The 144179-nt window shown below is 42.2% G+C and overlaps 4 protein-coding genes, 1 long non-coding RNA gene and 5 gene segments (V, D, J or C); 7 read left to right on the top strand and 3 right to left on the bottom strand.

The window, feature by feature from the left end:
- The window catches only part of LOC125687910 (uncharacterized), a 12144-nt gene extending 9573 nt beyond the window's left edge, over positions 1-2571 (bottom strand). For both annotated transcript variants that reach the window (XR_007374510.1, XR_007374511.1), the window contains exon 1: positions 2366-2571. This is a non-coding gene — a long non-coding RNA (uncharacterized LOC125687910). The remainder of the gene's footprint in view (positions 1-2365) is intronic.
- Positions 2572-47826: 45255 nt separating this feature from the next.
- On the bottom strand, positions 47827-50902 carry LOC125690531 (trypsin I-P1-like). Its single transcript, XM_048938941.1, has 4 exons — positions 50665-50902; positions 49866-50119; positions 49098-49234; positions 47827-48065 (listed from the first exon to the last, which is right to left on the bottom strand). Exons 1-4 carry the CDS (start codon positions 50859-50861, stop codon positions 47916-47918), a joined length of 738 nt encoding a protein of 245 aa, XP_048794898.1. The 5' UTR covers positions 50862-50902; the 3' UTR covers positions 47827-47915.
- A 3756-nt stretch (positions 50903-54658) lies between these two features.
- On the top strand, positions 54659-55210 carry LOC125690560 (T cell receptor beta variable 19-like). The segment is given in 2 exon segments: positions 54659-54716; positions 54807-55210. Coding segments are annotated over 2 exon segments (387 nt in total).
- A 6221-nt stretch (positions 55211-61431) lies between these two features.
- On the bottom strand, positions 61432-92084 carry LOC125690512 (trypsin I-P1). 5 transcript variants are annotated; one of them, XM_048938925.1, is made up of 5 exons: positions 91470-92084; positions 64267-64432; positions 63468-63721; positions 62700-62836; positions 61432-61667 (listed from the first exon to the last, which is right to left on the bottom strand). In XM_048938925.1, exons 1-5 carry the CDS (start codon positions 91507-91509, stop codon positions 61518-61520), a joined length of 747 nt encoding a protein of 248 aa, XP_048794882.1. In that variant the 5' UTR covers positions 91510-92084; the 3' UTR covers positions 61432-61517. The 5 variants fall into 5 exon arrangements, with proteins under 5 accessions (XP_048794882.1, XP_048794872.1, XP_048794852.1 ...); XM_048938915.1 differs by lacking the exon at positions 91470-92084 and adding an exon at positions 78279-78658; XM_048938895.1 differs by lacking the exon at positions 91470-92084 and adding an exon at positions 65149-67021.
- On the top strand, positions 81046-94791 carry LOC125690543 (T cell receptor beta variable 19-like). The segment is given in 2 exon segments: positions 81046-81103; positions 94380-94791. Coding segments are annotated over 2 exon segments (429 nt in total).
- On the top strand, positions 83590-85660 carry LOC125690563 (T cell receptor alpha variable 20-like). The segment is given in 2 exon segments: positions 83590-83720; positions 84138-85660. Coding segments are annotated over 2 exon segments (345 nt in total).
- Positions 94792-96506: 1715 nt separating the features above from the next.
- On the top strand, positions 96507-97286 carry LOC125695845 (T cell receptor beta variable 20-1-like). The segment is given in 2 exon segments: positions 96507-96839; positions 96967-97286. Coding segments are annotated over 2 exon segments (351 nt in total).
- Positions 97287-99235: 1949 nt separating this feature from the next.
- Positions 99236-102898, top strand: LOC125690537 (trypsin II-P29). The gene is made up of 5 exons (XM_048938946.1): positions 99236-99278; positions 100588-100750; positions 101437-101690; positions 102001-102137; positions 102749-102898. Exons 1-5 carry the CDS (start codon positions 99236-99238, stop codon positions 102896-102898), a joined length of 747 nt encoding a protein of 248 aa, XP_048794903.1.
- A 3386-nt stretch (positions 102899-106284) lies between these two features.
- On the top strand, positions 106285-124080 carry LOC125690572 (M1-specific T cell receptor beta chain-like). The gene is made up of 8 exons (XM_048939046.1): positions 106285-106350; positions 106441-106716; positions 107897-107912; positions 117025-117077; positions 119686-120018; positions 120751-120768; positions 122630-122736; positions 123800-124080. Exons 1-8 carry the CDS (start codon positions 106302-106304, stop codon positions 123824-123826), a joined length of 879 nt encoding a protein of 292 aa, XP_048795003.1. The 5' UTR covers positions 106285-106301; the 3' UTR covers positions 123827-124080.
- Positions 124081-139671: 15591 nt separating this feature from the next.
- LOC125695788 (T cell receptor beta constant 2-like) overlaps positions 139672-144179 on the top strand; it is a 7440-nt gene continuing 2932 nt past the window's right edge. Inside the window, 2 exon segments of the C gene segment in view lie at positions 139672-139766; positions 141169-141224. Coding sequence covers positions 139672-139766; positions 141169-141224 — 151 coding nt within the window.

Here is a 144179-nt window from a genome sequence, read left to right as displayed (position 1 = left end):
AAAACGAAAAAAATGAAAATTTAAACAGCTGAAAGTGGAGACTAATAGCTCTCGCCATAAGATGCAGAACTTCAAGAACTTCTTCAGTGCTGCTGAGGGTAAAGGCAGAGGAGAAGCAGGGTACAATGGCCACAGGGCAGTAGGCCAGACCTAGAGTTCAGTAGTAAGGTAAGACAGCTCAGCGGTATCCTTCAGTATGAAATCCCTTTTCTTTGTCATTCTAAGTTATTATTCTTGTCTCGTGGGGAGCATTTTTATTCTTTCTTCAGGTCATATCAATGATCTAAAGTAAAACGTGTGGAGTTAAGATGGCAGCTGCTGCTTCCTTTGCACATTGTCAGGCAAGCTTCTGACCTCACTGTAGCTTGGCAAATACTAAGCTTTTGACTAAAGAAAAACAACATCTTCAGAGTGCTAGAGCTCCTGAGGTCTGTGTTAGGCTTATGAAAATATGTGAATCTAAACCATATTAATACTAAGCAATATTAAATCTTGTCACATTGAATGCAACATCTTTCTCACACAGAAGGTGGGGAGTGACAAGAGTTCACAGCACCTAGCACAAGATGAGGGCCACAGTTTCCTGTACTGTGCTGTTCTAACCATTGAAAGCCACTGAGCACATCTATGAATCGAAGATGGAGCCCATAAAAATACATAATGGGTATGTATGCACACGAGAACATGAAAGAAAAATATTAGTTAAATAGATCAGGTGTTTTTTTTTCACTATGTCTCAGTAGAATGCACTAACAATAGGTGGTAAATTTGAGATTGATTTAAAGCATTTCTTTATGCAACGTTAATCAGCCTGTGTGAGTCATTGTTTTAGGATTTTATAAAAGTAAAGAACTGCTTAGACAACTAAGGGAGCAACAAGAATATAAGTGTTACAATGGAAAAGGTTTTTTTTTTTAAAAAAGGAAAGGCTAAAATCTGCACTATTTTCTAAAATGCAAGAAAAACTTATTACCTGAAATTTAGTTTTTTAGTTGGCCACATAATTTGACATCCAGTTTTATTTATTTTTTAATTTATTTAGGTACACCCAGTCCAAGAAACGAATATTGGCAGCTTTCAGCAATACGTTATTGAGTTAGAAGGCTCTCAAGATAACCTACAATTGCAGTTTTTAAGAATATTTTACCAAGGTATATTAAAACCTAGAGAAAACAGCTAGGATTACGATAATAATGAAAGCATTAAAATATAGCTGGGATTTCAAATGTCAGATGGTGAAACATAATTTAAATGTAACAGGCTTCTATACTCCTGAATTTTGAAACATTTCATAGAGATGACTGTATTGGATGTGTGTGCATGTCCAGTACTTATGGAGTAATTCTACACTGGGAGATATCCTGACAGTTTGGCTCTTCTGCAGCAAACTGGTTGTGATCGTGCAGTCTAATGGACAAACTGACTTAACATATGAAAGCTGAAGGTAGACCACTAATACAGGTATTTTTAGTTCTATGTACCAAAAAGAAAATCAGCAGAATTTATTTTTATAGAATAAAAGCTGCTTTCATTCTGGAAGCCTTTGACTTTCATGCTGTCACCTCTGAATATAATTTCAAATAGTTTTTCCATGTTTAATTGTCTCACTGCTAACAAAGACCTATTCTTTTGATTGGAAAAAGAAAAAAAAAAGGTAAGTAGATACATTGGTTTTAAAGCTTTAATGAAATCCATGAGCGAATATCTCTGGCACGTTATTGAAAATACATTTTTAAAGTAATGTAGTTTTATGGTAGAAGGCATCAATAGGTCATACACATATGACAATACAACAGAAATATCTACTGATTCTTGATTGTGTTTTTCTTAACATACGACTTGCAGAAGAGGAGAAGAGAATGACACACAGACAGAGAAAAAGAGAGAAAGAATGAAAGAAAAGAATGGAAGGCGTTTTACAATTAAAAAATATTTCTGGTCTTTAAGAAAAGTAATCAAAGTAAAATTTAAAATATAGTTATGCTGCAGGAGGGAGAAATATACTCAATGTCCTCAGAGCACTGTAACTGCACACTTTAATGCACATTTTAATAATTTGTATTGATATCTTGCGTTTCTACATATTTCACAAGTAGCACTTTACAGCCATTCTGCCGTAATTCAGAATGGGATTTTAGAGGTAAATCTTTACTTTTCATAAAATTCAATATTCATTCTACTAATAAACATAAATTTTCCAAGTAGATTAATATATAATAGACAAATATTAATATTTCTAAAAATGCTTTGAACAAGATTTCAGCATGTTATGGATGTTTCAATTAAAAAAGAAAAAAGGAAAGTTCTAAGAACGTATTGCTGAAGAAAAAAACACGTAAGTAATACCAAGATGGCCATTTGTTACCTGCATTTGCAGTCTGTGAAGTACAATGTACACTCTCCTTAGGTTGTAACTCTGCATAAATCACCTTACTAGCCATTTTGAAGAAACGTCTTCAGATCTGTAATTAAAATGGACTCACTGAAGTAGTACCCCACATGACATCCTTTCTGGCCTCCTCCCACCTATAACACCACAACAGGTCAAAATAAAGGTTTAGCTGTCTGTAAAATGGAAGGAAACTAGATGCTTCGTTTTTTTCTTACATAAATTCTCACTGTGTATCATTATTTTTAGCTCCTCCTGTTGATGTATCTTCGACAAAAACACTATAGTTATGATTTTTATCAACTTGCTCATAATTTGTGACCTCCAACCCACTCGTAATTTTAATCTGGAACATGACCTGTCAACACGCAGAGTACGCTCATGTCCTGTTCAAATCAACTGGACACTTAAACCTTTTTAAACAGAAAAATCAGTTTGTGATTTCAGTTTGTGATTGTGTTTGTCAAGTCACTTCCTCCTAAACTTTGCTAGTTTAAAATTGAAACCAGAAAGTAATGATGAAGGGAGAAAGACATTGCTGAAACATCTCATATATTGGTATTTTTTTTTTTTTGCTTCATTATTCTAAAATGAATAAAATTAATTTTTAAATTTGGATTTGAAACCAATACTATTATATCAACTTTTTTTTTCTTTGAGATACTCCTCCACACACAAATTTCAATTTTTTTGGTTTTATGGTAATTTAATATGCTGCCTACCAAACCAACGTAAAGAAAAAGAAGAGACATCAAGTGTCTTGATTTTTTTTATTTTACTTCAGTGACTTGGAGTGGATGTAAACACATCAGCCATACTCAAAGGCTTGCTGAACTGCCCTGTACATTCTAGAAAAACAACGACTATTTCCATTTCAGAGACAAGAAGGAAGAAACTGAATATCCCTAGATGAGATACTCCTTCACTAAAAGGCCACAATAGCACTGTGAAACAATACAACTACTTTTTGTTTGAAGAATTTTTAGGAAACTGTTTAATATATGCACACGTATCTTCCTACTTTATGCCATGGTAACACAGAGTTAAATTTACAATGTCTTTATCAGCTGTGCAAGAGAAAGATTTGTCACCTCTGGACCAAGCCTCCATCTGCCTCACGATGTTGCAGGCAAGTCTACACTGTTCAAGGATAACTGCTGTGGAGGGATCTGAATGTATTCACCCTGCCTGTTAGTTGGTATAACTGTTTACACTCTGCTTCTTGTATCCCACAGGCTTCTCCAGTGTGTACCACTCTAACAGTTTAGCTGTACCATGCACTAAGATTTTGTTCATTCAGTAGGATGTTTGCAGGTGAGCTTACATTTGATATTTTGTCATCTTTGAGCAGCCTGTAGGGGAAGGGAAACTCACTTGCAAAGGACATTTTTAGTAGCTTGGCTTGCCACAATAGTCTAATTCATGTGTGATTTAGGACAGTCATCCTTGTCAGAATGGAGGTTTCTGACAAGAGAAATGAGCACCGTTAGATGGGCCTGCTTTGTTTTATGTACCTGGGATGATAAGCAGTGCATGTACTTTGAAGCCAACTCACCTCTTTCTCCTGTTGGGGACATTCAGGGATCATTCATCTGGTTTGTAAGATAGATGATAGGCCCCTGGAGGCACTTTCTCTCTACTGATTGGAAAGTAAGTACAAGTAAACAGCTTAGATGTCAACACCCTTAGGCACCTAAATGAGGAAGCAGACAATCTCAAGATTACAGCATTTTTGTTGAAAGGAGCCATCTCCTCCTTCCCTGATCAGGCAAGTGATGGTTCAGTTGAAGATAATTTGTGTTGCCTGACATTGCAGTTAAGATATTTCAGGGCAGATTCTTTATTTCAATAAAGTAGCATGAGGAAGATATTTGTATTGGCAATTAGGCATTAAAGGGCATCCTTGCTGCCAGTGATGTAAACCTAGACTGACTTTACTAGCATTCTTCTGGATTTATTTGTTGCAGAGTCCAAGGCCTGTAAGATACCTGGGAAAAGGAGAAAATAGGCTCTGGGAACTCAGAAGCCAGTGATGTTTGGTCACTGTTTTCCCGTGCACAGAACTGGCAAAATTACTTTGTCAATGGATTTGGGGAAAATATGTTAAGATGCACATACAATTAAAAGGCCAATTCAAGGATTTGGAGGAGGTTTTTGCTCCCTTATTCTTTTTATTTAAATAATACAAAATGGTCACTAGATGTCTCCACTTCACTGCAAAATATATTAGAATATATTCCGTTTAAGCCAAGGAAATGCTTGTATGCTTATAAAGCCTTTTTAAAAATCATTATTTCTACTAAATAACTTAATGGAGATAACTAGAGTGTGAAAGACAAAAACTTGTAAAATAAAAAGGCAAATAAGATGGATATTGGCTACAAATTGATGAAGCACAGAAGACTTAGAGGCAGGCATTTTCTAACTGATAAAAACAGAATAAAGAATTGTAGAGATACTGAGATACAAGTGCACACCTGTAACTGGCATGTCACCTTAATTAAACCACCTAAAATTTAAACCAATACCAAGAAAAGGTCAGGAGTATGGAGGAAATGGGGGCCAGTATTGCAGACAAATGAGGAATAGCCATCTTCTGTGATTAGTTACGATAGTGCTAGAGGTGGTGGAAGGAGTCAAAGATCACAGTACACATCTCAAGACATTTTTCTTAGCAGACCATGAAAATGATGGCAGGTCTTCAGCTTCAACAAACGAGTGTGATACAGCAGGCAGCATGCTGGCAAAGATCAGAGAAAAGCAAGCCAGTGATACCTTTCCCCATGGTACTTTCTGCCAAAGGCAGCAACAACCTTTCATCCTAAAACTGACTCATTTGATTTCTTGCATATAATTTTGCTCTGTCCTGGGACCTAAAACTCCAATATAACATCTTGTTAATGAAAATCCCTTGTTTTAGTGTTTTTTTTTTTCTTTTCTGTTTGTTTGTTTGTTTCTTTTTTTTTTTTTTCCTGAAATAGACAACATTAAGTTATCATTGTTGCACTAGGACTGAGCAGGAGCATGACAGCTTACAGTAGCCCTTTCACAGCCTTCTTTTTTCAGCATTTTTTTAAATGATTTTTCTTTGATTTTGAACTCTACACCAGAGAGAATTCATTCATACACATTCGTATATATTATAGACAAAACAAGGGTAAAACTTAAAACTGTAAATCTCTATGGACCAGCTGCTGCATCACTTTAAGTCTTCTACTTCTGAGCACAAGTTGATGAACTAACTAGAGCTAAACAGGTGTGTATGGCAAAAGAAGGCAATAACAGTGCCTTCTAATGGAATGCAGGCAGTACAGAGCAAAAGCAGGTAACAAAGGAAAATGGGCTAATTCCTTCCAACAATCAGTGACAGCTCAAGAGGAGTGCAACCTATAAAAAAAATGCTACTCCCTTGGCTGGTAACATTTAAATGAGAGTGAGAAGGAATTGATTCAGGCTTCTCCCAGTCACTCAGGTGTATTGCTTTACCTGTGTTCTCTGGGTTAGCAGTGCTTTCTCACCTGGTGTTCAACTGTTGGTTCAGGCCATGACCTGGCTTCTTCTGCAAGGTGAAACAACAGGATGATTAAAACATACTTGATCTTTTCTTTCTTTCTTCAATCCTTTTTTTTTTTTTTTTTTTTTTTCCTCTTAAGCAATTTATTAGGTGATGGACATTTCTTATGTTTGGCAAATAAACCCTACATCTTTAGGAGGGTGAAGGCTCTGCCATCTCATAGCTAGCTATCATTTTTCTTTAAGAATTGTGTGTATTGCTAGAAGGAGGATATGGAAGTATTTTTATTGTTACTTCTGAATAATATCTCTTTTGTTGTGTAGTAGATTTCATAAGTACTGACGCATTTTTGTGTGTACATTTAATATCACTGAAACATACAGACTAATAAATAATATGAAGGATATCTAGCCCTTATCTCCTCATTTGACACAGCTCAGCCATGGAAGAACATGTGGCTGGAAAATCAGGCATAGTGAGCTGTCTGCAACTTGACTGTTGTCTCACACTTACTGAAAAGACTAAATATGATGCTGGACTGTGGCACATACAGGTAAAATGAATTCTTAAAGAAGTCAGAGGCAAGGGAAGTATTGACACATGGACCTTTCTGTGCTTATAGCCTTACTGACTGCAGTTGATTTTTAGTAAAGAACAACAGCATGCCTGGTGTGAGAAGTCTATTTTGAGTGTGTCCCCAGTTTTCTTGAGAAACTAGAAACACAATACTGCAGTTATCAGGAGGAAGCTTCAGGTGAGTCTACCTGGGATTATTTTACATGTTTGAAGACCTTTGTAAGCCTCCGCAGAGCAGAATGCATTTATTACACAGTGTATGTCATAAATAGGACTAATGTGAGACTGGTTTGTAATTAAGAATTAGTTGTTTTATGCCAAAAAGTAATACAGTACTTAATGCATAATGTTTAAAAAAACTGTTGAGAAACACCACTAGAAGCTATGATACTTCAGGCAAAATCCCTAACCATATTAATAAAATTTTGAATTGATAAACAGAAAGCTTTAATACTGCTGTGTTATTCTTATAGAAAGCATTATAGAAATTTATTGCTGATACTATTAGTATTGGCAGTAATATTGGTGAATGCTCTCTTAATTTGGATATGAGTTCAAAAGAGCCTGAGTGTTGAATACAGAACGGTTCCGTGGTCAACTCATCTAAATTATCATTTGCAAGCTTGGATTTCTGATTGTAAAATCTGGAAGAAGTATTATATACAAATTGAGGTATTATAGAAGATATAAACAATGAGTTTATATCCCCAATTGTTTCAGAGGGTGCTGCCATTTTGTTTCAATTAGCTGTGTTCTGTGCTGTGTCAGGGACCTAAAGGCACCTGACTGAAGAACAATCTTGGGATGGAGCAAAGCATTCTGACAGTTTTAAGAGAACTGATATTTGTGGCTATAGCTGCAAATATTTTGTTTTGTAGATAGAGCTGACCTTGGTAGTTTATCTTGTTTTTGCAAAGACTTGTTTTGCAAGCAGGTGTTCCACTTGGACTCTGTATCACACATTGGCCATGTAGGTACAGCATGCAAGTGGAAAAAACCTTGCAGACCCTGGGGAGAATAAAAGCAGGAGAGAGGCTGAGGTGATGGAGAAAGGAAAAGTGCACTATGAAGCAGGGAATGCCCTGCTGGCAGCACCTATCACATCTACTGCCATGTTCCCTCTGTCCTTGGTGGTTCGCCATATCTAAAGAGTAGGTAAGTGCACTTGCTTAGGGAGTTACTGCTTGCCATTTACTGAGATTATCTAAAATGAACGTCCGTGCATGTGTGAGTTTGTGTATGTTAAATAAAACTCGTAACTCTCTGTGCTGCCCGGAGTGTGTAGTTTGCTTGCCTGTGCTCCTGAGACACTCTATCTCTCAGATCCAAACGTACCTCGAAACTTGTGCCCATGCACCAAAAGCAACTGAACAAGCATAAACAATAAGGTATCATAAACTAGACAAAAGAGACTTGGAATACCACAATCCTAAGAGAGGGGCAGGTTCAGCTGAAAGCAAACACCTGAAACATGGCAGGGAGAAATTACTGGAAGCATTTATTTACCTCATACAATACAGTTTATTGGGACAGGCAAAAGGGATTTCTCACCATCTGGTACTTCATATTGACTGTTGTTTTTCACAGCCTGCAGGTCTTCAGGGTGACCAGACAAGAAACAGTAACCACAGAACAGAGAGGCCGACCAACCAGAGATCTTCCAAGTGAGCTCCTACTGGATTCACTGCCCATTTTCAAACTGGGCTCCATCACACCGTGAATTTAAGTATACTACATGATTTAGTTGGAGTGCATCTAAGTACAGGCACCATTATGCTACCTTTGCCCACACAAATCTCTCAATAAAAGAGCTACAATCACAGAATCACAGAATGACAATGTAGTAGCCTGAGAAGAAATTACTATATGGTGACCAATATATATGTGGTGCTAGAGATGACAGACTGTCACTGAATTATGTCCTGAGATGCTGTTCTTGGAGACACTAGTCCTGAATCAACTCCCACTGATACCAGATTCACACTCAAATTGCTTCCACAGCTAACTGCATTAAGGTTGTTCTTCTTTATTTTGGTTTAAATGAACTCAGAAGTCTGCATTTCATGGTCTGTACAGGTCCTTATAACCTATGTGAATAAGTAATAAGAACAAAATGCAATGGAGAGTAATGAGTCTTGATAACTTGCAACAAGAAAGGCTTCTCTATTGAGTTCCTGGGAAATGGCTGTTTTAGAAAAGAAGGTGAGAAAGGAGGATGTGTGAGACAGTTTAGGGCTCTTAGCTGCTATAATTTGATTGCTCTCTCTGGGATTTTGGGAGAAAAAAAGTAACCTTATATGTTGAATGAATTGTACTTTAATAGAACTATATATTTTGTTATGCATCTGTCCAAATAGAACTAAACTACCTTCTTTTACTGGGGGCATTCCCCATGTTGGCAGTTTTCAGGGATCATTTATTAATGGTGGAAGAGAGGCTTGAATTGAGATCAGCAGCCTTCATGCAAAAAAAGTAACTGGCATGCTAATGAATAGTATTTGGACACAGGCACCTCTTCCTCAGCTTGTCTTCTGAAACTGGGGCTTGGGATGGTGTCCTGAGGATATGTAATGCATGAATACAGAAAGCTGGAAAGTGAAGTGATTATACAAGTGTTACTGCATATAGTTAAACTGACAGGCAGATTGAATGAGGCCATTTTCACCATGTGAATTAGAAGGTCTCAATATCAAAAAAAAGGTATGTCACTTCCATAAAGGATCAACACTTGGACTGTGGAAGAGAATACAGACAGATGTCTACTTTAGCACCCAAGGTTCTGAAACTCTACTTTATTCCTGTGTTCTACCCTACAATCTGCATCCTATCTATATGATAAAATTCAATTCCTGAGCTTTCTGCCTTATCACAACCTCCGGAGCATCAAGTATTAAGCTAGCAATTTGAATGGTCGTAAGAGGGAAGGAAAAGCACTGTTTTGCTTCCATATAGACCTATCAGCGGGTCAGAAGTAGCCTGCAGAACCAGCTACTTTCTCCTTCAAGAAGACAAGGAGCAGCTGTTAAGATATTCTCTGTCCACGTAAATGAACAGAGATGGTACGAGATACACAGTCCATAAAGGAGCTGGCTTCTCCCTGCTGCTTTAAAAAAAAAAAGTCAAAAGCAACAAAATTAGCCTACATGCCTTTTGTTATTCTTTTTTCTTTCTTTTTTTTTTTTTTTTGCACAGCTTGTGTTGGGTGAGAAATATATCTCTATCATCTGATGAACTTCCACATATTGAAAAACTGTACCTATGCTTTTTATAACATTATCTGAAAGCCTTCTGAAAAGAATGATTATAGGTATCCACTAGATGTAGAGGTGTTAGAGTTCAGACACTGTAGCAACTCTAAATGTTCAGCTGTGCTGCACCCAAATTTGATGTTCTCGAACCTTGATAGCATGAACATTGCAGTCCTCCCAGGACAGGTCTCCAGCACTATCTTTCAGGGGCAGTAAGTGGTGAAGTAGAACCTGCCTTATTTACAGTTTCTTCCCTTATGTCAAGGGTAAGAGCTATTCACACCCACAGCTTCTCTTCCTTCCCCTGTTGACTCATTGCATCTTTTATTGATTTCCTGTGGAGAAATAAAAATTAGTGCAGGAAAAGTCAAACATGGTAGTTAGAACTATGCTTGGGATCTGACTCTCCAAGTTCCCTTTAAGGATTCCTGCTCCAACTGGAAATAAATTGCAAGTGAGATGAAAGAATAAAGGATAAGATGTCCTTGCAAAACAAGATCTGAGAAGAATTGGTTAAACAAACATGTCTTGAAGGTATATGGCAGGAAATGCTAGCTTAGCACCTGCACGTGAGTGTTGTTTGCTGGACAGAACAAAGAGTGATAGACTTTACAGGACACAAAGATAGCTCTAGATGAGCAAAACAACAAACTCTGAAACCAGATTACAAAGTGTGTGTAAACAAAGAAAGAAAGAGGGTACCTAATGGAGAGGGATGAGTGTGTGATAGGCAAACCAAGAAGAAAGTGAACCCTGAGTTCTCTATTTGTACACTAGTTACAGTCTTCTGCTTTGTTCTAGTATTTGTACTTGGCTTAATAACCCATGACATACGCTTTCATATTCTTTCCAGTTTTTCCACTTCAGGATGCGTTAAGACAGCTCTAGCTCTAGACAGCTAGAATTAGGTGTAATTCCTGGCAGTCTTGCTCATGGCTGTGCTCCAGGAAAAGTTAGCATGCATGTGCACAGTGCAGCATACAGTTTCTGATTCACTAATACTGTTACTGCTTATAGACATATTTTTTTCTTGGGATGTCTGGAAGTATTGGGACATTAATTTGAATGTAGCTCAGTGGCAAATCTAAAATATTTGTAAAGTTGCACAGTGGATATTAAGTCTAATATTTTCTGGAAGAAATGCGGTTTGTGTGATCTAGCCATTTCAATCTGCACAACTCATAGATTACTGCCAAAAAGCACTGTGGGAGTAAATGAATACTTTAACTTGCCAAGGTATTTCTGACTGTATGTGTGAGGGCATTTACAGGAAGAGCTCTGGAATACATGGGAAGAGGGAATCTGATGTATTAAGGTTTTAAAAATTGTGGAGTAACAACATGCAAATGCAAACCGTATTCAAAATCAGCCTGGCCTACTGAATCGGGTGCTGTGCTGTGGGCAAGGGTGCTGAGAAATCTTCCAGCCTCTGCCAGCAGCCTGCTAGGTGAGCTTAGGTAAGTCCTATGATTTTTGCTCCTCCGTCTGCATCCTGAGAATAGTGAGACACTCCTGAAAAGTGCATTTGGAAACACATCTTAAAATGTTGCTCCAAAAGTAGTACTTGGTGATACACAAGAGTAAGACACGGGATCTCTGGGAGACACAAAGAAAGGCAGGCTATGTCTGCACGGCAGAATAGAGACCACCGCAGAAGGCAATACATACAAAGACTTCACTGATAAGTCCAAATGTTACAGTGCTGCACTGTTCTGTAAGGATGGACCAAGCACACCGCTTCATGGGTATCTGTGTGGAGCAAAGACGTGGGCTTGCAGCCTGGAAGACCAACTGTGTTTTGGGCCGCATTAAAAAAGGGGTGGCCAGCAGGTAGAGGGAGGTGATTGTCCCCCTCTATTCGGCTCTTGTAAGGCAACATCTGCAGTACTGCGACCAGGCCTGGAGCTCCCAGCACAAGAAAAACGTGGCGTTCTTGTAATGGGTCCAGAGGAGGGCCATGAAGATGATGAGAGGGCTGGAGCACCTCTCCTATGAGGAAAGGTTGAGGGAACTGGGCTTGTTTAGCTTGGAAAAGAGAAGGCTTCAGGGAGACCTCACTGTGACCTTCCAGTACTTGAAGCATATAAACAGGAGGGGGTACAACTGTTTATGAGGGTGGATAGTGATAGGACAAGGAGGAATGGTTTTCAGCTGAGGGAGGGGAGGTTTAGGTTAGATATTAAGAGGAAGTTTTTCACACAGAATCTGGTGACACACTGGAACAGGTTGCCCAGGGAGGCTGTGGAAGCCCCATCCCTGGAGGCATTCAAGGCCAGGCTGGATGTGGCTCTGGGCAGCCTGGTCTGGTGGTTGTCAGCACTGAACACAGCAGGAGGGTTAAAACTAGATGATGACTGTAATCCTTTTCAAACCAGGCCTCTCTATGATTCTATGATTCTACGTTGACTTAGCCACAGGACTGTAGTCAAACGAGCAATCTTCATGTTTATACTAGAATATCTGACCTTCTAGAGACATCCTCTGTTGTATACATTATTGGTTGCTGTTTTGTAAGATGCATAGTCCGCAAAAAGATACATCCATTTTTTTTCCACCAGCTGTTCCCCAGGTCACAGATAAGGGCATTCCACAAGACCAGAACATGACTTTAAGCATTGCTAAGTATGTGGACCCCTATGGAAGGGGTCCTGGCAGGCTCACTGCTTCAGTGCTCTGCAGAATAAAGGAAGGAGAGAAGGCAATATGGCAGTATGCTGGAAGAGGTTTTCACTAGGTCCTTCCTGGCATGTCATCACCAAACAAAAGAAAAGTGTCTTTAGTTTTAGTAATCACATTGAGTTTATATTCTGCTCTTGCACTACATGTACATACAGGCTTTGTTGTTACACGGGGTTTAGAATCAAGGAATTACTGGATGAGGTGTTCTGGGATACTGTTCTTAGGGACATAGGAATGGAGAAGAGATGGCAACTATTTAAGGACATTTTTCTGAGAGGACAAGAGTTCTCCATCCCCCAGCATGGGAAATCAAGCAGAGGAGGCAAAAAAACAGCAAGGTTGAACAAGGACTTGATGGTCAGGCTAAAGAAAAAAAAATGTACAGGCAGTGAAAGCAGGGATAGGTGTCCTGTGAAAAATAAAGGAATGCTGCCTGGATATGCACAGATGGGGTCAGAAAAGCCAAAATACAGACATAACTGAATTTGGCAAGGGATGTGAAAAATATCAAGAAGAGTTTCTTTAGATACAGTGTTCACCAAAAACAGGGAAAGGAGCGTGTACCCCCCTCTGATAAATGAGAAGGTAGATCTTCAAAAGACATGGAAAAGACTGAGGTACTCAACAATTTATTTGCCTCAGTCTTCACTGGCAATTAGGCTTCTTATGTCTCTCATGTTCCTGAAGCTCTAGGTAGCATCTGGAGGAGCAAAACCCTTCCCACTCTAAGAGCAGAGCAAGTCCAAGACCTCATGAGGCCGACTGTGTACATGGCTATGTAGTCCTGAAGGAAGTGTCTGATGTGTTTGCCAAATAACTCTCCGTTGTATCTGTAAAGTTGTGGCTGTCAGACAAAGTCAATGGAGACTGGAATAAAGGTAACATCACTTTCATTTTTAAAGAAGGGGAGAAAGGAAGACCTTAGGAACTAAAGACCTGTGAGCCTCACATCTGTGCTTATGACACCAAGCTAAGTAGTACATGTGACACCATAGAAGAAGAGATGCCAACCAAAGGGACCTGGACAGGCTTCAAGAATAAGCCCATGTGCACCTAATTACGTTCCACAAGGCCAAGGCAAGGGGTTGCACTTGGGTCAAGGCAATCCCAGATGTGTACATAAAGGGAGAAGAACTCATTGAGAGTAGCCCTGTGCAGAAGGACTTGGGGGTCTAGGTGAAAAGCAGGGTATGAGCCAGCATTGTGCCTTGAGAGGTGCTCAGGGAGGTGGCCAACAGAGCAAGTGAGGTGATGAGGTACCTGGCTGGAGTGCTGTGTCCAGGCTTGGAATTTCAGCACAAGCAGGGTGAGGAGCTATTGGAATGGGTTCAGAGGGTGGTCATGAAGATGATTAAAGAACTGCATTACCTTTCTATGAAGAAAGGCTGAGAGAGTTGGGCTTGTTTAGCTTTGAAAAGAAGCAACTGAAAGTTCCTTTCCAGTACTTGAAGGAAACTTACAACCAGGAAGGGGATTGGCTTTCTACATGGTCTAAAAGTGATAAGACAATGCAGGATGTCTCTAAACTAAAAGAGGAGAAAATTAGGTTTCTTGTTAGGAAGAAATTTTTTACTCAGATGGTGGTGAGGTACTGGAACAGGATGCCCAGAGAAGTTGTGGATGCCACATCCCTGGAAGCATTCAAGTCCAGGTTGACTGGGGCCTTTAGCAGTCTAATCTGAGGGTGACAACTAGTCCATAGCAGTGGGTTGGAACTGGATGATATTTGAGGTCCCTTCCTTTATAATTCAGCCTTAGGGAAACAGGGAGGTCCACTCTAAAATCACAACAGTAGTTCAAGTCACATAGGAAAATTTGCACCACAAATCAGTTGAATACCTGGGTTGAATTGCACATCCTGTCGCACAAAGTATTTATTCATGTTGCTATTTTGTCTACTTATGCCTTTGCATGCAGTGGAAGACGTACTGTCACTGTCACACTCACAGATAGGGTGTCATCTGCAGTTGTTAGCAGACCTACTCTGTGCGTGACTTGAACTGATAGCTGTGCTACACCTATAACATCACTAACCAAAATTACTCAGCCATGACCATTAACAGCAGAGAATGTGTCTATATGCCTTTGAGAGTGCATAGTGAAGAACCTGAGCACATTGATTTGGCTATCTCAGCAGTGCCACTTAAGTTCCAGATAGTCAAACTCCAATTACTGGGCAGAGCAATTCCAGAAAAAAAACACCCTTTTCTGAGACAGCGGATGCTAAAAGGAGGTCTGAACTGGCACATGTATTCATGCTTTGCCAAAGAGTCTTACAACTCAAGGCTAAAAAATCATTTCTCCTTGGAACCTCTGATATGTGGCTGACAAGCACACAGTGAGTCCCACTGTTTCATGGGCCTCAGCAGAGTTTGTATATGGTTAGTTAAGTATATTAGTCAAGTGGCTAGAAGGAAAGAAGAGAGTGATAAAAGACTCCATTTGGAAAAGTCGTAAGACTAAAGTGACTGAATAAGTGACTGAATCCTTAAACAAGCTTGGTCAAATGGACACACAGATTCAGAATGCAGCTGTGATCCAAGTGTGTGAAGCATGGAGATATTTGGGCTACATTTTCTCCCAGCAGCAAGAAACTAAAAATACTATGACTGCTGAATTATTAGATGTGAAAAGATGACAAGGTCATAAGTAGACTGAACAAGGCTCAGCTTCTGGAGCATTTATAACTGCAAAGCTGATCAGTAGACAATAGTGTGTAGTCACAAGCAAAAGTTGTGTTTGGATTATGGTGATATTAATATTATAAAGCTGCAGTTGTGTCTCTATCTAAGCAAATCAGGATAATTCTGTGTAGCTGAGTTTACAAAAAATATCAGTAATTTATTTTAAGACACATGGCATACAGTGAAAGAAGTTTACTTTTTAAAACATAACTTTAGTCTGCTAGCTCCTCTGCACTATGTTGTTATGTAATATACTAGCAAGGGATCAAAAGGAAATCGCAGACAAACACTTCTCAAAGGGGCACAGCAAAAGGACAAGAAGCAGTGGCACAAACAGCAGCCTGAGAGATTGTGACTGGATAGAAGGGAAAAAATCTTCCTCATAAGAGCAGTGCAGTGCTGGGAAATTTGCCCAGACAGGCCATGGGAGAAGAGAGGAGAGGACAGATAACATTACCTTAAAATGGAAACACTGTTTTTTTTCCACTAGCTCAATAAAACTCACACTTTCTTGGAGTATAGGTGATTGGATCTGGATGTTTTGGAATCATTTAGAAGAGAGTCATAAGATAAAAGTCCCCTTAGGTATGTATGAAACAATGGAAAAGGGAGTCTGAGAGCTCAAGAAACCTCTCTGAAGTTTTAGTTCTACATTACTGACCAAATAAACAAAAAAAGGAAAAATGCATTTTATATATGGTCCATTTCAGAGCGCATGTATCGTGCTGTAAATGATGCTAAGAACTTTAGGGACAGGCAAAGGAAACTGATCGCATTTAGACCGGTCATGCTTTTGGTATGCAGGTTGCTACGTAGGTTGCTATGAAACAAACCTTATCAGTATCCACTTAACACTATCCTTATCTACATACTGATCAACAACAATTTAGTTATGTTGTATATAAACTTTACCTGAACAGTACTTCTGAGTAATTTGTTCCATGACTATTAAAGGTTCATTTTTCTTTCCTAAATACTTTTATTTCTGCACTTAACATAGTTACTTAACACAGCACTGTCAAGAGTAGGAAGGGGAAAGGTCAGTAATATAAGATCAGAAAAACTAAACTTTTTGTTAATTTTAATTTATTGGGTTATAATGATCCCATTGAATATATCAGGAAACAGGAATATGCTATTTAACAGAATAGAAACATCATTTTCCATCAACACATTTAGGTTTGTAGAGCCTATCTGTGTAGAATTCTAAAGGAATTTTCTACGTGGCAATAAAGCACAAAACCAATAGCGTAGCTCTTAAAAGGAAATTTCAGATCTTTGTATGCACAGGCTTTGTGTCTTTATGTTATGAAAAGTATCTTTAGATTTTAGAAGGGCCTTAAATTCCAAATCAAGTCTGTACTTTTTCTTTTCAAATTAGAAGACAGAAACACTCATTGCATTCTGCAGCAAACGTGGGACTCATGAACAAGAAGTTACAAGCAACTCAAATTTTCTGTCTGTGAAGTTACTGGGTGAAGCAGGGAACAACTCAAATCACTTATGAGCTGACACCATTAATATCACTTAAATTGAGTTACTAGACAATTGTAGTATTTAGTGGATGGAGAAGGGTTTAGAAATTGAGTTGCCTTTCAAAAGCTCTAACTGTTGTTGTGATTGCATTAGCCCCAAAACATCTGTGTATCTTGTTTATATTTCTTTTTATGTGAATAAATCATGTAGGATCATTAAATGAAGTAACCCCCTTCCTTATATCTATTTCTCAGCCTTCCTCAGAGCATGACACAGCGTATGTAAACTTTTGAAGGCAGGTAAAGCAACTGTCTGTATTAAAACAACAGTTTCCATAATTCACAGGAATTTACTCATCAGTGGCAAGCAATCATTTATGCAGATGTAGCTATGGTACCCAGAGAAAGACCTCATGTACCTTCTCAGACATCAGCCCAGGTAAAAAGCACAATCAGCTCTTGGATGCATACTGTTTTCTCTGTCTCTCTTTCACTCTCGCCCTCTCCCTTCTTTTTTTGAATTGTCACTTGATACTAAAAGAATGCTATAAAACACTGCATGCAAAAACTATGGAAAGGATCAGAAGTTGGAAACAGTGGAAGAGTGCCTCGTGAGATTCAAATCAGCAAAGTTGCTTTTAGTTCAGTATTGCTATAGAACTATGTCTTGATTCTGGCCCATTCTGTAAGTAACAGAATGAGAAACAGAAAGTGCTCATTTTTAAAGGATGAGGTTTTTTTCTTTTTGAATACATATAAAGATGCACACTGTGTCTGAAACTGCTAGGATCTGCTCCATCAAATCAACCTAGTCCAAAAATTAGATGCATTTTATGATATCTTCATGGAAAAAAAGCAGTAGACTAACTTAATAAGAAAACTAGTGGCATTGAAATTACAGTCACTGTCTCTGAAGGAGACTGAATTACTCCTAAAACCTTACTGCTCTTCCTCTTTGATTTTCCAGTAATGATTTTCCCATATTATCAATTCATGATCATTTCCTACATTTGTAACAAAAGACCATTGGATTAAGTCAATATTCAGGTAAATAAAATTACTTAAACCATAAAGAGAAATACATTTTCCACTACTTGGAAAAAATGAAATTCCTTCAGTACAGCATTTTGTCAAAATTCTGTATGACTGCAAATATTACAGTGTCCCAGTAAAGGCAAATTGAAAATGCATAGCAGTCAGAATAAGATGATATTTTCATGCTTCCAGTATTCATCGGTAATTAGTTTATTTAACATCATATAACGAACAACTGTAGAACACATTCAGCTTACACTGATGGTTAATAATGCTGATGATGCTCTGAATGCATGCAAACAAATGGTAACTATTTTTATATTTTTGCAAAAGTGTTATGTCAGGAATATATATGAGTTTACTTGAATTAGATATCCAAAGGAAAAATCTACCTTACACTGTCTATTCCTGCATTCACAGAGGTTGTTTGTGCTAGTGTAACCTAGTCACACAAAGCACAGAGCATTCTCTCAGGATTTTACTCAGTTTCTAGGATGGTATCATTTATTTGCAAGGGGAGCCTGACAGCAAATCTTGATTTGAAGGCATCCAGAATCATCCCTTGATCATGCTCTCTGAAGGAAACCTTACATTCGAATTTGCCAGTTTTAATTTCCAATGAATATTCTCAATAATGAACTCAATTATTTGGCAACTGCATCTGTTAAGAGTCAGGTTACGAAAAGTCATTTCATTATAACCTTCTGGACTAATGGTTTCTCCAAAACCTTCTTCAGGATTCAAAACTTCTGATGTTTGGGCTCTACCGGTAGATGGCACTGGTGGAAAAAGAAACCACATTATTATTCTGTAGTTAAAAAGAATGTTCAGGAAAATCAGACCATTAAGAAAAGCCATGATAAAACACAGCACATACTCCTTATCCCTCTAAAATTCTACCGAATTTGTAAAACATACTACGTCCATAATGCAAATGCTCTGTAAACCCTGCAGGAGCGAAATGCAGAAAACTTTGTTTCCCTCCAAAGTTACTACATGGTTTCTGTTTCACTGTCCTTATTTAAGCATTTCCATAAAAGTGCTTGAGCATTATAGTTAAATACTTTTAAGTTTGACATTTTTGAAAGGTTAAAAAGGCTTAAAAGTGTCAGAAAATGAAATGTTTTGAGGGCATGGATGTCAAATGTTTTTTTTTTTTTTTTTCATGTAAATACTAACATTATGTTTAAAGATTTTTTATATTTAAAGCATGAAAATTCTGTTTTGCTTCAGTCTGGTAACTTTCTGTTACTTCTCAGAGATGTCAGAGGCCTTCAGAGTCTCTACTACATTGGTTTTTAGCCCAGGGTGATGGACGAATGCCTTTCAGAATTTCAAAGACTATCAGAGTGCTCCATTCTTTTCCTGGTGGCTCTGGAACCCTGTGAGTACTTCTTACAATGGTGAAAGTACAACAGGGTTGAATTCTGTGCTATCAGTGGTCTTTTGAGTATGCTACTGATTGATGCAGGTCCTCACAGTGCCTTCAAGGGACATTTAAGGTAATGAATGACCAAGCTCTCCTCACGGGTGTCAAAATGCACCTGAGTGCATCTCTGTGCTCTGTGCTGTTATATGCAAACCACTAACATAATAGTGTGTAAGTGACTCACTATGAGGCTCAGGGGTCTGATGAATGCTTCTCTGGAGGTTTCAAAACACAGAGTAGTACCAAGACTTTCTCCACTATTATTCTGGAATTTTAAGTCAGTGAGTGCTGACAAGGTGAATCTGAACATTTTTCTGATGGTGAAAGCACCAGTAACTCTGTGTTCTCCTGCTGAATGTGATCCTGTGTGGTGTGGATCCTCACAGTAACTTTAAGTAGTGTACATGGGAATTAACAAACGTTCCTCAGAAGTGTTAAAGGGTTTCTGAGAGCATTTCTGAGTTTCTGTGGCCTGTTTTTAAACTTAATGGGAGATCTCATGAAGGTGAACTGACTCTAGTGGGAAAACTGCTGACAGAAAATATTGCTAAAATGTCTACTAAAACACTGACAAATGAAAATGCTTCAAATCTAAGAAGTGCTAGCCTGGAAACCAGGAGCATCCTTCAGAAACACAGCTGGACTCTTGAGTTGCAGGAAAGTACTTAGTAACTGATGACATCCTGAAGATATCAACGATATAACTATACAGAACTATAACAGAAACTCATCACCTGAAGAGAAAATTGTCTAGGAATACTGAAGTTTTGCCTAAGAGATTAAGGAAGCATATAAGCTTTATTTTCATCTGCCTGACTGCAAATTCCGTGGCACATTGTGAACTTGTTCATTATTAATTTGGCTCCACACCTGGGCTCTCTTTTTGGATTCTGTCTCTTCTGAGATTGTTTTTTCTTAATTAGGCTCTCTGAGGTCTTTTTGACTGTATTACACACCTGTTAGAGACAATTGGTAGTGGTAATTTTATTAAATAAATATGTATATGTATGTGCATGTGTGTGTGTGCATAATCAGTCATAATTAGTCTTTATATGTACAAATTATCAACGTTCTGTGCTGTCTGTGCTCCATCCATAACGCCATCATTAATCTATGAGGCTACTTGTGTGCACTGCTTCAGGTTGGGGATAGAGTAAGTTCACAATAGCAATCACTGTTGATAACATAGCAGTGTTTTAGTTGCTGCTAAATAGCATTTATACAGAATTGAGATATTTTCTGTTTCTCATACTGGCTATGAGAAGGCTGGCTATGTGCAAGAAGATGGGAGATGACACTGCTAGGACATCTTGCCCAAAATGACCAAAGGGATGTTTCAAAGTGTATGGCATTATTTCTTGCAATGAAACTGTTGGGAAGAAGGAGTGGGATGTTTGGATTTAACAAGTGTTTAAGAGAAGTGTTTAACTTCTCAAGTGACTGTTATGCATAATGAAGCCCTGCTTTCCTGGAAATGGCTAAACATCTGCCTGCCAGTGTCAACTAGTGAATTAATTCCTCATTTTGCTTTGCTTACATGGATAGCTTTTAGTTTCTGTATAGATCTATCTTTTTTTCATATGTGTTATAACTTTTGCCCTTCCAGTACTTTCTTCCATCCTTGTGGGAGGGGAATGAGCTGGTGACTGTGGAGGTGAGCTGCCTACAAGGGTTAAACCACAGCAATCCTTTTGGCATGAAGTATGGATCTTGAAATGTTTGAGGTAGTGACAGATTTGATTGGAACATGCTAAACCAAGTGTACAACTTACAACTCTCTAGTTTCTAATTGACAGGCTCATGAGCATGACATAAAGCTCGTTTGTTGTATGGTATATTACAGCCTATTGCTTATTAGTGAATATTTTTTGTTTTTATTGTTTGCTATACACCTTATTATCTTAATTTTCTGTGCCTGGGAACATTCTAATTAAAGCAATGGCCATGCATCCTGACTAGGAGATGGCTATGGCATTGCTACTCTTCCTTGCTGCTATACTGGATGGGCTGGAACTCCAGTGTGAACTTGAGACAAAGGGATTGTGGCTGAGCCCATATGGGAGCACGTACATCCCAAAGTGTCTGTAGCAGGTACAGTTTGCATTATCTACAGCCACAGATAAGGCTGTGCTGGAACAATATGAAATGTCTAGGACCGTGAGTAAGTCCACATATTAGGAGATATATCTCTGAAAGGACTGAGACTCAAGGAAAATGCCAAGACAGATCATGTACACCTTGAAACAACTGTGGCTAAATCCATGCTACATGTGGATACCCCTGAAGAAACTGTAGCTCATGAAGAAGTCCATGCCAAAGCAAGTATACTTCATGGATAAGTCCATTACAGAGTAAGTAGACCTTTGAAAGGACTGTGGCTCATGGATAAGCCTATGTCAAAACAGGTGCAGATCTACGGGGTTATGGCTTGTGGACAAACCCACAAAGAGCAGGAGAATGGGAAGAATTTCATCACAGTGTTAAATGCTATGGCCTGTTCCAAAGGGATAATGTGTGGAGGTTGCAGTAGGTATACATTTAAACTGTTGTAACTCATTATTTGAGTTGCGTGTTATATGAACTACTAGTGCAGGAACCACTCAAACCAACGGAGGAGAAACCATGCAAGTGCAACATTGGCCTAACCTGAACCAGCTTTGCAGTTGAGTAACTCCAGGCAATACTCTCTTGTCCTGAATGATCAGGAAGAAACAGAACACAAGTTATGGAATAAATGAACTTAGTAGACACTTTACGGACATTTTACAAATGTAGCCCATTACCTAAAAGAATGACATCTGCATTTATATCAAAAGATAGGGAGTGCGTGGAGTGTGGTTAATGAGGATATGTTGAATAGCGTGGAACCTGAGCATGGTTTAAATATTATTGAATACTGTACTGGTTTGTATTGGTATATTGTACTGGTTTTGTCTGGGATAGAGTTAATTTTCTTCTTTAGTGGCTAGTATGGATTTAGGATTAGATTTATGTTGATAACACACCGATGCTTTTGTTGTTGATGATCAGTGCTCCTACTAAGTCAAGGACTTTTCAGCTTCTCAGGTTGCCCTGCCAGCAAAGAACCTGGGGTGGGGCAGGGGAGTTGATGGGAAGGGAGAGGGCGCAATGAGAAGTGGCAGGGGGAGAACCAAGACAGCTAGCCTGTCTAGCCAAAGGGATATTCCGTATCATATGATGTGCTGCTGAACAATAAAAATGGAGGGAGTCAGCTGGGGAGGGTCTGCAGTCTGCTTTTGCTGAGGGGCTGACTGGTCATTTGTTGGTGAACAGTGAGCAAATTACTTGTTTTATATGATAAGAGTTTTTTTATGTCTTATTATATTGTCCTTATCTCAGTCCACGAGTTTTACTTATTTTTCCTGATACCCTCTCCCATTCAGCTCCTAAGAAGAATGATCAAAAGGCTGTGTGGTGTTTAGCTTCCTGCTAGGTTAAACCTAGACTGTAAACCTGTAGACTAGAGAAAATAGCAGTGAGACCTTATGTTCATAAATGTAGCAGAGTAGTGTCCTTTCATAGTATGCTGGGATGAAGAGCTTTTATCAGTCAGATTGCACAGGGCCAGGAGATTAAGGGGCCACACAGAGCTACATTCAGTGCAGTAGAATAGGCATCAAAGGAGTGTGTATAATAAGAAAATTTTACTGTGATGCTGTGTACTGATATGAGCAATGACTCGATGTTATTGTGGAGTATGAAGTACATGAAGTGTAGTTTACTGAGTAGCCTGCTGAATGAGACTTTTCCTCTGGTAGCCTAGTGAAGTGAGGTATTGAGCTGCATTTTGCATGGGAGAAGAAAATGTATATGGGAATACTGTAATAATGGATAGTGTCATGGTTCCGGCCCAGTTCAGCCTGATTCCATGACTAATGCTGAAGGCGAGACCTCTAGGGAGCACACACTGCAGAAATGAGCAGAAAAACGGGGAGCAGTCTCATGGTTTTTGTCTTTCCCCCTCAACTGAAAATGGAAGTGGAATAATGAAGTCTTCTGAAAGATGTAGTTCATTCTTTCTCTTCTGAGAGCAGCTACTGGGAACTATCAACAAGCCATAGAACTGTGGCATTACCTCTTTAACTCCCAGTGTGCTACATGATGTTACAATGTGGAATATCAATAATAAAAAATCATAAAACCGTGACAGATAGGCAGCAGAACCTGCTGAAGAGAAAATGGCAAGGTCCTTTACTGTTACAGTTTCATACTCAGAGAAATGAGGGTAAGGATTCAGAAAGAATTCCACTGTCAGGAAATAAATCAGTCTTTTGTATAACTGGAACCAGCTGTACAGGGAGCAGCTTTTCAGAGAAACACTTAAGTGCCAAGGGGGTTGGAGCTGGAATAGGCTGCAGTGCCTGAGTCAGGACTACGTCTTGGCCTGAATTACTTACAATGGGACTACTAGGACCAAATGAGGGCTTATTCTCATTCATTCACCACTGAGAAAGCTGCTTCAGACTGAATACACTGTAAGCATTCTGCGGAAGGGAGATATCAACAAAGTGGAGTGACAGAAGCAAGTGTAAGCTAATACCTTTTCCTCACTAGCCTTGAAGCTGGGAGTACACTCCAAGCCAGGAAAGGAAAATCAATGATACTCCTGCTGAGCTGGAGATCACTAGAGCTCATCCCTATTGCATTGAGTCTTTTATTGGTGTGACAGTCAACTGTCACAAGACAACAAAAACAAGTCTGTGCTCAGCATAAGGCTGTTACAAGCCTAAGGCTAAAGTGAGGTGGACAAGTGTCTGGCTATACCCTCTGATGGCATTTCTAGTTGAAAACACCAAAGCAGAGTAAAGCATGGCAGAATGAAAGATCCCCTCATCCCTGTCTATTAACTGAGGTGAAGAGTGTGGCTTATTTCTCCAGCTACTTTGTTCCTGGACCACATCTGCCTGGCCTCTGGGACCAAACCCGGTGTCCAGGGATCCAGGGTCTCTGCCTAGGCTAGGGGATGCGGCTGCTGCTTTCTCATTTGCAGGTTCAACTGGTAGCAAAGCTGAGCACATATCCCAGGGAAACACAGACACGCGCAGGGACAAGACAGTGATGCAACAGGTCACAAAGCCTGCAGCAGTCAAGGACTGCCTTCAGCAGAATTCACATAAAACTTAGACAGATAGCCAAGACCCCTTCTTCTTCTCTGGCTTGTAAATACAGATGTTCACCAGTGAGGGCACATATACAAACTGAAAAATGGTAGAAGTGATTAAAAAAAAAATTACAGAACCTTCAGGCACATCTGCCTGGGTCAGCCCCTTTGTCTGTCCAGTACTGGCACCAATTTTCAATCACACACACAGTTCTCACCAGCAGCCAACGTGTAGTCTTTGCAGCATGTGCACACACATGCACACACATGAGAGAGAGACAGAGTGTTCATACTACAGAAGGAGTTAGAAAAGATTACATTATAAAAATAAAATAGGACAGACTATGATGATAATTGCAGGGCTTGGCCAAACAAGCATACTGGTTGGCTGCATTTCACATGCAACACTGCTTTTCTACACTCTTCCAGTCTGAGAGCACTGTGTTTCACAGTCTTATCATTTAGGATGTTTACCCTTCCTAGAAATGGCGCCTGTACCTTGTTAGCTCATCAGTTAGTGTGACTGGGAGGTTTGTTTTTTGTGATTGCCTTTCACTTTAGAAGTTCTCCATCAGGTGAAAGTATTCCTACATTTACATCTGCTCAGAAATTAGGGTGAATGACCAGACTTGGTTTCCATAACATCCTCCCTTTATTATCTCTTATGTCTCAGAAAAAGACCTGTGTCCAGATACACTTAAAAGAACATTCTTCTACATACCCTTACGCTGTCCACCCCTCTGGCACGCATGAAATGCATAGATTAGAACAGGGGGAATCATAGAATGTATCATAGAATCATAGAGTGGCCTGGGTTGAAAAGGACCACAATGATCATCTAAACTTGCTGAGGGTGCACTTGATGCCATCATCTATGTCATTGATGAAGATGTTGAAGAGCACAAGTCCCAAGACCAACCTCTGAGGGACACCACTTGTGACTGGCCTCCAACCAGACATAGAACTGTTGATCACAAGCCTTTGGCTGCATCCAGCCAACCAATTCTTAATCTATTGAAGAGTCTATGCTTCAAATGCATACCTCTCCAATTTAGAGAGAAGGATGTGGCAAGGGACCATGTCAAAGGCTTAGGAGAAGTCCAGGAAGAGACTGCTAGTACTTTAGGAACTGCTCTGATCCAGATATCTGAGCAACCTGCAGCAGTTCGGGACAAGCCTGACTGTAAGAAGAGAAGATATTGGTGACTCTGGAGATTGATGGATGTCTGAAAAAGTCTCACACGCAAGAAAAAAAGTCCAAGACACAGTGATGTAAGATTCAGGTTTATTTGCATTGCACCAGGAAAAGGACATAGGATCTTTGCATTTCTAAGCGAAATTCTTCATCATCAGGGTAGATTTAGGATTATAGATTGAAATCAGATGGAAAATATTCAGGAGTCCTATAATTCAAGGAAGAGGATTAAAAAAATTAGTGATGTTCAAAGATTTTCTTTCTCCCTAACCCTCTCTTGTCTTAGGCTGCAGAGACAGTCAAGGCCAAGGGCTGTTTCCCCGGGCTGGAAGGAATTCTGTTTTTCTACACTCCTCCAAAGCCTGGAAAATTTCCTTCCAGCTCCCTTTGTGATAAAGTTCAATTTAATTTAATTTTTTATTTTTTTACTTACGTGGATGACTGGTGTCTCAAAGCTGTTCTGTAAGGGAAAAAGAGTTGTGTCAGTGCTGAAAATACTGTGTGCAGCTAGGACTTTTGTTTTAATTGAGTAGTCCAGCTGCAGCATGATGGCTCCTTCATTCCACAAAATCATGAATGAGCTCAGGAAGATGATCCCCTTTACAAAGCCTTGGAGTACCTTGCAGTCATGATGCATTACAGTGTAATGTGGATGTATAAAGGCAAGCTTATGAGGCCAACCAATAGATTTTTACTTTCTTTTCTGCACTGAGGAGTGCAGACAACTGATTCTGGGAAAGTCTGAGACTAAATGGTAGAGAAGAACTCATCAAAATAAAAAATCTAGCAGAAACCATGGAAATAATGGACATATTATACTAGTTCAGTTGATACTGTTCCCTGCTTCAAACTCCATTTTTTTTCCTTCAAAGACACACCATCTTGTTTAACAATGATAGCAGTTTCCTGCAATCTTAAATGAAAGAGATTAGACACACTCACCCTATTGTGATTGAAATTCTGGCCAACCGGCTTGATTCCCTTCAAATCCAATACCGTTCTGCAAGAAAAACACAGCTTTAGTGGGGCTGCCCAGGAGCTCCTGGTGCTCTTTATCCCATGTAGTGCAAAGCAGAGACAACCCAGGAGCTGTTTGTGTGGGGTGGTAAGGAGAGAAGGGCTGCTTGAGTGTGGAAATACTCACCCCTAGGGTACCCTGGGGATTCTGAAAGTTGAGAGAACAGAGTATTATGAGAATCCTACTTTGCTACCACCATGTCTACCCCCTTCCCACATTGTCCAAAACCCTTAGACTGGGGCAGAGAAAGGAGTTCAGGCTATGACCAGAGTTACATCTGTGTGGAGGCACTTAGGGGAAGAAGGATTGTAGACCCTGCGGACAAGAGTTGGACCAACGCAGAAGATGTTCCCAAAGTCCACTCAGTGCTTTCCCAAACCTAGTCCAGTCTGAGGCAGCAGACAGACCTTAGGCCAGGACTGACTGCTCAGGGTTGGGATGTTCATGGTTTTCTTCCCCCATACCCGACCTTAAGAGCACAGGGAAAGGGCAACTGTCTGTTAGTTCCTTTTGCAATGGAAGTTGTGATCTGTTGCAATACTCACATAGGCGACAGGGGGTACGAAGCCAACCTACAGTAGAGAAGGTGAAGAGAGAAAAAGAAAGAGGTATTTGTGAGTGCTAGAGATTTTGTGAGGGCAGATGAGGTGGGAAAGGCTCAATTGAAAGTACAGGCTAGTTCTAAAGTGAGCAACTAGTCAGGCCCAAGTCCTGGTGGTCATGGCCCTCTCCAGATATAGAGTATCTACCCTGAGATTTGAACTGGGCTTTATGCAGCAACTCTCCACTGTGCACATCCCACATGTGGGATGCAGTAGCAAGAGTAGAGCTGTTTTCCTTTCTTATTTATACTGAGATGGACAAAAAAGAGCACAGAACAAGTGTGGGTTCCAAGGATAAGGAGATGACACCATAAAATTCTGATACCTTCAAAACTACATTCCCATCCTCACGTGTCAGTGCTACGTAATATTCCCCATCTTCCAATACACAAACCGTGCACCTGAGACATAATAATTTGTGTTCCTCTTTCACCGCAATTCTTCCCATCTCTTCATTCTCCTTTTTCAGTGATCTCAAAGTGCTCTGCTTTGGGCAGTTGTATAGTTGTGTCCTTATCTTCATGTATTTCTGAGTTTGCAGTATCTCACAATACTCTTCCTTCCTCTTTCCTCATGTCCCATTGTTTTGGAGTTTGTCCCAGATCTCACAACCTCACAATTCCTACTATGCTTTCAGTGTTCCAGGCTTTGTCTCAGACAATTGCCTCCTCCATTCTACACTAAGACCAACTTCCAAGGATCTTCCAGAACCTCCAGGATAAGACATATTTTACTGAAGTCTGAAACACCCACTGCATGAATTTTGTACAAAATAGTGCACTTCAGTTCTCCCAGCTCCTATCACCTCCCAGTTCCCTGTATTTTCAGAACAAGCAAAGTGAAGGGGCAGAAGTCAATGCTCCTCTCCCACACTAAAAGCAGACCGCAGATAGCACTGAGGAAAACTTCCTGGAAGGATTCTGTAAAGGGCATTATGGCAACTAGAACAAGTTGGAATGGCTTGGAAATCCCACTGTGCAGAAAAAACTACTCTTTTCTTGAGAAGTAGCATAGTACTGGTGGCACCGAAGCAAGAGGAAAGAATGAATCCACATTTAGTGAGGCTTTTGACAATGACAAATGTCCAAGAAGGTAAGGGCCAATCTTTACTCCGAACAGAGAAGAGAATGGATATTCTGTGGGCTTCTTTCCCCAGACTCATCCTCAGTTACCCCAGAGAGTGCCTCAGTTCTTACCCCATTATCATTGAAGGCCTGACCACCAATCCCGCCAAGGCCGCCACCGTTCTGCAAGAAAAACACAGCTTTAGTGATGCCTTACCAGGATCTCCTGATGCTCTTTATCCCATACAGGGCAAAGCAGAGACAATCCAGGAGATGTTTGTGTGGGGCGGGTAAGGAGAGAAGGGCTGCTTGAGTGTGGGAGTACTCACCCCTAGGGTACCTTGAGGTTCCTGAGAAGTTGAGAGAACAGGGTGTTATGAGAATCCTACTTTGCTACCACCTTTGTTCATTTTCTACCCCTCCCAGCTTGTCCAGAACCCTAGGACTAGGGCAAAGGAAGGATCTCGGCCATGTGGGGAGTTATGTCTGGATGAAGACACTTAGGGGAAGAAGGTGTGTAGATCCTTCCTCCATATCCAAACTTGGGGGCACAGGGAAAGTTCAACTGCCTGTTAGTTCCAGTTGCAATGGAAGTTGTGGTCTGTTGCAATACTCACATAGGCGACAGGGGGGATGAAGCCATTCTAGAAGCAGAGAAAATGGAGAGAGAGAAAGAGAGAGAGAGGAGAGAGATTTGTGAATGCTTACGCATTTTTCTGAGCATCACCTAGGACTATGATATTGTGTACTTCTGGAATCCATCTTCTTCCCAAGTTTGTCTGGCTTTATCAGCCTGGCTTTCAGAGAAAGGTTCTGCCCCCCTCCTCTGTGGTTTGACTCATATCCCCGCACACTCACCCCATTGTTGAAGCCGCCTTCTCCAACTTGGTTCCAGTCCTGAAAGGAATACACACAGTCTATAGCTGTAGTCTTGTCATGACTAGAGCCAGGAACAATCAGGACCAGATGGACAGCATGAGGAATAAGGTCCCTGGAGTGCTCCAAGTTCTAAGACCTACTACAGTTGTAGAACAGCTGGATGTTCTTAGTCCCTTGACCACCTCCTCCCCATCACGGTCCTTTTACAATCCTACTAACAGTTTCCATATACCTTGAATTACCCAGCCCCTCCCATTTTTCCTACCAGGGGAAGTGCGTTTGTGCCTCCGAGCACTAGGAGACAAACAGCCAGGACCGCAACACAGATCTGTCCCTTCATGGCTTCTTTCTTCCAACAGAGTACTCAGTACTTCAGGCTGGAGCAATGCACAATGCTGAGCCTGGGGCTAGATTTATAGGGCACAGCCAGATTTTGCCACATCAGCCTTGACTGAGCCAGCCCTGATATCCTGACCAAGCCCATGTTTTTCCTGCTATCATGTGCCCCTACCTTGGCTTATCACTACCTCCTAATCTCCCTCCACCACTCCTTTTTTGGGCAATACCTTTGTTTTGATCTTTCAAGGGGGATGTCAACTGTTTCACACCCAAACTCCATCTTAGATCTACCTTTGATATTAGATCAGTATGTTTGAGCTCTGGGACAGAGAAGTTCGGAATTTTTCCACAGATGAGGAAACATTCCAATTCCTGGCCCCAGCTCCTATCCCACAACTGCCTGATTCCAGTGACAAATGATTTGTTCCTCTGGGTGGTGATATCTTGTCACTCCATGGGATATCCACAGCCCTCCTGTAATGCTGTGTTCTGACTGTTTGGTTTTAGTAAGTCTCCCAAACTCAAGATGAACCTACATATTCAGATTTAGCTCTGTCCTTCTCCATGTCTGGGAGATGTCTCCTTTGTGCCACGTTTCCCTAGGTGCTTTGCTTTAGGAGGAGGCCAGAGAATGACTTTCCAACAACCTTGGTTGTTTTGGCAAAGGTCGTTACCAGCTCTGACTTTCATCAATTTTCAGACATAATGAACCTGACAGTGGTTTTGGCAATGACTTTGAGCATGGCCTCCTCCTGGCCAGTACTGGCAAATAGGACAAAAGTATCTCCAATAAATATTTGCCAGTGTTATCAAACAAGGTGCCTATTCAGAGAGAAAGCTGCACCCAGAATGGCCCAGGGGCCTCATGGTAATTTCACAGTAATAGGAGTGTTTCTGCAGTGGGCACCCTGGAGTTGAAACTTTCCATCCCCTCATCACATCAGACTGGGCAAAGCTGAGACCGGTGTTCCAGTAGGCAGCTCAGGAGAGGACTGAGGCTTTTTGGGACAACACACTACTACCTTCAGTCAGAATGGTGCCTTTTGTCAATAAACTACCATCCCTGGGGCTCTGATAGTCAGAACAGAGCTGTCACAGCCAAGAAGGGAATAATCTTCCACGCTGCTTCACACTAGGAGCTTCAGAGATCATGGAGATGGTGTGAGCTGGAACACAAGGCAGGTGCAGAGAGGTTGAGGGTTCTGGGTTTGTGCAGCCAGGAAGCAAGCATCAGCTGCAGTCTCTCTTTCCTCAGACAGAGCTGAGAAGGGGTTAGACACAGACTTGGAGGTATGCAACAAAGGACTGAAAGTTGATAGGCATAAGCTGGGTTGGGAGTTATCCTACTAGGGCAGAGAGACAACTCATTTGCCAGAGATGTGAGGCAGCCCTGGGCAGAGTAAGTGAGAGATTGGTTTGTAACTGGGAACATTTTCCAAACTGCCCTCACCCTGTCTGTGTGAGATCTGTCCTGATGCTGCTTGAACTCCAGCAAGTTCAGTTCCAAGGCAACTTCTCTGGGGAGCCTGTTCCAGGGCCTGACTACCCTTTGGTGAAGAATGTCTTCTTAACAGCCAACTTGACCCTCCTCTAACACAGCTCCATGCTGTTCCCTCAAGTGTTTTCACTGCAACCAGAGAGAGGAGATCACATTGCCGTTGTGAAAAAGCCATTCGCCACAATGAGGTCTCCCCTCTGTGTTTAGCCTCTGGGCTAAACAAACCAAAGGGACTTCAGCCACTCCCAATACATCTTCCCTTCTAGACCTTTCATCATTTGGACCTCCTTTGGACACTGTTTAATAATTCAATGTCCTTTTTGTACTGTGGCACCCAATCTGCACCAGTGTGGAGTGTACAGCAGGACAATTACTTCCCTTGATGAGTTAGCAATGCCATACTCGATGCACTCTGGGATGTGGTTGGATTGGGAGCCAGTATAGCTGTATTCTCACCTCAGCTTGGAGAAGAAAATAGGAAGCCAGACGTTCATGGAAGTATGAGTTTATCTGCTGACCAAAACCTACAAGCCCATACAGATGGAACTCAAATTTGGCCATATCCATACCCACTCTGTCATTCACAAGGGTTCCCATGTTCTTTTACCACTCTGAGAGATGTATTCTTGGATGACTGTAGGAGGAGGATGAAAAAGAGGAAGAACAAACACAGGGCCCAGAGTTTCGCCTCCATGGTTAATGCAGTGCAGGGCTGATGGGAACCAGAACTTTGGACAGATGGTCAAACTGAATCCCTGCTCTACACCAACAGGGAACAGTTTGACCCTTGTCTAATGTGTTGGGCACTTGACATAGGCTCAGAGTGCATCATAGATGCGAGCAGAGAGGTTTGTGCCTGGAGAGGGAGAAGGGATAGAGGTTGTGTTATTATGTGTGTAAGAAATTATGTGCTTGTTTATATGTAGGCAGTGTAGTATGCACAACAGGTGGGTAGGTGTGCAATCATTTGTGTTACCTCAAAAGAATGTGCATGCACAGAAGTATGTTTAATGTTTACTGTGTGTATACATGAGATGAGTGTATATGCAGTTGAGAAAATATGCATGAGTATGTGTCTATTCACCACGATGAGTAAGCAATGGTGTGTATGTGATATGATGTATGTGCATACATACACTACATATATGCATGCATGTGTGTGCATACTCGTGTGTGCATTTGACCAAACATCAGAGAGTAATTACAGCACTGCTTACTGAGAGCAGCTCCCAGAAGCAGCCAGTAGGTACAGAAGTTTGGGCAACAGTCTTCGTCTCTCCTTTTTGATATTTGAGAACATTCTGGATTGAGGTAAAAGAGCCCCAGAGAACACCAGGCAGTCCTCTGATAAACTCGATGATGCTTGCTCTTGTTAGGCAGAAACAAAAGTAATGGAAGCAAGTAGTGTTTGGGCCCAAGGAAGTTGTGGATGCCTCTAGCAAGATCAATGATCTTCTAATGAATGTGCTTGACCTCGGGTGCTGAGAGCATGATATTCTATGGTATGGAATATATCTTTGATCAGTTTGGGTAAAACATACTGTTTGTGTTCCTTCCCAGCTTCTTTTGCTCCCCAGCCTCCTCAGTAGTAGAGCAGTGGGAGAAGCTGAGAAGTCTTTAGCTTAGTATAAGCTTAGTATAAGCACTGCTCTGAAACAACTAAAATGTTGATGCATTATAAATATTATTTTTCTACTAAATCCAAAAGAAGGCACCATACCAGCCACTATGGAGAAAATGAATTCTATTTCAGCTGAACCAAGGACCATATTCACCTCTTATTCTGTATTTTCCATCATACTGGAAAATACGTGCACTTTCCAGTCTGTACACATTAAACATCATCATTCTTCTTATCCTTTGGAAAACAGGCATGATTCCCCTACTCTGTGAGCCTTCCCTTTAAATTGTCTCTTTAAAACATCTGTTGAGCTCATTTTAGTACATGACTTTGGGTTCCATCTGTCGTAACAGTCCTTCAGGGCTGGAGAGTTTGTGTGCGGTGTTAGATTGTTGTATGCTGAAACCGGTTCTGGCTCTCTCACACCTGCAGTCATCAAGTTATATCACCACTGTCCATTTCTTGGTTCCATCAAAATTCATTCTTCATCAGTCTTGGTGACTCTTAATGGTACTACTGGTGATATGACATATATCAATCATAGTATCAATGACATACAGTATTATATAGCAATTAACATGATACAAGTCAAATTATTGGCAATTCTCACCCAATATTGAATTCCCTTCAGATACATACTGGACTTCCTCATTCCAAATGCACACAGGCTCCTGATCACAACCAGTCTCACAAATGGCTTTGTTTTTACTCAAGGCAGGAATAATTCTGACTGTCTTGCCCAGAATAATTTTTAGGTGCACTACAGAGACTTTATTCCCTTCTACAGTATGTAATAATTTTGACTGAGCAGAGCCAGCTCGACTGACAGATCTGCTAGTATCGAGTAACCACCTGTCTTTTGGTAGACATGTATATCCGAATGTCCCAGCACCCAGTGCTCTCAGTGAGAGAGAGAGGCTTTACCCACTTGGCTTGCTTGATTGCTTTGCATGTTTCACATTCATAGATTATCTGTGCAATAGTGCCCATTATCAAGTCCACCCCTTGGTCATGAGCCCATTTATATATTGCACCTCTTTCTTGGTGGCCTGAGATATCATAAACCCACCAAGCTATAAATAATTCAGTTTTACATTGCCAGTCCAAATCCAATTAAGGCCACTCAATCCTCATATACTGATCCACTTGCTTTTTAAAAAATATTTCCTTTCCTTTCCTTTCCTTTCCTTTCCTTTCCTTTCCTTTCCTTTCCTTTCCTTTCCTTTCCTTTCCTTTCCTTTCCTTTCCTTTCCTTTCCTTTCCTTTCCTTTCCTTTCCTTTCCTTTCCTTTCCTTTCCTTTCCTTTCCTTTCCTTTCCTTTCCTTTCCTTTCCTTTCCTTTCCTTTCCTTTCCTTTCCTTTCCTTTCCTTTCCTTTCCTTTCCTTTCCTTTCCTTTCCTTTCCTTTCCTTTCCTTTCCTTTCCTTTCCTTTCCTTTCCTTTCCTTTCCTTTTCTTATTTTTTCCAGTGGCCCAGCTCTATGGTATGTGCACATCTGTGTGACGTATTCTACAAACAAGTTTTCTACTTAGGCAGCAACATCCTTCCACAGTGGCAACCCAGGTAAATTTTCCTCTGTGTTGCCAGCTGCTCCAATTCCATTGCTGCAAAACCTCCACAGGGCATTTTTCACCATTCATAACTAGAAAGAACACTGGCCACTTTCCTTGCTCAGCAATATCTAAAGCCAGCTGGATGGCCATAATTTCTGCATATTGGCTTGATTCACCTCCTTTAGCAGTTTCTGAGAGTTGTCTTGTAGGGTTCCATACAGCAGCTTTTGATTTCTGATGCTTTCCCACAATATGACATGACCATCAGTGAACAGGACATATTGCTCCTCATTTTCTGGTAGCTTTTTTTTTACAATGGAGCCTCTTCAGCATTCTCTACATCCTACTCTGGCGATATTCCTGGCCAGTCCATGATAAATTCCAAAATTCCTGAGCAACTGAGTTTCTTATTTGAGCCCTTTCTGTTATCACTGAGACCCTCTTAGAATCATAGAATCATAGAATCACAAGGTTGGAAGTGACCTACAAGATCATCTAGTCCAACTGTCTCCTCATCACCATTGCCATCATTAGCACTAACCCATATCATGCAGCACGTCATCCAGACGCCTCTTGAACACTGCCAGGGACGGCGACTCCACCACCTCCCTGGGCAGCCATTCCAGTGCCTGTCCACTCTCTGAGAGAAAAAGTTCTTCCTTATGTCTTATTCCCCATAGCATCAGTTGCATGATGTGTAGAGAATGCATAGGCCAGCCTGGTAGTTGGAAGCTGTGCTTCAGTGACAACTACTTAAAAAACAGCTCAAATCCTGTAATCTGTTGCCACTGTTTCTGTATTTGTTTGGAGTATTGAGATCCTCAGATCCTCTATATCCTTGGGGTTAGGAGAGTCAAAGATAGTCTTGTCTGCAATAACCATGAAATTACTAGTAGAATTCAAAATCCTGAGTGCACAGAGGAGAGTCCATGACAAGCTCATAACCCTGCATTTCAGGAGAGCAGACTTTATTCTCTTCAAGGATCTACTTGGTGGAGTAAAGTGGGATAAGATCCTGGAGAGAAGAGGGACCCAAGAAAGCTGGTTAATATTTGAGGATCTCATTCTCCAGGCTTCAGAAGCAGTGCATCCCAACAAAGAGGAACGCAGTCAAAAATGCCAGGAGACTTGCATGGATGAACTAGAAGTTCAAAACACAAACACAAACACAAAAAGATAGCCAGCAGAGGGTGAAAGCAAGGACAGGCAAATTGGGATGAATACAGAAACAGTGTCTGAGCAGCCAGGAATCAGATTAGGAAAGCTAAAACTCCAGTGGTTTCAAGCCTAAAGAGGGTAGATTTAGGTTAGATATAAGCAAAAAGTCTTTTGCAGTGAGGGTGGTGAGGCACTGGAACAGGTTACCCAAAGATGTGGTGGATGCACTGTCCCTGGAGACTTTCAAGGTGAGACTATCAGGCCCTGGGCAACATAATCAAGCTGTGCATGTCCCTGTTCATTGCAAGGGAGTTGGACTAGATGACCTTTAAAGGTCCCTTCCTTTAGAATCTCTAAGGATTCTATGATTCTATAATTCTATTATTCTAATGGAATTGCGTCTGGTAACAAGAAGGTCTTCTACAAGCACATCAGTGACAAAAGGAAGAATGAGGAAAATGTGGGTTGGGAGACCTAGTTATGTAGGACATGCGGAAGGCTGAGACACTGAATGTCTTATTTTCTTCAGCCTTTACCAATAAGACTAACCTTCATTCAGGAATCCCATAAAGTGCTGGGACAATGGGATTATATATAGAAATTGAATGAACAAATCAAGGAGAGAAAGAGACCCCAGGCTCAGAAAATTAGATCGATTTAGAAAATTTAGGGTGGAATTATAGCAATTCATAAAAACTGCAGTATCAAATTGTAATGGGGTCCATCCCAGAAAGCACTCATCTCAAGCAATAAATCACATGAATTATTAATAAATAAGGATGAAGAAGAGACAAACATACATACCTAAAGCAAAATCCTAGGATTGAAACAAATTATGTTGGAGCGGCATAATTCCTTCTACACTAGGTGGTAGTAGTGTAATTCCACCAGCACTTGGAAAGGTGATGGAACAGCTGTTCTGTAAACCACTTGCAGGCATATGAAGGAGAAGAAAATCATCTGGAGTATCCAGTGAGTATTCACCACTGAGAAGTCATGTTTGATCAATCTGATAAGCTTCTATAAGTTAAACAGTAGCCTGATTGCTGAGTGTGGATCAGTGACCATTATCTTCCTAACCTTCAGCTAGGTTTTTGACACTGTCCCTCACAAGATCCTCTTGAAGAAGCTGTTGAAGTATGGGCTGGCTGAGCAGAGTGAGGTAGATCAAAAACTGACTTCAGTCAGTTCAGATTAGAGAGTAGAGGTGATATAGGTTGATTTGTTTAGCAGCAGGAATTAGTACATTAGTATATAAGTTTAGCAAAAGGAATCCATGCATGATAGTTCTAAAACTTTCCATTTCAACTCCAGTGGGTGAATAGTCTTGTTTTCCTGAATGATTTTCCACTGGGTACATAATATAATACTTTTATCTTTTGTCTCAACGATTTTGCCTCACAAGAAGTGCAGGAGGCATAATACAATACTTTCTTTTGCACCCAGTAGGTGCAAGGAATCTTCCTTGGATTCCACATACATTATTTTAAAAGTTGTTCTGGCCCAATAAGCAATGGAAAGTAACAAGTGGAATATCCCAGGGGTCGGTGCTGGGCACAGTGTTTATCATCTTCATTAACAATTTGGATGACGGTGTAACATTTACCCTCAGTAAATTTAGAGATGACACAAAATTGAGGGGAATGGCTGATTCACCACTAGGCCATGCAGCCATCCATAGGGATCTCAACACACAGCAGAGGTGGGCTGACAAGAGCCTCAAGAAGTTCAACAAGGAGAAGAGCAGCGTCCTGCATCTGGGGAGGAACATGCCCAGACATCTTCTGAGTGAATCTCAGGAGGATCTTATCAACATCTAAAAATACCTGAAGCAAGGGTACAAAGAAGGCAAGGCTAGGCTCTTTTGAGTGGTATTCAATGACAGTACAAGAGGCAATGGGCACAAACTGGAACACAAGAGGTTCTCAGAATAGAATCACAGAATCACAGGCTGAGTTGGAAGGGACCTTACAGGTCATCTAGTTCCAACACTGTTGCCCTGGGCAAGGATGACACCCACAGACTAGTCTTCCCAGGGCCCCATCCGACATGGTCGTGAATAGCTTTTGGCATGAATGTCATGGTAATAGTTTAATTTTCACTTTGCCCACCAGAGGGCACAAGGGCTTTCATTGAGGAGATTCACAAACGCCTGTCAGCCAGAGTCCCCTGGGACTTTCACTGGACAGATTCACAAACATTTTTAAAAAAACATGAAGTGACAGACATAACCAGTTCAGTATTGCCATTGATAAGTGTACTAGTTGCTATAGCACTAATGTATGATATCAGTGCTAGCCAAAGTGACTTGAAGAAGTAATTGCACAACATTTTCTCTTAATATATCCCTATAAGCATAGCTGCTATATTGTTATATGAGTAATGCTTGCTTGCAACATCATAGTAGCCTCTAGATGTTATGGATGGTATTTGTGAGGTAGCATGGTAAATGGGAGGCACGTCATAAGACTGTTCTTCAACGTGGTACATGTTATCACAGTATAGTTAAGCTTGCTAATGTTTGTTGATGGATACCCCTGTCCTGCCATTTGTTTAGATAACAGAAAGAGCTGTGCCTCTGAATCAAGGAGATAAGGAAGTCCTGCTGAGTTTTTGTATCAAGGTAATAAGATGTCCTGCTTGGAATTGTTCACTGAATATGTAACATTCTTCTGGGAAAATTTGTATTTGTAACAAGACTCTGAGAAACTTCTGCATATGTAGCACACCTCTTGGAAAACTTCTGCATATGTAACACCAGTAATATATATAAAGATCTTTTGTGTAATCTATACATGATAGGAGGATTACCTCCAAGCATCCAGTGTTACTAGTAAGAATATTTGCTTAACACTAATAAAATTGTTGCTGTTAAGTCTCTTCATATTGATTTCTTTATTACAAAATACATGCTATCTCAGGTGTTCTTCACTAAGAGGTGAGACACAATGCTTACCAAAGTTTCTTTATCATTTAGCATGTTCTTAGAGCAACAGTTCCCATCGTCAAGTATTGCCAGGGATTTTATGATTTCCTCTTGATCCATTCCCATAAAATGAGTGAAGAAGGTTGTTTTGTCCAGAAGGAACAAGTACTAAGCAGTCCCATGTGTGTTGGTAACACTAGCCCTTCACAGATAAGTCCATAGTCCATGCTCCACTACTACTAACCCACACAGTGTGTTCCATAGAGAGTATCCTGAAGAAATTATATCACAGTAATTATATAGCCAAATGAGACCAAGTGTCATTCATTAAGATGGCAAAGTTAAAACAAATACAGCGAAAATGAAGGGCTTGAGCTATTGGGCTCAATCTCTGAATTTCACCAGTTCATCTGCTACCATGACAAATGTTATTACAGTTTCAATTAGAGTGGTTTAGGCTATCTGAATTGGAAATATTGAAGTTTGCATATTGGATATCAAGTTGTATGGAGTTGTCTGGTAATCTAATGATACCTTCACAATCAGTACACCAGTCGGTGATTTGCCTGTGATGCCAGTCACCATGTTGTAATGATTGCCATGTTAAAATTTTGGTTTCCAAATTGTTATCAACAGTAATAATACAGTAACTCCAAACAGAAGTATTAATCCTAAAGGACCCTACAGATCACTGTAGGATAACCCATCATCCCAGGTAGAGATCCTTGGCACTGTAAAGAATACAAAGTGAAGATATCAGTAAGAGGCTGGGAACTCAAGTCCAGCAGCCTTTTGATTCCTCCTGATCTCTTTGCCAGATAATGCAATGGGAGCTGTGTTTATCAAATCCCCACTCTGCATAGATAAGGTTGGACAGATGTACTGGGTCTAGATGTTGGAATAGCCTCAGTTCTCTTATTAACAATCCTAACATGTTCCCATGTTGTTCAGTCTTTTCCCAAGGTTTTCTGTTTTTAAGCTAATCATATAAGATATGAGCAACAATAATAATAAAAAAAAACAAAACAGAAATAGTCTAGAACTCCCAGCAATTGCTGTAATTCTTTTTTCTTTTTCTTTTTCTTTTTCTTTTTCTTTTTCTTTTTCTTTTTCTTTTTCTTTTTCTTTTTCTTTTTCTTTTTCTTTTTCTTTTTCTTTTTCTTTTTCTTTTTCTTTTTCTTTTTCTTTTTCTTTTTCTTTTTCTTTTCCCACTAGATCCCCAAAAACTCAACCTTTTGCCCAGGTCCCTAGTAGTTGGGTGGAGGAATGTCTAATCTTAAAGCAATTAATTTTGCTCTCACACCTCACATCTAGTATCACTGAGGACATTACTACATTCCCACTTACTTTTCCTTCCATGTTATCAGGCAGAGCTCCGAGGCATATATCCTGGCAACTTAAATGAGGAGGGAAAGGTGTAGGATTATTTGAAATTTTTCCTCATTTGGAAGGCATGTGGATGTTCTTCTGAACAGAAACACCTGAAGGTGCTGTGGACAGTATGTTTGTGTCCTGAATCTCCTGAGTATGTGAGCAGAGCAGTGGAGAGGTATTGCTGGTAAAGCACTATCCAACTACTTTCAAGATCCTCGTGGTGTTACCAAATGCATCCTAGCTGTGTCCTCCGTGCCCCTATTGGCCAAGCTTGGTCCTGCCAGAAAAGTAAATCACCTTGTCTGGGGTGATTCACAGGGCAGAAGGGGCAAAGGCACAGATGGTCTCAGTCCTCATGCGCTTCTTGAATTTGTCAAAGTGTGCTTATGAAACAGGACTGCCAAATCCCTTGCCCGAAGGCAACAACAGACCAAGACACTCGAGGCTCCACAGCTTAGCCACAGGTCTCAGGGGAGAATCCACCTCTGGAGGAATTTGGGCTGCTGCCTATCATCAAGGAAGTTTGAGGGAGCCATCCAGCTCCCTATCCCAAGCACATCCCTTCTCTCACACCTTTTGCTTTAGTCCATGCTCTTCATTCTTTCTTCCTCCTCATGACAGGGCACTGAGTATCCCTGAAATCTGCACAGGCATTTAACTCCTTTCTCATCCCTCTCATCAGTTCTGTTGGACCAGGCCTTGGGGAGCACTGATCTGTCATATACCTCTCATTACCATCACAGTGATCACTGCAGCAGCTTGGAGCACTTCCATCACACAAAGGTGGCCGAAGCAGGCAAAGGCTAAGGTCTCTGAGTATCTCCTACACCTGCAATTTTTTTTGTGGAGGAAACAGAGCTGGAGACAACATCCAGGAAAGGGGATCCCAGCCTGCTTTATTTCTTATCCCTTCAGATCCTAGGTTGAAAGATACAGTGCGAAGAAGCTGGGACCCAATCTCACTCATTCTTCCTTGTAGTGAGCAGGAACATGCCCAACTCTGCCACAGAGAGAAATATAAACTAGATGCAATGAGATTCACTGTTCCAGGCAGGAGAGCAGATAGAAGCTCTGAGCACTGTTTTGCTTTTCAGAAAAAAAGATGGAGGAGGGGCTGTTTTGGGTTACTTCTTGATCCTGCTTCTCATTGACATTAATTACTGCACTCACAGTACTCCATAGGAAAAAGGAGACCTCATACTGTTGCAGAAAACAAGAAAACAAAGAAAATTCTGCAAAACAAATGATAGTTTAGAAAGCCAATGCCAGTTTATTACAGCGTTTAGTGCATGGTGATCTTTCCACATAGTGTGCACAATCCAGAGCTGAATCACCCTCATTATATACATTTAACATACAAATTTTCCATGAAGTTCCCACCTATTCTGAGAACTGTCATGCATACTAAATCTAACATTGCACCTGTATCTGTCAATCAAGGAATTTTTGCAAGGGGTCTTTCAGTTTGCTCATGATATTGATGTTGAGCTAGATAGCTACATAGATTACTCTTCTGCACTTCCTTGTTTTGTAGATTGCTCCTTCGTACTGGGAGCTAGGGAGCCACATTGTTCTTAAAAATAAATATCTCCTTGAAAGCATCTCCTTAGAACTTCTTTCTTCCAACTTTCTTCTGAAGGGGAGCTCTCAGCGTTCTATTGCTTAGCACATAATCAGACTCTTCGTGAACCTCGACATATACATATTCCTGTATGTTCATTGTGTACCTCCCACTATTTCCCCTTCCATCTTAGCAATGCCTATATTTTCCTGTGACTGTACACATCATCTCCTAGGGTCACCAGCCAGACAATACTTTCTTACATTTCATGCTTCCCATTGCTTTGTCTAGCCCTAGTGTGTCTCATCCTCCTTTAGTTCTTTCTTTTCACGTACTCTGGGCAGCTACGAAAGGCAGGACCTTGACAGGACAAGAATTTTTCACATGATTCTGTGCTGGTTCCTTGTGGCCATGGTGACCCCTATGATTAAGGGAATTCAACACATTCCTGAGCATCTGCATAGATTCCATCACTGTTTGTCTGATCTGCATGCCCATTTTTCAAAGCTTCCTGTGTTAAGAGTAGATTTTGAAAGAGTTAAGTAGGAAGAACTGGATCTCTGCAATGCCTGCTTTTTTTTGTTTGTTTGTTTGTTTTTTCCCTATGTGCATGTCTTCCAGATGTTTAGTTTAAGGACATAAACGGCCCAGGAATATTTCTTGCCTATCACAGGGATACTGAGAACTCAGCCAGTGTTCTGAAGATCTGTTCTGTCCTTTCCGTATTCCTTCTCACCTCCTCTCTAACAACCTACCATGCCTATATTGGGACAATATCTGCTCCAATAGATTTGCACAATTATCTTTATCCCAACATAAAGAGACAGAGGAGAGACTTAGCTTTCTTTATTTGAATAAAGAGAGAATACACTAGGGGCATACCCCTGTAGGATCTCTCAAATCATGAGGGACACAACTGTTCTTTTATCCCTGTAACTTGATGCTAGTGAGTCCTTTTCCCTTTCCCCATTGTTTCAGGTACTCAGAGTTCTTGGTTCACCTGTCACACATTCATACCCCATACCTGTCACACACACCTACCCCAGTAGGTATCCCCCTTCGTTTCCTTTGTTTATACTGGTTTGTTTAGCAATAAAGATCAATATATTAGTTTAAGGACCAGTATATTAGTTTAGCAAAATAAATCAGTGAGTGCTAATTCTAAAACTTTCCATTTCAGCTCTGCTTAGTGTGTGAACGGCCTTGTTTTCTGTTAATTCTGCTTCACAAGAAGCACTGGAGTCGTAATGGACTACTTATCTTTGCATTTCACCAGGTGCAAGTACATTTTCCTTGGATTTCATGTACATTGTTTCAGAAGTTGCTCATTATGGCCTAACAAGCAATGGAAGTTTGCCAAACTGGGGAAAAAAGCTAAAGGTCAGCCAAAAGTCTCAGTGATTATGCTGATGGTGGAAAAGTGAGGATAAAGTGGATGTAAGACCACCCTAAATCCAAACGTGCCCAGAGAGATATTAATGAGTTCTTGGAAAAGAATGAATATATATGCCAATGTACTGCATATATATGCCTTAACTGTTTATATGTAGAACCTGAACAAACATGCATGCACTTGTTTGTCGTGTCACTTGGTACATATCATGACGAATATAGGAATACTGCTTTCTAACACTGCACTGCAGTTAGAGAGATTTCTTCCTGGATTGCAAATGACAATACATACTTTGTATTGAACTCTGGGTTCAGTGTTTGTTGTTTTGCCCAGCTAAAACTATCTTCATATCCCGTAAAGTCTACCACTCTTTGTTCTATCAAGCAAACAAGATTTACATGCAGGTGCTGAGCTAGCGTCTCCTGCCATGTACCTGCAAGATAAGTTTGTTTAACCAGTCCTTCTTAGCAGATATTATTTTGAAAGGATATCTTATCCTTTTTTCTTTCATCTCACCTAGTTCATGTTTTTCCATTTTGTCTGAATTCACATCCTGCCCTGCCCTCATTTCCATATCAACCTAATTTCTGTACCAACTCATTTCTTTCCCTTGTCTCGACACTTGTCCTTTTCCCTTCTAGCTTTGGCTCTGAGCAGTCCTCAGACACAGTCAAATGGCTGAGATTCACAGTCTGTGAATCTCAGCAGCCTCAAGATGAAATCTCCCAGAACAACTGTGTAGTAATACAAGCTGCCTTAGGGGAATGACTCCAGGCTGATCTTAGTGGCTATTACAATAGAAAGTGGTAAAACAAATGTTGAGGAATTTCAATGCCACTTCAAGAGCAGAGAGATTCAGGGAGGTAGAAGACCTTGATGGAGCATGCTTTCCTCAGTGATTCTGGCACATACTGCTGTGTCAAGAATCAAGAAGAGTAGCTAGATCTGGAACAAAATGGTCCTACTATCCTCCTCATCTGCACTGCACAAAGTTGCAGGACAATACCATTTTACATATCACTGTCTCTACTCCTTAGCCTTCCCTTCTTTCTCAGACTCTTTCCTGCTTTCATTTCTTGCTTCCTTCTTTGTTTACTCTCATTTACATTATATTCACTTATGTCAATCCATACAATATACTTTGCTTTCCCTCTTCTTTCTCCCTCCCTTCAATCCTCACTTAAATCTACTCCCTCTTTGTTTTCCGGCCTCTTTTGACCTCTGTCAAGGTTCTGGCCCAGTTCATCTTAGTTCTGTGACTGATGGGACAAAGGGACCCACAGATGCATGCTCTGAGAAAAGGGGGACGGGGGTAGAGAAAGGGTAGGGAGACGGGCCAAAAAAAAAGAGAGAAGTCTCATGACTCCCAGTCAGCTTTATATTTCCCTCTGAATGGAAAACAGAAACAGAACAGAGAAGTCTTCTAGGAGCTGTAGTTTGTTCTTCTCTTCTGAGACAGGTACTCAGAACTACTGACAATCCATGGAACTCCATGGAAGAGCATTAACTCTTCAACTCCCAGTGCACTATATGATGTTATGATGTAGAATATCAATAACAAAAATCATAAAACCATAACAACTTCTCACCACACCTCTTTACTTTCCCTATCCATCTATTTTTTTCTTCTGGACTATCTAATTCACTCCATACTCTCCTAAAGAAAATGGGCAGGGCTAGTAGTTTAGACACATAGACTTCCATTTTATGCCCATGCTTTGCCCAGCCTGCTCCTTCCTGGAAACAGAGGAAGCCTGTTCTTCACAAAGGAAGCCTCCTGCACAGCCACACCTTTGTGGGTCCATGCTGTGCTGACTTTGAAAAATTACATGATGGGAAATCTTGATCACTACCTTTGAATGAGTGACAATATTTAACCTGCTTAAATCATCATGGAGAAAGTTCAGAGTGCTCATGACCAAAACAGCCAGAGATTGATACCAACTCTCTGGGTAAGATATTGTCTGATTCACACACACCACCGGGAGGAAGCTGAACTGCAGCAGTAGAACTTCATAGTCACACAGGTATTGGAGAGGGAAGTCCACAAAACATGTTCCTGTGCATTAGCTGAGATGGTGCTTTGCATGCAGAAGTGTCATGAAGATGTTTCTGTGTAAACAAGAATGTCTATCACAGTATGTACCCACTCTCTTTTCTACACGAATCCTATCCTGGAATTAAACATCTCTCTCTCATCAGCTCTACTGGGTGAAGACTGGGCAGATTTCTGCACACATACCCTGTCCTGTATTTCTTACCCTACAGCAGCAACATTCCCTAGCCTTGGCAGATAGTCTGGATCCCAGACATAGTGCTCAGTCCCAGCAGATGGGCAGGTGTGGTCCTTGGGCTGGTGTGGCTGGAGGATGTCACCATGCTCACGTCACTCTTTGTTTTTGCTTAGAAAGTACATTGGTCAGAATTGTCCTAAATCAACGTATGCTGATCATATTACCACATTCTTTGCCTGGACTGGGAGCTCTGTTGGCCTCAATGTTTATGTATATCTAATCTCCTCTCTTTCAAAAATATGTATCCTACAGATTAAAAGAAAGAGATCAGGATGTTGGCCTCATGTAGACAGGAAGGATACTCAGTGCCAATGCCCCATTATTACCAGAGTTTTATGAGGAAAGCATTAAGGATGAAGGTAATGTACATTATGTCAATGAGTCCCAGCATATCTCTTGCTTTTTTCATAGAATCATAGAATGGTTTGGGTTGAAAGGAACCTTTAAGATAATCTAGTGCCAACCACCCTGGTATAGGCAGGTATACCTCTCCCTAGACCAGGTTGCTCAAAGCAGACATTTCCTACTCTAGCATGGAGGTGAGGTAATCTCCACTTTCATGTGGTCTTACATTCAGGGTTTGTGTTTTTCCTCTAGTTCAACTGCCCTTCCCTGGAATTAAGTCCCAGGCTCAGGAGGACTTGAATACTTCTAGGGAGGGGACATTCACAACTGGCCAACCTGTTCCAGTGTCTCACCACCCTCACAGTAAAGAATTTCTTCCTAATATCTAGTCTAAATCTACCCTCTTCCAGTTTAAAACCATTTCCCCTTGTCCTGTAGCTACCTTCCCTTATAAAAAGTTCCTTCCCAAGTTTCCTATAGGCTCCCTTCAGGTACTTGAAAGCCACTATTATGTTTCTTTGGAGCCTTCTCATCTCCAGGCAGAAGAACCACAGCTCTCTCAAAGCTGTCCTCAGAGTGCAGGTGCTCCAACTCTCTGATCATCTTTGAGGTCCTCCTCTGGATCTGCTCCAACATCTCCATGTTCTTCTTCTGCTGGGGGCTCCAGAACTGGACACAGTACTCCAGATGGGGTCTCATGAGAGCAGAATTAAGAGGTAGATTCACCTCCATCGACCTGTTGATCACATTTATTTTGATGCAACTCAGGATACAGTTGGCCTTCTTTACTGCAAGTGCATATTGCCAGCTCATGTTGAATCTCTCATCAATCAGCACTCCCAAATCCTTCTCCTCAGGACTTCTCTCAAGCCATTCTCCACCCAACCTGTCTCTGTGCTTGGACTGCCCCAACCCAGATGCAGGACCTTGAACTTGGCCTTGTTGAACTTCATGAGATTAGCATGGGCTCACCTCGCAAGCCTGTCCAGGTCCCTCTAGATGGCATCCCTTCCCTCTAGCATGTCAACTGCACCAGTCAGTTTGACATCATTTTTGAGGAAGAAAGAGACAGAGTCAGGGTTTTGGCTGGAGAAACAAGTACTTACCCTGGAGGACTGAGTCTAAAATGTTCTGAGGTGAACCCAAAAAAACAGCTGAGGCATTTGTAATTCCCTAAGGAATAACTGCTGCTACTGAAGGAGTTAGTTTTCCCTTCTAGGCTTCCTCCTGAGACTGGGACATAACTCCAGTGAAAGGCAGTTGAACTAGAGGGAAAACACGAACCCTGAACATAAGACCACATGAAAGTGGAGATTGCTCCACTTCCATACTAGGGTGGGAAATGTCTGACCAAATGGGTTACTGAAGAAGAAGCGAAGATGCTGAACCTAAGGGAAAGAACATTCCACCATGATATTCGTTGATTTGTTCAGCAATAGGAATTAGTACACTGGTTTAAGAATCAATATATTAGTTTAGCAAAAGAAATCAACAAGAGATAGTTGTAAAACCCAAAATCCAACCCCCAAAAGGGGGATAGATTATTGTGACTGTTTAACGTTATTAATGTGTAGGTGTTCCTTCTGCATTAGGTAGATTCAATATATGGGAATTAAATGTACAAATTCAGTGAGGAAATTTTTGCTATTGTCTTTGATTTCTTAAAACGTTCAACTTTCCAGCACCTGGGCCCAAATTAAAAGAAATATCTCTCTTACGTGTGTGGGAATTGGCTCATTGCACATCAGGTAACAAATTTGCTTTTTGGCTGATAATACCAGGCAAGGCTATGTAAGTCTCCACTCACACTGGCCATGGAGGGAAAACCTGCGACTGCCAGCAGCTCCATGGTAGGAACTCTGCCTCCTGGTACAAACAGACTGAAGGCAAGCATGATTTTTCCGGAAAGAAAGCAAGCCATGAAGGAAGATGCTGAGAAGGAATTCAACATGGACTTTCACAGCAGTGGGATACCATGCTATGATCCTGTTTGTATGTTGTACATTTTCCTGGCTCAGGCACCTATTGCTTATCTAAGAGCAATAAATCCTCAATAAATCATCTGAAAGAGCTAAGCAAAAACCTCTCCATTTGAAAACGGCTTTTGTTCCTTTGTGCCCCACTTTTCTCCTCGCCTTTTCTTCATCTGATTTTTCTCTCATTTTTTCCTTTTCTCCATTTCCTTTTCCCCCGAGGAGACAGCTGCACAGCTCACGGGCAACTTTGGCACTTTATTCATGGACTCTCTTGGGGCTGCTTGGGGCAGCAGGAATTTAAAACCAAAGCTCAGGAGCATCTCTGTTCTTTTGACTGTTCCAGGAAAACTCAGAAAACCCAGCATGTCCAACGAGCAAAATGCTATGGAGAGAAGTCCCAGCAATTTGGTAAAATAGCCTTGGTAGGTCACAGTACTGGTACAATAAGAGAACAAGCCCTAGTAAGGGCTTGCCTTCATTCCTCAGGTAGAGCTTCCAGTGATTTTGCAGTAGGAAATGTTCAGTGCTATGACTGTGGGTTGGGGGTAATTGGGAGTGTTTGTTTTGCTGCCAGCTGTTTTCTGTAATACAAGTATGTTGCCTCTGTAGTTCACCACACTCCTTCAGCTGTTCTACATGGATGCGTAGCATTGACTTTATGATTATAAAGGGAAAATATCTTCTACTCCAAAATGCTTGTGCATAACTGACTGAAGGACTCCTGAAGTTGAAGCTAAAAATTGTCCCAAGCTTCTTCTAGTTGAGATACACTACAAACATTAGGTAGGTTGATAGATAGTGATATTGGTTGTCTGTGTTCCCCGTGTGATAACCCATGGAAGTAATGTGAGGAACTCTGCACAAAGATGGGCTGCCTGAAAATGTTTATTTTTTGTGAAGGTTTGTACATCCAGTTGCAAGGCAGAAGGAAATGAGGGGGAGGAAAAGCAGGTCACGTAAAATGAGCGTCTCAATAGGAAGACATAGTTGATTGAATCCAGGAAACGTAATTGCAAACCTTAGTGTAAACGCCGGGATAACCTCTTTGTGCACATCCATAACCCCAGGAAACAATACCCTGCAGCTGACCATTGCAGACTACTGGGCCACCGGAATCCCCCTGTGCAGATAAAGATACAGATGCTCAGCAAATGCTATCGGCATCAGCAATAAGCCATATTTCCCAGAAATGACTGAGATTCGAGAGAGAGACTTTTTCTCACAAAGACAATTTCTGCTTACAATTCTACACCTGATGCTAACATGCCGTACTTTTAAAGCATCACAGACAGCAGTAAGTTACTTAGTTTCCATGGCTGCCGTTCTTGGCAGATGCTCACAAAACTCTTCTTGCTCATGATTCTGCAAAACTTTTCCACAGAATCAGGCAAATGCAGCAAGCAGAGCAATTGCCAGGTGTGTTCATTTTCCAAATTTCCTGGATATTGGTACAGTGATGTTTTATTCTCATCAAATCCGATCCTAACATGTGCATCCTAGGCTACAGCCTCTGTGATTATTGCTTATTCTCCGGTGCAGCACTTCTCCATTTTCAGTAGCCCAAAGTGCAAGAGCTAGCACCCTCTGCACGTGGAGAATTGGGGCAGAGGCATTCCACATCTTAAATAAATAAGGATAAATAGAGATGAACTGAGTGGAAAAATTGCCACCTGTATGGAAATTGTTGAGTCATGGCCCGAATCACTGACTGAGCACCTGGGGAAAGGACGCGGTCAGCCCTGGAAGCACAGGTGAAGGCAATTCAGCTGTGCAACTGGAAGGGATGGAGCCTGGCTGCACCTCTCTTAGACCTCATTTAAGGGCTGACTGCCACTGGGAAGGGTCTCTTCCTGGAGATCCCTCCTTGGTGGAGCTTTCCCCTGCCAACGTAGACTCTTCTGACGTGGGTGAGCACTCTTTTTCCCTTGCTTCATAGCAGTTCTCAATTGTGCCTATTCTTTCGTCATCACATCTGTCCCTTTGTATTGAGCTGTCCAAGTGCCATAGCAATTCAATAAGCGACCTCTACACTAAGCCTTCATCGCTAGTTAAAAAAATGATTTCAAACATGCCATTGAGTATTTCTCACATGATACCATCCTCTCTTAGGAGAGGACAGGAAAGGTGCAGATTGGAGAGGCAGCTGTTTTACCTGGCAGGAGTCTTTCCCTCCATTCAGGTATCCAACACACATCATGTTACTAGTAATTTCACCAGGGTAAGCACTGCTGCACTGGCTTGAGGAGAGTATAGGGGCTTCCAGACACTGCAAGACATCTGGATACAGAGCTACAAGAAAACAGAGAGAAATTATTGATGGCGTATCTGATTTAATTTCAGAGCCTGGGAAAAACTCCTTTCTTAACAGAAAAGTCATTGCCGGACACCCTGTTTTAGCAGTCCTCGTTTTTCTTCTGTGCTGAAATTCCATTTGTTTAGATGAAACAGATCCTACTTGCGGGCCCTCTGTTCTACCCTGCATCGAAAAGTCCTCAGCTGGCAGATTTAGAACTAAGAACTGCTCTGACAGTACACACGGTGAAGAAATCTTGGGTCTCAGGCAAAGTACCTTCTGCTCTGGTGCAGGTTTGTTTTGGTCAGAGAATTAGGGACTGGTCTCCACCTGCGCTTCTGACCACTGGTGGAAAAGAGTGGACATCTTAGTGAAGGGCACTTGAATGACTTCAATGATTCCATCTTCACAAAACAGAACAAGATTAAAAATCTTGAAGTCTTGCCATCAGAGCAGCTAACTGATTGCTGTCCTACATGGACTGATCATTCAAAATCGTTCTCCAAAAAGGCTGCTTGCTGTGCAGCACTTCTCTGATCTTTACCCTGTACTGTTTGGACTTAACTGTGAGATCTTAGACCATCTCCAGGGTGCTCAGGACGCTGTACATTCCCACCCAACACTTACTGCCACTGCTGAGTGTGTTGCCCCATCCAGAGATCAGGCATGTTGTTCCAGCAGACGGACAGCTGGTAGGCAGAGCAACTGTGCTGACATAGGAGTTGAGTGTGGCTGCTTTGGACAGTTTGATGAGCATGATATCGTTGTTCAGTGTGTTGGAATTGTAGCCAGAGTGGCGGATGATTTTAGATGCACTGATGGTCTGCTCGCTGCCGTCTGTGCTTGCCAGGTTGTATTCCCCAAGCTTCACTTGAATGGAACTGGAAAAAGGAAGGAATGTCACTTACTTTACTGCCACTGACATTGCGGTTGTGAGAAAGCTGCCTATCGCTGTGGGTCTTAACAGTATTTTCATGCTGGGTTCTTTTCTTGTCCTGCAACAAATTCTCGGGATCTACGCTGAGATCTTATTTCCAGTGCTGGTGGTGAATTTATGAGGGATTGTGTAGCGGCCAGTACAAACATCCTGCAAGACAAACTGCTACCAGCATGAGATCATTCCTCTTCCTATTCTACTGCAATTCAGCTTTAACAAATTAATGCCGCTTCTAGGAGACCGCGCACATTACTTGCTGGATTACCGTGTTGTCATTTCAGAAGGTACTCTGCATTCAGAGAAGTGTTTGCAGAAGGGGAAAACCACTCGTACTGCGTCAGCCCACCTTTCTGAATGACCCACTCATTCCTCAGTTGTCTTCTGTGAGAACCGAGTTATTTAGATGTTTGGATCTCATAGCTGTACATTCCTGTTAAAAGTGAACTGGAGAAAAGAGGTAGATTATGGAATATATATTTTTCCACTCACGACTTGTAGCAGTGAGCAGCTGACAGCACCCATTGGCTGCTGATGAGAGAACCTCCACAGAAGTGATATCCAGAATTCAGAGACACCTGGTAGGGTGCCGCGCTCCTTCCACAGGTGTAGCCTCCCACAATCTTGTCATCATCCCCATCGCTGACGGGGAAGGCGACTGCAAAATAAGAGATAGCATGCGTTAACATCTGGCATAAGGAACTCTGTGGCCCTATGACTGAGCGAAACACCTTGCAGGTGGTTTCTGCTTCTAAACAAAAGCACGCAACAGCAGTTATGGCCAACTCTAACACGCATTTGTTGGCTTCTCCCTAAAATAAGCTGATTGAATTTAGATCTCCCGTAATCAGAGAATTTGCAGTAGCTTCAGGACTTCCTGGTCAGAGGTACATGCATCTTCAGTGGAAGAGTCGTGAATTTATACAATGTATACAGTCGTTTTTGTTTTTGTTTTTAATCTATGTAAGCACTTTAGTGTTTCCAGGTCAGGAGCCATGGTGGCCTGCATGTCTTGTGAAAGAAGTTATTCAGGATGGACAGTTAGTAGTCAAAAGAGGTAGAAGCATTCTGCCTTAAGCCTTTTGCAAATGTAAACTCGACTTCACTTCCTCGTGACAGACTGTGCTACAAGTTTCCTCAGATGTAAGTTTCATTTTAAATTACGCAAGTAATTTAAGTAAAATGTACTCACCAGCCACACCAACAAAGGTGACAAACAGTAAGTATTTCATGATCGTGACACAGCCTCGATCCCAGACTGGTGGACTGGCAACGGGAGCTGCTAGAAATACAGTTTCTGAAATGGCTTATCTTCAACCCAAGGTTTTGTCCAGGGAAAAAAACAGTGGAAAACTTGAAGATCCAAATGTAGGGATTAAGAAGGTACTGATAGGAATTACAAACAACATAACAGTTAATCATAAGCCTTTCATAAGATATAGAGTTCTCTTTAATTATTTCAAAGAAAAACTTTCCAAACAAAGAAACGTTTGCGTTTTGGAAGACGAGTGTTTCCTTGCAGCATTTGCTCACAGTAACCCTTTGAGATCTCTCTGCTGGTGTCATTTTTAGGAAAGCAGGCTTTATTGCATGTAGTGGATTGAAAGATACCTTACATACACTAAAATATACATCATTTCTGTCTATTTCTTAAGTTGATTTGAAAACTCCTTTTCTTCAGCAGTATGCTTCTTTCTATCTGGAGGATAATGTTTATTCAAATAAAATATTCACAAGAAATCTCAAAAACAGACTATAAGAAACCACTCTATGTGGCCCTCCATCTCCTCAGATAATTTCTTTGAATGTGGAATGCTCTCAATTGCTATTTGAAAGCACTTCACTCATTTCATCTAAACAATCATGTCAATCTAACAAATATTTCTGGGTGCTTTTTTGGTTTACCTGTAGTGATTTTTGCCTCAAAAAATCTCAGTACAAGTTGATGTATATGGGTACAATGTATGTGAACACAAATACAGTGATAACAAACAGTGAGACTAGATCTGCCAACTGTACAGAGAGGAGTGAACGCAAGAAGATGAAAGAAAATAAATTGATATGCTACAGATTAGACTCAAACTGCAGAAATATGAGCGTTACAGGAACAGCACAATTAGCCTCCTGTTGGATATCCTTATTTACATGGATTGTAATGTTTGTGTAATGTAGGCTTCTTTAGCATCCATATCTGGGGAAATCCAGTTGTATGAGGTCAGAACAGGGGCAGTTCATAAAAACCTGTCTTTAGCGTAACAACAGAATGGTACACAGGTTGAGCAGAAGGAAGGTTCATGATTGGAGTGTGTGCACTCTAACATTCAGACAAATTCTTTGCTCTCCAAGCAGCTCCGCCCTCTCATCATCAGCTCAGAACTAAGCTTCTCTGAGAAGTACGCCAAAGTTAAGTTCAGTTGCTTCCCTCACTTAATCCACTCCAAAACCATTTCTGAAAGACTCGTATCTTCACACATCACTCCTGTGGGCCTTACACATCCGGGAAACCTGTGTTCTCCTGACTCTGTGAGCTGTTCAGCAAGGAGAATAGCACACCATTCCTTGCAACCACAAACAATCTTCTGTTCTGACAAACAATCTCAGGGCTGTGATTTACTCACGGTTTGTATCAGGCAAAAGAAACACAATGAGGAAAGCACTGGGAAAGCACTGTCACTCACAGATTCACTTGCTTACTCTCTTCTGCCTCTTACTTAGAGCTCATTTTTACCATACTCTGTTGACATCTACGGATTATTACTAGCGATTCAACCATCCTCGGATAGTTTTGGGATTTCTATTTTCTGTCAGAATCTCTAAAGGAATATGAATACCTTGGTGGTTCCTTTGGGAGTGACAGAGACATCTGAGTGATTTTAGTAGCTGTGCTTGTTGTTACTCTTTTTCCTTCTCCAGTAGTAAGCTATTACATCCTGAAAATCATGATGTTACAGTTGTACCTCAGGTGTTTTTCATGAACCCTGGAAAAAAAGCTCTTCAACCTTGGGAACATAACATAAGGATCTCTTTCCATTTTTCTCAGCTTCCTGGCACATTTAGTTTAGGCTGGCTATGCTACTGTAGCTCTGTGAACTTATCAGTAGCCTTCAATGTCCAGCAAACAAATGAGGTGGTCACAGCTGTGCACTTCCCAGGTGCCAGTAGAAAGCCATCCAGATCTTCAGTGAATGTGGTCATCCTGAAGTTCTGCAGCCACAGTGCCCTATTCCAGTTCTGAAGAAGCAATTCCTCCCAGGCAGTGCTTGTTTTTGCAAGCTTGATGTGGCACGGCACAAGAAACAACGATTCTGAGAGAAGTTCTTCAAGAAATAGCTGCTGCGCTTGTCTCACTTCCTGTCTTTGCATTTACTTTGCAGGTCATCCAGTCCAACTCCCCTGCAACAAAGAGGGAGACCTACTGCTAGATCACAGAATCACAGAATCACAGAATCACCCGGGTTGGAAGGGACCCCAAGGATCATGTAGTTCCAACCCCCCTGCCTAGCAGGGCCACCAAACATCCACATTCAGATCAGGTTGCCTAGGACCCCGTCCAACCTGGCCTTAAACACGTCCAAGGACGGGGCATCCACAACCTCCCTGGGCAGCCCGTTCCAGGGCCTAACCACTCTCCTAGTAAAGAACTTCCCCCTAACATCTAACCTAAATCTTCCCTCCTTCAACTTAAAACCATTTCCCCTAGTCCTGCTGTTGTCAGCCCATTTGAAGAGTTTACTCCCCTCCTGGGTGTAGGTTCCCTTCAGGTATTGATAGGCTGCAATGAGGTCACAGCCTTCTCTTCTCCAGGCTGAACAAGCCCAACTCCCTCAGCCTGTCCTCATAGGGGAGGTGCTCCAGCCCCCTGATCATCTTAGTCGCCCTCCTCTGGACCCTTTCCAAAATCTCAATGTCTTTCTTGTACTGAGGGCTCCACACCTGGACACAGTACTCCAGATGGGGCCTCACAAGAGCCGAGTAGAGAGGGACAATCACCTCCCTGTCCCTGCTGGCCACCCCTCTCCTGATGGAGCCCAGGATCCCATTTGCCTTTCGAGCTGCTAGATCAGATTGCTCAGAGCCCTGTCCAACCTGACCTCAAATGTCTCCAGGGACAGGGCGTCCACCACATCTCTGGGTACCCTGTGCCAGTGCTTCACTGCCCTATTCCTGTGAGGGGGAAAAAAAACCAACAAAAACAACCACGTTTTCCCTATGTCCAGTCTAAATCTCCCCTGTTTCAGTTTAAAACCATTTCCCCTTGATGCTATCCTGTCTGAGAGAATATTTTCCTCCTGAATCAGTTGGAAAGCTTCTATATATTTTCAGCAGGCACTCTGAAAACAGTGCATTTCCTTCAAATTGCAGGCAGGAAGAAGCTTGCTTTTCTGCATAGATCTGGCTGCTGCAGAGGTCGTTGCTATTGGCTTAAGGGAAATGGAAACAGACCTATATAAGTAAGTTCCTTACCGAGGCATGCTCTCTGCTTTCTCAGTCAGAAATGAGAACGTGGACAGTTTGGTGCTTGGTCTTGTGCTTCTTTGGAGCAAGTAAGGCACCAGCTGAGACATCCTGCCTGTTCTGCTGGGGGGAGAATGTAGTCTGCTTTCTAACTGTGTTCCTTTTGCTTTGTCTCTCAGGAGCTAAGATAACACAAAACTCAAGTCTGGTACTGAAAGAAGATGAGAGTGCTACCCTGGGATGCAGTCAAAATGACAATCACGATTATATGTCCTGGTATCTGCAGCAGCCAGGAAAAGGGCTGCAATTAATCTATTATTCCTATGGAGCAAATCAGGAATATAAAGGTGATATTCACACTGGATACGAAGCTAAGCGGATAAGCCAGGAATACTTTCGTTTAGATCTCATGTCTGTGAAGAAGAACCATTCAGCTACCTATTTCTGTGCCTCAAGTTTGGACACAACACTTCAAAGTCACTTGCTTTCTGTACATAAACTCCTCTCCAGTACATGAACTGCTGCATTTCATGATCGGACTTCTGAGAGACGTGGAGGGTTGGTGCACATTGGCACTCTAAAGATAGACATTTTCCTTATTGTTAGAGGGCAAGGTCAGGAAATCCTCCACAGTATTACGATCAATGTCACTCCCAAATCGTTCTCCTCAGGGCTGCTCTCAAGCCGTCCTTCTCCCGTTCTTCAACCCTGAACTAAGACCACATGAAAGTGGAGATCACACCACCTCCATGGTAGGGTGGGAAATGTGATCAAATGGAGTGTCAACAAAAATGCAAAGAAGATGAACCAGAAGGAAAGAAGATTCCACCATGATGTTGGTTGATTTGTTCAGCACTAGGAATTAGTATGTTGGTTTAAGAATCAATATATAAGTCTAGCAATAGAAACCAATGAGAGATAGTTCTAAAACTTTCCATTTCTACTCCAGTGGGTGAACAGTCCTGTTCTCAATAATTTTGCACAGGTGACATAAGAGATTACTTTTATCTACTGCACCCAATAGGTGCAAGGATATCTTGAATGCCACACGTACTGCTTTAAAAGTTGCACACCCTGGCTTATTAAGCAATGGGAATTTTCCAAACTGGGGAAAGACAGCTGAAAGTTAGTCAGAGGTCTCAGTGATTAAGCTGTTGGTGGAAAATGTGGAAGAAGTAGGTGGCCATGCTAGATGCTGCCGAGCATGCCTAGAGGGACATCAGCACATATGAATGAGTCCTTGAAAAAGAACGAACGTGTGTGCCAGTGTATTGCATATGTATGTCTTAACTGTTTAAATGTAGAACCTGGACTCTGAGCATGTGCTTGCTTGTCAAGTCACCCAGTATGTGTCACGAGGAATAAAGGAATGCCACTTTCTAACACCATGTTGGAGTCAGAGAGTTTTACACCAAGACCCTAATCTGCGATGCCTTTCTTCAGTCTTCCAATAAGCTGTGCAGTGATTAAGACAGTCTCCTTCCTTGGAATTTCCTACAGGTGCTGCAGCAGTGCAGTGTTATGGTGATCTGCCATTGTGCATGCAAGCAGCAGGATGGCAAATACTGAATAGCAGGCCCTCACCCTCCTGGCTGAGTACAGTAGCTTCCCCACTGCACCCACATCACAGCTTACATTGAGCAGGCACGCTCTTTTTGTAAACCACAGATGCAGTGCAAGCAGAGGAATTCTCACGGAGTCCAATCTCACACTCCTGCCTGTGCCGAGGGAGGATGTATCTTTCTCTTCCCTCACAGTTTTTCTGAGTCACACTTGCTGTCTCCTCAGACTATTTCTTCGCCTCTCCCACAGGACTGATTCCCCCTCACCACCTGCACTGACTGTTTACTTCTTGCGCCCAAATGTTTGCAGTCCCTGTGAAGCAAATGCCCTTCCTCTCAGTGTCGAGTACCAGTGCACTTTAATAGTCTCAAAGTGCTTACTGAATGAGACAGCCTGCAGTCAGAGACCCAGCTGTCAGCAGGGGGAAGGTAGAAGGATGGAGGTGCTCTTCTACACTCCTGCAAAGAAGTTGATGACTCTCACACTGAAGCCATTGACAGCCCAGAGCAGGCAGGATGATGAACAAAGCACGAACGTGGCATGAACAGCATAGGGCTGAACAGAGAAGATCCAGCACTGCACTGTGTGTGGTCAGGATCGTTGAAATTTCAGGAACTTAGATGTGGGGCGTAGAAGAAAATAACAAAGCCCTGTTTCTCTGCTGTTTTTTTAATTATTTTTATTTATTTATTTATTTATTTTATTTTTTTAATATAACTCTTTTGTGAAGATCTCAGCTGTTTCAAGAGGAAGAGAGGAAAACCCCAAAGCAGCCCTATGCCTTGTCTCAAACTCAGGCTCCCATCAGTCCCAGCACGTTCCTGTGCCTGCACACACACACACACACACACACACACACACACAGACACACACATGTCAAGCCAGCTGTTCAGCATTTGTGCCTCCTTCTACTGTCTGCATTTCACACAGTTCCCAGCCAACCGACTGCTTTCTAACTAACTGCTTTCTGGGCGGTCTCACGCTGTCCTGCCCACTCCAACATCATGCATTTCCTCCTTCCTCAAGGCTTCCTCCTCACACATCAGAGCTTCTAGGTCAGTGCTGTCACCACAGGCAGATCAGTTGAAGAAGATAAGACTTTGCCCATGTTTCCCTACTGGGTTCTTATGGCCTTCCTGGCTCCTACAGGTAAGTAAATTTTGTTCTCCCTTGAGAAACCTCACTGTTTCCTCTGCTGGTGCTCCAACAGTGCGTTCAGTTGTTGGTAATGCTCCATTCCTCAAGGCTTCCTGGGGAGAATGAGCAATGAATGAGATGAAATTTTCCTCAGGCTCTTACTCAAAAAACTCTGCAGATCTTCACATTTACTTATTTGGTTTTTTCTGTCACATTTTAATACTTCAGCCAACGGCAGTGCTTCTAGTATTAAAAAAAATATATAAACTTTTATCAGTAGTATATTTGAATATTTTTCTTTCTCCTGTATGTCTCTTTCAGAGAAATGGGACAGTGTTTCACATGCTGGCATCCCATCTAGTAATTCAAGCATGTGTCTTTGTGTCTCTTTGAACCCATTCCATTCTCACAGTTTTTTCCTTTTCCAGGCTGGGCTCTTCAGCAAACCCCAGACTCAGTTGTCCGACTGGGAGACTCTCTGACTCTGAACTGTTCGCACAAGGAGAGTGGAGTCTGGACCATGTACTGGTACAAGCTGCCAGTGGGGAAGAACGCCACTTTGAAGCTGGTTGTACGTTCAGTGGAGGGTACCAAGGCAGATTTTGAGGAGGAATTCAAAAGCCGCTTCCAGAGTAGTGGGACTAAGGCGAACTCCTTATCGGTGACGATAGATCATGTCCTACTCAATGACTCGGGCACTTATTTCTGTGCAAAGCAAGATACACTGTGACACGAAGGCTGGAGCAGCGTAGCGCAAACCCTTCTCCATATGATATTGTTAAACTTGTCAGCATTCACTGAAAAGTAGCCCTGCAGATTGTTTGGATAACGGGAAGAATTGTGTCTTGGTTGAAGTCCTCCAGCAGGATGAGTGCTGGCAGTCGCGATGCCTCCTGTAGCCGGAGGGAGAAGACCTCATTGACAGGCTCTGCTTGATTGAGTGACCGGTAGTAGACACTGATCACAAGGCTTCCTTTGCTGCCTCAGTCTCTGGCATCACCCATAGGCTTTTGACTTGCTCATGACTATACTTTAGGGATAAGCCTTCACATTCTATTCCTTTCATGATGTAGATAGCGGCACTACCTCCCCTCCTTCCTTGTCTGTCCCTTCTGAACAGCTGGTAGCAGCTGAATAGCCACACTCCAGACATACGAATCATCCCACCAGGTTTCAGTGATGGCAACTATACTGTGGCTTTCTAGTGGCACAACAGATTCCAGCATCTCCTGCTTGTTTCCCAAGCCGTGTGCATTGGTGTAGAGGCACTTCAGCTGGGCAGCCAGCCTTGTCAAGCCCTTGAAGGATAACTCCTTCATTCCTTTTAAGCATTCCCCTTGATTTTCCCCATTGCCAAACGTCAGGCACGTCCCTTCGCAACGGCTTTTTCCGCGATGATTTACCTTTCTGCTGAAATAAAGGGGGTGAAGGAGGTGGTCATACAGCCTCGCTGCGCATGCTCGAAGAGACGTTAGCATGTATTCATGAGTTCTTGGGAAAGAATGAGTATGTGTGATGTTTCTGGGAAACGTATTGCACCTGTATGTTTTAACGGTTTAAATGTGGAACCTGAACTCCGAGAGCACATGCTTGATTTGTCAAGCTGGCCGGTACAAATGGTGAGCTAAATTAATGTCACTTTCCAACTCCACAGCGGAGTTAGAGAGTTTTCTTCCCAGACTTTGATAACAAGCAATAGGTAAAACTTTGGTGTGATATCAGCCTGAGCAAAGCACAGTACTTCACGGGCTTCCATATGGGAAATCCCATTCCATCCAGACCCAGTGCAAGCACAGAAGGGGAACAACTTTGTAAGCTACCTTTTCATGGTAGGGTCTACCAGTGGTATAAATGATGTTCCAACAGGTAAGAAGGGAGAGCCCATAAGAACATTTCAACAACTTTGATATCAAGTCTTGAATATCAAATCTAGAAAGTGGAATTTCTTCTTTGCCACAAGAGGCATTGAGACGTGGAGTAGATAGTGGCAGAGGACAGGGACTGTTTCCAAACAACTCTTCTCAACACGCCCAGCCCTCCTAGTCAAGGATGCGCTCTGTGTACAGACAGAAACATGTATTTTCCCCCATCTTCCTTGACCTCTTCACTCTCCTCCAACATTTTCATCCCTCTGATAACATATGAAAGCGGGTGGATATTTCTGAACCTTCTAAGAGGGGAGTGTGTTCTGTTTTTATGACTTTTTTGTTGTCAGTATCCCACATCATAACATCATGCAAAGCACTGGGAGTTACAGAGTTAATGTTCCAGTTCCGTGGACCACTGTTTCTGGGTGCTTGGTTCTCAGAGGGGGAGGCAAGGAGGCAAATTTGCCAGAGGACTTTGCACCCAGAGGAAGGGAGGTGGAGCTCCTGGGAGCCTCTCTTTCTTTGGTCGCTGCAGAGAAGCGCGTGCTGCCTTGCTGCTTTTTGCCTGCAGCTTTAGAGTAAGGTCTTCATTTTGGACACTGTCTCTCTCTCTCATTTTGTTTGATTTGTTGGCCTCTATTCCAATTGGATTGTGTTCTGTTCTGTTATCTTGCATTCTGATGTCATATTTAGTAAACTAACGTTCCTCCTCAGGTCGTTGCTGCTGCTCTGTTGTTATACCCATCTTCTTACCCTTTTCCCTCTGCCAGGGCGTGGGTCCATGGATCCCCTGCCTCATTAGTCATGAGATCAGGCCAGGCTGGCCCATGAACCATTGACACTCTTTTTCTCTTTCCTTCTTTTCTGGGCCTGTGGGCCTGCTGTGGACACAGACAGATCTAGATAATTCCGTGAAGGGAGAAACATGTCTTTGCTTAGAAAGAAGGGGCTATTGTCTGTGTTTAATCAACAGAAACGTAAAATACTTTGATCAAGCAGAGTGTCTTACTTGGTCTGATAATTCAAAACCGATTGTTCCTCATGGAGGAACTTTCCAGCACCTGGGCCCAAATTAGAAGAAATATCTCTCTTACGTGTGTGGGAATTGGCTCATTGCACATCAGGTAACAAATTTGCTTTTTGGCTGATAATACCAGGCAAGGCTATGTAAGTCTCCACTCACACTGGCCATGGAGGGAAAACCTGCGACTGCCAGCAGCTCCATGGTAGGAACTCTGCCTCCTGGTACAAACAGACTGAAGGCAAGCATGATTTTTCCGGAAAGAAAGCAAGCCATGAAGGAAGATGCTGAGAAGGAATTCAACATGGACTTTCACAGCAGTGGGATACCATGCTATGATCCTGTTTGTATGTTGTACTTTTTCCTGGCTCAGGCACCTATTGCTTATCTAAGAGCAATAAATCCTCAATAAATCATCTGAAAGAGCTAAGCAAAAACCTCTCCATTTGAAAACGGCTTTTGTTCCTTTGTGCCCCACTTTTCTCCTCGCCTTTTCTTCATCTGATTTTTCTCTCATTTTTTCCTTTTCTCCATTTCCTTTTCCCCCGAGGAGACAGCTGCGCAGCCCATGGGCAACTTTGGCACTTTATTCATGGACTCTCTTGGGGCTGCTTGGGGCAGCAGGAATTTAAAACCAAAGCTCAGGAGCATCTCTGTCCTTTTGACTGTTCCAGGAAAACTCAGAAAGCCCAGCATGTCCAACGAGCAAAATGCTATGGAGAGAAGTCCCAGCAATTTGGTAAAATAGCCTTGGTAGGTCATAGTACTGGTATAATAAGAGAACAAGCCCTAGCAAGAGCTTGCCTTCGTTCCCCAGGTAGAGCTTCCAGTGATTTTGCTGTAGGAAATGTTCAGTGCTATGATTGTGGGTTGGGGGTAATTGGGAGTGTTTGTTTTGCTGCCAGCTGTTTTCTGTAATACAAGTATGTTGCCTCTGTAGTTCACCACACTCTTTCAGCTGTTCTACGTGGATGCGTAGCATTGACTTTATGATTATAAAGGGAAAATATCTTCTACTCCAAAATGCTTGTGCATAACTGACTGAAGGATTCCTGAAGTTGAGGCTAAAAATTGTCCCAAGCTTCTTCTAGTTGAGATACACTACAAACATTAGGTAGGTTGATAGATAGTGATATTGGTTGTCTGTGTTCCCCGTGTGATAACCCATGGAAGTAATGTGAGGAACTCTGCACAAAGATGGGCTGCCTGAAAATGTTTATTTTTTGTGAAGGTTTGTACATCCAGTTGCAAGGCAGAAGGAAATGAGGGGGAGGAAAAGCAGGTCACATAAAATGAGCGTCTCAATAGGAAGACATAGTTGATTGAATCCAGGAAACGTAATTGCAAACCTTAGTGTAAACGCCGGGATAACCTCTTTGTGCACATCCATAACCCCAGGAAACAATACCCTGCAGCTGACCATTGCAGACTACTGGGCCACCGGAATCCCCCTGTGCAGATAAAGATACAGATGCTCAGCAAATGCTATCGGCATCAGCAATAAGCCATATTTCCCAGAAATGACTGAGATTCGAGAGAGAGACTTTTTCTCACAAAGACAATTTCTGCTTACAATTCTACACCTGATGCTAACATGCCGTACTTTTAAAGCATCACAGACAGCGGTAAGTTACTTAGTTTTCATGGCTGCCGTTCTTGGCAGATGCTCACAAAACTCTTCTTGCTCATGATTCTGCAAAACTTTTCCACAGAATCAGGCAAATGCAGCAAGCAGAGCAATTGCCAGGTGTGTTCATTTTCCAAATTTCCTGGATATTGGTACAGTGATGTTTTATTCTCATCAAATCCAATCCTAACATGTGCATCCTAGGCTACAGCCTCTGTGATTATTGCTTATTCTCCGGTGCAGCACTTCTCCATTTTCAGTAGCCCAAAGTGCAAGAGCTAGCACCCTCTGCACGTGGAGAATTGGGGCAGAGGCATTCCACATCTTAAATAAATAAGGATAAATAGAGATGAACTGAGTGGAAAAATTGCCACCTGTATGGAAATTGTTGAGTCATGGCCCGAATCACTGACTGAGCACCTGGGGAAAGGACGCGGTCAGCCCTGGAAGCACAGGTGAAGGCAATTCAGCTGTGCAACTGGAAGGGATGGAGCCTGGCTGCACCTCTCTTAGACCTCATTTAAGGGCTGACTGCCACTGAGAAGGGTCTCTTCCTGGAGATCCCTCCTTGGTGGAGCTTTCTCCTGCCAACGTAGACTCTTCTGACGTGGGTGAGCACTCTTTTTCCCTTGCTTCATAGCAGTTCTCAATTGCGCCTGTTCTTTTGTCATCACATCTGTCCCTTTGTATTGAGCTGTCCAAGTGCCATAGCAATTCAATAAGCGACCTCTACACTAAGCCTTCATCGCTAGTTAAAAAAATGATTTCAAACATGCCATTGAGTATTTCTCACATGATACCATCCTCTCTTAGGAGAGGACAGGAAAGGTGCAGATTGGAGAGGCAGCTGTTTTACCTGGCAGGAGTCTTTCCCTCCATTCAGGTATCCAACACACATCATGTTACTAGTAATTTCACCAGGGTAAGCACTGCTGCACTGGCTTGAGGAGAGTATAGGGGCTTCCAGACACTGCAAGACATCTGGATACAGAGCTACAAGAAAACAGAGAGAAATTATTGATGGCGTATCTGATTTAATTTCAGAGCCTGGGAAAAACTCCTTTCTTAACAGAAAAGTCATTGCCGGACACCCTGTTTTAGCAGTCCTCGTTTTTCTTCTGTGCTGAAATTCCATTTGTTTAGATGAAACAGATTCTACTTGCAGGCCCTCTGTTCTACCCTACATCGAAAAGTCCTCAGCTGGCAGATTTAGAACTAAGAACTGCTCTGACAGTACACACGGTGAAGAAATCTTGGGTCTCAGGCAAAGTACCTTCTGCTCTGGTGCAGGTTTGTTTTGGTCAGAGAATTAGGGACTGGTCTCCACCTACGCTTCTGACCACTGGTGGAAAAGAGTGGACATCTTAGTGAAGGGCACTTGAATGACTTCAATGATTCCATCTTCACAAAACAGAACAAGATTAAAAATCTTGAAGTCTTGCCATCAGAGCAGCTAACTGATTGCTGTCCTACATGGACTGATCATTCAAAATCGTTCTCCAAAAAGGCTGCTTGCTGTGCAGCACTTCTCTGTTCTTTACCCTGTACTGTTTGGACTTAACTTTGAGATCTTAGACCATCTCCAGGGTGCTCAGGACGCTGTACATTCCCACCCAGCACTTACTGCCACTGCTGAGTGTGTTGCCCCATCCAGAGATCAGGCATGTTGTTCCAGCAGACGGACAGCTGGTAGGCAGAGCAACTGTGCTGACATAGGAGTTGAGTGTGGCTGCTTTGGACAGTTTGATGAGCATGATATCGTTGTTCAGTGTGTTGGAATTGTAGCCAGAGTGGCGGATGATTTTAGATGCACTGATGGTCTGCTCGCTGCCGTCTGTGCTTGCCAGGTTGTATTCCCCAAGCTTCACTTGAATGGAACTGCAAAAAGGAAGGAATGTCACTTACTTTACTGCCACTGACATTGCGGTTGTGAGAAAGCTGCCTATCGCTGTGGGTCTTAACAGTATTTTCATGCTGGGTTCTTTTCTTGTCCTGCAACAAATTCTCAGGATCTACGCTGAGATCTTATTTCCAGTGCTGGTGGTGAATTTATGAGGGATTGTGTAGCGGCCAGTACAAACATCCTGCAAGACAAACTGCTACCAGCATGAGATCATTCCTCTTCCTATTCTACTGCAATTCAGCTTTAACTAATTAATGCAGCTCCTAGGAGACCGCGCACATTACTTGCTGGATTACTGTGTTGTCATTTCAGAAGGTACTCTGCATTCAGAAAAGCATTTGCAGAAGGGGAAAACCACTCGTACTGCGTCAGCCCACCTTTCTGAATGACCCACTCATTCCTCAGTTGTCTTCTGTGAGAACCGAGTTATTTAGATGTTTGGATCTCATAGCTGTACATTCCTGTTAAAAGTGAACTGGAGAAAAGAGGTAGATTATGGAATATATATTTTTCCACTCACGACTTGTAGCAGTGAGCAGCTGACAGCACCCATTGGCTGCTGATGAGAGAACCTCCACAGAAGTGATATCCAGAATTCAGAGACACCTGGTAGGGTGCCGCGCTCCTTCCACAGGTGTAGCCTCCCACAATCTTGTCATCATCCCCATCGCTGACGGGGAGGGCGACTGCAAAATAAGAGATAGCATGCGTTAACATCTGGCATAAGGAACTCTGTGGCCCTATGACTGAGCGAAACACCTTGCAGGTGGGTTCTGCTTCTAAACAAAAGCACGCAACAGCAGTTATGGCCAACTCTAACACACATTTGTTGGCTTCTCCCTAAAATAAGCTGATTGAATTTAGATTGGCAGCCCGTCTATTTGCGTCTAAAGCCCTGGATGCTATTTCTCAGGCTGAACTTCATAGTATAGAAACGTTCTTATTGGATAAGATAAAAGGTTTGTCTGTCCCAAGATCTTGTCTGTAGAAGCAGACAATGAAAGTACAACACAAGACTGCAGTGGTATTTCCTTACAGCTCTCTCCCGTAATCTGAGAATTTGCAGTAGCTTCAGGACTTCCTGGTCAGAGGTACTTTGTAATGCATCTTCAGTGGAAGAGTCGTGAATTTATACAATGTATACTGTCGTTTTTGTTTTTGTTTTTAACCTATGTAAGCACTTTAGTGTTTCCAGGTCAGGAGCCATGGTGGCCTGCATGTCTTGTGAAAGAAGTTATTCAGGATGGACAGTTAGTAGTCAAAAGAGGTAGAAGCATTCTGCCTTAAGCCTTTTGCAAATGTAAACTCGACTTCACTTCCTGGTGACAGACTGTGCTACAAGTTTCCTCAGATGTAAGTTTCATTTTAAATTACGCAAGTAATTTAAGTAAAATGTACTCACCAGCCACACCAACAAAGGTGACAAACAGTAAGTATTTCATGATCGTGACACAGCCTCGATCCCAGACTGGTGGACTGGCAACGGGAGCTGCTAGAAATACAGTTTCTGAAATGGCTTATCTTCAACCCAAGGTTTTGTCCAGGGAAAAAAAACAGTGGAAAACTTGAAGATCCAAATGTAGGCATTAGAAGGTACTGATAGTAATTACAAACAACATAACAGTTAATCATAAGCCTTTCATAAGATATAGAGTTCTCTTTAATTATTTCAAAGAAAAACTTTCCAAACAAAGAAACGTTTGCGTTTTGGAAGACGAGTGTTTCCTTGCAGCATTTGCTCACAGTAACCCTTTGAGATCTCTCTGCTGGTGTCATTTTTAGGAAAGCAGGCTTTATTGCATGTAGTGGATTGAAAGATACCCTACCTACACTAAAAAATACATCATTTCTGTCAATTTCTTAAGTTGATTTGAAAACTCCTTTTCTTCAGCAGTATGCTTCTTTCTATCTGTAGGATAATGTTTATTCAAATAAAATATTCACAAGAAATCTCAAAAACAGACTATAAGAAACCACTCTATGTGGCCCTCCATCTCCTCAGATAATTTCTTTGAATGTGGAATGCTCTCAATTGCTATTTGAAAGCACTTCACTCATTTCATCTAAACAATCATGTCAATCTAACAAATATTTCTGGGTGCTTTTTTGGTTTACCTGTAGTGATTTTTGCCTCAAAAAATCTCAGTACAAGTTGATGTATATGGGTACAATGTATGTGAACACAAATACAGTGATAACAAACAGTGAGACTAGATCTGCCAACTGTACAGAGAGGAGTGAACGCAAGAAGATGAAAGAAAATAAATTGATATGCTACAGATTAGACTCAAACTGCAGAAATATGAGCATTACAGGAACAGCACAATTAGCCTCCTGTTGGATATCCTTATTTACATGGATTGTAATGTTTGTGTAATGTAGGCTTCTTTAGCATCCATATCTGGGGAAATCCAGTTGTATGAGGTCAGTCTTTAGCGTAACAACAGAATGGTACACAGGTTGAGCAGAAGGAAGGTTCATGATTGGAGTGTGTGCACTCTAACATTCAGACAAATTCTTTGCTCTCCAAGCAGCTCCGCCCTCTCATCATCAGCTCAGAACTAAGCTTCTCTGAGAAGTACGCCAAAGTTAAGTTCAGTTGCTTCCCTCACTTAATCCACTCCAAAACCATTTCTGAAAGACTCGTATCTTCACACATCACTCCTGTGGGCCTTACACATCCGGGAAACCTGTGTTCTCCTGACTCTGTGAGCTGTTCAGCAAGGAGAATAGCACACCATTCCTTGCAACCACAAACAATCTTCTGTTCTGACAAACAATCTCAGGGCTGTGATTTACTCACGGTTTGTATCAGGCAAAAGAAACACAATGAGGAAAGCACTGGGAAAGCACTGTCACTCACAGATTCACTTGCTTACTCTCTTCTGCCTCTTACTTAGAGCTCATTTTTACCATACTCTGTTGACATCTACGGATTATTACTAGCGATTCAACCATCCTCGGATAGTTTTGGGATTTCTATTTTCTGTCAGAATCTCTAAAGGAATATGAATACCTTGGTGGCTCCTTTGGGGGTGACATCTGAGTGATTTTAGTAGCTGTGCTTGTTGTTACTCTTTTTCCTTCTCCAGTAGTAAGCTATTACATCCTGAAAATCATGATGTTACAGTTGTACCTCAGGTGTTTTTCATGAACCCTGGAATAAAAGCTCTTCAACCTTGGGAACATAACTTACGGTTCTCTTTCCATTTTTCTCAGCTTCCTGGCACGTTTAGTTGAGGCTGGCTATGCTACTGTAGGTCTGTGAACTTATCAGTAGCCTTCAATGTGCAGCAAACAAATGAGGTGGTCACAGCTGTGCACTTCCCAGGTGCCAGTAGAAAGCCATCCAGATCTTCAGTGGATGTTGTCATCCTGAAGTTCTGCAGCCACAGTGCCCTATTCCAGTTCTGAAGAAGCAATTCCTCCCAGGCAGAGCTTGTTTTTGCAAGCTTGATGTGGCACAGCACAAGAAGCAACGATTTTGAGAGAAGTTCTTCAAGAAATAGCTGCTCCGCTTGTCTCACTTCCTGTCTTTGCATTTACTTTGCAGGTCATCTAGTCCAACTCCCCTGCAACAAAGAGGGAGACCTACTGCTAGATCAGGTTGCTCAGAGCCCTGTCCTGCCTGACCTCAAATGTCTCCAGGGACAGGGCGTCCACCACATCTCTGGGTACCCTGTGCCAGTGCTTCACTGCCCTATTCCTGTGAGGGGAAAAAAAAAAAACAGAAACAACCACGTTTTCCCTATGTCCAGTCTAAATCTCCCCTGTTTCAGTTTAAAACCATTTCCCCTTGATGCTATCCTGTCTGAGAGAATATTTTCCTCCTGAATCAGTTGGAAAGCTTCTATATATTTTCAGCAGGCACTCTGAAAACAGTGCATTTCCTTCAAATTGCAGGCAGGAAGAAGCTTGCTTTTCTGCCTAGATCTGGCTGCTGCAGAGGTCGTTGCTATTGGCTTAAGGGAAATGGAAACAGACCTATATAAGTAAGTTCCTTACCGAGGCATGCTCTCTGCTTTCTCAGTCAGAAATGAGAACGTGGACAGTTTGGTGCTTGGTCTTGTGCTTCTTTGGAGCAAGTAAGGCACCAGCTGAGACATCATGCCTGTTCTGCTGGGGGGAGAATGTAGTCTGCTTTCTAACTGCGTTCCTTTTGCTTTGTCTCTCAGGAGCTAAGATAACACAAAACTCAAGTCTGGTACTGAAAGAAGATGAGAGTGCTACCCTGGGATGCAGTCAAAATGACAATCACGATTATATGTCCTGGTATCTGCAGCAGCCAGGAAAAGGGCTGCAATTAATCTATTATTCCTATGGAGCAAATCAGGAATATAAGGGTGATATTCACACTGGATACGAAGCTAAGCGGATAAGCCAGGAATACTTTCGTTTAGATCTCATGTCTGTGAAGAAGAACCATTCAGCTACCTATTTCTGTGCCTCAAGTTTGGACACAACACTTCAAAGTCACTTGCTTTCTGTACATAAACTCCTCTCCAGTACATGAACTGCTGCATTTCATGATCGGACTTCTGAGAGACGTGGAGGGTTGGTGCACATTGGCACTCTAAAGATAGACATTTTCCTTATTGTTAGAGGGCAAGGTCAGGAAATCCTCCACAGTATTACGATCAATGTCACTCCCAAATCGTTCTCCTCAGGGCTGCTCTCAAGCCGTTCTTCTCCCATTCTTCAACCCTGAACTAAGACCACATGAAAGTGGAGATCACACCACCTCCATGGTAGGGTGGGAAATGTGATCAAATGGAGTGTCAACAAAGATGCAAAGAAGATGAACCAGAAGGAAAGAAGATTCCACCATGATATTGGTTGATTTGTTCAGCACTAGGAATTAGTATGTTGGTTTAAGAATCAATATATAAGTCTAGCAATAGAAACCAATGAGAGATAGTTCTAAAACTTTCCATTTCTACTCCAGTGGGTGAACAGTCCTGTTCTCAATAATTTTGCACAGGTGACATAAGAGATTACTTTTATCTACTGCACCCAATAGGTGCAAGGATATCTTGAATGCCACACGTACTGCTTTAAAAGTTGCACACCCTGGCTTATTAAGCAATGGGAATTTTCCAAACTGGGGAAAGACAGCTGAAAGTTAGTCAGAGGTCTCAGTGATTAAGCTGTTGGTGGAAAATGTGGAAGAAGTAGGTGGCCACGCTAGATGCTGCCGAGCATGCCTAGAGGGACATCAGCACATATGAATGAGTCCTTGAAAAAGAACGAACGTGTGTGCCAGTGTACTGCATATGTATGTCTTAACTGTTTAAATGTAGAACCTGGACTCTGAGCATGTGCTTGCTTGTCAAGTCACCCAGTATGTGTCACGAGGAATAAAGGAATGCCACTTTCTAACACCATGTTGGAGTCAGAGAGTTTTACACCAAGACCCTAATCTGCGATGCCTTTCTTCAGTCTTCCAATAAGCTGTGCAGTGATTAAGACAGTCTCCTTCCTTGGAATTTCCTACAGGTGCTGCAGCAGTGCAGTGTTACGGTGATCTGCCATTGTGCATGCAAGCAGCAGGACGGCAAATACAGAATAGCAGGCCCTCACCCTCCTGGCTGAGTACAGTAGCTTCCCCACTGCACCCACATCACAGCTTACACTGAGCATGCACGCTCTTTTTGTAAACCACAGATGCAGTGCAAGCAGAGGAATTCTCACGGAGTCCAATCTCACACTCCTGCCCGCGCCGAGGGAGGATGTATCTTTCTCTTCCCTCACAGTTTTTCTGAGTCACACTTGCTGTCTCCTCAGACTATTTCATCGCCTCTCCCACAGGACTGATGCCCCCTCACCACCTGCACTGACTGTTTACTTCTTGTGCCCAAATGTTTGCAGTCCCTGTGAAGCAAATGCCCTTCCTCTCAGTGTCGAGTACCAGTGCACTTTAATAGTCTCAAAGTGCTTACTGAATGAGACAGCCTGCAGTCAGAGACCCAGCTGTCAGCAGGGGGAAGGTAGAAGGATGGAGGTGCTCTTCTACACTCCTGCAAAGAAGTTGATGACTCTCACACTGAAGCCATTGACAGCCCAGAGCAGGCAGGATGATGAACAAAGCACAAACATGGCATGAACAGCATAGGGCTGAACAGAGAAGATCCAGCACTGCACTGTTTGTGGTCAGGATCGTTGAAATTTCAGGAACTTAGATGTGGGGCGTAGGAGAAAATAACAAAGCCCTGTTTCTCTGCTGTTTTTTTAATTATTTTTATTTATTTATTTATTTATTTATTTTATTTTTTTAATATAACTCTTTCGTGAAGATCTCAGCTGTTTCAAGAGGAAGAGAGGAAAACCCCAAAGCAGCCCTATGCCTTGTCTCAAACTCAGGCTCCCATCAGTCCCAGCACGTTCCTGTGCCTGCACACACACACACACAGACACACACACACACACACACACACACACACACACACACACACGTCAAGCCAGCTGTTCAGCGTTTGTGCCACCTTCTACTGTCTGCATTTCACACAGTTCACAGCCAACCGACTGCTTTCTAACTAACTGCTTTCTGGGCGGTCTCATGCTGTCCTGCCTTCTCCAACATCATGCATTTCCTCCTTCCTCAAGGCTTCCTCCTCACACATCAGAGCTTCTAGGTCAGTGCTGTCACCACAGGCAGATCAGTTGAAGAAGATAAGACTTTGCCCATGTTTCCCTACTGGGTTCTTATGGCCTTCCTGGCTCCTACAGGTAAGTAAATTTTGTTCTCCCTTGAGAAACCTCACTGTTTCCTCTGCTGGTGCTCCAACAGTGCGTTCAGTTGTTGGTAATGCTCCATTCCTCAAGGCTTCCTGGGGAGGATGAGCAATGAATGAGGTGAAATTTTCCTCAGGCTCTTACTCAAAAAACTCTGCAGATCTTCACATTTACTTATTTGGTTTTTTCTGTCACATTTTAATACTTCAGCCAACGGCAGTGAATCTAGTATTAAAAAAAATATAGAAACTTTTATCAGTAGTATATTTGAATATTTTTCTTTCTCCTGTATGTCTCTTTCAGAGAAATGGGACAGTGTTTCACATGCTGGCATCCCATCTAGTAATTCAAGCATGTGTCTTTGTGTCTCTTTGAACCCATTCCATTCTCACAGTTTTTTTCCTTTTCCAGGCTGGGCTCTTCAGCAAACCCCAGACTCAGTTGTCCGACTGGGAGACTCTCTGACTCTGAACTGTTCGCACAAGGAGAGTGGAGTCTGGACCATGTACTGGTACAAGCTGCCAGTGGGGAAGAACGCCACTTTGAAGCTGGTTGTACGTTCAGTGGAGGGTACCAAGGCAGATTTTGAGGAGGAATTCAAAAGCCGCTTCCAGAGTAGTGGGACTAAGGCGAACTCCTTATCGGTGACGATAGATCATGTCCTACTCAATGACTCGGGCACTTATTTCTGTGCAAAGCAAGATACACTGTGACACGAAGACTGGAGCAGCGTAGCGCAAACCGTTCTCCATGTGATATTGTTAAACTTGTCAGCATTCACTGAAAAGTAGCCCTGCAGATTGTTTGGATAACGGGAAGAATTGTGTCTTGGTTGAAGTCCTCCAGCAGGATGAGTGCTGGCAGTCGCGATGCCTCCTGTAGCCGGAGGGAGAAGACCTCATTGACAGGCTCTGCTTGATTGAGTGACCGGTAGTAGACACTGATCACAAGGCTTCCTTTGCTGCCTCAGTCTCTGGCATCACCCATAGGCTTTTGACTTGCTCATGACTATACTTTAGGGATAAGCCTTCACATTCTATTCCTTTCATGATGTAGATAGCGGCACTACCTCCCCTCCTTCCTTGTCTGTCCCTTCTGAACAGCTGGTAGCAGCTGAATAGCCACACTCCAGACATACGAATCATCCCACCAGGTTTCAGTGATGGCAACTATACTGTGGCTTTCTAGTGGCACAACAGATTCCAGCATCTCCTGCTTGTTTCCCAAGCCGTGTGCATTGGTGTAGAGGCACTTCAGCTGGGCAGCCAGCCTTGTCAAGCCCTTGAAGGATAACTCCTTCATTCCTTTTAAGCATTCCCCTTGATTTTCCCCATTGCCAAACGTCAGGCACGTCCCTTCGCAGCGGCTTTTTCCGCGATGATTTACCTTTCTGCTGAAATAAAGGGGGTGAAGGAGGTGGTCATACAGCCTCGCTGCGCATGCTCGAAGAGACGTTAGCATGTATTCATGAGTTCTTGGGAAAGAATGAGTATGTGTGATGTTTCTGGGAAACGTATTGCACCTGTATGTTTTAACGGTGTAAATGTGGAACCTGAACTCCGAGAGCACATGCTTGATTTGTCAAGCTGGCCGGTACAAATGGTGAGCTAAATTAATGTCACTTTCCAACACCACAGCGGAGTTAGAGAGTTTTCTTCCCAGACTTTGATAACAAGCAATAGGTAAAACTTTGGTGTGATATCAGCCTGAGCAAAGCACAGTACTTCACGGGCTTCCATACGGGAAATCCCATTCCATCCATACCCCGGGCAAGCACAGAAGGGGAACAACTTTGTAAGCTACCTTTTCATGGTAGGGTCTACCAGTGGTATAAATGATGTTCCAACAGGTAAGAAGGGAGAGCCCATAAGAACATTTCAACAACTTTGATATCAAGTCTTGAATATCAAATCTAGAAAGTGGAATTTCTTCTTTGCCACAAGAGGCATTGAGACGTGGAGTAGATAGTGGCAGAGGACAGGGACTGTTTCCAAACAACTCTTCTCAACACGCCCAGCCCTCCTAGTCAAGGATGCGCTCTGTGTACAGACAGAAACATGTATTTTCCCCCATCTTCCTTGACCTCTTCACTCTCCTCCAACATTTTCATCCCTCTGATAACATATGAAAGCGGGTGGGTATTTCTGAACCTTCTAAGAGGGGAGTGTTCTCTTTTTATGACTTTTTTGTTGTCAGTATCCCACATCATAACATCATGCAAAGCACTGGGAGTTACAGAGTTAATGTTCCAGTTCCGTGGACCACTGTTTCTGGGTGCTTGGTTCTCAGAGAGGGAGACAAGGAGGCAAATTCGCCAGAGGACTTTGCACCCAGAGGAAGGGAGGTGGAGCTCCTGGGAGCCTCTCTTTCTTTGGTCGCTGCAGAGAAGCGCGTGCTGCCTTGCTGCTTTTTGCCTGCAGCTTTAGAGTAAGGTCTTCATTTTGGACACTGTCTCTCTCTCATTTTGTTTGATTTGTTGGCCTCTATTCCAATAGGATTGTGTTCTGTTCTGTTATCTTGCATTCTGATGTCATATTTAGTAAACTAACGTTCCTCCTCAGGTCGTTGCTGCTGCTCTGTTGTTATACCCATCTTCTTACCCTTTTCCCTCTGCCAGGGCGCGGGTCCATGGATCCCCTGCCTCATTAGTCATGAGATCAGGCCAGGCTGGCCCATGAACCATTGACACTCTTTTTCTCTTTCCTTCTTTTCTGGGCCTGTGGGCCTGCTGTGGACACAGACAGATCTAGATAATTCCGTGAAGGGAGAAACATGTCTTTGCTTAGAAAGAAGGGGCTATTGTCTGTGTTTAATCAACAGAAACGTAAAATACTTTGATCAAGCAGAGTGTCTTACTTGGTCTGATAGTTCAAAACCGATTGTTCCTCATGGAGGAACTTTCCAGCACCTGGGCCCAAATTAGAAGAAATATCTCTCTTACATGTGTGGGAATTGGCTCATTGCACATCAGGTAACAAATTTGCTTTTTGGCTGATAATACCAGGCAAGGCTATGTAAGTCTCCACTCACACTGGCCATGGAGGGAAAACCTGCGACTGCCAGCAGCTCCATGGTAGGAACTCTGCCTCCTGGTACAAACAGACTGAAGGCAAGCATGATTTTTCCGGAAAGAAAGCAAGCCATGAAGGAAGATGCTGAGAACGAATTCAACATGGACTTTCACAGCAGTGGGATACCATGCTATGATCCTGTTTGTTTGTTGTACTTTTTCCTGGCTCAGGCACCTATTGCTTATCTAAGAGCAATAAATCTTCAATAAATCATCTGAAAGAGCTAAGCAAAAACCTCTCCATTTGAAAACGGCTTTTGTTCCTTTGTGCCCCACTTTTCTCCTCGCCTTTTCTTCATCTGATTTTTCTCTCATTTTTTCCTTTTCTCCATTTCCTTTTCCCCCGAGGAGACAGCTGCGCAGCCCATGGGCAACTTTGGCACTTTATTCATGGACTCTCTTGGGGCTGCTTGGGGCAGCAGGAATTTAAAACCAAAGCTCAGGAGCATCTCTGTCCTTTTGACTGTTCCAGGTAAACTCAGAAAGCCCAGCATGTCCAACGAGCAAAATGCTATGGAGAGAAGTCCCAGCAATTTGGTAAAATAGCCTTGGTAGGTCACAGTACTGGTACAATAAGAGAACAAGCCCTAGTAAGGGCTTGCCTTCATTCCCCAGGTAGAGCTTCCAGTGATTTTGCAGTAGGAAATGTTCAGTGCTATGACTGTGGGCTGGGGGAGATTTGGAGTGTTTGTTTTGCTGCCAGCTGTTTTCTGTAATACAAGTATGTTGCCTCTGTAGTTCACCACACTCTTTCAGCTGTTCTACGTGGATGCGTAGCATTGACTTTATGATTATAAAGGGAAAATATCTTCTACTCCAAAATGCGTGTGCATAACTGACTGAAGGATTCCTGAAGTTGAGGCTAAAAAGTGTTCCAAGCTTCTTCTAGTTGAGATACACTACAAACATTAGGTAGGTTGATAGATAGTGATATTGGTTGTCTGTGTTCCCCGTGTGATAACCCATGGAAGTAATGTGAGGAACTCTGCACAAAGATGGGCTGCCTGAAAATGTTTATTTTTTGTGAAGGATTGTACATCCAGTTGCAAGGCAGAATGAAAGGAGGGGGAGGAAAAGCAGGTCACGTAAAATGAGCATCTCAATAGGAAGACATAGTTGATTGAATCCAGGAAACGTAATTGCAAACCTTAGTGTAAACGCCGGGATAACCTCTTTGTGCACATCCATAACCCCAGGAAACAATACCCTGCAGCTGACCATTGCAGACTACTGGGCCACCGGAATCCCCCTGTGCAGATAAAGATACAGATGCTCAGCAAATGCTATCGGCATCAGCAATAAGCCATATTTCCCAGAAATGACTGAGATTCGAGAGAGAGACTTTTTCTCACAAAGACAATTTCTGCTTACAATTCTACACCTGATGCTAACATGCCGTACTTTTAAAGCATCACAGACAGCAGTAAGTTACTTAGTTTTCATGGCTGCCGTTCTTGGCAGACGCTCACGAAACTCTTCTTGCTCATGATTCTGCAAAACTTTTCCACAGAATCAGGCAAATGCAGCAAGCAGAGCAATTGCCAGGTGTGTTCATTTTCCAAATTTCCTGGATATTGGTACAGTGATGTTTTATTCTCATCAAATCCGATCCTAACATGTGCATCCTAGGCTACAGCCTCTGTGATTATTGCTTATTCTCCGGTGCAGCACTTCTCCATTTTCAGTAGCCCAAAGTGCAAGAGCTAGCACCCTCTGCACGTGGAGAATTGGGGCAGAGGCATTCTACATCTTAAATAAATAAGGATAAATAGAGATGAACTGAGTGGAAAAATTGCCACCTGTATGGAAATTGTTGAGTCATGGCCCGAATCACTGACTGAGCACCTGGGGAAAGGACCCGGTCAGCCCTGGAAGCACAGGTGAAGGCAATTCAGCTGTGCAACTGGATGGGATGGAGCCTGGCTGCACCTCTCTTAGACCTCATTTAAGGGCTGACTGCCACTGAGAAGGGTCTCTTCCTGGAGATCCCTCCTTGGTGGAGCTTTCTCCTGCCAACGTAGACTCTTCTGACGTGGGTGAGCACTCTTTTTCCCTTGCTTCATAGCAGTTCTCTATTGCGCCTGTTCTTTTGTCATCACATCTGTCCCTTTGTATTGAGCTGTCCAAGTGCCATAGCAATTCAATAAGCGACCTCTACACTAAGCCTTCATCGCTAGTTAAAAAAATGGTTTCAAACATGCCATTGAATATTTCCCACATGATACCATCCTCTATTAGGAGAGGACAGGATAGGTGCAGATTGGAGAGGCAGCTGTTTTACCTGGCAGGAGTCTTTCCCTCCATTCAGGTATCCAACACACATCATGTTACTAGTAATTTCACCAGGGTAAGCACTGCTGCACTGGCTTGAGGAGAGTATAGGGGCTTCCAGACACTGCAAGACATCTGGATACAGAGCTACAAGAAAACAGAGAGCAATTATTGATGGCGTATCTGATTTAATTTCAGAGCCTGGGAAAAACTCCTTTCTTAACAGAAAAGTCATTGCCAGACACCCTGTTTTAGCAGTCCTTGTTTTTCTTCTGTGCTGAAATTCCATTTGTTTAGATGAAACAGATCCTACTCGCGGACCCTCTGTTCTACCCTGCATCAAAAAGTCCTCAGCTGGCAGATTTAGAACAAAGAACTGCTCTGACAGTACACACGGTGAAGAAATCTTGGGTCTCAGGCAAAGTACCTTCTGCTCTGGTGCAGGTTTGTTTTGGTCAGAGAATTAGATACTGGTCTCCACCTGCGCTTCTGACCACTGGTGGAAAAGAGTGGACATCTTAGTGAAGGGCACTTGAATGACTTCAATGATTCCATCTTCACAAAACAGAACAAGATTAAAAATCTTGAAGTCTTGCCATCAGAGCAGCTAACTGATTGCTGTCCTACATGGACTGATCATTCAAAATCGTTCTCCAAAAAGGCTGCTTGCTGTGCAGCACTTCTCTGTTCTTTACCCTGTACTGTTTGGTCTTAACTGTGAGATCTTAGACCATCTCCAGGGTGCTCAGGACGCTGTACATTCCCACCCAGCACTTACTGCCACTGCTGAGTGTGTTGCCCCATCCAGAGATCAGGCATGTTGTTCCAGCAGACGGACAGCTGGTAGGCAGAGCAACTGTGCTGACATAGGAGTTGAGTGTGGCTGCTTTGGACAGTTTGATGAGCATGATATCGTTGTTCAGTGTGTAGGAATTGTAGCCAGAGTGGCGGATGATTTTAGATGCACTGATGGTCTGCTCGCTGCCGTCTGTGCTTGCCAGGTTGTATTCCCCAAGCTTCACTTGAATGGAACTGGAAAAAGGAAGGAATGTCACTTACTTTACTGCCACTGACATCGCGGTTGTGAGAAAGCTGCCTATCGCTGTGGGTCTTAACAGTATTTTCATGCTGGGTTCTTTTCTTGTCCTGCAACAAATTCTCGGGATCTACGCTGAGATCTTATTTCCAGTGCTGGTGGTGAATTTATGAGGGATTGTGTAGCGGCCAGTACAAACATCCTGCAAGACAAACTGCTACCAGCATGAGATCATTCCTCTTCCTATTCTACTGCAATTCAGCTTTAACTAATTAATGCAGCTCCTAGGAGACCGCGCACATTACTTGCTGGATTACTGTGTTGTCATTTCAGAAGGTACTCTGCATTCAGAAAAGCATTTGCAGAAGGGGAAAACCACTCGTACTGCGTCAGCCCACCTTCCTGAATGACCCACTCATTCCTCAGTTGTCTTCTGTGAGAACCGAGTTATTTAGATGTTTGGATCTCATAGCTGTACATTCCTGTTAAAAGTGAACTGGAGAAAAGAGGTAGATTATGGAATATATATTTTTCCACTCACGACTTGTAGCAGTGAGCAGCTGACAGCACCCATTGGCTGCTGATGAGAGAACCTCCACAGAAGTGATATCCAGAATTCAGAGACACCTGGTAGGGTGCCGCGCTCCTTCCACAGGTGTAGCCTCCCACAATCTTGTCATCATCCCCATCGCTGACGGGGAAGGCGACTGCAAAATAAGAGATAGCATGCGTTAACATCTGGCATAAGGAACTCTGTGGCCCTATGACTGAGCGAAACACCTTGCAGGTGGGTTCTGGTTCTAAACAAAAGCACGCAACAGCAGTTATGGCCAACTCTAACACGCATTTGTTGGCTTCTCCCTAAAATAAGCTGATTGAATTTAGATTGGCAGCCCGTCTATTTGCGTCTAAAGCCCTGGATGCTATTTCTCAGGCTGAACTTCATAGTATAGAAACGTTCTTATTGGATAAGATAAAAGGTTTGTCTGTCCCAAGATCTTGTCTGTAGAAGCAGACAATGAAAGTACAACACAAGACTGCAGTGGTATTTCCTTACAGCTCTCTCCCGTAATCTGAGAATTTGCAGTAGCTTCAGGACTTCCTGGTCAGAGGTACTTTGTAATGCATCTTCAGTGGAAGAGTCGTGAATTTATACAATGTATACTGTCGTTTTTGTTTTTGTTTTTAACCTATGTAAGCACTTTAGTGTTTCCAGGTCAGGAGCCATGGTGGCCTGCATGTCTTGTGAAAGAAGTTATTCAGGATGGACAGTTAGTAGTCAAAAGAGGTAGAAGCATTCTGCCTTAAGCCTTTTGCAAATGTAAACTCGACTTCACTTCCTGGTGACAGACTGTGCTACAAGTTTCCTCAGATGTAAGTTTCATTTTAAATTACGCAAGTAATTTAAGTAAAATGTACTCACCAGCCACACCAACAAAGGTGACAAACAGTAAGTATTTCATGATCGTGACACAGCCTCGATCCCAGACTGGTGGACTGGCAACGGGAGCTGCTAGAAATACAGTTTCTGAAATGGCTTATCTTCAACCCAAGGTTTTGTCCAGGGGAAAAAAACAGTGGAAAACTTGAAGATCCAAATGTAGGGATTAAGAAGGTACTGATAGGAATTACAAACAACATAACAGTTAATCATAAGCCTTTCATAAGATATAGAGTTCTCTTTAATTATTTCAAAGAAAAACTTTCCAAACAAAGAAACGTTTGCGTTTTGGAAGACGAGTGTTTCCTTGCAGCATTTGCTCACAGTAACCCTTTGAGATCTCTCTGCTGGTGTCATTTTTAGGAAAGCAGGCTTTATTGCATGTAGTGGATTGAAAGATATCTTACCTACAATAAAAAATACATCATTTCTGTCAGTTTCTTATGAATGAGTGTGAGAAACTACTTCATGTGGCCCTCCATCTCCTCAGATAATTTCTTTGAATGTGGAATGCTCTCAATTGCTATTTGAAAGCACTTCACTCATTTAATCTAAACGATCGTGTCAATCTAACAAATACTTATGGGTGTGTTTTTTGTTGTTTTTTGTGGTGGTTGTTTTTTTTTTTTTAAGAATAAATATATTCAGGGGAATAAAATTTGATACAAAAAAAACAATAGTGATTTTTTTCCACAAAAAAATCTCAGTGCAAGTTGATGTATATGAGTGCAATGTATGTAAACACAAATACAGTGATAACAAACAGTGAGAACTCCTGAAATCCCCAGAAGGACCGTTAAAGACAGTGATTAAAACGCTGAGTGTTTTAAGTCTTAATGTGTTTGACAAAACACAAGTTTTCCAAGGAGCTTTCAAATTCATCATGTCAGCTTCCAAAAGATAATCTCAAAAGATTGTTAACAGAAGTGAAGTTATGATGCTGAAATGGAAAAGAGACAAAATTTGAATCTTTTTTCTGCTCCATTTCATGATCAAACTTCTGAGAGACATGGAGGGTTGGTGCACAGAGGTCCTCCAAAGATAGACATTTTCCTTGTTGTTACAGGCAAGATCAGGGAATCCTCCAGCATTGCTATAAATGTCCTGGGGTTTAAACTGTGATTAGTACAATGCTTTAATACAGGGATAGTTTAAATTGAGAAACAAAACAAGAGATCTTGTGTGGAAAAGAAGAAGACATGTAGCGGTAATAATAATAAGAAAGGCAGAAATTACCGAAGCTGTAAAATTCCATCGTGTGTAAGGAAAGCAAAAGCATCTCACACTTTCCAATAGTATCAAATTTATTCCACCGTAAATATTAAATTTATTCTTAAAAAAAACAAAAAAACAAAAAAACAAAAAAAACCTATGGGGATAGAGAGAGGCTGTTGTCAAAAGTTTTTCCTCCAACAGTACAGAGAGGAGTGAACTGAAGAAGATGAAAGAAAATAAGTAGATATGCTACAGATTAGACTCAAACTGCAGAAATATGAGCGTTACAGAAACAGCACAAATAGCCTCCTATTGGATATCCTTATTTACATGGATTGTAATGTTTGTGTAATGCAGGCTTCTTATCTATCCATATCTGGGGAAATCCAGTTGTATGGGGTCAGAACAGGGGCAGCTCATAAAAACCTGTCTTTAGCATAACAACAGAATGGTACACAGGTTGAGCAGAAGGAAGGTTCATGATTGGAGTGTGTGCACTCTAACATTCAGGCAAATTTTTTACTGTGGTGGCTCCTTTGGGGGTGACATCTGAGTGATTTTAGTAGCTGTGCTTGTTGTTACTCTTCTTCCTTCTCCAGTAGTAAGCTATTACATCCTGAAAATCATGATGTTACAGTTGTACCTCAGGTGTTTTTCATGAACCCTGGAAAAAAAGCTCTTCAACCTTGGGAACATAACATACGGTTCTCTTTCCATTTTTCTCAGCTTCCTGGCACATTTAGTTTAGGCTGGCTATTCTACTGTAAGGTCTGTGAACTTATCTGTAGCCTTCAATGTCCAGCAAACAAATGAGGTGGTCACAGCTGTGCACTTCCCAGGTGCCAGTACAAAGCCATACAGATCTTCAGTGGATGTTGTCATCCTGAAGTTCTGCAGCCACAGTGCCCTATTCCAGTTCTGAAGAAGCAATTCCTCCCAGGCAGAGCTTGTTTTTGCAAGCTTGATGTGGCACAGCACAAGAAACAACGATTTTGAGAGAAGTTCTTCAAGAAATAGCTGCTCCGCTTGTCTCACTTCCTGTCTTTGCATTTACTTTGCAAGTCATCCAGTCCAACTCCCCTGCAACAAACTGGGAGACCTACTGCTAGATCAGGTTGCTCAGAGCCCTGTCCAGCCTGACCTCAAATGTCTCCAGGGACAGGGCGTCCACCACATCTCTGGGTACCCTGTGCCAGTGCTTCACTGCCCTATTCCTGTGAGGGGAAAAAAAGCAACAAAAACAACCACGTTTTCCCTATGTCCAGTCTAAATCTCCCCTGTTTCAGTTTAAAACCATTTCCCCTTGATGCTATCCTGTCTGAGAGAATATTTTCCTCCTGAATCAGTTGGAAAGCTTCTATATATTTTCAGCAGGCACTCTGAAAACAGTGCATTTCCTTGAAATTGCAGGCAGGAAGAAGCTTGCTTTTCTGCATAGATCTGGCTGCTGCAGAGGTCGTTGCTATTGGCTTAAGGGAAATGGAAACAGACCTATATAAGTAAGTTCCTTACCGAGGCATGCTCTCTGCTTTCTCAGTCAGAAATGAGAACGTGGACAGTTTGGTGCTTGGTCTTGTGCTTCTTTGGAGCAAGTAAGGCATCAGCTGAGACATCATGCTTGTTCTGCTGGGGGGAGAATGTAGTCTGCTTTCTAACTGTGTTCCTTTTGCTTTGTCTCTCAGGAGCTAAGATAACACAAAACTCAAGTCTGGTACTGAAAGAAGATGAGAGTGCTACCCTGGGATGCAGTCAAAATGACAATCACAATTATATGTCCTGGAATCTGCAGCAGCCAGGAAAAGGGCTGCAATTAATCTATTATTCGTATGCAGTAAATCAGGAATATAAGGGTGATATTCACACTGGATACGAAGCTAAGCGGATAAGCCAGGAATACTTTCGTTTAGATCTCATGTCTGTGAAGAAGAACCATTCAGCTACCTATTTCTGTGCCTCAAGTTTGGACACAACACTTCAAAGTCACTTGCTTTCTGTACATAAACTCCTCTCCAGTACATGAACTGCTGCATTTCATGATCGGACTTCTGAGAGACGTGGAGGGTTGGTGCACATTGGCACTCTAAAGATAGACATTTTCCTTATTGTTAGAGGGCAAGGTCAGGAAATCCTCCACAGTATTACGATCAATGTCACTCCCAAATCGTTCTCCTCAGGGCTGCTCTCAAGCCGTTCTTCTCCCGTTCTTCAACCCTGAACTAAGACCACATGAAAGTGGAGATCACACCACCTCCATGGTAGGGTGGGAAATGTGATCAAATGGAGTGTCAACAAAGATGCAAAGAAGATGAACCAGAAGGAAAGAAGATTCCACCATGATATTGGTTGATTTGTTCAGCACTAGGAATTAGTATGTTGGTTTAAGAATCAATATATAAGTCTAGCAATAGAAACCAATGAGAGATAGTTCTAAAACTTTCCATTTCTACTCCAGTGGGTGAACAGTCCTGTTCTCAATAATTTTGCACAGGTGACATAAGAGATTACTTTTATCTACTGCACCCAATAGGTGCAAGGATATCTTGAATGCCACACGTACTGCTTTAAAAGTTGCACACCCTGGCTTATTAAGCAATGGGAATTTTCCAAACTGGGGAAAGACAGCTGAAAGTTAGTCAGAGGTCTCAGTGATTAAGCTGTTGGTGGAAAATGTGGAAGAAGTAGGTGGCCACGCTAGATGCTGCCGAGCATGCCTAGAGGGACATCAGCACATATGAATGAGTCCTTGAAAAAGAACGAACGTGTGTGCCAGTGTACTGCATATGTATGTCTTAACTGTTTAAATGTAGAACCTGGACTCTGAGCATGTGCTTGCTTGTCAAGTCACCCAGTATGTGTCACGAGGAATAAAGGAATGCCACTTTCTAACACCATGTTGGAGTCAGAGAGTTTTACACCAAGACCCTAATCTGCGATGCCTTTCTTCAGTCTTCCAATAAGCTGTGCAGTGATTAAGACAGTCTCCTTCCTTGGAATTTCCTACAGGTGCTGCAGCAGTGCAGTGTTACGGTGATCTGCCATTGTGCATGCAAGCAGCAGGACGGCAAATACAGAATAGCAGGCCCTCACCCTCCTGGCTGAGTACAGTAGCTTCCCCACTGCACCCACATCACAGCTTACACTGAGCATGCACGCTCTTTTTGTAAACCACAGATGCAGTGCAAGCAGAGGAATTCTCACGGAGTCCAATCTCACACTCCTGCCCGCGCCGAGGGAGGATGTATCTTTCTCTTCCCTCACAGTTTTTCTGAGTCACACTTGCTGTCTCCTCAGACTATTTCATCGCCTCTCCCACAGGACTGATGCCCCCTCACCACCTGCACTGACTGTTTACTTCTTGTGCCCAAATGTTTGCAGTCCCTGTGAAGCAAATGCCCTTCCTCTCAGTGTCGAGTACCAGTGCACTTTAATAGTCTCAAAGTGCTTACTGAATGAGACAGCCTGCAGTCAGAGACCCAGCTGTCAGCAGGGGGAAGGTAGAAGGATGGAGGTGCTCTTCTACACTCCTGCAAAGAAGTTGATGACTCTCACACTGAAGCCATTGACAGCCCAGAGCAGGCAGGATGATGAACAAAGCACAAACATGGCATGAACAGCATAGGGCTGAACAGAGAAGATCCAGCACTGCACTGTTTGTGGTCAGGATCGTTGAAATTTCAGGAACTTAGATGTGGGGCGTAGGAGAAAATAACAAAGCCCTGTTTCTCTGCTGTTTTTTTAATTATTTTTATTTATTTATTTATTTATTTATTTTATTTTTTTAATATAACTCTTTTGTGAAGATCTCAGCTGTTTCAAGAGGAAGAGAGGAAAACCCCAAAGCAGCCCTATGCCTTGTCTCAAACTCAGGCTCCCATCAGTCCCAGCACGTTCCTGTGCCTGCACACACACACACACACACACACACACACACACACGTCAAGCCAGCTGTTCAGTGTTTGTGCCACCTTCTACTGTCTGCATTTCACACAATTCCCAGCCAACCGGCTGCTTTCTAACTAACTGCTTTCTGGGCGGTCTCACGCTGTCCTGCCCACTCCAACATCATGCATTTCCTCCTTCCTCAAGGCTTCCTCCTCACACATCAGAGCTTCTAGGTCAATGCTGTCACCACAGGCAGATCAGTTGAAGAAGATAAGACTTTGCCCATGTTTCTCTGCTGGGTTCTTATGGCCTTCCTGGCTCCTACAGGTAAGTAAATTTTGTTCTCCCTTGAGAAACCTCACTGTTTCCTCTGCTGGTGCTCCAACAGTGCGTTCAGTTGTTGGTAATGCTCCATTCCTCAAGGCTTCCTGGGGAGGATGAGCAATGAATGAGGTGAAATTTTCCTCAGGCTCTTACTCAAAAAACTCTGCAGATCTTCACATTTACTTATTTGGTTTTTTCTGTCACATTTTAATACTTCAGCCAACGGCAGTGCTTCTAGTATTAAAAAAAAAGTATAAACTATTATTAGTAGTATATTTGAATATTTTTCTTTCTCCTGTATGTCTCTTTCAGAGAAATGGGACAGTGTTCCACATGCTGGCATCCCATCTAGTAATTCAAGCATGTGTCTTTGTGTCTCTTTGAACCCATTCCATTCTCACAGTTTTTTTCCTTTTCCAGGCTGGGCTCTTCAGCAAACCCCAGACTCAGTTGTCCGACTGGGAGACTCTCTGACTCTGAACTGTTCGCACAAGGAGAGTGGAGCCTGGACCATGTTCTGGTACAAGCTGCCAGTGGGGAAGAACGCCACTTTGAAGCTGGTTGTACGTTCAGTGGAGGGTACCAAGGCAGATTTTGAGGAGGAATTCAAAAGCCGCTTCCAGAGTAGTGGGACTAAGGCGAACTCCTTATCGGTGACGATAGATCATGTCCTACTCAATGACTCGGGCACTTATTTCTGTGCAAAGCAAGATACACTGTGACACGAAGGCTGGAGCAGCGTAGCGCAAACCCTTCTCCATATGATGTTGTTAAACTTGTCAGCATTCACTGAAAAGTAGCCCTGCAGATTGTTTGGATAACGGGAAGAATTGTGTCTTGGTTGAAGTCCTCCAGCAGGATGAGTGCTGGCAGTTGCGATGCCTCCTGTAGCTGGAGGGAGAAGACCTCATTGACAGGCTCTGCTTGATTGAGTGACCGGTAGTAGACACTGATCACAAGGCTTCCTTTGCTGCCTCAGTCTCTGGCATCACCCATAGGCTTTTGACTTGCTCATGACTATACTTTAGGGATAAGCCTTCACATTCTCTTCCTTTCATGATGTAGATAGCAGCACTACCTCCCCTCCTTCCTTGTCTGTCCCTTCTGAACAGCTGGTAGCAGCTGAATAGCCACACTCCAGACATACGAATCATCCCACCAGGTTTCAGTGATGGCAACTATACTGTGGCTTTCTAGTGGCACAACAGATTCCAGCATCTCCTGCTTGTTTCCCAAGCCGTGTGCATTGGTGTAGAGGCACTTCAGCTGGGCAGCCAGCCTTGTCAAGCCCTTGAAGGATAACTCCTTCATTCCTTTTAAGCATTCCCCTTGATTTTCCCCATTGCCAAACGTCAGGCACGTCCCTTCGCAACGGCTTTTTCCGCGATGATCTACCTTTCTGCTGAAATAAAGGGGGTGAAGGAGGTGGTCATACAGCCTCGCTGCGCATGCTCGAAGAGACGTTAGCATGTATTCATGAGTTCTTGGGAAAGAATGAGTATGTGTGATGTTTCTGGGAAACGTATTGCACCTGTATGTTTTAACGGTGTAAATGTGGAACCTGAACTCCGAGAGCACATGCTTGATTTGTCAAGCTGGCCGGTACAAATGGTGAGCTAAATTAATGTCACTTTCCAACACCACAGCGGAGTTAGAGAGTTTTCTTCCCAGACTTTGATAACAAGCAATAGGTAAAACTTTGGTGTGATATCAGCCTGAGCAAAGCACAGTACTTCACGGGCTTCCATACGGGAAATCCCATTCCATCCATACCCCGGGCAAGCACAGAAGGGGAACAACTTTGTAAGCTACCTTTTCATGGTAGGGTCTACCAGTGAAATGAATGATGTTCCAACAGGTAAGAAGGGAGAGCCCATAAGAACATTTCAACAATTTTGATATCAAGTCTTGAATATCAAATCTAGAAAGTGGAATTTCTTCTTTGCCACAAGAGGCATTGAGACGTGGAGTAGATAGTGGCAGAGGACAGGGACTGTTTCCAAACAACTCTTCTCAACACGCCCAGCCCTCCTAGTCAAGGATGCGCTCTGTGTACAGACAGAAACATGTATTTTCCCCCATCTTCCTTGTCCTCTTCACTCTCCTCCAACATTTTCATCCCTCTGATAACATATGAAAGCGGGTGGATATTTCTGAACCTTCTAAGAGGGGAGTGTTCTCTTTTTATGACTTTTTTGTTGTCAGTATCCCACATCATAACATCATGCAAAGCACTGGGAGTTACAGAGTTAATGTTCCAGTTCCGTGGACCACTGTTTCTGGGTGCTTGGTTCTCAGAGGGGGAGGCAAGGAGGCAAATTCGCCAGAGGACTTTGCACCCAGAGGAAGGGAGGTGGAGCTCCTGGGAGCCTCTCTTTCTTTGGTCGCTGCAGAGAAGCGCGTGCTGCCTTGCTGCTTTTTGCCTGCAGCTTTAGAGTAAGGTCTTCGTTTTGGACACTGTCTCTCTCTCATTTTGTTTGATTTGTTGGCCTCTATTCCAATAGGATTGTGTTCTGTTCTGTTATCTTGCATTCTGATGTCATATTTAGTAAACTAACGTTCCTCCTCAGGTCGTTGCTGCTGCTCTGTTGTTATACCCATCTTCTTACCCTTTTCCCTCTGCCAGGGCGCGGGTCCATGGATCCCCTGCCTCATTAGTCATGAGATCGGGCCAGGCTGGCCCATGAACCATTGACACTCTTTTTCTCTTTCCTTCTTTTCTGGGCCTGTGGGCCTGCTGTGGACACAGACAGATCTAGATAATTCCGTGAAGGGAGAAACATGTCTTTGCTTAGAAAGAAGGGACTATTGTCTGTGTTTAATCAACAGAAACGTAAAATACTTTGATCAAGCAGAGTGTCTTACTTGGTCTGATAATTCAAAACCGATTGTTCCTCATGGAGGAACTTTCCAGCACCTGGGCCCAAATTAGAAGAAATATCTCTCTTACGTGTGTGGGAATTGGCTCATTGCACATCAGGTAACAAATTTGCTTTTTGGCTGATAATACCAGGCAAGGCTATGTAAGTCTCCACTCACACTGGCCATGGAGGGAAAACCTGCGACTGCCAGCAGCTCCATGGTAGGAACTCTGCCTCCTGGTACAAACAGACTGAAGGCAAGCATGATTTTTCCGGAAAGAAAGCAAGCCATGAAGGAAGATGCTGAGAACGAATTCAACATGGACTTTCACAGCAGTGGGATACCATGCTATGATCCCGTTTGTATGTTGTACTTTTTCCTGGCTCAGGCACCTATTGCTTATCTAAGAGCAATAAATCCTCAATAAATCATCTGAAAGAGCTAAGCAAAAACCTCTCCATTTGAAAACGGCTTTTGTTCCTTTGTGCCCCACTTTTCTCCTCGCCTTTTCTTCATCTGATTTTTCTCTCATTTTTTCCTTTTCTCCATTTCCTTTCCCCCGAGGAGACAGCTGCACAGCCCACGGGCAACTTTGGCACTTTATTCATGGACTCTCTTGGGGCTGATTGGGGCAGCAGGAATTTAAAACCAAAGCTCAGGAGCATCTCTGTTCTTTTGACTGTTCCAGGTAAACTCAGAAAGCCCAGCATGTCCAACGAGCAAAATGCTATGGAGAGAAGTCCCAGCAATTTGGTAAAATAGCCTTGGTAGGTCACAGTACTGGTACAATAAGAGAACAAGCCCTAGCAAGAGCTTGCCTTCGTTCCCCAGGTAGAGCTTCCAGTGATTTTGCTGTAGGAAATGTTCAGTGCTATGACTGTGGGTTGGGGGTGATTGGGATTGTTTGTTTTGCTGCCAGCTGTTTTCTGTAATACAAGTATGTTGCCTCTGTAGCTCACCACACTCTTTCAGCTGTTCTACGTGGATGCGTAGCATTGACTTTATGATTATAAAGGGAAAATATCTTCTACTCCAAAATGCTTGTGCATAACTGACTGAAGGATTCCTGAAGTTGAGGCTAAAAATTGTCCCAAGCTTCTTCTAGTTGAGATACACTACGAACATTAGGTAGGTTGATAGATAGTGATATTGGTTGTCTGTGTTCCCTGTGTGATAACCCATGGAAGTAATGTGAGGAACTCTGCACAAAGATGGGCTGCCTGAAAATGTTTATTTTTTGTGAAGGTTTGTACATCCAGTTGCAAGGCAGAAGGAAATGAGGGGGAGGAAAAGCAGGTCACGTAAAATGAGCGTCTCAATAGGAAGACATAGTTGATTGAATCCAGGAAACGTAATTGCAAACCTTAGTGTAAACGCCGGGATAACCTCTTTGTGCACATCCATAACCCCAGGAAACAATACCCTGCAGCTGACCATTGCAGACTACTGGGCCACCGGAATCCCCCTGTGCAGATAAAGATACAGATGCTCAGCAAATGCTATCGGCATCAGCAATAAGCCATATTTCCCAGAAACGACTGAGATTCGAGAGAGAGACTTTTTCTCACAAAGACAATTTCTGCTTACAATTCTACACCTGATGCTAACATGCCGTACTTTTAAAGCATCACAGACAGCAGTAAGTTACTTAGTTTTCATGGCTGCCGTTCTTGGCAGATGCTCACGAAACTCTTCTTGCTCATGATTCTGCAAAACTTTTCCACAGAATCAGGCAAATGCAGCAAGCAGAGCAATTGCCAGGTGTGTTCATTTTCCAAATTTCCTGGATATTGGTACAGTGATGTTTTATTCTCATCAAATCCGATCCTAACATGTGCATCCTAGGCTACAGCCTCTGTGATTATTGCTTATTCTCCGGTGCAGCACTTCTCCATTTTCAGTAGCCCAAAGTGCAAGAGCTAGCACCCTCTGCACGTGGAGAATTGGGGCAGAGGCATTCCACATCTTAAATAAATAAGGATAAATAGAGATGAACTGAGTGGAAAAATTGCCAACTGTATGGAAATTGTTGAGTCATGGCCCGAATCACTGACTGAGCACCTGGGGAAAGGACCCGGTCAGCCCTGGAAGCACAGGTGAAGGCAATTCAGCTGTGCAACTGGAAGGGATGGAGCCTGGCTGCACCTCTCTTAGACCTCATTTAAGGGCTGACTGCCACTGGTAAGGGTCTCTTCCTGGAGATCCCTCCTTGGTGGAGCTCTCCCCTGCCAACGTAGACTCTTCTGACGTGGGTGAGCACTCTTTCCCTTTGTATTGAGCTGTCCAAGTGCCATAGCAATTCAATAAGCGACCTCTACACTAAGCCTTCATCGCTAGTTAAAAAAATGGTTTCAAACATGCCATTGAGTATTTCTCACATGATACCATCCTCTATTAGGAGAGGACAGGATAGGTGCAGATTGGAGAGGCAGCTGTTTTACCTGGCAGGAGTCTTTCCCTCCATTCAGGTATCCAACACACATCATGTTACTAGTAATTTCACCAGGGTAAGCACTGCTGCACTGGCTTGAGGAGAGTATAGGGGCTTCCAGACACTGCAAGACATCTGGATACAGAGCTACAAGAAAACAGAGAGAAATTATTGATGGCGTATCTGATTTAATTTCAGAGCCTGAAAAAAACTCCTTTCTTAACAGAAAAGTCATTGCCGGACACCCTGTTTTAGCAGTCCTCGTTTTTCTTCTGTGCTGAAATTCCATTTGTTTAGATGAAACAGATTCTACTTGCGGGCCCTCTGTTCTACCCTGCATCGAAAAGTCCTCAGCTGGCAGATTTAGAACTAAGAACTGCTCTGACAGTACACACGGTGAAGAAATCTTGGGTCTCAGGCAAAGTACCTTCTGCTCTGGTGCAGGTTTGTTTTGGTCAGAGAATTAGATACTGGTCTCCACCTGCGCTTCTGACCACTGGTGGAAAAGAGTGGACATCTTAGTGAAGGGCACTTGAATGACTTCAATGATTCCATCTTCACAAAACAGAACAAGATTAAAAATCTTGAAGTCTTGCCATCAGAGCAGCTAACTGATTGCTGTCCTACATGGACTGATCATTCAAAATCGTTCTCCAAAAAGGCTGCTTGCTGTGCAGCACTTCTCTGTTCTTTACCCTGTACTGTTTGGACTTAACTGTGAGATCTTAGACCATCTCCAGGGTGCTCAGGACGCTGTACATTCCCACCCAGCACTTACTGCCACTGCTGAGTGTGTTGCCCCATCCAGAGATCAGGCATGTTGTTCCAGCAGACGGACAGCTGGTAGGCAGAGCAACTGTGCTGACATAGGAGTTGAGTGTGGCTGCTTTGGACAGTTTGATGAGCATGATATCGTTGTTCAGTGTGTAGGAATTGTAGCCAGAGTGGCGGATGATTTTAGATGCACTGATGGTCTGCTCGCTGCCGTCTGTGCTTGCCAGGTTGTATTCCCCAAGCTTCACTTGAATGGAACTGGAAAAAGGAAGGAATGTCACTTACTTTACTGCCACTGACATTGCGGTTGTGAGAAAGCTGCCTATCGCTGTGGGTCTTAACAGTATTTTCATGCTGGGTTCTTTTCTTGTCCTGCAACAAATTCTCGGGATCTACGCTGAGATCTTATTTCCAGTGCTGGTGGTGAATTTATGAGGGATTGTGTAGCGGCCAGTACAAACATCCTGCAAGACAAACTGCTACCAGCATGAGATCATTCCTCTTCCTATTCTACTGCAATTCAGCTTTAACAAATTAATGCCGCTCCTAGGAGACCGCGCACATTACTTGCTGGATTACTGTGTTGTCATTTCAGAAGGTACTCTGCATTCAGAAAAGCATTTGCAGAAGGGGAAAACCACTCGTACTGCGTCAGCCCACCTTTCTGAATGACCCACTCATTCCTCAGTTGTCTTCTGTGAGAACCGAGTTATTTAGATGTTTGGATCTCATAGCTGTACATTCCTGTTAAAAGTGAACTGGAGAAAAGAGGTAGATTATGGAATATATATTTTTCCACTCACGACTTGTAGCAGTGAGCAGCTGACAGCACCCATTGGCTGCTGATGAGAGAACCTCCACAGAAGTGATATCCAGAATTCAGAGACACCTGGTAGGGTGCCGCGCTCCTTCCACAGGTGTAGCCTCCCACAATCTTGTCATCATCCCCATCGCTGACGGGGAGGGCGACTGCAAAATAAGAGATAGCATGCGTTAACATCTGGCATAAGGAACTCTGTGGCCCTATGACTGAGCGAAACATCTTGCAGATGGGTTCTGGTTCTAAACAAAAGCACGCAACAGCAGTTATGGCCAACTCTAACACGCATTTGTTGGCTTCTCCCTAAAATAAGCTGATTGAATTTAGATTGGCAGCCCGTCTATTTGCGTCTAAAGCCCTGGATGCTATTTCTCAGGCTGAACTTCATAGTATAGAAACGTTCTTATTGGATAAGATAAAAGGTTTGTCTGTCCCAAGATCTTGTCTGTAGAAGCAGACAATGAAAGTACAACACAAGACTGCAGTGGTATTTCCTTACAGCTCTCTCCCATAATCAGAGAATTTGCAGTAGCTTCAGGACTTCCTGGTCAGAGGTACTTTGTAATGCATCTTCAGTGGAAGAGTCGTGAATTTATACAATGTATACTGTCGTTTTTGTTTTTGTTTTTAATCTATGTAAGCACTTTAGTGTTCCCAGGTCAAGAACCATGGTGGCATGCATGTCTTGTGAAAGAAGTTATTCAGGATGGACAGTTAGTAGTCAAAAGAGGTAGAAGCATTCTGCCTTAAGCCTTTTGCAAATGTAAACTCGACTTCACTTCCTCGTGACAGACTGTGCTACAAGTTTCCTCAGAAGTAAGTTTCATTTTAAATTACGCAAGTAATTTAAGTAAAATGTACTCACCAGCCACACCAACAAAGGTGACAAACAGTAAGTATTTCATGATCGTGACACAGCCTCGATCCCAGACTGGTGGACTGGCAACGGGAGCTGCTAGAAATACAGTTTCTGAAATGGCTTATCTTCAACCCAAGGTTTTGTCCAGGGAAAAAAAACAGTGGAAAACTTGAAGATCCAAATGTAGGCATTAGAAGGTACTGATAGTAATTACAAACAACCTAACAGTTAATCATAAGCCTTTCATAAGATATAGAGTTCTCTTTAATTATTTCAAAGAAAAACTTTCCAAACAAAGAAACGTTTGCGTTTTGGAAGACGAGTGTTTCCTTGCAGCATTTGCTCACAGTAACCCTTTGAGATCTCTCTGCTGGTGTCATTTGTAGGAAAGCAGGCTTTATTGTACGTAGTGGATTGAAAGATATCTTACCTACAATAAAAAATACATCATTTCTGTCAGTTTCTTATGAATGAGTGTGAGAAACTACTTCATGTGGCCCTCCATCTCCTCAGATAATTTCTTTGAATGTGGAATGCTCTCAATTGCTATTTGAAAGCACTTCACTCATTTAATCTAAACGATCGTGTCAATCTAACAAATACTTATGGGTGTGTTTTTTGTTGTTTTTCTGGTGTTTTTTTTTTTTTTTTTTTAAGAATAAATATATTCAGGGGAATAAAATTTGATACAAAAAAAACAATAGTGATTTTTTTCCACAAAAAAATCTCAGTACAAGTTGATGTATATGAGTGCAATGTATGTAAACACAAATACAGTGATAACAAACAGTGAGAACTCCTGAAATCCCCAGAAGGACCGTTAAAGACAGTGATTAAAACGCTGAGTGTTTTAAGTCTTAATATGTTTGACAAAAATCTGTTTTCCAAGGAGCTTTCAAATTCATCATGTCAGCTTCCAAAAGATAATCTCAAAAGATTGTTAACAGAAGTGAAGTTATGATGCTGAAATGGAAAAGAGACAAAATTTGAATCTTTTTTCTGCTCCATTTCATGATCAAACTTCTGAGAGACATGGAGGGTTGGTGCACAGAGGTCCTCCAAAGATAGACATTTTCCTTGTTGTTACAGGCAAGATCAGGGAATCCTCCAGCATTGCTATAAATGTCCTGGGGTTTAAACTGTGATTAGTACAATGCTTTAATACAGGGATAGTTTAAATTGAGAAACAAAACAAGAGATCTTGTGTGGAAAAGAAGAAGACATGTAGCGGTAATAATAATAAGAATGGCAGAAATTACCGAAGCTGTAAAATTCCATCGTGTGTAAGGAAAGCAAAAGCATCTCACACTTTCCAATAGTATCAAATTTATTCCACCGTAAATATTAAATTTATTCTTAAAAAAAACAAAAAAACAAAAAAACAAAAAAAACCTATGGGGATAGAGAGAGGCTGTTGTCAAAAGTTTTTCCTCCAACAGTACAGAGAGGAGTGAACTGAAGAAGATGAAAGAAAATAAATCGATATGCTACAGATTAGACTCAAACTGCAGAAATATGAGCGTTACAGGAACAGCACAAATAGCCTCCTATTGGATATCCTTATTTACATGGATTGTAATGTTTGTGTAATGCAGGCTTCTTTTATATCCATATCTGGGGAAATCCAGTTGTATGGGGTCAGAACAGGGGCAGCTCATAAAAACTTGTCTTTAGCATAACAACAGAATGGTACACAGGTTGAGCAGAAGGAAGGTTCATGATTGGAGTGTGTGCACTCTAACATTCAGGCAAATTTTTTACTGTGGTGGCTCCTTTGGGGGTGACATCTGAGTGATTTTAGTAGCTGTGCTTGTTGTTACTCTTTTTCCTTCTCCGGTAGTAAGCTATTACATCCTGAAAATCATGATGGTACATTTGTACCTCAGGTGTTTTTCATGAACCCTGGAATAAATGCTCTTCAACCTTGGGAACAGAACATAAGGATCTCTTTCCATTTTTCTCAGCTTCCAGGCACATTTAGTTTAGGCTGGCTATGCTACTGTAAGGTCTGTGAACTTATCTGTAGCCTTCAATGTCCAGCAAACAAATGAGGTGGTCACAGCTGTGTACTTCCCAGGTGCCAGTAGAAAGCCATCCAGATCTTCAGTGAATGTGGTCATCCTGAAGTTCTGCAGCCACAGTGCCCTATTCCAGTTCTGAAGAAGCAATTCCTCCCAGGCAGAGCTTGTTTTTGCAAGCTTGATGTGGCACAAGAAACAACGATTTTGAGAGAAGTTCTTCAAGAAATAGCTGCTCCGCTTGTCTCACTTCCTGTCTTTGCATTTACTTTGCAGGTCATCCAGTCCAACTCCCCTGCAACAAAGAGGGAGACCTACTGCTAGATCACGTTGCTCAGAGCCCTGTCCAGCCTGACCTCAAATGTCTCCAGGGACAGGGCGTCCACCACATCTCTGGGTACCCTGTGCCAGTGCTTCACTGCTCTATTCCTGTGAGGGGAAAAAAAAACAACAAAAACAACCACGTTTTCCCTATGTCCAGTCTAAATCTCCCCTGTTTCAGTTTAAAACCATTTCCCCTTGATGCTATCCTGTCTGAGAGAATATTTTCCTCCTGAATCAGTTGGAAAGCCTCTATATATTTTCAGCAGGCACTCTGAAAACAGTGCATTTCCTTCAAATTGCAGGCAGGAAGAAGCTTGCTTTTCTGCATAGATCTGGCTGCTGCAGAGGTCGTTGCTATTGGCTTAAGGGAAATGGAAACAGACCTATATAAGTAAGTTCCTTACCGAGGCATGCTCTCTGCTTTCTCAGTCAGAAATGAGAACGTGGACATTTTGGTGCTTGGTCTTGTGCTTCTTTGGAGCAAGTAAGGCACCAGCTGAGACATCCTGCCTGTTCTGCTGGGGGGAGAATGCAGTCTGCTTTCTAACTGTGTTCCTTTTGCTTTGTCTCTCAGGAGCTAAGATAACACAAAACTCAAGTCTGGTACTGAAAGAAGATGAGAGTGCTACCCTGGGATGCAGTCAAAATGACAATCACAATTATATGTACTGGTATCTGCAGCAGCCAGGAAAAGGGCTGCAGTTAATCTATTATTCCTATGGAGCAAATCAGGAATATAAAGGTGATATTCACACTGGATACGAAGCTAAGCGGATAAGCCAGGAATACTTTCGTTTAGATCTCATGTCTGTGAAGAAGAACCATTCAGCTACCTATTTCTGTGCCTCAAGTTTGGACACAACACTTCAAAGTCACTTGCGTTCTGTACATAAACTCCTCTCCAGTACCTTCCCTCAGAAGGGAGTAGTTTCAGCACAGGATCATGGTATGTAGGTCAAGTGGCTACTCACAAAACATAGGCTGCTGAGGACCTGGTCCAAGAGAGGTCCAGCAGGTTCCATTTCATTGCTGAATTCCTCTTTTCTGATCAGCAGTTCACCCTCTATCAGTCATGACAGTTCTTAAAGTTTGTCAATCAAATCCAGACATACAATGATACTCACTGTGCCTGGAAAGGTTGTTCTAATATCCGGAACTGAAGAGAACAAGATCTGAGTAGAAATAGAGAGGTGGGATATAGTAGAATGTGACCTAAAATGAAATCATGTTCCGGGAAAATATAGATATATTTTTATTCAGAAATTGATCCTTTTATTCAGAAATTGCTTACACAGTCCAGATTTCTGCTGCATGAAGCATCAGTTTTATACATGCTACATCTATCTGTTTATGCCTCATACCTATGTCTGTGCTGCAGCCTGATAAGCTGTAAGACAATCTCTGTCCTATCAGTTTACCCCTTCCATCCTTGGACGAGTTGTGTGTACATTTCTGACAACCCTGTGGTCTTTCTTCTTGCACATTCTCAGCGTTCTCTTTGATTTTGAGCTAAGTCTGAAGCATTCCTAGTTTGAAGACAAAAGAGTAGAAGGAGGAACAGGCAGGATGTGAATGTAATTTTAATTACTGCATAAATTCTTCCTGATGGAATGTTTCATACCTGCATAAAGAATGTCAGGTCTATCACACACAAAGTCCTCCCAGTGTCTTTCTTGGTAAGAGTTCTAAGGCAGCATCCCTGTCCCACTCACGGTCCTTAAAGTCGTGGCTTATTTCCACTGCCGTAGGAAGAAACCACCAAGCCAAGTCTTTGTGACGTACTGTGAAATCTAACTGCATAAGATGCCCGTTCTGAAATAAACTACATACGTGTTCACGCACAGTTGGTATCGTTTCCACCACTGTGTTGTGACTCACAGCCTGCCCCTTAACTGCCCCTCGATTCCACTCTCTGCATTTACTCGTACCTGGTCTCACGTGCCCCCATAATCACCTGGAAGTGATTACATTCACATGGACACTCACACAGGCACAAGAGGAAGTTAGTAAGTTCACTCTTGTTTCTCCAGCCGCTGGTACCTGTGATCTGTGGTCTAGCTCCGGGCTGTGTATCCACCTTCTTTCCAGTAGGCAGCAATGTTACACAAGTCACAACAGAAACACCTTAGCTCTCACATTGTGTCTTCCATGTTTGTCCTTTGAACAACCTTTTTCTCCTTCCTGAGACAGAAAAGTTACTCTGAATGAAAATGCTCATCTTGGAACAAGAGAGAAACTCTCATGGGGCTGACAGTAGAAGACTGTTTTGCCCAGCAGCACACGCATGGTTTTGCCTTGACTCAGAGTTCCGCAACAGAGAGTAATCACAGAATAAGCTCTGGTGGTCTCCACAGACTCTTTCCTTTCCCATTAAGTCTCTGAAATAGTTTGACTGTCCAGGAGCTAAGGCCTGGCTTTTGTCAGAAGAAAGGCTTTTTAACAGGTCTGGCACAACAGACCTTCTTAAACGGAGCACAATTTTTTGTCTCAATTATCTTTTGCTTCTGTCTGGCAGAAGTCTTGAGTTGTGAGGTGTAATTGTTTTTCATGTATTAAGAGTGCCTCTCCAGAGTGGAACAATGTGTGTAAATTTAGTGGAATAATGAACTTGGGAAGGCTGTCCTGAATTCAAGCCACTGCTGAACATCAGCTAAAAAATCATTGATTGGGTCCATGGCTGATAGGCCCAGACATGCACAAAGATGAAATGACGGTCAGAGCAACATCCAGTCAAAACGTTTTGGTCTGAAAACACTCCCACCTTTTTGTCATGAGCTCAGATCTCTGCTTCTCTGGCAGACGGGCCAAAGACAGACAAATCTCACAGCCACACAAACGCTTGCTTTTGCTTTTCATGGCTCAACAACAGCATTTTCCAATGTGAAACGTGTCTTCTCTGTCCTCCGCCCAAGCTGATGGGAAAATCTGAACAAGGCGAGGGGTATCAGTCTCTTCAGCCTCTCTCTCCTCCCTCATTCTCTTCTGGGACAGCTGCTCCTCGTCATGCTGACCATCTTGCTTGCTCTTCTACCTGGTGAGAAACTGCAGGTCCATCTGCGCTGTTTGGCTTTCTTACTGGCCAGGTGGGGCAGGTGCAAGGTGAAGAGTTTGTGAGGCCACTGTGTTTTCTTTTTCTCATTTTCTCTCCCTCGCTCCTTCAGGCTCTGGAGTGGGACACACTGTCACGCAGAGGCCAGAATATGCCCTCAAGAGAGCTGGAGAGAGTGTGGACCTCACCTGTTCTGGCAGGCTTGCCTACGTCTTGTGGTACCAGCAGCTTTCAAGAAATAATCTGAAGTTAATAGCCAGCACTTCTCGGTGGCATCAGAATTCTTATGAGGAAGGTTACAGTGAAGCCAAGTTTGAGATAAGCAGGGACAAGAACAATCTCTCCATTATGACTATCAAGAATGTGACATCCAAGGATGCTGCCACTTACTTCTGTGCTATGAGTGATCACACAATGCAGCAAGAGCATTAAGCATTTACACAAAATCCTCACCCTGCCTGAAGGAGAGACAGAGTCTCTGTAAAACATGAGACTGATTGGAGAGGGGCAGGAGAAGAGCAGAGAGAAAACCAGGGCAAAGTTGGTGAATTTAGCCCGGACTCTTGGAAGGGAAGAGGGTCTGTCAAAGCAATGCAGCAGCATCTATCTTAAAGATGAAAGGCATTCAGAAACACAAATCCATAGCCTAGTATTAAGAACTGTGGTACTGCTGGCTGACGAAAGGCACTAGACACCTCTCAGGATTAGTGCTATAGAAGCACAGCTAGGTTCTTGGTTACTAGTTTCCCACAGGCCCAAAGATGGCACTAAGGAGAGTGGTGTGGTAAAGTACAAAGCAGGAGGTGAATTCAAGGCTCTTTCACATACTTCACATCCGGAGAAAGGAAACCACAAAGTGCTGCTCCCACATGGTGTTTCCGTTGTGACGGACAGGTGCAGGCAGAATTTGAACACACCTTGGTCTGAGTGATGCCTAAGCAGATATTCCCTAATACAGAAACATGCACACAAACCCATATAAGGCTCCCTTTGAGACTAAGGGAAGGAGCTGCCTTCTCCTGTGGGGAAGCACTTGTTGTGTGGGCAGTCATCGTCCAATCTGCTTAGAAGAATTTCAGGCACCTCAGCAGTGATATGTGGGACTCTAACATCATGGTCAGTCGATCATAAAGAACAGCAAAATAGCATGCCCACAGGCAGCACTCTGTGCCCCAGGTCGGGCCTCAGCACACCTGCTTCCTCCCAAGGTCACAGGAAGCCCTGATGGAAAAACAAACTTTTTCTTTTTTCTTTCATTTCTTTCTTGTTCTATACCCCTTTAATATAACTAATCAGCCACTCTCAACAGCACAAAACACATTACAGGGGGCCAGCTGGTAATGCCCTTAGAGAGAAATGTCTCTGTAAGCCTCTCTATGCTACCTGCTTAAATAAACAAGAGGACACTGCAGACCTTTTCCCAGGCCAAGGCTGGAGCTTGCAGCAGAAGCAGAAGCTCGGGGGAGACCTTATTGCTCTCTATAACTACCTGAAGGGAGGTTGTAGTGAGCTGGGGGTTGGCCTCTTCTCTCATGTAACCAGTGATAGGACTAGAGGGAATGGCTTCAAGCTGCATCAGGGGAGATTTAGGCTGGATGTTAGGAAATATTACTGTTCTGAAAGAGTGGTCAGGCACTGGAATGGGCTGCCCAGGGAGGTGGTGGAGTCACCAACCCTGGAGGTGTTCAAGGAACGTTTGGATGTTGTGTTGAGGGACATGGTTTAGTGAGAACTATTGGCGATAGGTGGACGGTTGGACTGGATGATCTTGTAGGTCTTTTCCAATCTTGGTGTTTCTGTGATTCTGTGAAGAATTCAGGCCATTCTGTTGGATGATGAATGAACTCCTCTGAGTTCAGGTTAAAATCCTGACGTGTTCTCTCCACCCTCTTCCTCTTTTTAAAGAAGATATACTGCTTCATGAATGGTAAATACTCTCTTCTGCCCACTACAAGAGGACATCCCATAGGCCCATTTTTCAGCTCTTTCCAAAAATAAACTCCTGAGGTATACGACTCCATCTGCAAGCAGTTATCTTGTTTAACGCAGTGAGGCTGCAGCAAAGTATTGGTGGCTCCAGAGGCACTGAGGAAGGCAGGCTGCTGAATGGAGGGCAGCTTTCTTAGATATTACCAAAGAACAAGCAACGTCAGCTTGCATTTCTAGAAATACGTGTTTCTGCTTTAGGTATTGTAGTCAGCTGTATCATCACTGCACTCAGATAAAATAAGTAAATTTGTCCAGGCTGATGCAAGGCCCTGGGAAAGTTAAAGCTGGGGAGACCGTGGGCTGGCAAAGATAAAGCTCTCTGGGAGCATAAAGCGGAGGAGTTTCTGAGGCCAGTCTTTGTACATGTCACAGAGCTTGATGGTGGAAGCACCATGAATTCTCTCTTCCTGATTGTGTCCTTCCTGGGAGCAGCTGGTATGAGCTTCTGAGCTCAGCTTACCTTCTCTCGTAACCTCTCAGCTCTCCCTCTCTACCTGCATTTCGCCTTTCTCCAGTGGCAGACTATTCTGCTTTTCTTCTTCTATATCAGCCTCCTAGACAGACAGAGAAGGTAGGATATGACAGGGGCATACAAAACTATGAGGGGCTGGCAGTCTCTTTCTGTACAAGAATTAGGGAGTATGTGACAAAGGTAGGTAGTCTGGCACCAAACTTTTTTCTTTTAGGAAAGCTGTGAATCCCTTTCTGCAGTATTTTTGTGGGTGCAAAAGGTTTACACAGCCTCACAAAGTGGGGGGACATATTTGCATAAAAAAATTTTTCAAAAGCTACAAGGTTGAAAGACGTCCCACCTGACCAACAAATGTCAAGTCCCTGAGTTGATGAAGGCCAGGAAGGGTCTGGGGATGGGTTTTGTATCTTCTGCACTTGGCATCTGTAATTGGTGGTCAGAGACAGGCTTCTCACCTGCAACGTGCTTGTGCAGTGGTTTCTGAAATGGGGAGTGTGCACCCTGGGATATGCAAGAGGATCCATTAGGGTGTGGGAAGAAAACATTAGAATTGTGGTAGTACGTATACATAACTTGCAAATGAGTGAACATACATACATTGCAGGGAGGGACAGGAGTGTTGAAAGGGTTTTTGCTGATAGGGATGTGCGATCAAAAAAGGTTGGCTACCACTGTTCCATTGGCTTCAACAAACACGTTCTTTCTCACATTCAGATACATCGTTTCATACATTCAAAGACATTCTTTCTTGCGTTCTTCTCCAGTTCCACGGGGTCTTCCTGTTTACCCTGATTCCTTTGCTGCCAGCGTTTCCCTTCTCCCTTGCTCATTGCTTCTTTCCCCCCAGAAGATTAGATTAATTAAGATTAATTCTGCCAACATTCTCAAGTGCATTTGCCCTCTTCCAATTTGCACACTACACAGATGACCACCACGAGCTGTCTACCATGCCATAGCTGTTGCATTCTGTTCCAAATGTTCCAAATGGAAGGAACACAGTGAAGCTTGCATACAGTTAATTTGTGAGGTTCTCTGGCAGCTTCTACTTTTTTGTTCTCTTCCTGACTTGAGGTGGTAAAGACAAAGCCTCACATTTCAGAGCAGCACTGGATGGAAGAAGTCAGCAGGATGTTTCAGGTGTTGTGTGAAGATTTCTGAAGTTTCATGCTCCTTTGGCTCTTGCTATTTTGTCTGTAGCTCGCCGGCTGTTGCTACACTTGAAGAGAATGGAGTCAGGCCAGGAGCTGTGAAACCCAATTCTCTCTCTTGCAGTTGCTTTCCCGGGAGGTGCTAATGATGACAAGATTGTGGGAGGCTACACCTGTCCAGAGCATTCGGTTCCCTACCAGGTGTCCCTAAACTCTGGGTATCACTTCTGTGGAGGTTCCCTCATCAACAGCCAGTGGGTCCTGTCAGCGGCTCACTGCTATAAATCGTAAGTATGGCTTGGGTTGAGTATCTGGATAGGTTCTAGTCAAATCTTGCAAACACATCAGATCTGGAACTCAGGTGCCTCACGAGAGATTACAATCCAATGGGGCAATACAATGCATGGTATACCTGAGGACCAAAGGAGAAACTCTACGCTTGGTCTCACTTCTCTACATGATCTTTCCAATACTTTTGCACTCTTATCATCCTTTTCTGTGCACCATAACATGCCTTTCTGTCCCCATTTGCATGGCTTACTATTACCATTTTGTTCTTTTTCATTCCTTCAGATCCTCCCTGTGGACCTTTCTTTGTCCGAAATTTAGGACATGCTGTGCAGAGAGAACACAGCTTAGGGATCATGCTTCCCTGCAGTGGGAGACTTAATCTCCCTTTCTGAAGCATTGCTCTAGGTGTCTGGAGTCCTCCATCCATCCATCCTCCACTGACACAGCTGCAAGCTGAGGACAGGATCCGCTGTTGTCATCCGCTGGACAGGATGCCCACCTGGCAAGGCTTTCCAGACTCTGTCTTCCACAACATCAGAAAGTTTTTAGAGCTCTGTGACACATCAACCTTTGATTAGGGCAGCACTCTCCTACTCTCTTCCAAGATTCTGCATACCCCATGGGGCATGAAACTGTTCAACCCACGGCTAACTGCTGTTTTTCTCTGTTGGCAATGTTGCAGCCGTATACAAGTGAGACTGGGAGAGTACAACATCGATGTGCAGGAAGACAGTGAAGTAGTCAGGAGTTCATCAGTAATCGTTCGCCATCCTAAATACAATTCAAGAACCATTGATAATGACATTATGCTGATCAAGTTGGAATCTGCAGTGGAATATACTACTGACGTTCAACCCATAGCTCTGCCCAGTGCCTGTGCCAGTGCGGGGACCGAGTGCCTGATTTCAGGGTGGGGAAACACACTGAGCAATGGCTGTGAGTATCAGCACGCACTGCAAGCAGCTGTTTGCGCTTCTCCCGCTCTTCCACCATGTTCATGAGACTCCACACACATTTCACCTGACTTCTTTCCTTGTTCTGCCTGCATGGTCACCACACTGCCCTGCCAGTATGCCTCAGCATACAAGGCATGTCAGATTTGCTCCTGTAGCTTAAGGGTTTGCTATACCCTACTTTCCTGGATAGCTCTCATGGATGGCTTGCAGATAGGCCTTCAGGTCTTTTTGTTAACTGACAGTACTGGGTCTCAGGGAAAGAACAAACGTTGTCCTTACTCTCCTGGCAGACTATTACCCTGAACTTCTCCAGTGCCTGAATGCTCCAATTCTGAGTGACCAAGAGTGCCAAGAGGCTTACCCGGGTGAAATCACCAGCAACATGATCTGCGTCGGGTTCCTGGAGGGTGGGAAAGACTCATGCCAGGTAAGAGCTGATGTTGGTGCAGAGCCCTGGGCCACACAACCACAGGGTGCCCCAGACTGTATGGTGTGTTTCAACATTTGGCAGCATGCTTAGGCCTTCTCATAGGATCATAGGATGGCTTAGGGTGCAAGAGACCTTAAAGATCATTGAGCTCCAACCCCCCACCACAGGCAGGCATGGTTGCCGCCAACCAGATCAGGCTGCCCTGAGACCCCATCCAACCTGTCTTTGCACACCTCCAGGGGGATAGGGCATCCACAACTTCTCTGGTCAATCTCTTCCAGCGCCTCACTACCCTTGGACTAGAGAGGATGCCTTATCATCTAGTGTTCTTTTCTGACACAGTGTCTTTCCAGCAGGGCTTGGCTGCTGCATGGACTTCACCAAAAATAGCAAGTCCAGCCAGATCTGCTGGGAAAACAATATAGTCACCGTGAATTGTTAGGAACTAAGGGAGTCCAGCAAACAAGGACTGGTATCTGCCTGTGCTCCCATCTCAGGGCCTGCTGCATTTCCCTGTGCATTCCCTAGATTCTTTGTACCAGGTCACAGTCTTTCCAGACGAGATTCTGCTTCTAAATCAGCTTATGCTTCTAAATTTTTCTCTCCAGGGTGACTCAGGCGGACCAGTTGTGTGCAATGGAGAAGTGCAAGGAATTGTGTCCTGGGGATATGGATGTGCTCTGAAAGGTTATCCTGGAGTTTACACCAAGGTCTGCAATTACCTTGACTGGATCCAGGAAACCATTGATGCCTACTGACACCCAGACTGCCTCCTGGCTCCACATCTGCTTCCCTCCTGCCCTTATCACATTCCTCCTAAGAGAGTGAGAGCACAAATAAAACTCTTACTTAATTGAACCTTGCAGATACTTACTTTGGACACTGAAGCTCATCAGAGCCATGATCGTGAGTGTTGTTCCCCAGAGTTCAGTACTGGGGCCCATCCTGTTTTGTATCATTACTGATGGTTTGGATGAGGGAGTGGAGTGCATTCTCAGTAAGTCTGCAGACAACACTAAGCTGGGGAGATGTGTTGATCTGCCTGAGAGTAGGAAGGCCCTACAGAAAGATGTGGATCAATGGGCTGAAGCCAGTAGGATGAAGATCAACAAGACCAAGTGTCTGGTCCTGTACTATGGTACAGTGGTTCTGCACCCTGTGCAATGCTACGGGTTCAGGGCACAGTGGCTAGCAAGCTGTGCAGAGGAAATTGAATTGAGAAAACCATGCAGACTCAGACTGCATACATGCTCCCAGAAGCACTGCTGAGAAGGGGAAGGAGAGGGTGGATCTTGGTTTCCCTGACTTCAGCCACTCACATGCTCAACTACTGGTTCAGGCTGTGATCTAGGAATTACACTGCACTGTTCTCATGTACCTTCACACCTGCAAGTGCTCGTACTCACATGGATACTCACACAGGAACAATCGCTAGTTTAAGTTCACTCATTTTTGTTTTTCCAGCTGCTAGTAACTGTGTTCTATGGTCTGGCTCCAGTTTGTGATGCTTTGCCCTCTGTACACAAAGCACACACACACAGAATAGAGTCCCTCACTCAGGAAAATAGAACTTGAGAAGAAATGGTCAGGCAAAGGCTTGGGGCCTTTGCCCCATCCAAACAAGGATTCTTGCCAGCAACTTGCCTTTTATATGCCTTTATCCCTCTTCTTCTCTCCTCCATTCGATTCCTTCCCAAATCACGTAAATCCCTCCCTTTCCTTGCTTTTGGTTCTTCCCATAACTATCCCACAAGTCTCATGCAGTCCTAAAATATTCTTCACTGGCATCCCTTACTGCATCCCATAGCCAAAGGCAATAAGCCCCATGAGACCCTGAAGTGATCCCCTTGCTCCCCTTGATTTGTGTGGGTGGATTTCACACCTGGTCTGTCACCTTTATGGCTCTTCCAGGATAGCTCTGGAACAAGGCCGGACAGACTGCCTTTATCCTCAACCCTGAAATTTGGTTTTCCCCTCACTACCACTGTGCCCCTGGACCCTCAGCACGTAGAGATGAACCACTGATGGGCCATTCACTCTTCTGTAATAAGACAGGGAAAAGTGTTGGCAGGGTATTACCAAGGTTTCCTCCTTCTGCCATTGGCTCTCTTTTTGGACATTCATCTCTTACTTAGTATTTAGCTTTTCTTCACAGAAAGGAAGCATACCTAAATCAACAAACTGTATCCTTGAGAAAGTACAGCTACAGCATTGGGCATATTTAGATCCTTTTTCTTTGCTATCTTTTTGACAATCTGCATACCATTAAGCACAGTTCAGCTGCTTCTCCACTATAGACGTATAGAGCAAAGAGGCATAACAAACCAGAAGGAGTAAATGTGTCATGCTGGTCCCTGATGCTGTGGCAAAGCTAGGTATGCTGGAATGAAACATGCTATTTGATCCCAGGAAAAAAAAAAAGATTGAGAGGTGATGACAATAGTTGGAAAGAGAAAGAACGAGGAATCAGTAGGGTTTGTGTCAAGTAAAGGGTCCTCCCTCTTAAATTCCAGTTTACTAAAATTTCTAAGAGACTGGGTAGATCACTCACTGTCATGCTGGGGTCCTAGTCTCCTGACTGACCAAACTGCATAAATGTTACTTTGCTCCCAGCTTTTACCTAAAAAAAAAGGCTACACAATTCTTGGATGAAGAGACTCAATTGTGTTCATTGTACTCCTGCAAAAAGAGCATGGGGAGAGGTCTGAGGAAGCTAAGTTCAAATGCCAACATCAGTCTATCCAGTCCAAAAGCCACTTCTGGAAGACTCACATCTTCACATATAATTCCAGAGAGCCTTATACACCCTGGAAAACAGTGTTCTACTGACTCTATGAGCTGTTCAGCAAGGAGAATAGCACACCATTCCTTGAAACCACAAACAATCTTCTGTTCTGACAAACAATCTCAGGGCTGTGATTTACTCACGGTTTGTATCAGGCAAAAGAAACACAATGAGGAAAGCACTGGGAAAGCACTGTCACTCACAGACTGACTTGCTTACTCTCTTCTGCCTCTTATTTAGAGCTCATTTTTACCATACTCTGTTGACATCTACGGATTATTACTAGCGATTCAACCATCCTCGGATAGTTTTGGGATTTCTGTTTTCTGTCAGAATCTCTAAAGGAATATTAATACCTTGGTGGCTCCTCTGGGAGTGACGTCTGAGTGATTTTAGTAGCTGTGCTTGTTGTTACTCTTTTTCCTTCTCCAGTAGTAAGCTATTACATCCTGAAAATCGTGGTGTTACAGTTGTACCTCAGGTGTTTTTCATGAACCCTGGAATAAAAGCTCTTCAACCTTGGGAACATAACTTACGGTTCTCTTTCCATTTTTCTCGGCTTCCTGGCATGTTTATTTGAGGCTGGCTATGCTACTGTAAGGTCTGTGAACTTATCAGTAGCCTTCAATGTCCAGCAAACAAATGAGGTGGTCACAGCTGTGCACTTCCCAGGTGCCAGTACAAAGCCATACAGATCTTCAGTGGATGTGGTCATCCTGAAGTTCTGCAGCCACAGTGCCCTATTCCAGTTCTGAAGAAGCAATTCCTCCCAGGCAGTGCTTGTTTTTGCAAGCTTGATGTGGCACAGCACAAGAAATAACGATTCTGAGAGAAGTTCTTCAAGAAATAGCTGCTGCGCTTGTCTCACTTCCTGTCTTTGCATTTACTTTGCAGGTCATCCAGTCCAACTCCCCTGCAACAAAGAGGGAGACCTACTGCTAGATCAGGTTGCTCAGAGCCCTGTCCAGCCTGACCTCAAATGTCTCCAGGGACAGGGCGTCCACCACATCTCTGGGTACCCTGTGCCAGTGCTTCACTGCCCTATTCCTGTGAGGGGAAAAAAAACAACAAAAACAACCACGTTTTCCCTATGTCCAGTCTAAATCTCCCCTGTTTCAGTTTAAAACCATTTCCCCTTGATGCTATCCTGTCTGAGAGAATATTTTCCTCCTGAATCAGTTGGAAAGCTTCTATATATTTTCAGCAGGCACTCTGAAAACAGTGCATTTCCTTCAAATTGCAGGCAGGAAGAAGCTTGCTTTTCTGCCTAGATCTGGCTGCTGCAGAGGTCGTTGCTATTGGCTTAAGGGAAATGGAAACAGACCTATATAAGTAAGTTCCTTACCGAGGCATGCTCTCTGCTTTCTCAGTCAGAAATGAGAATGTGGACAGTTTGGTGCTTGGTCTTGTGCTTCTTTGGAGCAAGTAAGGCACCAGCTGAGACATCCTGCCTGTTCTGCTGGGGGGAGAATGTAGTCTGCTTTCTAACTGTGTTCCTTTTGCTTTGTCTCTCAGGAGCTGAGATAACACAAAACTCAAGTCTGGTACTGAAAGAAGATGAGAGTGCTACCCTGGGATGCAGTCAAAATGACAATCATTATTATATGTCCTGGTATCTGCAGCAGCCAGGAAAAGGGCTGCAATTAATCTATTATTCCAATGCAGTAAATCAGGAATATAAGGGTGATATTCACACTGGATACGAAGCTAAGCGGATAAGCCAGGAATACTTTCGTTTAGATCTCATGTCTGTGAAGAAGAACCATTCAGCTACCTATTTCTGTGCCTCAAGTTTGGACACAACACTTCAAAGTCACTTGCTTTCTGTACATAAACTCTTCTCCAGTACCTTCCCTCAGAAGGGAGTAGTTTCAGCACAGGATCATGGTATGTAGGTCAAGTGGCTACTCACAAAACATAGGCTGCTGAGGAGCTGGTCCAAGAGAGGTCAAGCAGGTTCCATTTCATTGCTGAATTCCTCTTTTCTGATCAGTAGTTCACCCTCTATCAGTCATGACAGTTCTTAAAGTTTGTCAATCAAATCCAGACATACAATGATACTCACTGTGACTGGAAAGGTTGTTCTAATATCCGGAACTGAAGAGAACAAGATCTCAGTAGAAATAGAGAGGTGGGATATAGTAGAATGTGACCTAAAATGAAATCATATTCCAGGAAAATATAGATATATTTTTATTCAGAAATTGATCCTTTTATTCAGAAATTGCTTACACAGTCCAGATTTCTGCTGCATGAAGCATCAGTTTTATACATGCTACATCTATCTGTATATGCCTCATACCTATGTCTTTGCTGCAGCCTGATAAGCTTTAAGGCAATCTCTGTCCTTTCAGTTTACCCCTTCCATCCTTGGACGAGTTGTGTGTACATTTCCAGCCTGCCTCTTAACTGCCCCTCGATTCCACTCTCTGCATTTACTCATACCTGGTCTCACGTGCCCCCACAATCACCTGGAAGTGATTATACACACATGGACACTCACACAGGCACAAGAGGAAGTTAGTAAGTTCACTCTTGTTTCTCCAGCTGCTGGTACCTGTGATCTGTGGTCTGGCTCCAGTTTGTGATCCACAGAGCCAGTTTGTGATCCACAGATCCAAGGAATCTGCTTGATTCCTGTGGACAGATTGCACACCTCGACTGTGGGTTTATGGCTCTTCTGGGACAGCTGTGGGAAGAACCTCAAAGGTTTGAGGCTGAAAATAGAAGGGCTGTATATCCACCTTCTTTCCAGTAGGCAGCAATGTTACACAAGTCACAACAGAAACACCTTAGCTCTCACATTGTGTCTTCCATGTTTGTCCTTTGAACAAGCTTTTTCTCCTTCCTGAGACAGAAAAGTTTCTCGGAATAAAAATGCTCATCTTGGAACAAGAGAGAAACTCTCATGGGTCTGATAGTAGAAGACTGTTTTGCCCAGCAGCACACGCATGGTTTTGCCTTGACTCAGAGTTCCGCAACAGAGAGTAATCACAGAATAAGCTCTGGTGGTCTCCACAGACTCTTTCCTTTCCCGTTAAGTCTCTGAAATAGTTTGACTGTCCAGGAGCTAAGGTCTGTTTTTTGTCAGAAGAAAGGCTTTTTAATAGGTCTGGCACAACAGACCTTCTTAAACGGAGCACAATTTTTTGCCTCAATTATCTTTTGCTTCTGTCTGGCAGAAGTCTTGAGTTGTGAGGTGTAATTGTCTTTCATGTATTAAGAGCGCCTCTCCAGAGCGGAACAACATGTGTGTAAATTTAGTGGAATAATGAACTTGGGATGACTGTCCTGAATTCAAGCCACTGCTGAACATCAGCTAAAAAATCATTGTTTGGGTCCATGGCTGATAGGCCCAGACATGCACAAAGATGAAATGACGGTCAGAGCAACATCCAGTCAAAACGTTTTGGTCTGAAAACACTCCCACCTTTTTGTCATGAGCTCAGATCTCTGCTTCTCTGGCAGACGGGCCAAAGACAGACAAATCTCACAGCCACACAAACGCTTGCTTTTGCTTTTCATGGCTCAACAACAACATTTTCCAATGTGAAACGTGTCTTCTCTGTCCTCCGCCCAAGCTGATGGGAAATTCTGAACAAGGCGAGGGGTATCAGTCTCTCCAGCCTCTCTCTCCTCCCTCATTCTCGTCTGGGACAGCTGCTCCTCGTCATGCTGACCATTTTGCTTGCTCTTCTACCTGGTGAGAAACTGCAGATCCATCTGCGCTGTTTGGCTTTCTTACTGGCCAGGTGGGGCAGGTGCAAGGTGAAGAGTTTGTGAGGCCACTGTGTTTTCTTTTTCTCATTTTCTCTCTCTCGCTCCTTCAGGCTCTGGAGTGGGACACACTGTCACGCAGAGGCCAGAATATGCCCTCAAGAGAGCTGGAGAGAGTGTGGACCTCACCTGTTCTGGCAGGCTTGCCTACGTCTTGTGGTACCAGCAGCCTTCAAGAAATAGTCTGAAGTTAATAGCCAGCACTTCTCGGTGGCATCAGAATTCTTATGAGGAAGGTTACAGTGAAGCCAAGTTTGAGATAAGCAGGGACAAGAACAATCTCTCCATTATGACTATCAAGAATGTGACATCCAAGGATGCTGCCACTTACTTCTGTGCTATGAGTGATCACACAATGCAGCAAGAGCATTAAGCATTTACACAAAATCCTCACCCTGCCTGAAGGAGAGACAGAGTCTCTGTAAAACATGAGACTGATTGGAGAGGGGCAGGAGAAGAGCAGAGAGAAAACCAGGGCAAAGTCAGGGAATGGAGCCCGGACTCTAGGTTGTGGTATACACCATCAATCAGTATAGTGATATTCCTTCTGGCCTGAAGATGCCCTCAAGAGAACTGCAGAATCTGTGAACCTTACCTGTTATGGCTATGAGAATAGTTCTATGCTTACTAGAACCTTTAATAGAAATATATCTATGTTTATGTCATAATTACTTTGGAGGCTGGCTCGTATATACACTCTCATGATGCTGTGAATATCATCAGTGAGTCAAATAGTGCTATTCACTGTGCCTGAAATGATTGTCCTTACCTCAAGAACTCAATAGATGTAGGGCTACCCAAAGCTGTGAGAGGACTTCATACTTAATGAGGGTGAATTTACATTGGTTATAAAGAAAAAGTTTTTTATAATGGGAGTAGTGAGGCACTGGCACAAACTGACTAGAGGTATGGTGGGAATCCCATGCATGGAACCATTTATGGCCGGGCTGGGCCAGACTCTGTGCAACCTGATCTACCTGTGGTTGTCCCTATTCATCGACAGGGATTTGGACTATATGACCTTCTATGTTCCTTACAACCTCGAAGAACTAAACCATTCTATGATTCTATGACTGAACAAAAGATGATGAAATATAGCTAAATAGAAGTGATATGCTAAAAATTGGCTTAAAATGGCGTGAGTACAATCTTTACCATGGTCTACAAGTGCATAGACGCAGTTGTGGTAAGTTACACATGCATGGTGGACATACAGAGTAATAACCATGTATCAGTGTATCATGAAATTCTCATCATGAAGTTGGTGTGTTAGAAAGCAGGTATTTATTTTCAATACCAGATGCACGGAGGTTGAGCTCCTATCATACATACTTTGCAAAAAAGATCTTCAGCTTACATACATTACTTGTATTACGTATGCAGAGGTTTTCCCAGAGTTATTCACACCTTCAGTAACTGACTCCAAGCAGAACTTCCTTATCTACTTGGTACAAAAACTTAACAGAGGTCTCGTTATTTACTTGGTACAAAGATTAAGAGAACATTCCTTATTTTCTTGGTACAAAGATTGAACAGAACTTATTTACGTGGTACTAAGATACAGCTCTTCCAGTTATCTAAACCAACTGCAGGGCTATCTATCAATGAACACTAGCAAGCTTAACAATATTGTTACAGATGTATGCAAACTAAAATGAAAATGGTCTTTTCCAACCTTAATGATTCTACGATTCTATGTATGAGGACTACTCCGAAAGCAGTGTCTCTTATTTTTTCAGGTTGGCCCTCAAATACCAGATGTTGGTATTATTTCAGTAAAGATTGAGCCTTCCTGCCAATATTCTACTACATTTTGCTGCCCTGGAACAGATAGTGATGATGCTAAAAGACTTAAACAATTCAGTATTCAAATAGTAGATTCCTTGATGCTCCAGACAGATAAGAATAGGCCCTTTTGTATAGACATTGTGGGAGGCATTAAAGAGCAATCTAAGAGACAAAGAATTGTCTAAGAGATATCTACAAGACAAGCAGGTTCCAATACCAGTTCCATCTATGAGGCAACTGAAAGACTCCTTGAATAACAGGTGCAGATGCAGTGTTAGATTTACTATGTATGGAAAAAGTGGGAACTTTGAGAAAATTGTATAAGTATTCATATGTTAAACACATATGATCATAGAATCATAGAAGGGCCTGGGTTGAAAAGGATCACAGAATCACAGGTGCCAACCACTAGACCAGGCTGCTCAGAGCCACATCTAGCCTTGCCTTGAATGCCTCTAGGGAATGTTGCTTACACCACCTCTGAAGACAGACTATGTTACTGCATGTCCATACATTCATAAATATATATGTGCACATAGCTATAGAAGCATATAAATGCACATATTTTTGAAGTAAGCTCCACAGTACCCAGAACAGCTGCTCCAATTCCTGTATGTCAGCACTGAGGAAAGGTAACTATTTCAGAGATCACCAGCATTTAGACTCAGCCTTGTGTTGCCCCAGGGAAATAAGAATCACCTTCCACAAGATTTACAGTTCTCCAGACTCTCACTGCGAATTTCTTCCCATGAGAACTCCATAAACATGAACACGGAACATTCTACTTCAGCCTCTCTTTACACAGACCTATGTCTGTGTAAGGAGGACAAAGGAGCAAGGGAGCCAATCCATTCACAAATAAATTTGTTTTTGTATAACTTCTGCCCCTGTTTTAAGAACAAACAAACAAAACCTGCATATAAACACGCATTCTATATCTACTGTTTTAAGTGCACTCTTCACTGAAAAATGCTAATGTGATTTAAATGTTACCTTATGTTTCTATAAAGCAGAAGTTCTATGATTGACAATACAATTACAATTTTGAAGGGATGTAGCTCTGGGTGTGCATGGTTTCTAGAAAGACCCCCAAGCACCCAGCACTGTAATAAACCAGTGTCAGCTTTGTGAACTATCATTTGATTTGGAGAATTTTCTTGTTAACTGTTTGGGGTAACCAAGGGTTTGGCACCCCCAGATGGGACAAGCTCTTTGGAATCTCAACAGACCAGGGGAATTGTGAAGACTGCAGATGAGTATTTTCAGGAATACTCTCCAGATCCACGATCAGGTGAATTTCCATGTCAGCTACCTGTTAAATTAATGACACTGATCACAGGTTGGAATGCCTACATGTAAATCATATCTGTTTTAAATACATACTGTCAGGCTATTACTGGTATTAAGGTACAATCTATATGCTACTGTGGGGACTCCCAGAGTCCATATTTTGGTTGGCATACTGAATCAAGGAGATAGTTTATAGCCTTATTTAAACTAGGCTGGAATGTATGTAACAATAGAAAAAAGGTGGGTGAAGAAGAACTTATTGATAGTAAGATGCTAGTAACAGTTATAACCCAAGAAATTGGTAAGGTCAGGGTTAGAGCTATTGGTGCCTGAGGGGAAGAAGGTCTTAAGGTGGAGTGCAAGGGGACAGAATACCATTAGGAGAGGATCAGTGTGCTTCCTGCAAGCAGAAACGACTCTGGAAAAGCAGATGTCCTCTCTTAAGCTGCCAGGGCCTTTGAGAAATGCTGACACAGGATACTAAATTTGGACTAAAAACCTGGTTTCTCTGTATCTTGCTTTTTATGTAAGCTAGAAATGAATCCAAGACTGATATAATCAAGGAGATCATTACTTTTCTGTAGAAATTTCTGCACTAATGTGATACTATTGTTAGAAAACATGTCCCTAAACATCTCTTGTTCACAAACTCTCACCTTTGCCTCTTGGCTGAAGCTTTACACATCTTGGCCCATGAAGCTTTCTATCAGACATATGAAAACTAAAAAGAAGGGGTGACCTTTCCTTCGCTCTCTCCCTATCATTTTAAATTTAAAATATAGCCTAAAATGCCTAGATGGACTATATATGAACTCTAAAATGGGACAAGACTGCTGTCTGCTGGCACTTCTTGGATATTACCATGTGAAAGTGCCCATCTATGTAATAGTGCTCATCTGTGTGATATTAGCATCACATAGAATTTCTCCTTAAAATTAATACAGAGGAAGTGGTTTGCATGCTTTTACACAAAAGACATCATGTTTAAGAGAGCGTGCTACTGACAGTAAGATCCATAAAGGGATTTGAGTAGGAAGGTTTTAGACTTGGAACAAATGCTACTGATGTAAGAGAAAGTTTTGACTCAATGAAGGCAAGTAGCATCCCTTTAGTGTCGTAATTTGGACATAAAAAGAAAAAACCCTAAGTGTATTTTTTAAAATAATTCAATCTAAATTAAAAAAAAAAAAAAGTTCTCAATTATTTTTAAAATCAGTGAGTTAAGCATACTGTTTTGCTGCTGTAGAAAAGAGGGTATTGCAGAGACACCTATTGCCTGTCCAGTATTTGAAATAACTTTTTGTAGATTTCTGTGTTGATCCTAAATGTTTCATCTTCCCTGGGGCTTTAACAGCTCTTCCTAGCTGAGCAGGATAAATTAAAAGAAAGCAATCTGTGACTTTTTCCCAGGATAATTACCTTATTTCAAAGGAGTGTATCTTCTGCTGACTGATTATCAAAATAGTTTCAAGTGAAGCCATTACGCAGCAACACGAACTGCAGGTGCTTATTCATGCTGCTATACCTGGATAGTTTCTTTGAGAAGACAAGGTCTGGATAGGCTGAACATACCCCACATCTAAGTATTGCATGCACCTTTCTTTCAATGTATTGCCTCAGTATCTGCCAGTCTGCACAGTCTCACACAGATCTTTCATCATACCTGGGCTAACTGGGTACGGGGGAAAAAATGCAGTTTTGTGTCTTCATTTAGTTACGTGTAAGAAAGAAATATGAAAGTACCTTATAACCTGTCACTGGAAGTCCCCTCCCCTTTTAGTCTCCAAAATGAAGGCAAGCTCTTGCTAATAGATTAAGCTTTTTCCTCAGTCATAAGCAACCTGCAGAAGACTGTATTTCTGCTTCCTGCAACAGGCAGACAGAGAACACAAGCTAATTGCCCAGCATCCTACTTCCATCCCTTTCAGAGCAAATGGCAAGTACAATAGTGATTGAAGAAGCTATCCACAGTCTGGCAAGGCTATAAAGGGAAACGCCAGTCTGTAGTAAGCAAATCACTTTCAATGTAAAACAATTACAGAAGGCTTAAGTTCTGTTATCATCCTGAAGCAGAAGAGTGGGGATGAAAGCACCATGACTATTGCCGTGAAATTACATAGTGAAAAATTAGTGCAAATAAAACTAGGTAATCGTAACAAAGAATCATTTTTGTCTAAAGGAAGAACTGTTGGCATGTTGTATTAATGGGTAATGTGTACAGCAGGAGATATTGGACTATCACAGACAGAGCAGTGCAGAGGAAGGATGTGGCCTGTGGTTTCCACAGAAAATTTTTATGGTGACTGGATGGCAAAATGAGAGTGGAGACACAGGTGGAATTGTTTTTGTACGAGACTGTACCGTTGTGGGGACAGGGGGATCCACAATGATGCATTTCCCAGGAGGTCTTTACAAAAACCTGTAGTTGCATAAGTCACATGGGAGAGAGTGCAAAGACAACTGGAGAGCATTCTACAGCACGGTGGACATGTTCTGTCTTGGTTTCTCTTGACAGACACATTATGTTTGAACAAACCTTCATTGTCTGAGAGCTGCAAGCCTATCCTGTCTGGAAAGCAAGCCAGTGGATTCTGATGACCTTGAAATAATTTTCAGCGCATCAGACTGACTGCAGATGCATCTAAATCTACCACAGTATGTGAAGCAAACGATTTCTTTCTGGTGCAATAATGTTTGCTGCTACCCTCAAAATGGCTTTTTATTGATGTGACAGAAGAATCTGAAATGTAGCATTTATCTTTCAGAAGCAATATAGAAAAAGGTTGTTTCTCTTTCTAGTAAGAGAAACAACCTTTTCTTACCCTTACTAGCAAGCTTTCTCTTGCTAGTAAGTCTCCAGCATTCACAGAATGACTCATGCCTGTCAAGGCAGTGTTTTTCTTAAATCCTTCTCCATGATATCTCATTGCAGTTTTTCCTAGTGATGATAAAGGATTTGTCTGAGACCAGCCAAGTGATTCTTCTGGACGGTTCTTGTGTGAATTACTTTCAACCTATCAGAAAATTGAATGGAATCCTGCAAGACTCTCAGGTGGCTGAAGGGGAAAAAAAATGGGTTTGCCTTAATTCACCATCACGAAGGAGAAGGAACTAAATGAAAAGGTGTGCGACTGTGACCACCACAAAACAACTTGATTATTAAATTTCACAAGTTGAAGAAATAAAACATTCTCAATGTTTAGAGTACAAGCCTGACAATATGGAAGCTGTAGTTATGGAGTAATTATATTTCTAGACATTTACCCCCTTTACACCACTTTGAACAACTCTATACAGTTTATGTCTACAAAATGAGAATAGCACATGATATCAGTGAGGAGAACATGGCAAATAGTTTTTATAGAACCTCTCTCTAAGAATGAAATATAGACAAAAATACAAGTGAACTCTGAAAAAATGCTCTTATAAATGCTACAGATGTTACAATGAGATTTCAAGCTATTGCTCTGCCATGGTCATTTAGATAGAGATTAAGTTTCCAGATATGGCAAACATTGTTTAAGCCTCTGCTTACTAAACTCACTTGCAGTACACTTTTTCTCTTAACTTATGATACAAAAGTATGTCATAGTGACAGTAACATGATTTTTGGTGGTGGCACGAAACTTACAGCGATCGGTAAGAAGATTTTCTTTTTTCTTTTAAATCACTTAAAATCCTGGGTATTCTCATCAGATTATTTCACTTTAGCATTCTCTTCTTCTTTATTAAACTGATGTTTTACTGATGTACTAGTTGCCCAGTCTATTTTGGAGACTAGGTTAAGTTCTATTCTAGGTAAGGACACACTTTTCACTTTGAATAACTGAAAGAAAACATTTTCTGCAATAAAGAGCAGTCTGTCAAACAAATTAGGTTGAGAATGGGTTGAAAAATATATGTGTGTCATCAATATTCTTTATAAATCAACATCTGCAAAAATCACTGCTCTTGGAATGTGTAACTGTGCTTCCAGGTTATCGTGGAGATAACACTGAAAGGCTACCTGAGTTACAGTTACATTTAGGAGAGGTCTCAAGAAGAAAGTCAAGACTCTAAAAACAAAGTACTTTATATCCTATGGGGGTAAACTAAAACATGTTAAATCAGATAACTGGGAGAGACATATATCTACCAGTTTTTAGCTAACAAAACAAGCAAAAAGTACTCAGCTTTATCACAGGCAATACTAACACCTCTGTTTAACAATCAGTTGCTCTAGAAAACAGCTCTCCACAGCATGGCAAGATTCTTTCTGTACAACAAGTTTGTCAGGATTGTGCTAGAAAGTCAATTTGCAATAAGAGTCATACTGTTTCAGAATGGATGATAAAAAGCTGATTAATATCACCTATCACCTAAGACTATTTTCAAATTAAAATAACTCTTGGAGAACATTTATTTCTGGGTCATAGGTCAGGATTTGGACTCCTTCCAAATCCAGAAGAAAACAAACATGTTTCTAAGACTGATAGATGATAGAATCGTAGAATGACTTGGCTTGGAAGCGACCTTAAGGATCACCAAGTTCCATCCCCCCTGTTGCAGGCAGGGTTGCCAGTGATGGTGTTCTCTTCTTCTCATTACTATTATTCCTGGGATTAGAAGAACTGATGCTTTTATAACAGGCCCTTCATTGCAGAGCAAAAAAACTTTCAAGTGATAAAATTCTTTCTCCATATGAAAAAATGGAGGCCCTCAATTGAAGGTGATCAATTAATTATTATTTTTTTAAAATACGGTGTGAATCTGAGGTGCTGATGAAAAACAATGCACTGATCCATCATTGACTGTTGACACTATGAACTACCTTGTATGCTAAAAAAAACCCAAAACACTTATTTTACAAGAAAAGGCTATTCATGACATAGAAAGGAGATGGGGAAATAAGGAATTGGGTCCTTTCAGCTGAAAATAAGGAAATAAATCTGCCTTCTCTTTATGAGGAGTATGTTCTAATACTGCATGCTCTTAAGTGTCTTGTAAAGAATTTTTGAAAGATGCACAAATTGATTCACCTATGCCTGAATCAGAAAGCTCTGAAGAGGAATTTCTGGGACTTGTCTCACCAGATTAGACAGACATACAGTTGCTGTTCCTTTACAGACCTTTCCTGTATTTCCTAGGAAACCATAAATTCATGTGTTTGTGTTTAATTGTCTACCACATGAGGGAGGGTTACTGCAGAAGCTTTGTTCAGAGAATGGACAGTAGTAGAGAGGTTTTAATGCAGGTGCAAAATAGTGTGACTAATGCAAGATTGTTTTTTGGCAGTGGGACAAAACTCACAGTACTAGGTAAGTCAAAAGTCAGATCTCTGTAGTATATGTAATATTGTAGTATTGTTAAGAACTTCTTAACTAACAGTAGAATAATGGTAATTTTTCCCCCATCCACAAGGACAGGACAGATGCTTTATAGATTGTTTATTAGGAAAAAAAAAAAAAAAAAAAGGAAGATGGATGTGAAAGCATTGGGTTTGCAGACACTAATTTTAAGATCCGTTTTAGCTTTGATTTGTGCTGCTCTGTCTTCCCTGACTGAAAGGTTCATGATGGAAGAAGTGAAAAAAATAACTCTGCTCCCATCAAAAGCAACATTTAGGAGGTATGATCATGCTCACTATTCATATTCTTGTGGCTGCTGAATATGGCAGGGAAAGAGCAGATTTCTGGTACTTTGCTTTTCTCACCATAGATGTCAAGCAGGCTGCTTGAAGTTGCACTGGGACAGTCGTTCCATTTATCTTTCTTTTTTACTGTTCCTGATTTTTAAAAAGTCTGTGTTCTCTTTCTCTCGCTTTTCTGAGCAGAGAAAGTGCCCTATTCTCCTGTATTCCTTCTATTTTTCTCCATCTACTTTTTCAGCCTTCTCCTGTTGCAGAAAAGAATTTAACACAGCTTATCTGATCAGTTGAGCATTTTGGAATCCCAGAGTAAAACTACTTTTTCCATCTGCCACTGCAAGCTCTGATAGCAAACTGTAGAAATACACACCAGAATACTTTCCTTTGAATATTCCCATTTTAAGGAACTTAGTGACTGATAAGGGCAACACAAGGACTTTGTGGGTTGTAGTCTGATGAGGTTCAGCTTTGTTTTTTAACTGCAGTTATATTTGGAGTTGACATCGTAGTCAAAGTTACGCACAAGCTGCTGTGATTTTGCCCAAGTGCTTAATGTAAAGGTCAATTGAAAATTTCCCTTAATGATATATAGTATACACATAGATTATTTGCAGATGAAAGTACGGGTTAAAGATAACAAGAAATCATGAAAGTGATCTTAGTATGATGAAAATGGAATGGAAGAACTGCGATACGTTTTCTCTGGGATGAGAGAAGAGTGTAAGGCAGGGCTTACATGCATTTATGCATGAGAGTGGTTAAGCATTGCTACAGTGATCTTATATGACCAACGTGGATGATCAGAACAGAATGGGCTTTTGACAACATGTTTTATGATTGCCTCTATTCTTGCTTGCATCAGTCTCCTTATCCCACTTTAAATATGCTAATTTGTTGGCTATGTTTGGTTGTTTTTTTCTTTTTAATTCTTTTTACTTTGATTCTCTCTGCAAGCCTTTTTCACAGCTTTCCTTTTCTGTTTTGTTGTTTGCTTGTTTTTGAACCTCCCTTACTATTACTTTGTGTTTTCTTTTCTTCATCTGTTTCCAAGTCTTCACTCATTGACCACCACACTGATGTTATACTAGAGATACATTAAGAGCTAAAATAAACAACAAAGACACAACCAGGTACTGGAAGTAAAAGTAATCAACCTTAATTTGTGCTAGCTGGAATGTAAGTAGAGGAGTTCAAAACTTTCTAGTAAGTTGACTATGAAGACACATCACTGTAAATTACTATACCTCTTCTGAGGCCTGTATGAGCTCATATGTATGGGCTCAAGGCTCTTTGTGGAGTAAACACTGGCAATCATGATTAAGGCTAACAGTTGAAAGAAAATACAGAGGCTTTTTGGGGTCAAGATCTGTGTAAGACATAAAACTCTTTTTATTTATATGTGTCCACTCTAGAAAACAGGAAACGATTGTGAAAAGCATCCACAATATATAATTCCATCACATAGAAAAAGTACAAAGTCTTAGTCCATAATTCTCTTCATGGATTTAACATGGATTAACATCTTACTGTAGCCTTTTAGCTCCTTTCTCCTTTTTGACTGTAGATGTATACATATAAGGACATGGATCATCTAGGACATGAAACGTTTTTTTCTTGTGAGTGTATATGCATTTTATTTCAAAAGTCTTACACAAGGTTTTCTTATTCTGAGCATAACCTGAATAATAAATGGCATAAAGCAATATTTCGTAGTCTTAAAATAGGATAGTAAGTTAAGAACTAAAGATGAAGTTGTCCTACTCAGTTTTAGATTTTGTACCTGAAGTGATTCAGACAGTAAGAATGAATAATTCTTTGCTTTCAGATCGTATCGTACCTTGAGCGACAAGTAAGGTATCACATAGAAGTAAAATTTTGAAAGTAGCAATAACCACCATGTCCTACTATAACTTCAGGAATGTGCCACAGTCAGCTGAAGATGCTTATGAATTTTGTCTCCTAGTACAACATCACAAATACAGGCCTACTGTATACTTTTCTGCCAATACGTTTGCTCAGTTTCTTATCAACTATTTTGTTCTAATAGAGACAACAAGAGAAATGCAAATAGTACCGTGTTTCTGTTAATAGAGGTTTTATATTACTGTATAACTAATGATTTTTACACTCATGCATATCTGTATTACAGATAATTATCTGTTCATTAGGAATTTATTAAAAGGCCAGTTGCACAGCCCAAAAAATTCACAGTTAAAAGGGGTTACTGAGAAGAATAATGAAGCCTTTGAGCTATGCTACTTTCTACATTACTGTTTCAGGGAAGAAGAGTGAAATCATACCACCGACTGTGGCCATCTTTTCACCGTCAAAGCAGGAGATTCAACAGAAGAATAAGGCCACTCTGGTATGCCTGGCCTCCGGTTTCTACCCTGATCACCTCAATTTAGTCTGGAAGGTGAATGGCAACAAGAGGACAGAAGGAGTGGGAACAGATGAGATTTCCACATCAAATGGGAGCACTTACGCATTGACCAGCAGACTGAGAATCTCAGCCCAAGAGTGGTTCAACCCTCTGAACCGTTTTGAGTGTATTGCTGAATTTTTTCACGATGGACAGAAATCAATACATAAATTCATCCATGGTGATACTGGTGAGTAAAAAACATAAGAGTTTTGCCATGGTTTGCATAGTTACATAGGAAATGCGAAGTCAAGGCTTGAAACAGTGATTGAGCACCTGGTAGGAAGGCAGGGCCAACCCAGGGTTGCTCAGTTGCATGCAGTATGCCTGAGTGACCAGAAGGATTAGAGCCAGGATCCACCCCCTTCCACGACCTCATTTTAAGGGCTGGCAGTGGAGGTGAAGATATCTCACTGGAGATCCCTGCCTACCTGAAGCCTCCCAAATGTAAGCAGGTTTTCTTCCTTTGTTTCTGTGTCCGTGGCTGCTGCATTTGGGCTTGTCCTCTTTTGCTGCAGTAGAAGACTTTGCCACCCTGCTGTTATTGCCATACTTTCCATCACATTCTAGTGTTACAGTGTACAAGTTAGAAATCACTTAAAAGAGGAAAAAAGAGGATATGGGTAATTTATTTCTATACAGTGGTTTGTTCATGACACAAATATATTTGTAATTATATAGGTATTTGTATGTCTTCATATTCATAGCACCATGTATCTACAGTATTGTCTATATATGGAGATTTTCAAAGGTTTATTCAAATTTTCTTAGTGTAAGAACATAGTAAAATATAAAATATATACTAACGTAAAACAAAAAATACACAGTATAATAAAATAAATATTGTAAACGGAAACGTAAAAAATACGTGTTTGTTCATACCAAAGAAAGATGTGACATTCTGTTTTTATTTGTCTTCCAGGATGTATGCTTACTAAAGGTATGTGTATTTTTTCACCTTCGCATAGGCAAATAAACGTCTTTATTTCAGTTTTACTGATGGTAAATATAAGAGGTGAGAGAGATATATATTAAATTTCTTTCTTCTAGAAGATTAACTTATCCTTTCAGATCTGAGTGACACCTCTATTATTTAAAAACAAACAAACAAACAAACAAAAAAACAGTAAAGGTTGGAGCAACATTCTGTACGATTCTTATCTACATTTACTTTTTGAAATAATGGAAGAAAATGTGGAACCTTTCCATGCCACCACTTGCCCTTTCTATCTCCCCCGTCTTCAACATCACCTTCTATAGGAAAGCTACATGTTTATCTTTTTTCTAGCAGAAAGTTCATCCATGAAAGAAAAAAAATCATGCTAGCCAAGTGGTTATGACACCGAAATTGAAAATCATAGAATGGCCTGGCTTGAAAAGGACCATAGTGATCATCTAGTTTCAACCCCCCTGCAATGTCTGGGATCACCAAACAGTAGACCAGGCTGCCCAGAGCCTCATCCAGCCTGGCCTTGAATGCCTCTAGGGATGGGGCATCCACAACTTCCTTGGACAACCTGTTCCAGTGTGTCACCACTCTCTAAGTGAAAAACTTCCTCCTAATATCTAACCTAAACCTCTCCTGCCTCAGTTTAGTTTAGAACCATTCCTCCTTGTTCTATCACTATCCACCCATGTAAACAGCCATTCCCCCTCCTGTTCATACACTCCAAGTACTGGAAGGCCACAATGAGGCCTCCCCAGAGCCTTCTCTTCTTCAAGCTAAACAATCCTATTTCCCTCAACCTTTCTTTGTAGGAGAGGTGCTCCAGCCCTCTGATCATAGATGCCCTCCTCTGGATCCATTTCAAGAGTTTCCATGTCTTTCTTGTGCTGGGGGCCCCAGGCCTGGATGCATTATTCCAAATCAGGCCTCACAAGAGCCTTTTTGAACCTCAATAGGTTTTCATGGGCCCAATTCTCCAGTCTGTCCAGGTCCCTCTTGTTGACTTGCCTTCCCCCTACTGTATTGACTGCACTGGTCATCTTGGTGTCATCCACAAATTTGCTGAGGGTGCACTTGATGCCATCATCTATGTCATTGATGAAGATGTTGAAGAGCACTGGTCCCAAGCCAACCCTTGGAGGACACCTTGGAGGTGACCGGCCTCCACCCCAACATGGAACCATTGATCACAACCCTTTGGCTGCAACCAGTCAACCAATTATTAATCCATTGAACAGTCCATCTTTCAAATCCATATTTCTCCAATTTAGAGAGAAGGATGTGGTGAGGGACCATGTCAAAGACTTTGCAGAAGTCCAGGAAGATGACATGCATTGCCCTTCCTCTGTCCAATGATGCCTCCACTCCATCATAGGAGACCACCAGTTTGGTCAGGCAAGATCAGAAAGCTGTTAAAATAAAAGGCTAAATAGCCTTTAGTAGGCTAAATGTTATTTTGTGCTGTGTAAAACTTACCTGATATGACAGCATCTACTGATAATAACAAGTGAAAACAAATGTATTTTGTAATTCAACTTACATCAATTTCCTAAGGGGGATTTGCATGACCAGCCTACATTTTTATCAGGTGTGGTAACACAGAGGTTAACCATTCCCAGTCAGAACACATTTTCTTATCATAAAGCCAGTCTGTGTCTTTTCTAGGATTGCTTTCTCCTGTCATTCTTTGAATCACAATATTCTTTCCCTTTCTGTGCTATCTCAGATATCAACATAACCATTCATTTGACTGTAATTCCTTTGCTTAGTTAAAGATTTCAAGTATTTCTCGTACATTGTATCAAGTCTCTTCTGATGGTGATAATTTAATATGCAAATTGCATTTATTTTGCAGAGTCCTACTTGCATTATGGAAATTCTATGAAGCTCACTTACCTCATTCTGTGTGGCAAAGCCTTCCTCTATGCAATTTTGGTGTGTGCTCTGATGTGGAAAGTCAAGGTACGCTGATGTGTCACTTTCAGGCTGAGCTTGTTTACTAGTACAAGAATTAGTGGACAAAACAAAATTTACAAAAAATCACAAGTAGTAAGTTTTCTGTTACAGTTTTTCCAGAGCTCAAACAAAATCAATGCTGTCCAGCAGAGAAATTCTTTCTGAAAACATATGGAAAAAGATAAGAAGTAGTAAGCACAACTTCTACAGAAAGCAAAGAAGGGAAATATCAGACACATCATGCTTTTCTGTAATCACTGAGAAGGGACACTTGCCTGCAGCAAAAGTAAAATCAGGGTTTTGAAGAAGATACAAACAATGAATGGGATAAATCTAAAAGAAAATGGGAGAATTTTAGGTAGCTAGTAACAGACATAAAACACTTTTTATCTGTAATCTTTTCAAATTCCTGATAGATATTTCTGGTAAGAGTAGTGGAAGCCTCAGCACCAACTTCCTTTAGTTGTAGACTGGGAATTGTGTTTGAGAAGGGACATAATACAGTTGAGAGCGAGTACGAGTACAGCTCCAGTTGTTTTCAAGACTTTTTTTCCTCCTTTTTGAAGCCTACATGAGAAAGTACATTACTGGGTCACAATCATTTGTGATTTATTTATTTATTATTTATTTATTTAAAGTTATTAACTCAGTATGCAAGTAAATAATCTGTATGAGTACTTTTGTAGCAAGATATGTTCTTGCTACTAAGAAAGGCTGAAGGAGCTACAACTTCACAGAAGCACAGTGTCACGTAATTGTAGGGGTTGAAATCAACCTCTAGATATCAGCCCCCTGCTAAAGCAGATTCTCTACAGTAGGTTGCACAGGAAAGTGTCCAGGTGAGTCTTCTTCCTTTTATTTATATGGAACTTCTTATGCTCTAGTTTCTGCCCCCTGCTCCTTGTTCTATTCCTGCATGACAGTGAAAAGAGCCTGGCCCCGTCAAAATTTGACATGCTCATTTCTGAGCATGCTCTCAGGAAACATGACAGTACAGGCAGTTGTAAATTTGGACTATTGTTTCACCATGCTCTTGCTTAATTATTTATTCTGTTTTGTTTTCATTTAGGCTGGTAGCAAGCCATATAAAGAATAAGTGAATAATCTCCTCCATCTCATCAACAGGAAAACAACAAATTCCACGTTTTTCTTTTCTGCAGTAGAGTCCAAGCTTCTAATATCCTCTTTCTTGATGGTTCTCTGTTCTCTCCTGTTCTTTCAGCTTTGTTTTAATCACTGCCAGATTTCCCATGGACATGCAGGGTAATCTCTATTCCTAGCTTTAAAACACCTCCTTACTGCTCAGAGGTGTCAGCTTCTTAAATCAGGAATAAAGTTTGTGTCACTCCATTCAAGAAGTTTGAGTGTTTTATCCCAACTTGATATTTTGTTGCAATACTATTCTACATCACAACTTCAGTGGCACTTAGTATTACAAAATATACACATTCAAATATATACATTCAATGACAATACTGAGAGGAAGATTCTATCTGAATTCTATGTGAATATTAGAAGGCTCATCCATTGCTGATATTGTGTTCTGGAAAATAAAGTGGGGTTCCAAGCTTTAAAATCTTGCATGCCCCACTATCAGTGACTGAGAGAGTAAGGATCCAGGTCAACTGCTGGGAGACTGATAATGCACATGTGTGGGTCTCAATGTGTGTGTCACATTGGGGGAGGGAGGAGGAGGGATGGAAGTGAAGTTTTGTATCTTCAAAGAAGATAAGGAGAGGACGTGAAAAGGAAAGAGTGTCAGTACGAGGAAGCAGAGTGAGGCTGTAGTCTTCAGAGTTTCATATGCCCCTCTACAAGCATGTGAGGAGACCAACGATTTAGGGCCAGTTCCTGAATAGCTGAGCAGCCCGAGTGTCCAAGGTGAGCTACTGGAGGGATTCACGCTTTGTATAGTTTCTGTTAGCAGACCTTTATCCTGATCAGACAGAGGAGAAAAGAGTGATGCAGCTGTTGATGTTTGTGTTTGCGTGGTGCTAAGTTTTTGTCCTTGTGTTACGTTGCATGACTGGCTGCTGAGGCAGGCAGATAAGCACCAAACAGGTGTTTGCTCACTCCTTCCAGCAGTGAGATGGGAGAGAGAATTGGAGAAAAAATAAAGCTCATAGGCTGATAGTTTGATAGGACAAAAAAAAAAAAAAAAAAAAAAAATGATGCACAATGTAATTGCTACCACCTACTGCCCATCCTTCAATGATGGAGCACCACCAATTCCTCTGTTTTTGTCACATGTTCTGGAATGTCCCTTTGACCAGCTTGGGTCAGCTGTCCTGATTCTGTCCTCTCTTTTGCACCCCCAACCTCCTCACAGGCAGGGCAGTGAAATAAGCTGAAAAGTCCTTGACTTAATATAAGCACTGCTCAGCAACACTAAAATATTTGTGTGTTACCAACACATTTCGCATTCAGATTTCAAAATATAGCATCATAACAGCTACTAGGAAGAAAATTAACTCTGTCCCAGGAAAAACCAGGACACTGGTTCTGTCAATGTGTATTTTTGTACTGTGTGTCTGGGTTATTTTGTTTGTTTGTTTGTTTTGTTTTGTTTTTATTTGATTTCTTTAATATAATTTATTTTTTACAATATATAATTTCCAGTGGATGGAACTGGGGACAGGGAATGGCGGCAGTTTAGTTTCTGTTGGGCTATTAGATTCAATAACAACAAATAAAACATTTGGAACTTAGAATCATAGAGTCACCAAGGTTGGAAAAGTCCTCCAAAGCCATCCAATCCAACCATCTACCAACCACAAATATTTCCCCACAAAACCATGTCCCTTAGTACAACAACTAAACATTTCTTGAACACCTCCAAGAATGGGTATCCAACCACCTCCCTAGGCAGCCCATTCCAGTGCTTGACCACTCTTTCAGAGAAGAAATTTTTCCTAAAATTCAACCTGAATAATCCCCTGGTGCAACTTGAGGCCATTCCCCTCTAGTCCTATGTGAGAGAAGAGGCTGATCCCCACCTCACCACAACTTCTTTTCAGGTAGTTGTAGAGGGTGATATGGTCTCTCCTGAGCCTACTCCTCTCCAGACTAAACAGTCCTAGTTCCCTCAGCCTAAGCTTAGCGATCCAGCATGGCTAGATCCCTCTGTAGGTCTTTCCTACTGTCCAGGCAGATGGACACTTCCTTCCAATTTGGCATCATCTGCAACCTTACTGAGGCTGCACTCAGTCCCCTCATTCGGTTGATCAGCAAAGGACAAGCCCCAGTACCAATCTCTGAAGAAAGCCACTTGTGACTGCTTGCCAGCTGGATTTATCTCTGTTCACCACAGTTCTCTGGGCCCAGCAATCTGTCCAGTTCTTCACTCAGCAAAGAGTGCACTTGTCTAAGACAGGAGCTATCAGCTTCTCCAGGAGAATACAGTGGGAGACAGTGACAAAGGCTTTGCTGAAGTGCCTTGACAATCACCTCTGCCTTCTCACTCAGCATACTCAAATGGATCCCTTCTAGCCCCATGGACTTGTGACAGTCCAGGTGGAGTAGTAGGTCTCTAAATGTTTCCGTCTGAATGGTGGCTTATTCTGCTCTGCACCCCAGACTTCCAGATCAGAAGGATCCTTCCATCAGAATATCAGGATAACAAGATATCAGGATAACTGGTCCTACAATTAAAGACAGATGTAAAGAAGGCATTGAGAACCTCAGCCTTTCCCTTATCTTCAGTGGTCATGTTCCCTGCCACATCCAGTAAAGAATGGAGATTTTCCTCAGCCCTCCTCTTACAGTTACTATATTTATATTAAAATTTTTTTTTCTCTTATACTACAGTAGCTCAGCCTGCTCCTGCACCTCGAAGACTTTCTCCCTGTGGAGTGTTCATCCTTCCTGGACCCTTTTCTGTTTGGGGCAAAGTCCCAAGGGACTGTCTCTGTCAATATCCTGAATAGTTCAAAGTTCACCCTCCTGAAGGATAAGGTAGTAGTTTTTCTGACCCCCTTCCTGACTTCACCAAAATAGAATTTGCCATTCCCTTCTAGCCATCTTAGAGCCCCTAAGATATCAATAGTGTACAGCACCACTTCGATAGGCAGTGGTACATTTTGCATTATTTTTAGGAAAAACAGGTTTCCAATATTTCATCCCCAGCTTCTCAATAGCTTTTGTGCTACTATTTATGCTATTCATAACTGAGAAGATAGGCCTAATCTCAGTCTAGAAAAAGGAAAGCAAAATGAATGTGAAGAGCAGGAGGGGTGTTCCTGTGATCTGACAATCATTACTTTACTGAGGATAGTGGGAGGAAAAAAATAAATCCTAGAGAATAAACGTATTGTTCTATAATATCCAGTATTATATGAGGAAGAGGGCTGATGGTATCATGTGAGAGAGGTGGGAAGGCTGTGAAATGAAAGCTTGACTACTATGAAAATATAGCTGTGGGAAGACTGAAAGTAACAGACCAGTTCTACTGCTGATTGGAGTTCAAAAAGCAAGGTAATAAGTATTTTCACTCCCAAAGGTCAAGACTACTGTACATTCCCATCTTTTAATATCTTTATAGTGATGAGCATGCTGTCCAGCCTCATGAATCTGGCCTCGAAGGATTTTTCCCTTTTGAGCATGACAGAAACACTCCCAAGGAAAAGGATAAAAAGGTACAGAGAACTGTTGATATTTATCCTATGTTAATTGATCAGTATGTGAATGAGCTGCACATAGTTTTGGTAATTCTTTTCAGTGCTGAAGGAGACCAAGAAATTCAAAGTACAAAATAACTACAGTTGATATAAAAGTGTTGCTCTGTCCAAACAATAGAATTAGGCAAAAGAATAAACAGGATAAATGCCCCATTTTTCTTGGAAAAGATAAACCATGAGATGAGCTCAGGATTCCAGTGTCTGGTAGAAACAAGTCAAGGCCTGTAACAATACTAGTTTGGAAACTAATTTCAAAGCTACAATTTTCATAAGCCCATGATTCTATCAAAAGTCTAAAAGGAACCACTGAATTATCATCTAAGATAATTATCATCTAATGAATTTTAATTTCAGAGAATTAAAGAATCACAGAATGTCCTATGTTGGAAGGGACCTCTAGGATCTCGAATCTCCAACCCTCCTGCCACAGGCAGGACCAACATTCTCCATATTTAATACTAGACCAGGTTGCCCAGGGCCCCATCCAACCTGGCCTTGGGCCCTTGTGCCCCTCCAGGGCATCCACAACCTCTCTGGGCAGCCTGTTCCAGCACCTCACTGCTCATAGTAAAGAACTTCCCCCTGACATCCAACCTAAATTTTCCCTCCATCAACTTAAAACTATTTCCCCTTGTCCTGCTGTTATCTACCCTTTACAAAGTACTCCATCCAGATGGGGTCTCACAAAGGGCAGAGTAGAGAAGGACAGACACCTTCCTGTCCCTGCTGGCTACTCCTTTTCTAATGGAGCCCAGGATACCATTTGCTTTCTGAGCTGCAAGGGCACACTGCTGGCTCAAGCTCAGTTTTTCACCCATCAGGACCCCCAGACCTCTTTCTTCAGGGCTGCTCTCAAGGACTGCTCCTCCCAGTCTGTAGAGATGCCAGGGATTCCTCCGGCCCAAGTGCAAAACCTTGCACTTTGCTGTATCAAATCTCATTAGTTTCCCCTGGGCTCACCTTTCAAGTCCGTTGAGGTCATTCTGAATGGCATCCCTTCCTTCCATTGCATCAACTGCACCAACTCAGGTTGGTTCATTAGCAAACTTGCTGAGGGTGCACTCAATTCCATCATCGATGCCATTGATTAAGATGTTAAGGAGCACCGGTATCAAGACAGACCTCTGAGGGATACTGCTCATTACTGTCAACAGTTTACAGGCTGGTTTGGCCCGATATTCACAAAAATCACAAAACCATGACATTTACCAGCCTCCACCTGGACATAGAACCATTAATCACCACACCCTGTCTGCAGCCTTTTAACCAATTTTAAGGAAAACACCTTCCTTCTTGATAATTTATTGCAGTAGCTCAGCATCTTCATTTTTGAGTACGTTATTTCAGTCCAGAGATAATCAGTTCCCAAACATTAATTCATGTTAATCTCTTTCCAGCCAAATTGTTGTGCTCCTGCACTGTAAAACAACCTCCCATGTCTTATTTTAAGTTACTTCATTCTATTGCTTGGTTTGCATTCAATGTTTGCACAAATCATTCCTACTACAGATCACATTTGAAGCTCATTCTGAGTCACTTCTCTACAAAACAGCTGAAGACTGCTGAACAATTTGATTCCCTGCTGAAACCCCTCATGGGGCTCTGGCTTCCATGTCTTACTTCTAGGCTGTCTGAGAAACTGACAAGGAACAGCAAGGGCTAGTTGGGAAAGGAAGCCAGGAGTCAAGGGTGACCACAGCTCAGGCAGTGTTTTCACTATCAAAGACATGATCTCACAGCACCTGCACACATCAAGTAGAGTTCCAAGAAAGGCAAACAGTGAACCAGATCGAGAATAAATCTAGGATGTCCAGTCAGGAGCAAAAGAAGACAGAAATAGGATAGGCTGTAGCTCAGAGACTGGAAAGAAGGATACAATGTGGATTTTCAGAATCACAGAATGGTTGATGTTGGAAGAAATCTCTGGAGATTAGTTAGTTCAGCTCCCCTGCTCAAGCAGAATCAAGGATCAGGTTGACTGGTTGTCCATGATCATGTCCAGATGGATTTTAATTGTCTCCAAGAATGACAATTCCACAGCATCTCTGTGCAATCTACTCCAGTGTTCAGTCATAATTACAAGAAAAAAAACAACCTGTTTCCTGATACTCAGTATATCCTCCTGTGTTTCAGTTTGTGCCAATTTTCTCTTGTCCTGTCACTGGACACCACTGAAAACAGCCTGGTTCTGTCTTCTGCTAAACATTTCTCATACATTTTTGCACAAAAATAAGATACCTACTTGAGCCTTCTCCTTTCTAGGCTAAAGTTCCAGCTCTCTCAGTCTTTCCATATAGGAGAAATTCTCCAGTTCCTTAATCAACTCTGTGTTCCTTCACTGAACTCTCTCCAATATCTGCATATCTCTCCTGGTTGTAACCCAGAATTGAATACAACAGTCCAGATGTGGCCTTATCAAATCACCTCCTTCATCCTGATGGTAAGACTCCTAATGCAGTCCAGAAAATGATTATTTTTCTTTGCTACAGGGGTATGTTGCTGTGCATAAACTTGCAGTTCAAAGTCTGTCCAAGGGACAAGACCAAAGACATGAAAATCTACACTGTTCCTATGAGGGGTACATCTAGAAGACAAGCTATCAACATTGTTGGTACATAGTTCACTCAGAGTACATGACCAGAGACAAGACTGGATAGAGTTTCACCTACAACATAGCTCACGCAAGAATTGAAGGCCTAGGTCTAATCTTAAATAGATATCCTGGTCTCATGTACAGAGGGTGAAGGATTAGGTCCTAAGCTAAGGTGATCAGGTACACTGCACCTATTGGCACACTCAGACTCTGACAGAAAGCATCAATATGAATCCTGTCTAAAATTACCACTCAGATAAAATTTGGCTTTGACTACATTTGTCCTGTTCTTAGAGGACTGTAGACAGTACGTACAGAGAACCAAAACACAGATCACAATTATAAGTAAGATTTTCAGGCTGCATCCACCAAAAATGTTAAAAAGTTTTCAGCCTAGTTACATACAACAGCGGGAAGCTGGAAATTAAATGTTACCTAGGTAAAAAATGTGAATTGGCTTCAGATATAGATAAAATCAAAGAGATCGATCCACTGAGACGTGACTAACAAGATCGATGTTGACTTATGCCAGCCATCTAAGCCAGAGAAAACAGTTGAGACAAGAGTTCCTCCAGGTAAACACATTAATGAATATCCAATACTGTAAAAGACTGATCCTGAGTTGCGTGTTATAAACCAGGTGACCTCAAAGAACACAAAAACACCAATGAGTGAGTGTCCTGTTCACCCAAGTCCAGGGTGCTGGCCACAACTTATACTGAAGAGTCTGACTGCTGGGTTTGCTGTTGTATGGGAACTGCTGAGTCACGGCCTGAACCTCTGATTGATCACCTGAGGTGAGCCATGAGTCAGCCAGAGGAGCACAGGTGAAGGCAATTCACCTGTGCTGCCGGAAGGGGTGGAGCCTGGCTCCACCCCTCCTGGACCTATTTAAGAGCTGGCTACCAGAGGGGAAGGATCTCTTCTGGAGATCCTCCTCTTTGATATCTTCTAGTGAGCTCAACCCAAGGGTAAGCTCTTCTACTTATTCTCTTTTGTGATCCTTGTTTGCTTTGCCTCACTCTTTTGATTATATTGCAATTATAACATCTTGGTTATACACTTGGCGAGCCAGGCAGGCTGATTATACTGAAATTAACATGTCTTTCCTGTGGAACTTCTATAAATGGGTCAAGGGGGAGAACAATACTCCCCTAGAGAAAATGATTCCAGGGCAGATCCCAGGATTTGAGGGATCGCCCTATTACGAGTTAGCTGCCATCATTGAAAAATGGGGTCCCTTACGTGTTATGGGCAATCTCTCCCCATATCGCATGGCAGACTATTTTCAAGGACTTGGCAAGGACATTCTCATTACCAAAGAAAGACAATTGGCTGCCTCCATGGTGGCATGGCCACTATTAACCGCTTTAAATCATGCGGACTCAAGAAATAATACTTTAGAAACCGAAAATCAGCTGTTGAAAGATCGCATTGAAAAGTTGGAGCACGAACTTGGCGTTTTAACGGGGAAGAAGCCAATTCTACATCTTCCTGTAAGCCAAATTCGTAATATTTCAATAAATGATGACCAGGCTCCTGAATCAACAGACTTCGTTGATCAGGACAACAAGAAATCCAAATCAGACCTTGAATGTCCAATTCAAACTGATCCATTGGAGGTCCGTCCTGTGATAACCCAAAAAACAAAAAAAGTACAGGACAGACCGGCAGGGGTGCCACCTGATCAATGGCCCCCTGCCCAGACTCATTTACATGTGACAGCTCGGCCATACACGGCGACAGAATTAATGGACTTAGTACAACGATTTCGGCAGAAGCCCAGAGAAAGTGTGCCGGCTTGGTTATTGAGACTGTGGGATTCTGGGGCAGAAAGTGTCGTGGTGAATGGCCCAGAAATATCTAAGTTGGCCACCATGACTGTCCATCCTGCTCTTAGGCAAAGGTTATACGTGGGCAATCAATATCGTGATGAAAACCATTCCATATTAGAATGGTTAATGGCGGCCTGCCGTATGGTATGGCCGAATAAATCAGACATACCGTTACATACAGGTATGTGGTCCTCCATGGAGGACCTTCAGAACTATATCCGTGAACTGGGTGTAAGAGAGGCCATCTATGAAGATACATTTGATGGCCCTGATATGGTTAAATTTTCAGCAGGGATGAGAGATTTAATTCTACAACAAGCTCCCTCCCATCTGTACGGTACCTTAGTTTCAATATTAAATCCCCTTGTAGCATCAGAAGCCGTAGTCCAGCAGGTTGCCCAGTTAGTTGCCGATTTGGGAGAAACAGAACGCCTGCGGACTAGGCGCAATATTCGGTTTTTGGAGGAAGCAGAGGTCCTGCCGGTAAATAAAACCAGAATGCCGGCTACTCGAGCTCCTCGATCGGGACCCATAAGGGTATCCCAAAAACAAATGTTTAATGATTTAATTCGGGCTGGGGTCCAATTTGCTAAGATCGACCGCCAACCCAATCACGTCCTTCTCCAGCTCTGGAGACAACTAAAGGACAATCAAAAATTCCAGAGCTACCCTAAGAAATCCAGGGTAAGAGCTATAGAAAGGGTTCCAACAACAACATGGAACCTAGAAGATTTTATTGTTCCAAACAGGAAAAAGAAGCCACCTCAGGTGTCTCGGGCCACAATGCCTGAGCCATCAGAAGCAAAAGAACTGGCCCTAGCACAATTCATGCAGTGACAAGGGGTGTTAGTCCCCGTAGGGCCTCCAGACGGGACCGGAGGCCCTATGTAGAATTAACGATTTATTGGTCCCGAAAAAATATTCAGAGAGTGATGGCACTAGTAGATACTGGAGCAGAAACATCAATTATCTATGGAGATCCGGAAAAATTTCATGGCGACAGAGTGATGATTGGTGGTTTTGGGGGACAGACTATTCCTGTCACCCAAACATGGTTAAAATTGGGGGTTGGGCGTCTCCCACCCCGGGAGTACAAGGTGTCTATTGCCCCAGTCCAAGAATACATCCTGGGCATAGACATTTTATGGGGTCTGGCTCTCCAAACAACTGTGGGAGAGTTCAGACTTCGACAAAGATGTATCAGTATCCGGGCGGTGCAGGCAATATTAAGAGGCCATGCGAAACATGAGCCTGTTTGCCTGCCGAAACCGCGCCGGATTACTAACGTTAGACAGTATAGACTCCCGGGTGGGCAAGATGAAATATCGAGAACGGTGCAGGAATTAGAAAAAGTGGGCATTATAAGACCTGCACACAGCCCGTATAACTCCCCCATATGGCCGGTGCGAAAGTCGGATGGCACATGGAGGATGACAGTAGATTACAGAGAATTAAATAAGGTCACGCCGCCTATTCATGCGGCCGTACCCAATATTGCTTCCCTAATGGACACATTGAGTAGGGAGATAAAAACCTACCATTGTGTCCTAGATCTAGCAAATGCATTCTTCAGTATCCCAATTGCTGAGGAATCGCAAGATCAGTTTGCGTTTACGTGGGGAGGCAGGCAGTGGACCTTTCAGGTCCTGCCACAGGGGTACGTGCATTCACCAACGTATTGTCACAATTTAGTGGCGCGTGACCTGGCTGACTGGAGAAAACCTGATGATGTTAACTTATATCATTATATTGATGATCTCCTGTTGACATCCGACTCACTGGAGGTAGTAGGACAGGCAGCTGATTCATTAACTGCCTATTTGCAACAAAGGGGATGGGCTATAAATCCCCAAAAGGTGCAAGGTCCAGGCCTGTCCGTAAAATTCCTGGGGGTGGTTTGGTCAGGAAAGACCAAAGTGCTACCCAGTGCTGTTATAGATAAGGTTCAGGCATTCCCAGTCCCTACAACATCAAAGCAGCTGCAAGAGTTTCTAGGTATATTGGGTTATTGGCGTTCCTTTATACCTCACCTAGCGCAGCTGCTAAGGCCACTATACAGACTCACAAAGAAGGGGCAGCTATGGGACTGGGGGAAAACCGAACAGGATGCTTTCCAACAAGCAAAACTGGCAGTTAAACAAGCTCAGGCATTGGGTATATTCGATCCTACCCTCCCAGCCGAGTTGGACGTCCATGTTACTCAAGACGGCTTCGGTTGGGGCCTGTGGCAGCGCCAGAGTTCTGTTCGGACCCCCATTGGTTTCTGGTCTCAGGTTTGGCACGGAGCAGAAGAAAGATACAGTATGATTGAAAAACAGTTATTGGCTGCCTATTCGGCATTACAGGCAGTAGAGCCAATAACTCAGACAGCTGCAGTTATAGTTAAGACCACTCTGCCAATTCAGGGGTGGGTGAAGGATCTGACCCACCTTCCTAAGACAGGGGTGGCCCAAGCACAAACAGTGGCACGATGGGTCGCCTATCTCAGCCAAAGGAGCAGTCTGTCTTCATCCCCCTTGAAAGAAGAACTTCAGAAGATCCTAGGCCCAGTTACGTATCACAGTGATGCACCAAAAGAAATACTGGTCGCTCCACCAGAGAAGAGTCCCGTTCAGGAGGGAAAATATCCTATCCCTGAAGATGCCTGGTACACAGATGGGTCCAGCAAGGGCAACCCGAGCAAGTGGAGAGCAATAGCATACCATCCTTCCACCGAGACAATCTGGTTCGATGAGGGGGATGGCCAGAGCAGCCAATGGGCAGAACTGCGAGCCGTGTGGATGGTTATAACCAAGGAACCCGGTGATGGTATCCTGAACATCTGCACAGATAGTTGGGCTGTGTACCGGGGGCTCACTCTCTGGATTGCACAGTGGGCCACCCAGGAATGGACTATCCACGCCCGACCGATCTGGGGCAAAGACATGTGGTTAGATATATGGAATACGGTCAAACACAGGACTGTACGTGTCTACCATGTTTCTGGTCATCAGCCCCTACAGTCACCGGGAAACGATGAAGCCGACACATTGGCCCGAGTTCGATGGATTGAGAATTCACCATCTGAGAACATCGCCCGCTGGTTACATCAGAAGCTACGGCATGCTGGACAAAAGACAATGTGGGCAGCTGCTAAAGCATGGGGACTGCCCATACAACTATCTGATATCGTCCAGGCATGCCAGGATTGCGACGCTTGCTCCAAGATGAGACCGAGATCGTTGCCCGAAACAACAGCCCATCTTGCTAGGGGACACAATCCTCTCCAGCGATGGCAGGTCGATTACATCGGGCCCCTTCCTCGTTCCGAAGGGGCAAGATATGCCCTGACCTGTGTCGACACTGCAAGTGGGCTACTGCAGGCCTATCCAGTACCGAAAGCAAACCAGGCATATACCATCAAGGCACTCACTAAACTGATGTCTGCCTACGGGATACCTCAAGTCATCGAGAGCGACCAAGGGACTCATTTTACTGGTGCAACAATACAGCGCTGGGCAGAAGAAAATAACATCGAATGGCGATTCCACCTGCCATATAATCCAACAGGGGCAGGCCTCATCGAACGTTATAATGGTATTCTTAAGGCTGCCCTGAAGACAGACTCCCAGTCCTTGCAGGGGTGGACAAAAAGACTGTATGAAACCCTGCGGGACCTGAATGAAAGACCTCGAGATGGCAGACCCAGTGCCCTGAGAATGTTGCAGACGACATGGGCCACCCCGCTTAGGATCCAAATTACGGGCACTGATCATCAGGTAAGACCCCAAATTGGTAATGAAAATAATCTTCTGCTCCCTGCCCCTGAAAACTTAGAGCCAGGTACCCATAAAATAAAATGGCCCTGGAAGGTGCAGGTAGGACCCAAGTGGTGTGGCCTACTTGCACCTTGGGGGAGACTATTGGAGGTGGGAGGCTCAGTAGTCCCTCCAGTAATAGGTACATGGCCTACTGATATTATGGTCAACACTCCGATCTTTATTGCTAAAGGGACCCCCATCATGTCCCTATGGCAGATCAGGACACCTCCTTTGGTGCCTGATATCGTTATGCAGCCGCAGATATCCGGCAAAAAGGTGTGGTACAGGCGGCCAGGACGTGCCCCAGTACAAGCGGAAGTGTTGACCCAAGACAGAAATACGGCCTGTATCTTGCCCTGGAGAGCAGACCTTCCCCTCCTGGTACCTGTAAAACATCTGTATTACTCCCCGTGAGTCTGTGAGCCTTCAGGACCACCGGAAGGAACAAAATGCCATCAAGCGTTCCAGTGTTGCTGTCAGATCACGTACAACACCCGGTGATGGTCTGCATGGGACTGATGGAACATAGAATGGACTTGCACCTCAGGACTTCATACCTCCAGGCACATCATCGAGCACTGGCCCATAGAAGAATATGGACATCCACTAATCATCACTTGTCTTGAACTGTACCAACATACGTCGCGATAAAATTGTATAAGCGTCGCGATATACCGGATCTCTGTATTAGGGAAAGCTTACCCTTTTGTTAACCTGATCATTGGTTCACGCCGTGAAGGGGTGGAGTGTATGGGAACTGCTGAGTCATGGCCTGAACCTCTGATTGATCACCTGAGGTGAGCCATGAGTCAGCCAGAGGAGCACAGGTGAAGGCAATTCACCTGTGCTGCCGGAAGGGGTGGAGCCTGGCTCCACCCCTCCTGGACCTATTTAAGAGCTGGCTACCAGAGGGGAAGGATCTCTTCTGGAGATCCTCCTCTTTGATATCTTCTAGTGAGCTCAACCCAAGGGTAAGCTCTTCTACTTATTCTCTTTTGTGATCCTTGTTTGCTTTGCCTCACTCTTTTGATTATATTGCAATTATAACATCTTGGTTATACAGCTGTACAGAGCATGTATATGCATGTGCATGTCAGAAACCTTAGGATAAAACCTTATGTCCAGCTGTCACACTTATTTTAATATATTAGTAGATTTATTTTAGATACTATGCCACTTGATGATATTGTTTTCTTCTTGTGACTGCCTTGTCCCTAAATTACCCCGTGACAGAAACTGTAATCATTTTTTTAGTGCACCTGTACTGTTTATCCTCTTACTGGTATTTAGCATCTGTTTGGTATGATCATACACATCTGTGTCTTTCTAGTTTTCAGTCTGTCACAGCCATCTTCCTGCTTCTTACCAGATATATATACAAGATTGGAGATTGGATTCCTGAGTGGCAATGTGTTGGAGAAGACAAATGGCACAGTGCAATTCAGCATGCAGAGATACAGAAGCATTTCTATTTCTATCCCAACAGTTGTCTTTGAAAGTCTTGACAGTCAAGACCATTAATTTTCCATAGTACAGTCAGTATAAGAACAGACTTTGTGAAATTTGTCCTCAGCCTCTTAAGGTAGACTTGAAGAAAGCATTATATTCAGTCATCATAAGAACACTGGCAGGAAAGTCTGATGCATTTCTTTGGAAGGCGTTTACAGAAACACTCCTTGAAAAGGGTAAACTGATGCTCCTGAGGAGTTCACTCAGCCAGAATGGATAGATAAAAGATAGAGATCTCTCTCCTCTTGGAGAGGTCGCGAACATGAAAATTCTTTGATCCCATGATAAAATCCTGGCGGTGTTCCTATTTTTCTTCACACAGGAAGATTTGTAGTCTGGACTTCATTGCAGCCCTTGTAAGTAGAAGAAATATTTTGCTTATTCCATCATTGATCTATAGATATTTCCACCATGAGAGGACACCATTCATACAGGAATCAGCTAGTTTTTGATCATTACTTAATGGCCACAGGGGAACCATACTGCTTCAAGCAGTATCTATCTGCTCCTGCACGGAGACCTTTAAGATTCTACCTGGCTGGTACTTGAGGAGAGATGAATACAATATTATCACATGAAAAGCAAAACAATTTTGACAGGTCTACAACACTGTTCTTGCTAGGAAAAAAGCACTAAGTCAGATAGGTAACTTCTAGGAAGAGCTACAAGAATGCCATCTAACTCCCACTCCCACACTATCCTTTAGAAAATACAACAGGATACTCCTTTGGATGTAGGATGGACTATTTTCTAGCAGAGTTTGATGCTGGACCCTAGCAGCAGTACCAGATGAGGAAAAGAAGTCTGTACTTTTAACAAATACATGTTTTTTTGTTTTTTTTTGTTTTTTTGTTTTTGTAAAAGAGTATGAAAGGGCTGTACGAAAATTAGGCAGGAGGGAAGTTGAGGGAAATAAATGCAGGATGGGTGGATGGGTGAGTTCCAGAAATTCAAGTGCTTATTAGCAAAGCTTAGTGATGGCAGAAAGAGGAGAGATTCACTGCTTCTGCTTTTATTTACAAAAGATGCCTCAGGCTGAATTCTGAAACTAATGCTGAGAAGCAGGATACAGAAATGAAAATAGTTACTTCCTGGATAGGCTGGGTTGGCTGGATACAGTACCTCCTGAAATCATATTCTATATATTTCTGCAAAAAAGTACATTTTTTTCTAATACAGATGAGAGCAGAAAGATTCCTTCTGTATGTGATCTAGTGGGAGATATGATATATCCTGTTATCATAGAGGTTTTATGTGCTGTTGATAGTGGCAGCCAATTCTGGTACTTCTTCAAATTACTGTGCAAACACACCACTGAACTTTGGACAGGGCACCCATCTGACAGTGCTTGGTAAGTCTCCTTTGTATGTTTATTTGTTACTCTGGGATAAAACTGGCTCCTTTTTTTCCTGCTTTGTGCCTGTCATTTCCTTCACCTCCTCAAAATACTTTGCTTTGGAACAGGTGGGAATATTATACTGAAGAAATTCAGTTGGTGCTCTGATTATAGCTGTTACTTACGTAGTCTTATGGCTGGTTGAATCAAAAGGATGACTTGTTTTCAATAAACTCCTTTTCACAAGAATGCCTTTATGGGTCAAAGTTACAAGGCACGAAGAAAAGAGGCCTTTTTGAAATCACCTACTAAAAAATGTAATGATCCTCTATAATTTACATAAAATCTTAGCATTTTTTGTTCACCTAGGAAGGAAACTTGAATTGATTTCTCTTTCACATAAACTCGGACTATGAAAAGCATCACAGTAATTTGGATTTTGGCTTATAATATTTTAAAAACAAGTGTTTTCAAAAAATGTTAACAGTGCTTAAACACTGCCCTTCAAGTTTAGAGCAGATATCGAGAGGACTGTTACAAGACAGGAAATGCCATTTACAGTGTATATTTGAAATTAAAGAAAGACAGAAACACTACTTAGAAGAATTCTGTCTTCCAGCTGTTTTTGTTTAAACCACTATTTCCTACTTTAGTCAAGCATGTTTAAGTTATTCTCTGTACAGTGAGCAGGATGATCAATCGTACAGCTGCAGTTAATATTTTCAGAACTATTTTTTTGCTATACTTGCACTTATAATTGTAAAAGGTGTTCCTAGGTTTTTGGGTATGTTTTTTCTTCTGAGAGTATCAAAGCTGTATGAAAAAATAAAGTAGGGGAAAAAAAGAAAAAGAGAAACACAAACAGGAAAGTATGTGTGAGAAAGCCCGTAGAAGAAAGAACAAGATGAGGAGAATTTATTGAGTTGTTCTGATTCTTGAAGTAAAACCCATCAACTGGAGATAAGGGCACTAATACTCTGTTCAGGAGTTGAAAGATAGATTAGTGATCTCCTGTGATCATATTTCAAAGATATCAGAAGTTTCAGAGGGGAGAAGAAGAAATGGGAAGTTTATGGAGTCTTCTCTATCCTCAACTATTCAAACTCTCACATTATTTCAATGGATGGTGCACACTGTCTTATTAAGTGACACTCAACTTCAGACAGTTCAACTTGAGACCTCAATGATTACAATGAGTGATAAGTGGAGGCTGACAGCAAAACTGAGTGTGTCTGCCATTTCTTTTTCACCCTACTTGACACAGGTTTTTGTTAACACATGCCATAGGTACTGATCTTTCTGTGGAAGCTACCTTTTGCACATTCAAAGAATCATTTCCCAAGGAACATGTGTAATACAATTTTTTTTCTGGTGGCACTGACAAGACTTTACATTGAAATTTCCACATGGTTTTAGTTCATCATCACTTAAAGTATTGAAAGTCAGTGTTTTCATAAATCTCTTGCTTAAAAACAGGTTTTTTTGTATGTTCATGGAAAAGAGGATTCTTTAAAAGAAAAAATGCTTTTGTAGTTACACTTGAAAGAAAGAGGAGAAAATGTACTAAAGGTCTACAAGGAAAGGATGGACAGAATCTTCCCAATGGTCTGAATATTTCAGTGCTGAAATATCATGCTTTATCTCCTGCGGCTTGTGCATCTCCTTCAAAGGTAGCTCTTCTTTGTATGGGGGAACTACAATATAGAAAATTTGTGCCAACATGAAGGATGAAGACAAGGACCTCAGACATTTTCATGTGAAGGTCAGCAGCAATACCATATTTTGAAAAAGAAACACGAGTCACTTTTCTAGGTAAGAAAAAAATGTGTATTGGAAAATTTTATATTAGGAGTTTCAGGAAAGACAGACCAAGGAAGATGCAGTTAGCAGAGATTCCAAAGAAGAAGGGGACAAATTAAACAATTCATTTTACTAAATTTCCCATGGAAAAGGATGTTTTTATATTTAATCTGTTATGATAATAAATCTGTAGAAAGTAAGCAAGATTAATATAAGACATTGGAATCAGAATAGTGAGATGGCATCAAAGAAGAGAGCTGAAGCCAGATAAGACATGTTCTGGAAAAATGTATATTTCATCTACAATGCAGAACTCCTAGAGACTTCACATAATATTCTGGTTGTCTTCTGCTAGAAATAAATGATACTCCTGACCAAATCTTTTCCCCAAATTAGATTGCCTCCAGAATGAACCAATCCTTCTTATTCCTATGTTATTCCAATCTCCCATTGTCATGTCTGGATAGAATGTGTGTCCATGGGACTGGGAGCAGTGTACTTCTACACAAAAGTAATTGGCAAAAGATAAGGAGGCTGGAGGGAAAGAAAGAGAGAGCATGTCCAGAAGGTGTATGGATCTTACATTATGTACTTTTATTCCTAAAACATGTGAGGATATATCAGTGTCAAAATGCAGTGGTAGACAATGGAGTTTTTTATTGATGACAGACGCATGAGTAGTCATTTTTACGCTTTCATCCAAATCATCATTAGAACAAAATGCAGAATATTTAATGATGAGGTACCAAAAAGATAGCTGATAGACCTTCTTTTCAGTACACCTTTGGGTACTACTTGACTACTGGACAAAAAGAAAAAAAGTCAAATTTGAAGTTTTAACATGTTGATCACTGGACAGGAGTGAGCAGTTTTGATATTACACTGTGAGGCTGTGTTCTGTTAATATCCAGTATTTTGGAGAAGGAACGAAAGTAACAGTTCTGGGTAAGTGGGACTCATGAGAAGTGTGTGTTTTGTTGTGCAAGGGGAAGGTTCTAAGGCTGTAACAGTGATAACTAAGGATCTCTCCTTACTTATTTATAATATATAATATTAATAATATATAATATTTAATTATTTAATTTAATATATAATATTGAATTATTTAATTATTTATGATCTATGATATAATATCCTTTATAATATTTATAATATATAATTCAGAGGATTCAGATGAAGGATCCTCTCTTCAGAATTTCTATTATTTATACTCTATAGTTAGCACAGACTAGAATGGAATATAAAAACTCAGTTGGTATGGAATACGAACAGAATGCAGTATAAAAGTAATTCCAACTCTTTCTGGAACGCACAAAGATGGATATGATATATAAGAACATTTGGTGAAAATGGCTGTATTTATTAAGCTCACCAAAAATATCCTGATGAACCTTATGCTCACATATAAGCTTACAGAGTGGTTTTAGTGGACCTTGATTAGACTGAATAAGGGACACATTTTTGAGTGGGCATTTTAAAGTGTTTATTCTGGAGTAGTACTGCAGTTAAGAGTTTTGTGTAAGAAAGAAAGAAATATACCAAATACTAGAGAGTTCCTTTAAGATTCTGAAATGAAAAGTGGGAATTTTTGGTGGGAATTTAATTGTCAAAATCTGGTGATCCTCACTTGGATTCTCTTGAAGAGCACAGAAAGGAAAGAGACAGGGAACACAACACGTTTAATAATAGGTAAGAAGAGGGGCATGACCGAATGAACCTACTGTGCTCTGGCTCTTCTAAAAGCACACTAAGAAAACCAGTTAAAAGATACAGGTAGTGTGCTAACTAGAAACACTTTGAGAGAAAGTGACCTGCACGTCCACCTACAGGAAAACTGGGAAAATGCAATTTTTCTCAAATTAGGCAATCTAATGCTGACCCTGGACTGTACCATTTGATCCAGAGAACAAAAACAAGTATCCAAACATTGAAATGCTGCTTTCATTGAAATGAGTGATCAATCTTCAATAATTTTCACTATTTGCAATATTTCACTTCTTATTTTCAATCAGACATCTATTTGCACTACTTAGATTTGTTGATGTTATTTTTACAATGTCTAGCTGTCCATCTGCTGTCTGGCTATTAAGATTTCATAAGGATTCCTATCAGACAGATGAGGAAAGATGAAAAAAGAAGAAAGAAATAGTTAAATGAATCTGAGAAAGTAAATCAGAAACAATTGAAAATGCTAAAGAGAGAGAGATAATTCTGTAATATCATCCACAGGGACATAAGAAAAGGTAAATGTGGTTTATGTCACAAAAAATTTCTATAGCAGGGGAAATTTTACGTACATATACACACAAAACCAAAACCATTCAAGTATTTACACTTTCAGATACAGACAAGTAGACTTTGGGTTTACAATTTAACCCTGTTTTTCTCTGATCTATATTCTTTTCCATACTGACATCAATTGCAAGGAAAAGTAAGAGAAAGTTCTAATAGAAAAGATGGAGCTGAGGAATCCTGTGAGATTGGAATGAGAAGCACAGTTGAAAGCCTATTGGCTTTTCTTCGTGATATAACAAACTTCGATACATATATATATATTTGCATCTAATTAAGACACAAAGGATATAGTCCTCTTTTTTATTTCCAGGATGAGAGGAAGTACAATCACCATTGCAGAATCGAGCCTTCACAATTTAAATCCATATTTTACTCAGTAGATGGTAAAGGAAGATTTATTCATAGAATCATAGAATGTCTTGTGTTGGAAGGGTCCTCAAGGATCATTAGGTTCCAACCTCCCTGCCACAGGCAGGACTGTCAACCGCTAATCAAGTAGTAGATCAGGTTGCCCAAGGTCCGATTTAATCTGGCCTTGAATGACTCCAGGGACAGGGCACCCACAGCCATTCTGGATAACCTGTTCCAGCACCTCACCAGCCTCTCTGACTTTCCCCTGACATCTAATCTAAATCTTCCCTCCTTTCATTTAAAACCATTCCCCCTTGACCTATAACTATCTACCTGCCATCTTCTATGTCATTGATAAAAATGTTAAAGAGTACTGGTCCCAAGACAGACCCTGGGGGACATCATTTGTCACCAGCCTCCACCTCGACGTAAAGCCATTGACCACAGCCTTCTGATTGAAACCTTCTAAACAATTTCTTATCCATCAAATAGCCCACCCTTCAAATCTATATCTCTACATTCTTTCATATTACATTTACTTTTTTTTTTTTAATATTACTGCATCTTGTTATTTTGCTCTACATATGAGCAATATTTTGTGACATAAATTAAACTGCCTGACATGCCTTTTCAAAGAACCCCCTCTCCCCACCCCTCCACCCCTCCAAAAAAAACAACAATCACATTCACTCATGGATCTTCTGAGAAATTGTACTTTAAAAATAGGTAGATTATTGGTCTGTGGGACTCAATTTATTTGCTTGATTGTTTCTTTTTATTCTTAAAACTGTAGGACAAGGATGGCTTAAGGTGAAACCAGGCAAGACATTTCAGAAAAGTCTTCACTCAAAACCCAAGAAAAAGAGAATACACAGACATAAAAAGACTCAATACATGGTGAAATCAAAGGATGAGTTTGGCTCCTACTCATCGTTCATCTTAGTGCAAAAGAAAAGAGAATTAAATTCTTTTTTTTTTTTTTTCCAATTAGCAGCTCAGCTTTATTAACTTTGTCAATCTGGACAGTATCCAGAAAAAAAGTTTCATACATGCTCTGTACATTAACATTTTGAATACTTGAGCCACATTCTATTCAAATTTTGTATTGATTTTCATTCAAATGGCACATATAGCACAGCGTATTTAGTATACACTATGCAAAGATACTATAATCAAATGCGTATATAACTGTCTTTTAGCCTGAAGTCCATGAACTTGCACACTCAGCTCTATAGTTCTTATTTAATCTTGAAT

Source organism: Lagopus muta, chromosome 1 (assembly GCF_023343835.1).
Source record: "Lagopus muta isolate bLagMut1 chromosome 1, bLagMut1 primary, whole genome shotgun sequence".
NCBI lineage: Eukaryota > Metazoa > Chordata > Aves > Galliformes > Phasianidae > Lagopus > Lagopus muta.
The sequence above is the reverse complement of the archived record's forward strand: the minus strand, read 5'-3'. Positions and strand labels throughout refer to the sequence as shown.

Excerpts from the sequence above, each read along its gene's own strand:
- LOC125690531 (XM_048938941.1), bottom strand. The coding sequence starts at position 50,861 with ATGTTAACGCATGCTATCTCTTATTTTGCAGTCGCCTTCCCCGTCAGC. Across the intron at positions 50,120-50,664 it reads GCTGCTCACTGCTACAAGTC|TTCCATTCAAGTGAAGCTTG; the intron begins GTGAGTGGAAAA and ends TCCTTTTTCCAG. Across the intron at positions 49,235-49,865 it reads CAACACACTCAGCAGTGGCA|CTCTGTATCCAGATGTCTTG; the intron begins GTAAGTGTTGGG and ends GTTTTCTTGTAG.
- LOC125690512 (XM_048938925.1), bottom strand. The coding sequence starts at position 91,509 with ATGAAATACTTACTGTTTGTCACCTTTGTTGGTGTGGCTG. Across the intron at positions 64,433-91,469 it reads CACCTTTGTTGGTGTGGCTG|TCGCCCTCCCCGTCAGCGAT; the intron begins GTGAGTACATTT and ends CTTATTTTGCAG. Across the intron at positions 61,668-62,699 it reads GAGGGAAAGACTCCTGCCAG|GGGGATTCCGGTGGCCCAGT; the intron begins GTAAAACAGCTG and ends TTATCTGCACAG.
- LOC125690537 (XM_048938946.1), top strand. The coding sequence starts at position 99,236 with ATGAATTCTCTCTTCCTGATTGTGTCCTTCCTGGGAGCAGCTG. Across the intron at positions 101,691-102,000 it reads AAACACACTGAGCAATGGCT|ACTATTACCCTGAACTTCTC; the intron begins GTGAGTATCAGC and ends CTCTCCTGGCAG. Across the intron at positions 102,138-102,748 it reads GTGGGAAAGACTCATGCCAG|GGTGACTCAGGCGGACCAGT; the intron begins GTAAGAGCTGAT and ends TTTTCTCTCCAG.
- LOC125690572 (XM_048939046.1), top strand. The coding sequence starts at position 106,302 with ATGAGAATGTGGACAGTTTGGTGCTTGGTCTTGTGCTTCTTTGGAGCA. Across the intron at positions 117,078-119,685 it reads GACAAAACTCACAGTACTAG|GGAAGAAGAGTGAAATCATA; the intron begins GTAAGTCAAAAG and ends TTACTGTTTCAG. Across the intron at positions 122,737-123,799 it reads CTCTGATGTGGAAAGTCAAG|GCTGGTAGCAAGCCATATAA; the intron begins GTACGCTGATGT and ends GTTTTCATTTAG.